Here is a 126943-nt window from a genome sequence, read left to right on the forward strand (position 1 = left end):
TCCTGAATGTTAGCTCCTCTCTGGGCCTTCAGATTAGGGGTCACCCATAGTTTGTTGTTAGAGAAGAACGGTACCTTCTTGGTAGGCACGATGTTCCCTATGCAGAAGTTGAGGTAGTCCATGACACAACTGGTGAGTCCATCTTTGTCCTCGCCATGAGGCTGACTGGGGACATCCCAGGCTGTGGTTTGAAAACAGTCTCAGAGCCTCCTCGACTTCTTCAGTCCATCTCCTTACATACCTGGTGGTGGGGGGGTTGTTTTCTCACCATTGGTATGTAAATGGACCGAAGGTGAACCAAGTTGTGGTCAGAGTTACCGAGTCGGGGGATGGGTGATGAGGGGTTATGAGGGGTGATGATCCCCCCCCATTGCGGTCCACTCTCGTGAGTAATTATCTAATTATTGAGTATTTATCTCAGAGAAGTTAAACATTTCTTCTTGTAGTTCTCAAATATTTTTTGAGGTGAGTACAAAAAAGCAGGGACTAATTCCAAATGTTATAATAAACAACTATATCTTGCTGAAAAACAGAGCAACTTAAAGAATGTTATCTTCTATACCAGTGGAGTGTCAAAATCATTTTAGTTCATGGGCCACAAACAGCCCAAATTCATCTTGGCAGTGGCACAGATATAAACTTTTAGTTGTTGCTGCACCAAGTATAAATTGAAAAACTTTTGTAAAACTTTACAATGCTACAGTTTCAACATATATCCAATTTTAAGGATATTATTGACTGCAAAATATAGTGAAATGCTTTCATGTCAACATCTCTTATAGCTCAGTTTAGAGTGAAAAAACTGTTAAAAAAGTCAATGGCTTACAATTTCCTGGGTGCTTTTAGGCCCCTGTTTTAACATTATATCAGTTGGAAGCTTTGGCAACATAAGGTTAAGGAAGGACAATGTCTCCAGTCGATCACAGGGAAAATAGAAATGGTTATTTACTAACATATAACTCGTGTTTACGCTGTGGGAGGAGAATCCGTGAACAGGGAAAACATGCAAACAAAGCACAGAACGTCCCGGCCCTTTGAGATGAATGCCCTCCTTGTGTCGATCAAGAAGTTGTACCTGTCCACGCAGAAAACCTCTGCGCGCGCGTGCTGTACGTTACGGTAAAAAAAAAAACGGAGACAAACAAAAAGCCCCGCCCGGCCCAGTCCTAGCTCGCAACAGTGACGTCAGCGCGCCGCGGCGGAGCGGCGACGCTCTGCGATTGGGCGAGCGCGAGGCTAAAGTGGATTGTACAGTGAAAAGAGGAGAAGAACAACAACAGCAGCCGCGGCCCGCATGAGGCTAACAACGCACACTCTCGCACTTTTCGGCCGCACACTGTAAAGACCTCGGGTAAGTTAACTTGTCTTGCCCCGTTTCGATTTGGACGCGGGTCGCTTTTCGCTGAAATTGTCCGCCAGCGGCTTCCGCCCTGTGGGAAGTTTCTTTTGTCCTCTTCAGTCAACAACAAACAAAACAGGCGAGTCGGCGAGGTTGACCGGGTACAGCCGCGGGTTTCTTCCGCCTCGCCGGCACCGTGACAACACGCGGTTAATACCCCAGCAAAAGTGTGTGTGTTCGCGTGCGTGCTGCCAAAAACAAGGCGCTTATCTGTGAAATACCTTTGGACCGGCCAGCATCAGGGGGCCGAGAGGCTGCTGGGTGTGTTACACGGGTGGCCGGATCACACTCACAATGGACGATGCCATTTTACGACTCTTGATAAACTTCCTGATGTGTTGCATGTTAATTAAAATGGCAGTAACGCTGCGGCATCCTCACTTTCTGCACCTTAAAGTTGCTCAACTGATATATTACTGATTTAGAATATCATGTCTGTGATCAGGCTTGTTGTTTGCTGTGCATGCAATCACCGAGGCATGCACTATCGTTTTCAGGTTTAAAGTTGCATATTTCTCTTATCTTTGCAGATGTCAAGATGACTACAAAGTTCACAATTTCAGACAGCGAGTCCGAGCCAGAAGAGGAGGAAAGAAACCAAACATTAGAAGAAGAGGAGCATGTCCGTCAGCGTCACAACCTCACCTTACCTGACCTCAGACCAGGAGGTGAGACAACACAGTAACCGTGCACATCTGTTTGATATGCTCTGCTGTATCTACTCACTTTCATTCAAACTGCTGCCACATTTTACACTGATGTCACTGTCTCCATTCTTAATGGTGTGATTCCTACAGTTCTTTTTTATTATTATTATTATTCAAGGTGTGGCGATTTTGTGTCAGCTTATTGTGACATCGTGGACTTTTCTTCTTTTTTTTTTTTTTTTACATAATTGGGAAAATCAAAACAGAGCTTAGCTGAGTCCACTTCCTCCTTTTTGAGGCTGAACTTTGCCGACATGTGTTCCTTTCTCATTTAGGCCCTGTATTCAAGGGGAAATGGCAAACGTTTGTTTTGCGTGCTTGTTTCCACGAAAATGGAACTATTACTACTATACTAAAACTCCTCTGCTGCACATGTGCGCTTCGGTCGTAGTAAATAGTTCTGAGCATGACCAAGAGAGATTCATTCTTAACAATGAATGCGGTGTGTGCTGTCCACCCTTGAATTTAACTGCTTCTCCAATAAAGTCTACATACAGTCTACTACTCCCATCATCTGGATCACATGTGGAGTGACGTTATTCTTCTTAAAACCAAGCCATGCTGAGTGAGCCAAAACACTGAAGAAAGACCGTTCAAAGGAGTTTCGGTGTTTACAGCGTACCGTTCTCATTGTGCATTTGTTGTTGCTTTTATATCGTAAAAGCGGCACCTACTGGTGTCTCAACATGAAAACCACATTGTTTACGTCAATTTCAAAACACGAAACCTTTCTGAAAGATGTCCTGTGCACAGGGCCTCTGTCTGTCATGCTAAAATGAAATTGCCATTTAAGTAATTCGGGTTATTTTTTGCATTTAAAATGGATTTATTCAGTGATGTAACAGGGGTGCATTTGTATACGTCCTGTAGTTTTCATTTAGATCATTTACGACCAACAAAAATAACGTCTCTACATTGTTTATTTAACGCAACATTTCATGATGCTCCCTGTTGATCTATACCTGCGCCTGCTTAACACATTGCCAAGCCCTACTTACCTTTTCCTTTCCTGGTGTAGCAATTGGTCGAATCAGGCTGAACTCGGAGTCCATCGCTTCCACCGTCTCCAGAGACGAGGAGCTGCAGGCCAGGGGGGAAGAGGAGGCCGGCACACCCACAGAGGGGGCTCCGTTCAGGGGGCGGTCCAAATCGGCTCCCCCGGCCCTATGGGCCGCCAAGAAGTACGGCCAGAAGCTTCGAAGGATGAGTGATGAATTCGACAGTTTGCTGGACAAAGGGGTGAGAATGAATTCATGATGAAAGAGACTATGATGGTATTTCTTTGTACGAGCGTCTCGTTTTAAACTCCTTGCTGTTTTTCTTTGCGGCGCAGGAGATGAAGAAGTTGAGGAACCCAGCCCCAGCCAGACAGATTCACCACTCCAGAAGCTGGTGGAGCTACCTCTTCAGTCACCAGGAGACCGAGGGAGAGAACAACCACCATGAAAACCACAGCCATGACCGCACCGAGTAGCGAGGGACGCTATGTGTGAGCGACGGAGGAATGAAATGAGACGAGAGCAACGAGGACGCCGAGGGAACAATTAAGATCGGAACAATGTAACCTGTGATGGAAGGAGAACAGTCCAAACACGAAGACATGCTGAAGACCGAAACATGTCATTTTTATACGTCATTGGTAACTACATTTGAGTAAATTTTAATTGTATTTGTATTGATTGTGATGTAACCACTATTGTTTGGGCAGCACATTGTGCTATGGTAAAAGTTGGTCAGGCATGAGGATGGACTGTTGAAATACTGAGTGGCGAGGTGAGACGTAATTTCTATAAAAAAAAACTGATTTGTGTAGTCCTGTACTGTAGAGGAGAGCAGTCCGTTTAGGTTCTCGACATTTCGTTGTCTCTCACATCGACACTATGCAACATGCTGTAGATGGGGAGATGAATGAACTGAAATCAACACACCTGACAATCCAAGGCCGCCTTGAGCGCTGTTAGAATCTCCTTCCTTGGCATCAGCAACGTCTTTGCGTTAACTGGGGCTCGTTCGGCTCCAAGTGTTTGTGCCTCACGAGCTCGTGAAGATCAGTGTGTGCCAAAAACAATCAACGCTGGCAGTGCCCGCGCAGTTTTAAAGAACACAAATAGGGAGGGCTTTTCAAAGCAGTCGACTTCAATCCGTCATCCGGCTTCCCGTTCTGCTACGACTGGTACCACTTCGAACTACTGAACTCGACTACCAGTAACTGCTTTATTTCTCAAATATAAAGAACAATCTTGTAAAAGGACAATCTCTGATGCTCCACAAATAATATCTTTTTGTAAAACTTCAGGGTTAGATTATAGCTGATGACATCAAACATACCTATAAAAGCACAAACCAATATAAATCTATCTTTATAAAGCCTTGGATGAGCGGAAAAAAAAAAAATCTTTGAATTTTATGTGTAAATATGTGGATATTATATCAGATGGCACAGCCTGGGCGTGTTAAACAGGCGGTTCAGCCGGATTTCTATATAGCAGGTTTCCATGCTGTTTCATTGGCCTGGCAAGCGGAGCAATAGGCAGTGTACAATCCATGGCTGTTGATACTAATGTTTGTGTACATCAAAGACGTGGGATAAATAATCTGTTCAAGGAGCCAGCACATTAGCCTTTGGTCTCAATTACTACATTTAGATCTGGGGAATCCAGTCACATTTAAACACACCAGTGAGACTTTTTAAAGACAAATCAGTTTCTTGTGTCGGATTTGTTTTGTGTTTTTTGCTTTGCATTGGGATGTGACTAACATGAGATCTTAAGTGTGCCCAGCTTTTGACTGTAGAAGCTCTGATCTGATGCTACATTTGCTATTCTTGGAGATTACGTGGCACATACCATACACTATATGACCGTTATGGAAGTTTGCATTAGTACAATCGGCACTTCTATTCAGCTTGGCGAACACGATGAGGCGAACTGTGACTTGTCTTATCAGTATGTGGTTTTTGAAAATGGTAAAAGGTTTGTTCTACTTGTGTCTTATTCTCTTCCGCTCGACCGGTAGGGTCGAACTGTGAAGTGCTCAGATGTGCAGGCTAAGGCAGCTGCATTTGTATTGTCTTTTTACAAAAATTTTGGCTTTTTTTTTTTTTTTTTATCTTTTAAACTTTTTCACAACTTGATTTTAAAGCAAGAGTCCCAGAAATGTTCATTGGTGCTTCAAAACCCTGATTGTGCTTCAACAGACTGACTTAACTAGTTTCTGTCAAACAAAGAGTGACTTTGTTTTATTATATCATATTTCTTACAAAAACAGTTGCAACATGAGGCAAAAAAAAAAAAAAAAAGCAGTAGTTCTTTTTTGGTGCATTTTAACAAGTCGCTCCTAAAAGTGTACTGCAACACAAGCAGTACAGTTGAACCAGCTGGCAGAGGATGTATGCATGGTGCCGAGTCCAACGCCAGATATTAATGCTTTACTCCTAAAAAAAAAAAAAAAAGACTTCATCTAATTTTGAGCACAGTATCGCGATGAACTGCCTTGATCGTGCTGTACCCTGTGACGTGGAGCCACCTGTCCGTATATCCAGTTACCGCCTTAAAACTTAACTGCTCGCCGTGTCTCACGTTTTTTGCTCCGTGGGGAAAAAAAGCACAATAGACTACGTGGAGTAGCGCTTCCTCTCACGACTGTGAGGAAAAGGTTCAAGTGACTTGTGTAGATTTTAAAAGGGTCATGTGATGGTTGGGACTTTTGACATTTTGTGGCGGCGAACAACCACCCCGGAGGAACAACCTCTCCGGGCGCCTGGAATTCTGCTGCCAATTCTTTTAGCATTACTTGAATCCGGAGTGGAGGGAGAGAAAAAAAATCGCATTTTAATACTTCCACTTTGAGTTTTTAATGACTTTTGTAAATGTATTTTCTCTACAGCTGTGAAACCTCTGGTATAGGCTGTCCTGAATAAAACAAATTAAGAGTGGTTTTAAAGAGATTGTCTTGATTTTGACTCTGCAAAATACAATCAGGAGGCTATGAAAGATTTAAAAATGTTGTTTGAAAAAAAAAAAAATCAGTGAACAGTAGAAAGCAAAGATAATACAGGATATGGTAGTAATCCTAATACAGCAGCAGATGAACTGACTTATAAAGAGAAAATAGTCAGCAGGCTCTTAAGTGAAAGGCTTTGGTGTACAATGGCATGAGAAATATGTAGCAAAACTTGGTTTAAGTCCTTACGCCTCCATTATGTAAATATTATGAACAGTTTGTACAATGCCCCAATGTAATTGACACGTCAGAAGGGACAGTGCACATTAATGAATAAGCAAGACTTTTAGTCAAAGATAATTTCCATCTTCAGTCCCTTGGGAGGCCAATGCCAGCAATAGGACTTGAGACAGGACTTTTAAAAGCAAAGTTCTTTTTGTGTCCTGTGGTTTTCCATAACTGTCAGTGCTGAACAGGTTTCATGCCACCTCTGAAGGATCCCAGCAATATCTCTGCCCGCAGTCTGAAGCCGACAGCCTGTCCATGTCAGTCTCGCTCAGAGTGAAGTCGAAAACTTGGGCGTTCTCCTGTATCCTGTCGGCGCTTGAAGACTTGGGGAGGGTCGGGACACCCTGTTGCACCGTCCAGCGCAGCAGGACCTGGAGGGGGGAAGGGAAACACCCTCACGCTTGGGAATTGTTTTACACTTTATCAAACAAAAGATCAGCATTCTGTGTGGTTTTTCACCTGTGCAGGTGTGCGTTTGCAGGTCTTTGCAACCTCCATGACCGCGGGATCCGTGAGCAGTTCTCCTCTGCCAAGCGAAGAGTAAGACTGGAAGCACACTCCATACTCGCCACAGACCCGTCTCAGCTCTGCCTGGCACAGCCGTGGGTGAAACTCCACCTGGAGACGAAAAGCACCCACAAATGCATGTGCAACACCGCTGATTAGAAACGGTCTTTATCTGAAGGGATCTTTTTTTTGTTGTCGTTGTTGTTTTGCCTCGTACCTGAAGGACTGCAGGGGGGATTTTGCAGCTCTGCATTAGCTCTTTCATGTGTGCTGGTGTATAGTTGGACACGCCGATGGCCTTGAGCTTGTCCTGACTGTGGAGCTCCTCCAGTGTGGCCCAACTCAGAGCTCGATTGCCTGGAATCAAACATTAATTAGGTATTGAATTTTCAAGGTTACTTAAGAACTGCAACGGTGGAGAGTAGAAATGTGAAACGACGGCTCAAATCTTTTATCTCCTGATCAGCAGAGGATTAATTCATCAATAATTCAAAAGTCTTGGCAAAATGAAAAGTGTTTCTGTGATTATGCTACATTCTTTTTCTAAAACAATCAAACCTTTAGGTCTTGCAGACAGTTCTGTTTCTGATTGAACACGCAGACGTAATGTGAGGTCTACCTGGGTTGCGCTGGTCCGAAACTGCAAGACTCTGTGTGCCAGGCCAGTGGATCAGGTACAGGTCGATGTAACCCAAGTCCAGCTGAGACAGGCTGTGAAGAGCTCCCTCCATAGCCCTCTCACCCTGATCCTTAGGGCCGAGCTTACTGCATCAAGAAGGAAAGACTTAACAGACTACTAAAAGAACTATATGACCTTGAAATCACTAAAAGGCAGCGTCAGCATCCGTGAGTGGAGTCAAAAGCCCAAAACAAACACATTTCCTCAGTCAGTAGAGATCTGAATTGTGGACTTTTACTGATGCACTAGAAAACATTACAAAATAACACTTTTAACTACATAATCAATGTTGCAGCTGGAGTCATGAGGTCATGCATATTTGCAATAGTCTAACTACATAACAAGTGGAAGCTTGTCCCTCACCTGGTTATAAAAACATCCTCTCTGGTCAAGCCATACTTGGGCAGCAGCTCCCGCAAAGCTCGACCCAAGTCAGCTTCGTTTCGGTAGACAGCTGCGCTATCGAAGGCCCGGTAACCAGCAGCCAGGGCAGCGTCCACTGCACAATGCACTACTTCAGAGCCTTGCAGCTTGTACATCCCCAAACCCAGGAGGGGCATCTGAACCCCTGTGTTGAGGGCAACAGACGGGCTGGAGGAGGACATCTGGACAATTCTGTCCACTGTGTTAGTTGATTGGATTGTCTCGTCTGCCCTAACATGTCAAGGAAGGAAAAAAGGTTTAGTGAGCATCATGTTTTTCTATCGGGACGATGCACAATGGGGAATGCAGGTGGTGCTCAATTCTGCACATATTCCTTTACATCCATCTTCTATGGCACTTATCTGATTTATGGTTGGATAAGTGACTGTGCTGTCCACCAAATTAAGAAGTTTAACAGTTGCATTCGGTACATAATAGACTTACTGTCAACAGTCATCACGGAGAATATGTTCTAATCTATTCCGTGAAAAAGACATTGAGATCATGTATTCAACCATAACTGAGCACACCTTGAGAACCCCTGAATCACAATCATCCACAAAAAAAAGTTTCATTTTCAGACATCAGGAGTGAAATACCTCATGCAAATTAGTGATGTGATATAAACTGGTCTTTGGCGTGATACTATTGAAATACACAGTTCTATATTAGTGCAGCAATGCAGTATTATTAAATAAATGTTCCCATATTATGTCATTGAAATCGAGTAATCTCTCTCTCTCTCTCTCTCTCTCTCTCTCTCTCTCTCTCTCTCTCTCTCTCTCTCTCTCTCTCTCTCTCTCTCTCTCTCTCTCTCTCTCTCTCTCTCTCTCTCTCTCTCTCTCTCTCTCTCTCTCTCTCTCTCTCTCTCTCTCTCTCTCTCTCTCTCACACACACACACACAGTCTTGCAATGCAATGCTACACAGCAATGTCAGTCAAACACTGATAAGCAAAAGCATTCAAATGTGGGAACACCATGTAAAGAACACGCGTTGTGACGTAATTTACAACTCTGGTTCGGGTACAAACACTGAGGACGTGACGCTGACGTAAATCAACGTCAAAATTACAAGTTCTGAGTGGCGCACTAAATGTAAACGTTTTTTCGTGGTAAATATTTCCCCCCACCTTTAAGGTCGTTTAACGTGAGTTCTTTCGATGGAGATGTGTGTAGGAAAACTCCCAACGTGAGGGAATAAATGACACAAACAAGCTCAGCTAACTTTTAGCAGCCTCCGCCGGTTCCTGCGGCGCGTGGTCAGCTGACAGTCATGTGAGCGTCTGGGCGGGTTTTCTTTCCTGCCGTCACCATAGTGACACCTGCTTCCACAGAGCTGATTGGACGAGGATCCGACGAATCACAGAGAGCAAAAAGCTAGAACGGCAGGACTTTTGCGGGTCCAGCGAATCGGGAGGCAGCACTTGATTTGAGTGACAGACTCATTTTTAACTGTTGAAGATCTGTTGTGGGGCAAGATTTGGAATGAAGCGGGACAAGACATAGACGAGGCTGCTTACTTGTTGTAGGCTTTACGGTAATTTAAAGCGCTTAAGCAGGAAGGTATTTTAAATTGATCTGAATAGCAATGGATTAACTACTTTATCTATATATTTAAATTGGAATAGCCAGCGAGCCAACTAGTTAGCTGACACAATAATGGGAAAGACTAACAACATAAACAAATAAGTCTTGTTTTCATTTTGGTTTTCCAATTTGTGCTCAAGGCCATGACTTCATCAATAATTCAATAAAATTGAAATTTTTGTGTTTCTCAAACCATTGCAGGTCAACCATGCCACTGCAGCCCTTTGTCTTCCCTTTCCCAGAAACCCGACTTCTTAATGCGGATGGGATCATCTTCAAGTTCAAGATCAGACCAGGCAACACCTTCAGGCAAGGCAGACATTGTTATCCACTGTTACATTATGTATACTGCCTCCCATGGTTTGGTCAAAGCATAAAAAGATGGTTTCCAGTCCTCAAGGCATATAGCCAAGTAGTGAGGGCAAATGTTATTGGTACCAGACAAATCCCAAGCTTTACTGAGCTAGAAATTATACTTTGTGGGGTACATCATCTTCCATATTAGTAATGTGCAAAACAAGCGATTATCCTGAGATATATCAAAAGTAGCTGAAGGAAATCACCTTGAGAACAAAGTCTACACAGAGTCTGTGGTAGGGGCATGAAAAAAATAGTTTTTTGACATTGTTTACCTGTATTTCTTCAATTTAAAACAGCCTGCACTACAGCTTTAGCTGGCATAGACGCCAGAGAAACACTACCGATTGCACCATTAGCGTTCTATGCATGACATCCCCTTCTCTCCCGATTCTCTATTTTAAAGCTCTTTAAAATATTCTCCAACCTTAAAATCAGCTGGGGAGACGGCTGAGCCTCGGGCAAGTGAGGAGCCATTGATACTGTTTTAGTCTTTTAAATCCTATTTAAAATCACCTCCCACGACGGCCACTGTTACGTGCCCCGATGTGAGTTCCCTAAGTTTGTCAACGTTTCTTTTCATCTCTGGAGGAAGAGGATCTAAGGCTCCACAGGATTTGTCGTCGTGGAGAGAGGGGTAACATTTTAGAATAAAACTGAGCAGTAAGAAAAACGTCCTTGTGAGTAAAGATACTCTTTTTATCTAAATAGTTTATGTTTGGCACTTGGAACTCGGCAGGATTGTGAGGTTAGCATCCTTTATCAGAAATCAGAATCAACCACAATTGACATACATGCCGGTACTTAAATTGCAGTGTATTTTAATCAGATCTAATTACTCTCATATTGGTAATGTGTGTCGTGTATTATAGGATATTTTATATATTTTATCAGGTGTGTCGATTTCAAGCGTGACGAAGGCTTCCATGAGGAATTTGAGGTAAATGTGCACCTGCCCACCTACTCACTTACGTGTCAACATTTGTTGTTTTAATCACGGTTGTTCGGTTTGTTCGTCTTCATAGTGATGTTAATCTGCAAACTCTTTTCGTTCCAGGAAATTGTCCGAACCGTTCTTGGCAACTTGAACAATCTCATACCCTTCTTCTCCACCCACTACACTGTATATCCATGTATCCTTTACATTACGTTGTTCATCTGTCACTCTGACTCTAAACGCAGAGACAATGTTGTTTACTATCATCATCACCTTTGCAACAAGTAAATAACATCATTGCAAATATTTTTGAATCCAGTTTCTCCTACACCTTGTCTTGGTGTTGCTAAGGTGTTTTCCCATCACAATGATGACAAATATCTGAATACTGAGCCAACTAGGAGGTAGAGATGGTCAGAAATATTCTATAGCTGCTTGTCAGAACAAACTGAGGTCTGTTTTCTTGAAGCGGCCCCACCTTTTTTAACAGTCGGTTAAGTCCAAACTTTATTCATCTATTTGTCGATACTATACAAATTTTTTATTTGTAAAAGAAATTGAAAAAATGTGTATCATTGTCCATCCACTTCACATTTATGCAGCAGGTTGTGTTGATCCATCGCATAAAATCCCAAATAAATACATGAACATTTTTGGTGGCAATGTGGAAAAAATATGGAAAATTTCAATAATGTTCCGTCCACCATTAGTAATTTTAATGCTGCTGGAAAACTGAACATCTTTACTAGAGGCCACATTGATCTGTCTGCTCGTGATCTGGATTCATCTGTATTTTCTGAGCTGGAGTCATCAGATAAGAAGCCATGGAAGAGTTTCACTGAACCTGCTCTCACGTGGCAGCGAGTCTATCCTCACGTTCTTGTCCTCTACCTGGAGAAAAACTTGGACAATGGTAAAAAATGGAGCCAGAAGTAGCTGAACACCTGAAAGGACTGCGTGCCCTCAAGCCATTCAAACACAAAGCCCCAGTGGACTGTGATGTAATGTTAAACTTAATGAGCTTTAACCCAAGAAAACCTAAGCTGTGTTTTTTTACCCAAGGCCGTCTCTTTTTCTACGTATCAAGAAAATACGACTAGATCAGTGGTGGAACAAGAGAAAGGATCCGATTATAAAAAGCCAGATTCAACTTAATAGAATTCTCTCCTTCTAATTGGCTGAGTTAAATGCTTATTTTCAAGCTGTGATACGAGTTCCGCTTTGGTGTTAAACAGATGCTGTGAATTTTGCTTCAAAAAAAGTCATAACCATAAGACACTGCACCAGCATGCTGTCATCTCACACAGATCTATTTGTTTTATTTCAGGGATTCAAATGGAGAAGGTAATATTTTATTAAAATCAAATATTGCATGATTATTGTCTCGTGTTCAAGCTTCACAGTCGTCTTGTCTGATTAGTTATGTCTACTAACATCACCTCCCACACACTGCACATTTAGAGTAATACATGTGCACAGTGTAATGCACATAATTTGAATTAATATTTTAGTACATTCAGCCAGATTACAAATGCTCAGTTTGAAGTTGTGTTGTTTGACGTACACGCCTCATACGATTTTATATAGCTTTACCTTACAGTACAGTGCAATAATCAAAAACGACTAAACAAAGCTCCTGAAATGACTGTAGTGTGTTTTAAGGTCCCTGTACCTCGGCTTGTACCTTGTTCACTTGCGCTGAAGCCAAAGCGTCGTAGGACAGAGTCGCCACTAGAGGACGCCATAATAAAGGAGTTGGCTGAAGACATGGAGGTCAGAAGAATGCCGTCTCTGACCGGGTGAGTTTCTTTCCCATCTTTATTAACCATCTATGGTTGCATTTGCTCTCATACAAGATTGAATGACAGTATTTTCCTTGAGGCTCAGAGCTGGACAATGTAGAAATGGTTTCATGCTCACTGTAAATATCGACACTAAGCGAAGAGGTCTCGGAGAATTAAAACGACTAGATCACTAAAACCTTCAGACCACCAGCAAGTTTAAACAGGGACCTTTCTCGCTGTGAGGCACCAGTGCCAGTTCTGATATCACTGAATTGTCAATTATCTGTTAAATAGGTATTTTCCAAAAATGTAGTCGCCTGTCACCATTCAATAACAGTCTTCATTAAAGTAGTTAATGATTATTGATAATTGTTTCCAATGAGTGTGTGATTCATATTGTGAGGACCACTTTACTTCACACACACACGCTCTAATGGGTCATACAGTCATAAAACAGAAAACAGGCGAAGGGACGCCACTTCAATCCCTCCGTCAGTCAAATCATTGAGGCAAAAATGATGTTGAATGAACTTATATACACACACACACACACACACACACCATTACAACTGTGTTTAACTCTAACCTTATCCTTAATCTAATCATCCCTAAAACTTCATATTGCAAGTCACTGTGTCACTAACTTCAACAACTCTCTTTTGTTAATAGTAATTAAACACACGTTTCTAAACAACATCTTGTGTTTCAACTCACACGTGTTATCGGATCTCGGCTCTTGAGATACACACACTCCGATACACGGCCTGTGTAAACATCCTGCCAACAGCAGACCCTCCAGCATCAGGAAGTCAAATCTCATTGAGCTTTTCTAATCGAATTATATCCACCACAGTCACCATCACAGGATGTTCTTACTGAGGTGCTCCACAATAAGAGATTAAAAAAAAAAAAAGAAGATATTCAAGTTCAGACAACAAGTAGCACAACTAAAGCACAATTGTTGTGTGAAGTACTTAAATACCGCAACACATATAGTCAGTCCTTGAAGAGTTCCTCGACACACGGGTCCATCAGTGATGGTGTTTGTGTCTACACGAGAGCCTCGGGCGACAGGTGCTGTGCTTTTCTGTTAAACCAGCTGGAAAAATGGGAGCAGACAACTCAGAGAACAAGTGTGAACGTAGAACAACAACAAAAAAAAATAAAAAATGACAGCTGTTATTTCTTCTCGGCCATCATTCTGCTCTGGTGTCCTTAACTATTTTCATGTCAGAAGAGAGCATCAGACACTGATTTGATGACTGAAGGTCTTCAGAGTTCATGCACTGTGAGGAACGAGCCCGATGCATCGGAAACAATTGTGGAAATTCATTCGGAAATGTGCTCGTTGTCAGTTAACAAAGGCAACGGTTGTGTCTGATCTCCAGCGAGGTGGTTGCTGGAAATAAACACGCAGAGGAAGAGGTCAAGGACGATCCGGCACACATGGCCAAGGTACCTCTCCTCAGCTGTCATTTCTGTTTGAGCTATTGCTGCGAACATTTAACTCATTTGTCACAGCAGCGCTCCATGTCAAATTAAAGACTCGAGTCATTTCAGCCCGCAGTTGTTTGAAATTATCTGATTCCAACAATTCATCTTCCAATTTCCATCTCGTAACGCCTCTTCATTTCCTCCCCAACAGATCTTCAAACACACACACACACACACACACACACACACACACACACACACACACACACACTTGCAGCATCTCTGTCTTTATTGTAGCCCCGGGCTAACATTAGCGCAGACAGGTAGGATAACAAGTGTGATTAAGGTTAATAATAGCATTACATCAGATCGAGGGCGCGCGAGTTACCGTGGAACTGCGAGTGTGTTTCTGCTGATGTGCTTCAGTTTGATTAGCAACGTAGTCCCAGAATTACCCTCCCCTCCCCTCCCCTCCCCTCCCCTCCTCACCCTTTCATCTCATCTCACCCTGTATTTCTACACTTGTCCACTTGGACTTTTTTTTTTTTTTTTTTTTTTCCACTTCTTCTCTCTTTATCTTTTTTCCCCCCTCAGCATTAGTTTCAAGTGGAAAAAATGATTTAAACCCGTTATGTCAGCTCACTGAGTTATTTATTTTCTTAACACCGAGAAGGAAATGCCAATCCAAGTTTGCGGGCTTTCAAAAGGATTAGGTTTGAACACTGAGGTGATCTCTTGGTGATCCTTTGAAACGACTCACTGGTGCAGGAGCAAATTCGAGAGATGGATAAACATTTTTATAAGATAATCGTACTTCATTAGTGGAATAGAAACACGTTCATAACTCTGGATATGTGGTCATTCTTTAAAAGCAACAGCTTTGTGAAAGAGATATTATGCACACAACTTTATTTTTAGACGACCGACTTGGCTGAATGTAAATTGAACAAATAGTACTTTTACATGTCTGTGTTATCTACCTGTAACTCAGAATAAGGTACTTTTACCTAAGCTCAAAGAGACAGATCTAAACAATAAAACTTGACTCGACTCAACGGCTTCATCATGCAAAGGAAAACAAACATCATGTCTATATAAACATGATGTACCATTATCCATTCATCTTCATCCATATTATTGCCGTAATGTGAGAGTGTGAACCACTATACCATCGTGCAGCCTTTCCGATATAGTTACTCACATTGGGAAAGTAGTTTATTACTCTACTGAAGGTGAACCAGTACAGGCTCTAAAATAGATTCTCAGCATAAAAGTGAAGGGAGTATTTCTCGGAGCTGTTTCCATCCATACATGTTGAAATTTTGCGAACAGTGAAGGAAATAAATTCACTCAAACTGAAAATAAAGTATAAAACCTGTTTTGAAAATGTAAGTTGTTAAAAAAAAAAAATACTTGCGAGTGTAGTGAAAAGTAGAGATTAGTCATCATACAGAGTATTGACACCTGAAAACTACTCAAGTCCAGTATAAAGTATTTGCTCAACAGTATTTTCCATGCTTTAGAATTTAAGTCTGTTTTCCAATATGAAATGCAACTTATGTGTTTGCTTTTAGTCTGATACATAAGAACAGCTACTGATTAAGATAGTTTTGTGTATTTTCTCTTAAATTATTTCACTTTATCGTAGCATTGGGCTGTGAAGATTGGCGCTCATTGAATAAACTACATTGCTGACGTTAACTTGCCGTGACTAACCCATGCCACACTTGGACTCATTAAGCTCACTCTGAACACGACTTTCTCCAACTGAACCGGCATCGTACACTCGTCAACTAGTGAGCACGTTGTGCTTAAAGACGTGGCCGTGCGAGCGCAGCGCCTCATTTTAATTCTTTTCACGTTCTCTTGCAGAAAACGACCAAAGGAGTTGATGGGACTGAGGATGCAGGATACATGGGAGCTGAGGAGGAAGACGAGGATGATGATGATGAAGATACTCCTGCGAAGGGGGGATTTCTGACCCGACTGGCCAGGTTGGTCTGATGGCCCGAGCGTGCAGGAATAAGGTTCAGAACAGCGAGTGATACTCTGTATGGAAAGTAAATGTGAAAGCAGCTCAGCACGGCGCGGAGTCCTCGCTGCCTGTTGTCCCTTTTTGTGAGTGTGATTGACTCTTACACTCACGGGAAAGACAGCAGCTGATTTGCGCCGCAGCTCTGTGAGGAAACATCGGCAAAGATTAGGGTGGATTGGGGAAATCCAGCTGTTACATGTGCAGAAATGACAATATTCCCGTGAAATATCCGTTGAGACAGACGCCAGATGTCCTTGGGCAGATCAAGGGCCGACACGTTGAGCGAGCATGCCAAACAATCTTACCAGTTTAGTCATTTCATGCTGATAATTATATACAGTAGCAGCCATATGGAGGGAGCCCAAGAGGCTTGTGTTGCAGAGATACAATTCACTAAAACAGACTGAGAAACTTCTGTATGTTTTGTTTTTTTCTTCTTTGCAGCTACATCTTCCCCTTCTCCTTGTTCTCCAGAGAGCACCGCGGAGAAACACACGAGGTTCCATGAAGAAACACGCTGGTTCACGAAAGACTTCTGTTTTCTGAGTATGTGGAGAGTACTGTTCTGTATTTGTCAAAGTTTCCTTTTGGTTCTCTTACTTTTATATTTAAATGTAAAGAGATAATCAATGTTTTATCTCTTTTTTCAAACAATAAATACATGCGAATGCTTGTTCCACTCATTGTTTCCTTTCTGGTCTTTCGTCGTTTGACATCCTTCTATATTTGAGTGCTGTCGATTTACTTCTCATTTCCTTGAGTATTGTATCCAGTAATAGGACGCTGACAGGTCGCTGTGGGCCTGTGGGGTAAAACTTACTTACCCAATCATACATACAGATCACAATAACCACTGGGCCAAAATAGCAGCCAAATCACATTCTCACTCAGTTCCTGATTCCTTGGCGCTCACTTCAACTGCTTTTCCTTTTTTTAAATGATCATGACCATCAAAGCAATATAAACTATGAAAAAAATATTTTTTTTGAAGCTGCAAACTTGATGAATGAATGTCAAATGAATCCTAATGGCTCTATCTTAAATTATGTTTTATGCCGCCCATTTTGATGGCGATGGATACAAGCAGAGGTATAAATGTATATTTGTATATATATATATATATACTATAAAAATAGTTAATATTTCTACTCACACTTTCATGTGTGTGTGTGTCTTGAACATTTCAACATTTACAGCTTGTCACCTATTTGTTGCAATGTGAAAATATACAAAAACAAGTAAAGGATGTACATATTGTTAAAGGACACGTGTCCCAGCTCCCAGACATGTGTTCTTCATGGGGGTAAATAGGTCAACTTGACTCAAACATCATCTTAGAAACAGGAAAACTTTGTCTAATCCTCTCCTCACATTGTCATTGCGCCCACAATAACACACGTAATTTATCTTACACTCACATCTACTTACACATTTTGACCACATGCACAATATCCTGTCAGACATAATAAGACACACACACACACTTACAATAACAGTGACACGCAACTGCACCGTGTGTGACTGCAGTGCACGCACACACACATCATACGTTTATATACAGGCAACTCCATACATGATCCACCGTCGTCTACACACACACACACACACACACACACACACACACACACACACACACACACACACACACACACACACACTTCGACACCCACACAGATTAAAATAACAGGGCAGAAGTGGAAGCGGACACATTAATGATATTATTGTCATTCAAGACACCACGGTTTCCATGGCAGCCGAAAACGATGGGGCCACGAGGCGATACAAACATCAGTCATCCACTGACTCACACCGGAGTAGTGTGTGTGTGTGTGTGTGTGTGTGTGTGTGTGTGTGTGTGTGTGTGTGTGTGTGTGTGTGTGTGTCTCAACTAGGTTCATTCACATCTCCCTCCCACTGCAGCCCATTCAGATTTACACTTTCTCTCTCTCTCTCTGGTTGGCATGGAGAAACACACACTATGGGTGTGTGTGTGTGTGTCTGCGTGTGTGCGTGTGTGTGGGTGAGAGTGATGATGTCACGCATTCCGTTTTCCATTGACATAACTGGAGTGGGAATGTTTGGGGTAGAGGGGCCATAAGATGATAATTGTGTTTTCTTTAGAAGGTGTGTGTGTGTGTGTGTGTGTGTGTGTGTGTGTGTGTGTGTGTGTGTGTGTGTGTGTGTGTGTGTGTGTGTGTGTGTGTGTGTGTGTGTGTGTGTGTGTGTGTGTGTGTGTGTGTGTCCATCTTAAATCAGTGATATAGACACTACAGTTCACACTTGACAGTTCCTTTCCTCCTTGAAGATTAAATCCCCAGTTACATTAATAATGATAATAATAATATACATCATTAACACAATAATATGTTAATTCATCATTTTATATGAGTTAGTATGATAATGATTGGATAATTAGCCCAATATCACTACATAAGATTATTACCATCCTCAAATCGTAAGCACAATACAATGTACTTATATTACTAAAAAAAATCTGTTAAAGCAGTAGTTCACGCTATTGTTTTGTTCTCAGTTTCCCTGAAATGAGGCTACAGACTCAGTTTTTAGTCTGAGATCACAATATTACAGTGAAGCCAAACACCGCTGGACATACAAGCCAACACCAGAAGGACTAGTTGTGTGAACACTTTGAGGATATTCATTGAAATATTTTCCTTTAAGGACAGGAATTCCCATTATATATATGTTTGTTTAAGCGTAATCTGTGACTTCATGACTTTTGAGACTTAACCTTTAAACTAAGATCCGTTTACACGACAACGAATACGAGTGTATCCGCAAAACTTTCTTCACTTTTGGTTGGGGCCCTTTTACATGACACCAGTGTGCGGATCCACTGTATCTGAGAAGTTGTTATACCGCCTCCCAAGGTAGAAAGATTCTTTCACGGTTGCCATTCTCTCCTGCAGACTGCCGGAGGCAATGGAGCGCTCTTACTGCGCAAGCGCATACATCTCGCCCTCCCTCCCCTTCCTTCTGCTCATCAACTTGTAAACAAACATGGCGGCCCGTAGTGGTATGACTCGCGGTCGTATTCTAGTTTTATCGTCCATATCAGTAGTTGTATAGTTGAGACTCACCCCTGATAGCATCCGATGCGTCATCACCCCATACGGATATCGAGTTCTCTCCATGTTCTTCACGTTTATAGCGTCTTGCTCGCTACACACGTCTGTGTGATTTCATTACAAACTCAAGCAACAGCGCCCTCCCGTGGCCCGGCATGCTAACTGTGTAAACACACTCCTTTTTTTTTTTTTACATATACGGCGTTGTCGCAAACATTGTCGTCTAAAATATATTGTAAACATTTGTAATTTGTAAATTTAAAAAAAATTAAAAATATTAGAATTTTATTTTCCTGACTTCTTGGTGATGCTAGATTCCTTCCATCAAAAGCTTCACCATTAAAAGATTAGGTAAAGCTGGAAATGTTAAGGATATTCATTTTATCACTCATGTACGTTTGATATGTTAAGTATAAAATCTCTTTCAATAGAATACAATTTACTACCCTTGTTCAAATTGAATGTAAATATGTGTATTTATATTAGCATATTTTACAATATTTTAAGCCAAAACAACATACTAATCTAAACACTAATGGTAAATATTAAGCCTTCACAATAGTGTGTGCTCAACAGCACTGCCATTAGTCACAGACCGCACATTTCAATATATATTATTATAATATGTATATATTATAATAATATATATTGAAATATATACTATTATAATGAAACTTAAGTGAAATCAGTGTTTTAAAAAAGAAAAAAATATGCAACATTCAGTCAAATCCATGTGAAAACTATTAGCGACAACATGCAATAGTCATAAAAATGTATGTGGATTAAGTATCGGACAAAAGCGATAGCCCTGTTTGGGGAGACCTTTCTGTGGGGAGCTCTGGCGTCCTCCCAGTCCAAAACCATGCATTAGAAGTGAACTAGTGACTCTAAATTATCCATATGTGTGATTGTGAGTCTGTATGTGTGTACTCTCTTGTATTGTTTGTCCTGTGGTGGACTGGCGATCTGTCCAGGGTGTATGAAGCCTTAAGCTGGGATTGGCTGCTGTGCTCTGTGACCCTGATTTTGATAAAGCAGCAAGAAAGGGGGATGAATGGATCAGTGAGATTCAGCATTTCAGTGGGTTTTGCATGCCTGATGCTACGAAGAACCCAATATCCTCTCTGAGGACTTTCGAAATGACAGAAAAACCAAAAATATTGATGTAACCTTAGCAGGGGAACTTTAAATAGTGATCCCCTCTCCTCTCCCGATAATGATGATGATGATGGGGGTTCCTGGTCCAGCAAGACAGACATTTGTTCCCTCATCCTTAAATTTAATCTCCAGCAGAAACCCACCAAAAAGAGAACCAAGAGCAACCATTTCTGGTCTGACGGTCTGGCTGCCTGTGACCTTTTTGACATGTCACAGACGTGTCCAGACACTGATGCTCCGAATCCAACTAATAATCTTCCAGTCTGTTAAAAAATGTCTTTAGCCGCTGCAGTTTGGTGAGTGTGGTTGCTAAGCTCACTTTTTTTTTTTTGTTCAAGACAAGGAAAGAAGAGAAGCAGAGACAGTCATCCTCCTCCGCAATATACCTACCATGTACCAGACACACACACACACACACACACACTCACACACACACACACACACACGTAGCTGACCCAAACCCACAATATCTTCTGACCCGACCCTGTCCTTCCTCCTGCAGCCACAGATGGAAAACCCAGCCCTACTTCCAGTGGACGTGTGTGTGTGTGTGTGTGTGTGTGTGTGTGTGTGTGTGTGTGTGTGTGTGTGTGTGTGTGTGTGTGTGTGTGTGTGTGTGTGTGTGTGTGTGTGTGTGTGTGTGTGTGTGTGTGTGTGAGCGTGAGGTCTCTACTTCAGCTCAGTTTATGAGTTCATTTGCAGTGTGAATCAACTGGCAACTGAGGCCTGCAGTATTTTTTTCATGTGTGCATGTGTGTGTGTGTGTACGTGCGTGTGCGTGTGTGTGTCTCCATGCATACATGTGAACTCAAGATGTGTGTGCGTTCTTACTGTGGTGGCGGGTGTGTTGATGGAAAACCTCTCTAGTTTTCCTGTGTGTCACAGCAGCAGACCCCTGAAGGCTTCTTAAACCGGGGGAGTGTGAGGATGTGGAAGGACACAGCGATGGTGACAACCCCACCTCCCCACGTCCCCACCCCCCCACCCCCCCAGGACAAAGATACTTAGACAAGAAACTTCACATGAATTTTCAGTATTTTGTTGTGCAGGTAGAAAGAAGAGGAGAGAGAGGATCCTGGAAGAAGAAAGGAGGATATTAACAAATACTCACACACACACACACACACACACACACACACACACACACACACACAAACGCACACACACACACAGGCACACAGCCGCCTAATTGTGGGTGTGTCCAGTGCTATAAGTGCCTTTGCTCTTACCTGTGTTGCTTATATCCCTGCATGAGGCTCATCACTGACACTCACACACTCACACCTGTCAGAGGACACCTGCCCTGCACCCAAGAACCGTCAGCTTCAAAGTCTCCAGGTAAGTCGTCTCTCTTTTTTATAATTAACCACAAACCTCAGTGCCTCATGCAGTATACAGGAGAAATATGGGATGATTTTTCTGCTCAGTTATTCCTGCCACATGGATTAGTTTTGCTTCTTCTTTGCACATGTTCATACCAAACCTGCAAAGCTCCTCAGTGATTTTCCTGGAAATAGACGTTTTGACAATCAGATTCCAGTTAAATGTGAGTGTTCTTATAATTACTGTTCTGACACATGACGAGTTACATTGATAAATGTTGTGTTTTGTTGAAATTTTACATTTTATGCTTTTATAAAATTAGGATTTCTTTATTGTTTCAATAAGGGATGATACAGGCTGACTTTAATCACCTCTATTTGTAATGCTTACCAGTACTTTTTCATGACAGTCGTGTATTTTCATTAATTGTGAGGCTTATTATAAAACAATCATTGCTATAGCACATTACGCAATTATCAGAATTATCTTTAAGTACTACTAACTAAATGTTTTATCTCTACATCATTTACTGTGAAACATGATAAAGGCGTTATACTTTCATACAGAAATTAACAGACTATATGTTTTAAAAGATGAGGCCATAGGACGGGTCAGAATTCTTTAGAAATTGTTTGTGAGACTCTAATTAAAATGATAATTAAAAAAAAAGAAACTCAACATTTGGGAATTTTTTCAGGGAAGATTTTTAATATTATTTCCCATTCATACATTTTTGTGACAACAGTGATTCAATTCTTTTTATACCTAATTTCTGATGACCTTTTTCTATTTTTTAAAAGTCTTAAAGTACTGTTACTGTGTTTTCATATAGTTGCTTTGCCTGTATTGGTGGTCCTCCCTCTATCCTCCAGCAGAGCAGGGTGTAACATATTACCACTTTCCCTCAAAGACGCACCAAACCTTCAGGCGTGGAAACCCCTCATAAGAGAAAAAAAAAAAAAAAAGCCAGGCATTTCCCCACTGCCCCAACACCTGACACAGGGGTTATTGGCCTCACAAACATACATGCACGCACAATCCCGACCCGCTAATTTGGTCGTACCGGCAGCTTTAATGGCGTCCCTGGGGCCTTTCCATCACGGCCAGAGTGCCGATGATTCCCAACGAGGAAGCGGAGCTGGAAAGAGCCACCAATTTAGGGGGCATGGGTCAGGAGCACCAAATGTACAGGAAAACATGACTGTATTGTTTACACACGTGTGGGAGTGGGTGGGTGGGCACGAGGGTGGGGGGGGGGGGGTAGTCGGTGGGGCCTGATAGTTGATATGCAAAGTGCAGTAACATATGTGGATAAAGTGGAAAGTACATAGACGTTCAGTGTCCCCACTATAGTGATCAACAGGTTACAGGTAAGGCAGTCATACGTGTGTGTGTGTGTGTGTGCGTGCGTGCGTGCGTGCGTGCGTGCGTGCGTGTGTGTGTGTGTTTCCTACACGCTGGTCTGAGCTGAAGTTGTGCACGTACGTGTGTCAGCAGGTAGCTGTTAAATGAGGCAGTTGGAAAGGATAGAGAGAGTTATTGTTTTTATCCATCATTCACTGGCTGTTACTCAACCGAGTGACACACAGGCAGGCAGACGTGCAGGATGGGAAATCACCTCGGCGTAAAACTGAGGAGGGTGGGGGGGATGGGGGGCAGGGGGGGGTCGCTGTGGTGGGGTTTCTTTTCAAGGGGAAAGTTCAACAGGAGATGATCCAGAAAGTGTTCAACTCAGAAATGGAATGAAAATCTATTTTAGGTGGCTTAAACCGCTGGTTCCAACTATAATGGCTTTTACATTAAAGCCAAATGATGCCTGCTCAGCTTTTAGGAGGTCAAACCCTCCAGTACTTTTACAAGAGACAAAGTAATGATGTAAGAAAAGTCTGAAAAGCAATCATTTTTTTCTTGTGTGTGTGTGTGTGTAGAAGTGTTTGCTCCTCAGTTTATCAATCATCTTGGGACCATTGTTATATATCAGGTCGGGGTTGAAACGGCTCCCCAGATGTTTTCTATGATTTTATTAAAAGCAGGACTTGCCTTTGGATTAAAACAAAAAAACACATAAAGACATTACATCTTCGACTTTTCCACATTATTACAACATCTTCCTTGCCCTTCTCGTCAAACCATCCAGATGTCGCCGTGCATGACCACCAACCTCTGCCTCCTGGCGCTGCCTGTGATGTCACTGCTGCTGCTCTTCTCGCCCATTGGTTGGAGTCACGACGGCCTCACGCCCGGGTGTCACCTTTACCGTGAGTTTCTAGACGTTTAACACGCGGAAAGTCGAGTAAAAGGAAAGTTCTGGTTCTTTCTCTCAAGATAGAACCAACAGCTACCCGAATAACAAACATCTCATCTTGAGGCAATGACATCAACCCAGATCATCCCTATAGATAAGGAACTGGGAGTGAACCTCTGTTCTCATGCTTAAAATAAAGTTCAGTTACTTCACTAAAGCACCCCAACCTGGTAGATCCTTTAACTTTCACTTAATACACAAGTTTAGTCGGTCTTCATTTTCCCTTGAACCCTTGAAGTTGCTCTAAGTTTGAATGAGGCTGATGAACCCTTCTTTGCTTCTTTTGATGGCGTTGCTGAAAAGGCAAGAGATTTTGTACGATTTCCATGGTCATCGCTGATGGACAGGGTGTTTCTGTGCATTTAAATGAGAACAAATCTTTTGGGCGTCTCAGTTTGTCTTCTGGATTTAGTTTTTTGCTTAGTGGGAGCACGAAACTCGTCATAATTATCCAACAGTTTCACGTGATCAGTCTCGTGTCGGTGGGATTTCCTCCAAGCTTTTATCCTGCAAAGAAAAGAAACCCTGAAATCGTGCTCTCAGAATCACCATATCAACTCAGTCGAGGACAAAAGAACTCCACACGCACTCACCTGAGCGTTCTCTCCTCCTCCAGCCTTCAACGTGACGATCCGCAGCGACCGCCGTGGCACGTGTAAGGGCACCCATCTGGTGTACGCCTGCGTGGGCTACTGCGAGTCCAGCGCCTTCCCGTCCAGGTACTCCGTCCTGGTGGCCTCCAACTTCACCCACAACATCACCTCCGCTTCACGATGCTGCACCATCAGCAAGGACGCCAAGGTGAGGGGTGGGGATTCTGTTCGTCGCCACGTCTCTTTGGACCGTTTGTGACGAGCGTTCATGTCGTTCCTCAGGTGAAGGTCCGGCTGGACTGCCCTCGGGGACGCCACCACGACGACATAGAGATCCTGACAGCGAAGGCGTGCCGCTGCGACATGTGTCGCAAGTCCCGCTACTGACGCACCGGCACAGTTCAGTGAGCAGAAGAGGATTAGAACTAAGTTACAGGGAAAAAGTAGAATGTCTGACAAAAGATTGAGTCCTAACTTTTCTTTTTCTGTCCACATTGACTTGTTTTAGGATGTGGAGGAACTTCTTCAATCTGGCCTCCGATTAAAAGCATGATTTCTGTCAAATAAACACCGAAAACCTCGAGTCTAGCTCGACTATCACACAAGATGAATGGGAAATTTTAGCCTTTGGTTACATGTCTTGCAATCTGCTGCGTGAGTGTTTGTGTGTCTCTGTGGTTGTGTATGTCTCGTGTGAAATGTGCGGCGAGGGAGCTTCTTCAAGAAAGACTTGACTGATACACTGAGTATGATGATGTAGAACCCATTCAGTTCCTCGTAAACACAACAAATAAAACAAAACCTCCGGCTTGGTGAGATTCATAAAACTCAAACTCTTCACAGCAGCAACAGCCGGTTTCATGATTTTAAATGATGAATTACAAGCGTGGCACTAAGTCTCCACACATATTTATTTTTCTCACTCGGTTTGGTTCGAACAAAAAGCTTTAAAATACAGAGTTTCATTCTTTGCAATAACCACTAGTCACACACAAGAGACCAAAGAATGTACAAAATCTATTTATATTTATGAATTTGAACTGAAAGTAATTTTGTAAATAATATCTATTGACGGAACCTGAGGATGTCGGAGATTTCGATTAAATGAAAACAATGCACTGTATAGTTTGTGGGAAAATTGTGTGTCAATAAATTTTTATTCTGCAAGTTTAACTCCTGTGGACTTTCGATTTATTTTTGTTCTCTAACCGTGCACACGAAAACAGAGTGTCTTCATCCCATCCTCCAATTATACACTAAACCTTTCTCTGTGCAGTTTTCATGTTTGCCACGTGCATGGGTGGGTTTTCTCCAGGTACTCGGCTTTACTCAAGTAGTTCTTAAAGAAATATGTTTGAGATTAGATGTGGACTCTGTGGGATGAAGTGTATTAAATATTGATGGATGAAAGAATATCAATGTGACACATGAATAGCAGGGGTGTCAAATATAAGGTCTGTGGGCCTAAACCGGCCCGCTGGAGGCTCCAATCTGGCCAAACCACCAAGCAAATGGTATCAATTTCAAATGAAACTAGCATTAGCCGCAAAGCCATGCCGTCAGGGTGATTTTGTAAAAACATGCATAACGCATATGTTTTTTTTTACATTTCACTATTTTGCACCAAAAGATTTTATTATAATTGGCTTTATGATGAAACTGTATAAATTTTCTGTAGTTATGTTTTTCCACGATCACCGGAAATTCTCCAACATAGTGAGAAAAAGAGGAGGGATTAGTTAATCCCAAATTTCTAATTCCTGCCGGAGGAGGTGATTTTTCTTCTTCACGCTTGGATTTTCTTGAGTGACTTTGAATAAATGAACTGAACGCATCTTCTTAGTATCACACGTAAAAGTATTTTATTGGTGAATATACAACAACACCAATTCAATATTTTCCAGTCCTCAAATCTCTACATTTCATTTCAGGGGCCCTTTTTGATTGTGCTACTATGTCTTGTTACCGCACAAAATAAAATCTAACGCTAAATATCTCACTTTCATTCGTTTATTTAACATTGTACTTTTGGGTAAATACATTCAGTGGCATTTCTTGCTGTCGGTCAGAAGGTTTCACACTCCGTGTCCTGCGTGGAGCAGGTGGCGCAGTGGCAGTGCAGGGCCATCGGGTAGTGGTAGAGAGGGGAAATGTTGGGCTGGCAGCCCGGCAGGCGGACGGTCATGTGGCGGGTTCGACTGTACGTGCACACGCGGTGGTGACGGTGGACGTAGGGGGGATCTGGCACAGGCCTCTGCAGGGTACACACACAGCACAAACACAGAAGTGAATCTTTAATACAAAAACAAAGACAATCACCTCAGGACTTGGCGCAAGAAAAGAAAAAAACATTTGTAAAAGTCAGTTGCAAGTTGACCCCATGTGGCACTCTGTCCTCTCTAGAGGCATTCTGGACCTCTAAAGTCGGTTTTCCAAGCCCTTAAAAATGCAAACTGAAACTGGGAAAAAAATAAAAGGAAAAAGTTCAGTTAAAGATCAGTACCCCTCCCTGCTTGGAGGGATGTGAGCATGTCTTACGACAATGCCTCGCGAGCCAGAGAAAGGAGTGGGTCATCGGCTTTCTTATGGTTTGGATTGAGTCCTGGCTCATTAATCATTTATCCGGTATTTCACTGTTCCAGCTTCATGGAACCATTCAAAAATAGCTACAGAACAGGGTGGGACTCCTGCGAAGGATAATGCTCTGATGCTTTATTGTCTGTGTGTGCAGTGTACGTCGATTTTTCTAACTTTGTGGGGACCGTTTTCGTGGACGTACCCTTCTTATGGGGCCCTTTATCAAGTCTTGACATGTTTTGATGTTGAGATAAATAAGTTAGGGTTGGATAAGTACCAGTAATGGTTATGATACAAGTATCTTGTGTTATCACTAGGTTACCTCCCAGGTGTGGCAGCGCCCCCAACAGGCCTCTGTGGTGATGCGCAGCCCCTTGCAGCCGGGCTTCTGGGCCACAAAGGAAAACTCTCGCACAGCGCAGCCTCGGAAATCATGGAGCGTTGTTGTCTGGGCTGCACACACCATGGCTGCCCCTGCAACCAGGACAAGAACAGAGAGAGAAAGAGGGTGGAGGTGCATGCTGGGTAGGATGGATTCAGAGATGGACACAGAGAGAGGGTGAGTTTGTCAGGATTAAAACTCTTGCTTGGCATAAATGAAATACAGCATAACTCTTACTCATTCAATCAGCATTATTGAGTCACAATAACAGATAAATAAATAGAAAGGACTGTTTTTGCACTGCAGTTGCCTCACCACATTAAAACACCAGCTTTAACAGAAATGAACGATTTTAGCATTGGTGATAAAATGTTGATATGAAACAACAGAAGATGTGATTGTAACCAGTATAACATAGAACATGACTCACTACTCCCTCTAGTGGTTCATTCAACCACAGCAGGATGCAATGATAGTCTCAGAGCAATAAAATTAATATATAGTGACTTTAAGAGCAGTTTTTTTTTTTTGTTTTTTAAAGGAAATCTCATACTAAAGTGAATTGGTTTCACTTACAGCAAAGAGTGCTTTCCAAGAGAATAGTGCATGACTATTCTGCATAGATAAAACAAAATTAGTGGAACTACTTTTGACTTCATTGATAATTTTAAGTGAATGGGTGTGCGAGACTTTCCTCCACACTACACAGAACTGTTCACTGTTCTCTGTAAAGGTTGTAATTGCCCTATAAAATAAACTCTATTCACTCTTTGTCTAGGCAGCATTTCTTTTCTTTCTTTCTTTTTTGGAATCTGGCACACATGCTCCTCCACATGCTCCTCAAATGACATTAAAAAAAAAAAAAAACCCTCTGTAAAAAGAAAAAAACTCACCTTTTCATGTGAAGATCTTGTGAAGATGTGAGCGGCTGGATTCTGGTGTCTCCCTGCCGGGACAATCCAGTGAATGGGAGTAATCCGTTCTTGTTGTTGTTTTTAGAAGGCCATTAAGGGCGGACGGACACTATGACATCATAGCAATTACAATGAAATACCATTAGAGACCCCAAGCCAGAAATAATGGAGACTCCCTGGAAAATACTGATGCTTGTCTGTTTTCTTAACCTCAGCTTATATCTTCCTCTGTTTAACTCTGTGTGTGTGTGTGTGTGTGTGTGTGTGTGTGTGTGTGTGTGTGTGTGTGTGTGTGTGTGTGTGTGTGTGTGTGTGTGTGTGTGTGTGTGTGTGTGTGTGTGTGTGTGTGTGTGTGTGTGTGTGTGTGTGCGTGCAGTTTTCAGCCAACTTCAGTCTCCTGTGATGTAAAGAGAGGCAATCTGATCCTGGGTTAATATTACGGACACAAACACACATCACACTTACAACCCTTTAAACCACAAGACAGCACATGTGTTTTAAAAACCACATTAAAGTCCAAGTTTGAAAAAAGAAAAAAAAAAAAAAGATTACGTCTGACCTAATTGCAATTATCCCATCTGCTATCACACAGAGAGTTTTAGTGCTTGAGGCTCTGTACCATTGGCAACGCATATTTTGAGCCAAACTAAATAACTCTCTTCTACTTCCTAAACCCAGTTTGTAGTGTGATTACTTGCTTTGATACTGTACAGAAGGCAAACTTGTGTTGAAGCTCAGTAAGATTAGTAAAGCTCATAAATGTAGATAGATTAGAGGCATCGCAACAAACTTAAAAAAAAACAAAAAAACATATATATATATATAATCCCTTATTTAAAAAAACAATTCACCTATGTACAGATCCGGGGTTGTTGTTTTCACTTTGTATCTTAGTTTTTCTTTCCAACAATCTCTTTAGCTTTCATGAGGTGTTTGTTGAGCTGGAAACTCGTCGGGAAAGTCCAATTTCCCACTTGGGAGACAAACAAATTGCTAAAAAAAAATCCTGACAATGGTTTCATTACCCATGTAAGCAATATGAAATAATGCTTGTGAAGTGCTGCTACATTTATTGAAATACTGCTGGGTTCGGGAGCTAACGCTCGAGGCTACGCCAACAATCTCTATATTAAGGTTTTAATGAGGTTTGTTTATCCCAGGTGCACAAACTCTGTGGAGTTGAGTAACATCTTTTATTATATTAGCGTCTTGTAACTGTCAGAAACGCCTACTTTTCTGCTGGTAAGTTCCACATCATTCACATTTTTCCCACTTGAAAGTGGGACTTTTTCCACTTCCCGTTTAGTCGCGACCGCGCCATTGCGCTCTCCAGAACGCTTCACTATACTGACTCTGCTGTTGGGAGTTGTAATATGAATGTAAACAGTTAAAACACGATATTTAGAGAACAAACCAGGGACACAAAAAAAAACCACGTGGACACACCGAGGGTTTTCTCCAAGTGAAGTTTCATTTTTAGCACATAGTTGTTTTTTTTTCCTCCATTCTACACCCCCCTGTAATGTTACGTACAGTAGTAAGCCTCTCTACATTCAAACCCCCCCCACCGCTGTGTTGGTCCCCAAAATATACATCTTCTTTGTCTTCTGCATCGACTTCATCATCTTCTCTAAGATTTTTTTTTTTTGTTTTGTTTTCTTCAACACAACAAACACAGACCATTGGGCAGACAGTGCAAATCTAGAAATTCAGTGAAATTGCTACGTAATGCAGTTGTAGGTTTCGGTAACATTATTTTTCGCACTTTGATGCTCTGACTTATTGCCATTCTATCATATCTATGTCTTTTCTTTCCCTCCGTCTACCTCCGTCTACCTCCTCTTCCTCTTTTTTTTTTTTTTTTTTTTAAATTTTCACTTTTGCAAGCTGTTTTCATGTGATTCCTTCACACCGCGCCTCCGAATTAGAGGAGATGTGACGGTCAGTGAAAACAGCGACGTGACGTGAGGTGATAGCCAGAGCTCTCTACAAACACTCTCTCCTCTCTCGCGTTCCGTTCTGGAGCAGTTGTACAATAACAAGAATTTGGGAATGTTGTCATTAGCCAAATGGAGCTGATATTTCTGGAACAGTGGGAGCCGGGGGTTCAGGTTTCTCCCCCGTCGGGTCAGCTGACCAACTGACAATAACAATCAACAGGGTTTTCGTGGCTAAACTAACCAAAACCAAAAATAAAAAATCGTAAGGTAAACAGTTTTATGACAGTGAGGTCAAGTTTAGGCTCTTTTCAGTTGTGGTTTTGAGAGCGACGTGCTTGAATCAACAAAGTTACATAAGCTCAGATAAAAGTAAATAAATAAGAACGTAATTTTTTATTTTTTTTTTATTTCGTATTGTTGGTGACACAACACCAAATTACACCACACATTTGTTACTTTTCTTGCCAAGTGTGGAAATTTTTTATCTTTAGAACCATAATTAGAAACCATGTGAACCAAAAACAGGCGTTTTTGCCTTTGATTGAGAAGCCAACTCAAGGCGACTCTGTGTTTGAAATACTTGAAAGAAAGTACAGCGGCGTTACTTTGATCAGTAGTTTCTTTTTAACCTATTAAATGCTACTGAGGGATTGAAGGATTCACACGTTGAGTTTTAGCTGAACGCTATGCTCGATTGCCGCCGATTCGTTCATTTAAATCTTCGCTATCTGGATCATTGAAGTCCAGAAAAGAAACTCAGGAGTGTTTCGGAAATACTCCCGGCTGACCCGAGAGCGGCGAGCGAGGCAAATTTTCCGAAGCGTTGTTGATTCAGGCACGTCCTCAGGTGTGCGGCATGGATAACTGCAGGTCTGAAGGGTCGTTGAACGTTTGGTTACAAAGCGGCTGACAAGGTAGCTCTGCGTCTCAAGCATCAAAAAAACAATCAAGTTTGTTTCACGATACATTCGGATTCAGACCAAGTCCCTCAAGGAAGGAGAGAAGGAGAGAGAGAGAGAGAGAGAGAGAGAGAAGCAAAGAGATCAGCTCTCGTTCTCTGTCGCTCTGTCTACACACATCTCCTGCTCACTGGATACACACCAACACACTCATTCACACGCTCTCTCTCTCTCTCACACACACACACACGCACGCACACTCATACACACACGTACACAACCTGACCATCGTCTTCAAATAAGGTTACATTTCCTGATCAAATAGAAAATAAATAGCATCAGTATCAGTTTTTCCACAAAATGAACAAGATCATACAAAAACCAAGAAAATAAACAACATAATTACAAAGCGGAAAAAAAATTATTTCTCATCAAATTAATTTACACAAAAGGTACCTTTAAGACAATGTGAATATCAAGGACGCGACAGGAGTAAAAACAAGAGTGGGAGGTAAACGTTTGTGTGTGACGCCCACCTCCTGTTTCACCCCCTAAAAACACACAGATTATCCTGAAAGAATGAAAATATTGCTAAAATAATTGTTTGTTTTTTTTCTGGTTTTTTTTTTTCACCCCCCTCCTCTCTATCCTCATCACTCTATTGTAATGATCAGACAAGAATAAACAGATTTTTGTTGGTTCACACCGAAGGGAAAAAAAGAAAGGGAAAGAAAAAAAAAAAAAAAAAAAAGGTTATCGTCGTCATGGTTACCATCTAGCAGCATGGGGTCTGCTGAGCCTACAGACGCTTCAGGGTGCAGGAGTCCAGCGGGATGGTGGTGGGTTTCTTTTGGTTTGGGACACTTGTGGGGAGCTTATTCAATTCAAGCTCATTGGCTCGCTTGGATTAATCGCTCTTTACACGTTTCAGGGGCTTAAAAACACAACAGATACAAATTTATAGGATAATAAAACGTACCCTGTGGAGCTTTGACCGTTCAACAATTGGTGGCAGTAGAGTGCGGAAAAGAAAGAAAAAAGGCCTTCAAGGCAACGGATGTTACGGAGCATACATTAATTTGTCAGACGCTAAATGAATTTTGGTTTTAAATTGAAAGCGAAACAAAACAAAGTAAACAGGTTAACTTTGAAAATATTTTACCGCTTTTGAATGTGTTTTTTTTTTTTTTTTTTTTCCCCCAAAATAGAAGAAAGACAGCCACCACCAATCCAGTGCATTCCTCACCGCTAAAAAGTCTGTTAAAGGGGAATTCTGCTGAATTTCAGCACTCACATTATGGCCTCGTACATTTAATGTGTGATGTGAATTCAGAATTTGAGTGGAGCTTCCCCTTCATGGTTTCTGCTACACTAGTGTTTCTCCCATAATACACTACAGAAATATCCAGAGACATATGTATATATATAAAAACATTATCATCATCATCAGTAGTACTTAGAGTAGAGTAGTAGTAGAGTAACAAGTAAGAAGAAGGAACATTATTGTACTTTATATCAGTATCGTCATCTTCATCAGAGGTTATTCAACCTTAAGGGACTTGAGGCTCGTCCTTTGGTGGAACCCGGCAGACTGGGAGAGGTCTGTGTGTGCGTGTGTGTGTGTGTGTGTGTGTGTGTGTGTGTGTGTGTGTGTGTGTGTGTGTGTGTGTGTGTGTGTGTGTGTGTGTGTGTGTGTGTGTGTGTGTGTGTGTGTTTCTGTGCATGAATCAGGTGTGTGACCTTTTCTTGACCTGGATACACTGTAACTCTTTCTTTTGATTTCTGATATTCACAGTAAATGTGTATCTGTAGGGGTGTGTGTGTGTGTGTGTGTGTGTGTGTGTGTGGGGGGGGGGGGGGGGGGGGGGGGGGGGTGTTGCTGTGCGGGAATAGTTTTGGGAAACTTTGTGTGAAATTGCTTCCTCTGTTTATAAGTGTTTATTGTGCTATCCACACATGAAATAAGCATCTCGGACCAAAAGATAAATATGAGGCCACAGTACAGACTCAATGACTCGACTGGTTAAATGTTTCAGACACAAGTTTTTTTTGTTGCACCGAGAAAGATATTTCATCTGTTGTTTTGAGACTGATTTGACGCAGGCCGGCTACAGTTAGGCCCTGACCTGCAGTTTCATAAACCAGCCTCCGATTGAAACGACAGTCTGCACTTTTGAATGATATTCATCTTCTGATCTGCAGCATAATGAGTGTACAGCAAAAAAAAGTGAACCAGTTTCACACAACCCTGTCAGAAAGAAGGTACGATCTCAACCTTGGATCACAGAGTTGGTGCCTTTCTATACGAAACGCCACCCGCTCCATGATCCAAGATCGTACCCTCTTCTGTCTCCCAACACTTTCGCCATCAGCTTCATGTCTTCTCCCTTTTGCCCCAACAACCAATCTCTTCCCCCCTCTTCACGTGTCATCCAATCTCTGTGCCTAGGTGGCGCTCTCGCCGGCCCCGGAGGAGCCCCCGCTGGGTTTGGGCTCGGGTTGGTCGGAGTGAGCCGTCTGCGGGGACGACGGAGACGAGGCGTCCCCTCGCTCGCCTCGCTCCTGGAGGTTGCGCTGGTTCCTGGCCGCCTCTGTGAGCATCTGCATCCGGCGCTCCTGGTGCTCCTCCAGGCCTCGCCACAGCTCTGTACGCTCCCGTTCCCGCTTCATCTCCCTGAGGCGGCGCGTGCAAGGGAAGAGAGACGAGGACAAAAGTGAAGCGTTGGGGGCAGAAAGTGATGCACCCGCTGATTTGAGTTGTTTGGGGTTAAAATTAAGAAGGAGTTATAGTTCCACGTTTTTCTAAAAGGGAACACTTTTTATGGACTGAAACAAAAGTTTGTTTAGTTTTTTATTTTTATTTTTATTTTGAAGCAGCTAATATTGTGTTGATATGCGACTCCAGCCTGGTTTAACACATTTTGAGAGTTTGAAGGAAGAAGTATCTGCACCATGCTCTATAACGTTCATGTTATTCACAGTCGTGAAGGCTCCGCTTTAGGTTTTCTATTCATGCCTTGCAAGCTCTAAGGACCGAGATGACGAGAAGCAGAGATTTCATTCGAACCCACAAACGCAGAAACAGTAACCCCAGGAAGGGTCTGAGGCGAGTCCCGATGCCAAGAGGCTCGTTTACTGCCTTTCAGGTTGGATTACTGCAAAACCCTCCTCACTGGGATCCCCGGCAAGAGCCTACAAAAACATCAGTGCATCCAGACCAGCGCTGCTCGATATCCTGACGGAGAAACACGACCGCATTTTGCATTTCTTTGAAGTCCATTTGTCAATTTGTATGCAAACAATCTTACTTTGCAGATGTTTGAGTCAATGAGTGTAGAAATGACCAAACCTCTTCGGTGGAGCAACGAGAAGCAAAACCAAAGCCCACTGACATCGTCTGCACACGCAGGAGTGCAGGAGATGAGAATAGACAGCAAGTACTGACAAAGTGGACAGACCGTTGTTCAGCTACAAAACATAAACCCTCCCAGAAACTAATAAAATATCTATGATTTCACTCTTGGGAAAGTAAAAAAGGGCACATAAAAATCTGGTGAAAATACTGAGCTACTCCTTTAGATTTTATTTCCCTATAGTACCGCCTATCTTGATCCTGAAGCGAAGTGATGAATAACTGGAATCGGATTCAAAAAGATGACCTCAGTGATACATACTTACAATATGAAATACAAGGTGATGGACCATGGAACAAAATCTGACCCAAGATATGACTTAAGACGATTTGTATTTCGCCCTCTCACTGTCACCGTGTAAGTGTAGTCACACTCACTTCTGTTTCTCCACTTTGTAGGAGGCAGTGAGGTCATCAAACAGTTTGCTGTTCATCTCCATGAAGGTCTTCAGCACGTTGTAGATCAGAGACACGATGGTCCTGCGGAGACACGGTCAGATTAGGATGAAACCTGTAACCCAGAACTACACCCGAGTCCTTTGTGTAGACATGAAAATGCACATTCTCGTGGCCAAAAGCACAAAAATAAAGTGACAATTAATTTCTATGGCTATGATTTGTGTGTTTGTGTGTGTAGCATCTATAGTACAGGAAATACAGGAGCCATTCGTAACTGAGGAAGATTTCCATTGACATGGGTCACTTACTGGTTCCAGTGCTCCTTGGAGACTCTGTAGAGGGTGGCAAAGACCAGTGGCAGGATGACTTGACAGTTCTCCTCTATCAGACTGAGGATGTACTCATTGTTCCAGAAGTAAAGAGCCCGCTCCGCTACCTGGAAAACGCACCAACGAAGAAGACACGACGTTCATTCATTTTTCATTTTCCCTTTTGATCAAAGCAAACGGGCCTATGCTGTCTTCTTCAACACCATTCAATAAAGCTGCAGGCGGTCGGATTACTGCAGCCACGGTCAAAGCAATCCTACGCGCTCCCAATAGAGAGCTGTGATCTGAACGCAACAGTCTCGTCTTTGTCACCTGGAAGTGAGGGCTGGAGATGCAGGCCGCTATCTGTTTGAACAGTGGCTCCTGAACCCGGATGAATTGAGATGGCTCTATCACGTCGAGGATCTCCTCGATCTCCCCCAGGAACATCACCTAAACACACAGACCGCAGCTTATATAGGAATAATAGGGAGGGCAGCTACAGTATGTGATTCCTCCCTGATATTATTCACTGAGGAGCAGGAAACATCAAGTCATCTCACCTCTTTCTGCGTGCAGGTTTTCGGCCAGTACTTGAGCAGCCCTCTGATGATCTGCAAATAAGCGCACGCATTAATAAAAGTAAACACTGGACTTATTTTCTCAGCAGGGATGCTGGCTGTCTTCCATCCCTTCCAGCTCCATTAAGACGAGGTCCTGCTGCACCTTTTGCGTCGAGAAAAATCCCATTAAGTTTCCGCCGAGAGTTTCACTGAATGGAGAAGCAGGTGAATGCAAAAAAATAAATAAATGCTCGTGCAGTCACTTAGCACCAGTGTGGAATTCCCACAGATGGATGAATCCGCACACCAGCCAATGTATTTTTCAGCGTCCGGTCTGGTTTTCTTCATTCTGCATGTTGGTTTCAGTGCAGTCGTTATGGAATCGACCTTGTGCCCTTTAAAGAGCTGTATGACCTACAGTTTGAAGAGTCCTTGAACACATCTCGAGTTCTCACACAATGCTTTTTAGAACTGGGTTGCTTACAATGCGGCGCGGTGCAGATTTTTAACAGATTGTGTTCATTTCATAAGGTTTGATGAAACTAATTGATCGATTCAAGCACAAGTTGTCATATTTATTTGTACATTTGACACATGACATACGTATGTCACACCTTTACATTGAGTGTGTATATCAGTGTCAACAAGACTAGAAAGTCATGATTGTAATGTAGTACATTTAGAATTAATCTATTGAAATGTTTTAATTTGGAAATATTTCATTGAGTACCTCAGCCAGTGCGACATAAATATCTTTACATATCTGTTATATTTGAATGTCTGTTAACCATTATGATGATGGTGTCCTTATGATTATAACAAAAAGCTCCACCACAAATACCAATATGTAGTTTTAATTCTAATCTCATTTTAATGGGGTTTTTTTTGTTTGTTTTAAGTTTTGACCTCCAGGTGTGGCGGCTGTGTTGTAGACAGTGAGGTAGATAAAAGCAGTCTTACATATTCAGTGACTGTAGCATCTTTCTCCATGAACTGCACCACACAGTAGGCCAGCTGCAAAGACAGAACAGGAGGTTACTCACACACACACACATGTGCACGCACGCACACACACGCACACACACGCACACACACGCACACACACACACACACACACACACACACACACACACACACACACACACACACACACACACGTGCACGCACGCACACACACACTGAAGCTGTCAAGGACACAAAAGGGATCTTAGCACTTATCCCTCAGAATTACACCGGCTCAAGATCGGAAAAAAGTGTGTGTATATCTGTGGATGAACTGTATGTGTGCGTATGTCTCTTCTTAATATCAGCTACAATCGTTTCCCATCATACCGAGAGTGTCAGCGTGTGTGCACGCGCGTGCACACTGTGTGTGTTTTGCGGTTGCCCCATCCACCCCGGCCGGTTGCCGTGGCGAGTGGGCACCGTGGCGACGGAGACTGTGTGTGCGTGTGTTTACTTCGGAAGGAGTGATGTCACACACACAACGAAGTCCCTTCAGGGCATGTGAGATAGAGTTTAGACCTCTTGTCTCTCTGTCTTTCCTCTGGCGTCCTATTTATACCTTTTGAACTGTTCACATCGCTGCTGCACTGCTTCAACTCCGCAAGTCGCATCAGGAGTCGTCACGTTTAACGAGTCGAGCCGAGCTTATGCACTGTCAGGCTCCTCGTGTTTTCACAATCGTCCCATTTCTGTTTGACCCGGAGCGCCGTTCTCTGTCGGCCTTCACGTTTTCTGATTTTTCTGTCTCAACTGTTTCCCGTCGCCGTTAAAAACATGGCTAGAGAAGTAGTGGAAAGGATGGGGACAGAAGTTTTAAGAAAAAGGGACAGTGAAAGACGTTAAACTGGAAAAAAAAAAAAAAAAAAAAAGGAGGGGATTAAAGAGAAGGTGCTGAGCGCCCAAACTATTTAAAGTATTAGCGAGGCATTAGAGAAATCAATTTGGGTAAATATGATGTGGGATTCTGTTGTCAGGTCGAGCTTAGTGGGAACAGGAAGCCATTGTTGGGGGAAGGATTACGGATACTCTCGTCCTTTTTAAACTTTTAAGGCAAGGATTTTACCAGATTGATATGTCACAGTGACAGGTCAAATTAAGGTCTATTTCCAGAAAAACAATGATACATATAAGGTTTTAGGCTTGAAGTGTTAGGCAGAAAGCTACTGTGAGTATTTTTCCAGTGTAGGGTGCAAGTTTTAATCTGCTGGGAAATTAGATTAATTGGATTTGTTAAAAAAAAAAAAAAAGACAGTATTGCAGGCTTTTGCCTAATGGTGATGTTTTGGCAAATTGGAGACCGAAGGGGGGAAACCGAGGGAGCCCAGGTAGAAAAATAGCAGCAATTACTGGGTTACACATCCCATCTTTTATAAAATACAGAAAAGCTTCTTGTTGCATGTTTTGAATGTGATCATCCGTCCTAATTACTAGTGTCTCCGTCAAGGTGAATTTCAATTCAAGTGTGATCCTGACTTCTTACAGCTTGTATTGCAATGACGCTATAAAGGGAGTTATTACTGCGAGAGCCACTTACTTGACCTAACTCATACATTACTTTTAAATGTCGCTTGTAGTTATGGAGTCTTGGTGACGTGCACACATTTGCTGGAATCGGTTCAGGATCAATACAGGTGAGCCTTCAGTTATAACTGTGTTATCAATTATATGATAGTATCAATTAATAGTACTTTACTGTCAAATGTAGGGGCATTACGGTGATGGATTAGATAATACTGCGATAAGGTGACATAAATGAAATCCTTTTACATGCAGGAGGATTCAGATATATTTCACAGTGCTGAGAAATCTCTGAGATGAAATCATATTTTGATGTATCTAAAACTGGGTCAGTGCCGCACCGCCGCACCTACAGAGAGCCGTCCACAAGCAGCGCCTCTCCTGTGACCCTGTCAAAAAGACTGTGTGTTCGAGTGTGTAAATAATGTATGTGTGTGAACCGCAGGGAGAGAGATGGGGGAGAAATGTAGGGCACACACACACACACACACACACACACACACACACACACACACACACACACACACACACACACACACACACACACACACACACACACACACACACACACACACCTTCGACCAGGTTGTGATGAACAAACTGTACCTTCAGCATAGGCAAAGTAAAATACACACAATCTACCATCTGTGACATCCAATACTATTTTCACCCAAACACACCCACACACACACACACACACACACACACACACACACACACACACACACACACACACACACACACACACACACACACTGTAAACCTGAGGAGAGTCAATCTCTCTGCAGCATTATTTATGACTCAACTAGGCCTCCTAGTGGTAGATTGGAAACCTAGCAATAAAAAAATCAGGCATGGATAAAAAACATTATTCTATGAGGGCTGTATTCTCATGTCTGCAAATACTGAGGCGAAATGTTTGGAGAAAATAAAAACTAAATACGTCTTTGATATTGCAGACAGCTCATCCACAGCTTCAATAAACGACCCTAATGAGCAATAGATGCATTGATGTACTCTAAAAGCAGGTTCAGTACTTTCCTCAACCATCCTCTGTGTGTGTCCACGTAAATACAACTTCAAATAAAATGAAACATGCCACCACTGCCTGATCGTATCTGGGGTGTTACATAAAACAACAAAGACCTTTCAGCGCCTCAGGACATCCAGAGAAAGTGAATATGGGATTATCACTGACCTGTGCGTGGAAGATGGAAAGGGACTTTGCTGTGTGAAGCGGGATGAGGACCCGAACCAGGAACTGCTTGTGTTCGGCCTTCAGCGGCAAGGCGAAGCCATTTATTATGCTGGTGGAAGAGATGAGAAGGCAGTTAGAGAGAGATAGCGAGAGAGAGAGATAAAAAACTGCTTTTTCTCGATGATCTTTAAATGTTTTATAGTGTTTGCTTTCTTCCACACGTTTTGTACTTGTGTGAAATCTCAGACAAAGACGTTGTGAGTTGGCAGTTTGTGTCTATTCACGATGAACTTGCTCAATCAATGCTAAAAAACCAAGAAGTTAAATTTCAAGGTAACCATGAATCACCTTCACCAAACTGAAAGCACTGCCGCAACAGTAGCTCATCAGAATCAGGCAATAACTTTCCACAGCCCTCCTTGTTGGAAAAATGAACTGCCCACGCCTGCACAGCAGCAGCAACAAAGGGAAATAACCTTGAAAGCACTAAGAGTAAAGAAAATTACACTAAATCTATCAATCGGGAGTTCGTTTACATCAGCAATGAAATGAGTGAACTGGAAGGAAAGATGTAAAATAATCATTTAAAAAGGTAAAACATGCAAATAAATGCAAAATGAACTGTAAACTTGAAGAACATATGTGTCATTTGAAGATAATTAAAATTTCCTACTCGAGGCTGTACCATTTTTCAGTTCAGTATCAAATAATATGGTGGCCACTCAAGTGCAGCAGCTTCAGTCAGGTCCATTTATTCATGAATGAACTGAAGTTGCAGTTATTAATAACGCTAACCTGCCTCCATTAGGTCAGTTTAGGAGCAGTTTGGAGGAACCTGTGGTCAACATGAACAGCATTTTAATGTTTTATAAAAAAAAATTAAAAATTTACAGCTCTACAGTGTTTGCATGTATGTAAGAAGTTATTATTATATTCAAATCGAGAAAGGAGTCAGTGTCCTTTGCATCAACAAGTGGAACCAGTTAGACGCACAAATGCAAGGAAAGAGCTTCAAGACTGGAAGCATCAAACATGTAGCCTATGGCCCCAAAAACCAGCCTGCCAGAGGATGTGTTAGGTGTAAAATTCATTGACCTTAATTTTTCAAGAAAAGCGTTGTTTGCTCTGGACTGTGGATTCTAGAAGAGTAACTCAGTTAGACCTGAGCAGAGAATTCAGCAATGCAGCATTGAAATGTAGTTGCCTTATTGCTAAAATTGTTAACGTCATATGTTACTGTGAAGGGGATTTCGTGAAAACATGCAAGCTGAAAGCAAAATGCTGTAATTGGATGATACAGTTTTTCACAGTATTTTGCATCATTGAGCTGAAAGTGGCCTTGTTGAGATTTCACTTGTTTTTCTCGGGGTTTTTTTAAAAAAAGAAATAGATGCAAATTAAACTAAGCTGTGTTTGACTCCCAAAACAAACTTGACATAAGTGTGACACTCAAATAAAACATTAAAGGTGGTCCTCATGGTCCATCATACTGGAGGACTGAAACCCACTGAGCAACAAGGAGAGTGATTTAGCACAATGGAGGAGCCCTCGCTGTTTGACTGGCTCTGCTGTGGCTCTGCGTGGTCGCTGGACTCGGCGGTGGTTTCGTCCTGTGAGGTTCTGGGACTCTGAGCCCCCTCTGGCCCCGCCTCCTCGCTCTGAACAGCAGACTAATCTGCACTGCGCCTTTTGGACTTCTTGTTTGCACAGTGAGGGTGTCTGCCAGAGGAACCGCTACGCCGTCTCTGAAGACGGCCTGTGTTTATTAGATTGATATGAACATTTTCCCCAATAGTGTTTTTTTTTTTTTTTTATAAAAAAAAAAAAAAAAATACCACATTGCAGAAGACAATCTTTCACTTCAATGGAACAGGAAGATATTGTGTCAGAGCAGGGGAGGATGCACTTCCTCTGAGGGGCGCCAGATATGTTCCTGTACCTTCCTCCACATCCTCATCACCTCCTCTCTCTTCATCAACATGCCCATTGAAGTCTCCTCCAATCAACTCTCTCTTCATACGTCTCACTTAAGAACTACTCTCCTCTGTTATCTCTATTTTCTAAGATAGAATCAACTTAAATATTATCAAAATAATCCAGCAAAACTGAAAACTTACTATATAAAACATGAAAATCACACTTTTCAAAATGCATTATCCTTTTTTTTTTTTTTTAATTGATGTAGCGCAACTGTTTTAATGTTCTGGCTTGCAGCATTAATGAGACATAAAGATGTTCTGAACCTTGTTAGGATGAGATTAAGTGCCTGTTACAAACGCTGCTGTGTGGAGTTTCTCTTTAACGGGCAAAAACATCACCAGGTAACAATCATATTAGCAGTAAACGTGTCCTTTATATAAATTGTCCACAGCTACATTCCTGCTCTCTCTCTCTCTCTATACATATATATATCCCAATCTCTGAAACTCTTCATCCTCCAGGACGATTCTGACCCGGTTTTTCTTACAGTCTATTCCACAGCAGAACAGCTTGTACCCAGACCTGATGTTCTCAGCCTCACTTCTCCTACAGTTGCTCTCCTTTACTTTCCTTCTCCTTTCATGTCAGCCAACGTTCCTCCACCGTTCATATCTCAAACTCTCACATCAGCTTTCCTACTCTTCCTCTCGTGCGTTGGCCCACAGGAGCTTAGTTTCCTCTGGAGCCCTGTGTTAACCTGGACCTCATTGACCTGGTATGCATATTGTGCATAACTTATATATTTAAATCAGCAGAAGTTCTAAAGCTGATGCCATTTCGCAACTTTCTACGTGGGTTTGGAATGGCCAAAACAAATTCAATGAGTTTTAATGAAACTATGCATAATTTTAACGTCTAATTATTTATCTATTTATTATGGATTCATGCTGGAAAAATCCCTTCGCCTGACCCCCTAGTGTGATTAAACTTTGTAAACACCATCACTAAAGTGTAGAGATTAATGAAAACGTGCAGGTCTGGACTGAAAAAGAGGATTCCTCCTGAATGAAGTGGGTTTTTTTTACCTGAAACTGTGTCCACTGGACAAACGAGTGCAATCCGAGCAGCTCCAGAGTGAGAACTAAACTTAAGTGTGACTCTTATTTAGCAGCATCTTGAGCTGATTGTCAGCGATTTATTTGTTCGCCTCAGTACCAGTCCACCTGTCTTCCCGCCCTCTTTTCTAACGGCATCTTTGTTGTTTTTTTTGTTTTTCAATAATACCTCTCTCCCGCGGCTCCTCTAATCTGTCTTGCTGCCTCCTTTTCTCAGTCCCGCTCTGTCTCTCGATCTTTTTCTGTACCGTACATCCTCTCTCGGCGTGTGGGAGGAGCTATAAATACCTCTGTTACCACCAACATGAATACAAACCTCTCTCTCCTCTCCTGCTCACCCTCCTTCCTCCACTTCTGACTCACTGTTCACTCCCCCTCCCCCTCCCCCCTCCACCTCTATGCATCCCTCCATTCCTGCCTCCGTTTTTCACCTTGGATTCATCCCCTTCCTCATCTCGTCTCATCCCTCAAAAGTCACAGGTCCGTTTCAAATCGCGTTCGGATCAATGAGGGTTTATCTATTCCCAATCCCTTCATAGAGGAAAATCCACATCACATCTGCTAAAAATGACCCTGAACGCAAATTAATATTCATTGCCTTTAATGTTCATTTGTTTGCTTTCCGAGTTCTCATTTTGTCTTCCTCATTTGTTTTATTTTTCTGTCCTTCAGTGTCTCCATGTCTCCATCTGTCTGCACCATTAGCACGTCTAATAAGTTCCTAAATTCTCAAGTAGAGAGACAGAGAAAGCTTTGGAAAGGGGCTTGATCTTTGATGGAGTTAACCAAATCCCCCCCGACCTGCAGGGGCAAGAAAACTGTGGGAAAACGGTTTAAACATTTTCTAAATTATTACAGTTATATGAGAGACTGTGCATCTTGGGGAAGGAAAACAACTTTTAAATATTTTAATTCTTTTTTTTTTTTTTTAAAGAAGTCAAAATTGCTCGAACGCGTCTCAAAAATGGCTTCGTTTGCAAACTCCTGACTTTCAATTTGAATCTATTTAAAATCAATATGTTAAAGGTTTGCTTAAGTTTTCTTAATGCGGCACAGTGGATGAAATACATTCAATCAACAGACAGACATTGTCTGTGTCTGTACTTACAGTTTGCAGGCAGATCAATTTACATTAGAATTGCAGCTTGAACTGGAAAATGTCAAAGGATTAGTAAACTTTTTCTTCCCACAATTGACAGGATGCTAACTGAGTCTATGTTCGTAATACATTTCATATTGACCGTGTTGCAAATCAAACATAAACCCACATTTTTAAGCGAACAGGGATGAATTAACAGCAGCGGGCTCCTGGTTTGGTAAACCTTGACCAACCAACATAACTCCAGTTTTAAAGTCTGAGGATTGATATTATATTGATCTTTATATATGACAATGACAGCCGGGGTGTTCCCTCACATTGCCACCTATTGCTTTTACATCATGACGCATAAAGACCCAGAGAGGAAATGAAACTTGATAATATCATGTTTGTAATCATCCTCTCTCTCTCTCTCTCTCTCTCTCTCTCTCTCTCTCTCTCTCTCTCTCTCTCTCTCTCTCTCTCTCTCTCTCTCTCTCTATCACAATCATCTTATAATTTTTATTCCAACTGATTTGTTTTGCAGATGCAGTAAAATACTGTTTAACAGGCTAGTTGTATGTATTTCCGAACAGACAAAGCGAAGAAGGACATACTTTGGTAATATTTTTAAACCCCTTCATCACTTGTCTCGTCTCTGTATACCCATCAAACAGCTCTCCTTATTCGTCCCCCTGCCTTCCTTATTACCGTTTCTCTCACTGCCAGGCTGTGACCGCATGATGAATGAAAATCCGTATTTCTTTTGTGTTTCGCAGTCTCAGTGGTGGTCATTCTTTGCAGAAATTGTTTCGTAGTGACCTAAATAAATTAAATTAAATTAAATAAAGTAGCTTTTCTCATAAGTAGGAACTGTGTGTGTGTGTGTGTGTGTGTGTGTGTGTGTGTGTGTGTGTGTGTGTGTGTGTGTGTGTGTGTGTGTGTGTGTGTGTGTGTGTGTGTGTGAGCGTACGAACCTGCCAAGGATTTCCAGCAACTCTGCGACTCCGTTGAAGTGCTCAGTTTCATATATGAACCTGAAGCGAGAGAAAACAAAGGGAAAGTGTGAAAACAGCTTCTCAGTTTAAAAAAAAAAAAAAAAGTAAAGTATGTTGCATAATGTTTGAAAAGCAGCTCTACAAGATGCTTGTATTTTTCAATATTTTAGCTGTCGTAGATACTGAACCAAATCAGTTTGTTTTAGCTCCCCTGCCTCTCCCCCATTGAATTATACTGCAAACATAACAAAAGGCACTGAGTCAGCGACACTTGTTGATGAAAAGGACGAAAAACGGTTGTATGTCACAGCTGCCTTGTTCATCAGAGCCGTTTAACTAAACATTTGAGAGGATTCTGCCCACTTTTGGTACGGGAACCAAGCCTGTCTGAAAGTGGTGTGAACATATAATATGTGACAGCAGTGTGAATTTAAATAACGATTTGGGATGGAGTAAAACTGTGCTGTGAATTTCAGTTCCGTTTTAAGAGCAGCATATAGCGGCGTTTGATCTCAGCAGGGCCAGAATAGCAAATCAACAACATGATAACTTATTAATGATAACAAATCTAAAACGTTCTTTTCATTTTAGATTGGATTGAACTTTATTATGACTGTGCATATTCCAGATATAAAGTGACAGAGTGTACAAGGCACTGACCAATCAGGGTGCATGTTTATACTCCCACACTACAGCCAACTTAAGCCGAAATACACCGTTAACATTCCTGATAACTCTGTTTTTCCCCTCTTTATCTCTTTAGTCACAGAGTCTCAGGTGTTTTGGATAGACGCTAATATAAAGTGGATACTAATTGAAAACAAAACAAACTTTTGTCTTTTTTGAAATTGCTCTAAATAAAAACTCTCTGTAAAGATAGTAAATAATACAATAATACACTGAAGAGAGCAGCTGTTGGTAAACTTCAGGAACATCCCAAAACAATCTGCAACCTTTATGTATAATAACGCAGAAATGTAAAAATGCATGAATCCCGTCTTTGTTTGTAGGCTAATGTTTGATTTATTGACGTTGACCGGCTATAAATAGCTCGTCTAAATCCTGTGCATGGGGTTGGCGGAGCGCAGCCTCTACCTGAGGAAGATGTTGTTGATCTGTTTGCGGATGTAGGCTCGGAGGCCCAGTAGTTTTCCATAGACACGGTGCAGGATGGTCTTTAGGTACTCCCTCTCCCTGGGGTCCTCACTGTCGAACAGCTCTAGGAGCTACACACACACACACACACACACACACACACACACACACACACACAGAAGATAATTACCTCGTGGATGTGTTTATGTATTCCTTCTCTGACCTTTTCCCTGTTACAGCCAATTCCTCAAGCTGAACTCTTTTTAGTGTTTATCATTTAATAACAGGTCTTTTTGGAAAAAAAAAAAATTCTCGGTCTTGAGGTACCAGAATATACCTGTATCTCACACACACACACACACACACACACACACACACACACACACACACACACACACACACACACACACACACACACACACACACACACACACACACACACACACACACACACACACACACACACAGTGAAATAAATTTGACATTAACTTTTAACACTGTTTTAAGTAAAAACACACCCAAAAGGATTGACACATAGAATGTTCAGGTTTCTTTTCTACACATGTACATGTTTCATATACACAGTTAGACAGTCCCACCTTTCAAAAAGCTTTATAACTTTTCATTTCTCAGGGATTGAGATGTATCTCAGAGCTTTCGCTGCACAAAAGGGGGATTACCTGCAACACAAACTTCTGGTCGACGTAGCGTTTGGCCATGGAAGGTTGGAAGTCCGGGCTCTCCAGGAATCGGAGAAAGAACTCGTACACCAGCTAATGAGAAGAAGAGATCACGTGGCATTTACTGTGTCGACATTTGTCTTATCAACTGCAGACAAAGAGGTGACACAGACACAAACATTTTAAAAATGGACCAATTAAGCAGTTTAACCCGTCTCCACTATGACTGCTAACCTCTGTTATAAACGCTTTGAGCTTCATAGAATAGTTGTAACGATCTCATACTGTAATGTGTCTGACGCAGATTCACTGCTCACTGTATTGTTATATTTACAGAAAAGCTATTTTCTTTCCGCAACATAACAACCGAGCAAGACAGTGATAAAGATGCCTTGTGAGGCAGCTTGGACTTCACTCTCCACTCATATTTTGACTCATCTCCTCCCGAAGAGGCAGAAATGACTGTACACCACACCCGAATGTCATCCGTGTAAATCTGGAGTGATTATTCCGTTTGAGCGCCATATTTTTTTATTTTTTTTTTTTATTAAGTCGGATATCAGTGCGGAAATTCTACCTCGAATCAAAGAGTGATTTTTCTCCCCATTAGAGGCTGCCACAGTGTGTCATCTTTTTCCAATCGTCTTTGTCTCCTGCATCCTCATTTGTCACACCAGTCACCTGGATGTCCTCCTTCCCTGCATCATTTAACCCGCTCACCGGCGTGGCGGCTCCACTCCCGTTTCCTATCATCTGTCCTACATGGATTCTCTCTCTGACTTCCCCATCCAACTGTCCACCTGCTCGATCCCAGTGAAAACCTCCACGTCCTCAGCGCCGATACCTCGAGACCCCAATCGAGAGCCCGTCTCTATATATATCTCATGACACTGTTCATTCACTAATACCACATCCTGTACCTGCAGATGTGGCCAGGAAGCCTCCAGTGTTGGCTCATCTTCCTCTGGGTCGAACTCGGGATTTTCACTGGGTGGAAGAGTCCGGAAGATATTTACCGAGATCTGGAAAAATTGAGACGAGAGTGAGAAGTGGAGCGGCAGAAAAGACAAGAGAGTAAAAATAAACCGCATTCAATGCATTTCTAATTGTAAACATCCAGAGGTTTTAAGGAGAACTATGACTATAACTATATCTTTAATGAATCTCTATATTTAGTGTATAGAGCTGCATGCTTTAGATGTGACACTGATAAATCTCAGAATAGATGCAAGTTGACGAAAACTATGTCACTTGTCTCTGTAAGCGATATTTCACAACACCCAACCAAATGGAAGCAGCTGTGTTAGGTGGGTGGCAGCATTGCGCTGCGGTTGAGAGAAAAAATCTGCTGCATGAAGGAAAAAAAAGCTTTCTTCTGTCACTGTTTTTAGTTTTCCGAGCTGCTGTTGGTCATGCTCGCTGCTGCTCGCACACCGCGTTATAAGAACATCTGATTAGTCATGCAGTGACGGCTTGCAACGTCATGATTTATTCAGTAACTGCGTTTCCACTGGCTGCGCTATTCGCTCGTTTTAGGGGACCTAGATTTTCTTTTTTTTCTTTTTTTAAAAAGGGTCCATTATTCACTGACTCTCCTTTTTATTGAAGTGGTGTGAGGTTAACACTTACTAAATCATCTCTTTTCTCCTTCACTTCATCTGAAGCGTCATGTTTCTGTCCAAACTATTTCTCTTTCGTCCATCGCCTCCCTCATCTATATAATCTCTTGCATTTAACATCATGTGTGACAGTATTTCTGCTCGACATCCATTTACCAGCACTATCATTAATTCATCCAACCACGCAGCACCAATACAACTGCATGAGGAGACTTTGAGGAATCAGTTGTTATTTTTTCATGCAGTACCTACAGTGTTTAGGAGATATACTTCCACCACATTTAGAGGCAATAATGGTGCATCGCCACCTTAAGGCAGCGGGTCTTGACTCATTGACAGTAGTTTTCTTGGGGGTATTTTATTAAGAAATCAAGTGGGCTTACTTTGATAGCTGAGTTACAATGTGTGTAAATTTTGCTTTTTACACACAGCAGTTTTGAAAAAAATGCTCTTCAGAGTAGAAGCCGTGCTTGTACGAGTGTTTTGTCGGCCCTCTTTCACACATCTGCAGCACCAGACTACCAGATTTTCCTAGACTGACCAAACCGATCTGACTTTATGAGTGAGGGTGAGTTATTAGGGAGTGTTCACACAGCCACAGTTCATCAGTCACACGCCGTCCATCTGTCGCTTTCACTCTGAATTAATAAAGGTTAATTGATAGTTAATAAAGTGTCGTATGTGCTTAAAACAACTCGATTCCCTTTGACCAATGCATCGTACTCCACATTCACATTATCCACCTATAAAATACACTTACATCATGGACATTAGACACTGTGCTGCGGATGATTAAAGTATATATCAAAATGAGGCTTGAGTTTTGAGTTTAGCATGTGTCCTGTGGAACATAATGTGAGCACTGACACTCATTGGACACTCCCATTATAGAACTTAAGCTTTTCTAAAAGTTTAGAACCGCACATTAAACTACTGTGCACTTTCCCTCAACCCCATCCTCTGTCCTATCAGCATTTTCATGTCCTCTGGGAGCGTTGACTGTATAACATAAGCTCAGTCCTCTGGCTTTACTCTTCCTCCCCTCCATCCCTTCATCTTCTTCTCTTCGTTGTATCCTCTGGGAACTGAGGCGTCCACACTTTCACACACTCCACACTATCGTCCTTTCTCAATCCCTCTCTTTCGCACCATCTGCGCAGCCTTTGTAGCTCCTCCACACTCCTCTGTTGTCCAGATCCACAGTACGTGTCCCTCGTTCACCACAGAGCTCCTCTGCTGGGTGTCACACTGCCGCTTCCTTCGTCATCACTCTTCTGGGGCTCGGCTGGACTTCCAGGAGGTGCATTTGATAAGCATCGATTCACACGTGGAATTCTACCTTTGGGTGATCAATATTAGCTATCACTCCATCGTTGGGGCTATTGATCCCATTGCACATCCCCAATGGACAAAGTTTGAAACCGTCTTTATTTGTTTTCTCCTTGATTTTACTTTCCGTCTTGAAAGAGGAAGCGGCGTTTGTTTGTGCACCTCAGCATTTTTCACCTCTAACCTCAGTGCCCGTCCCCTCCACTCACCATCTTTATAGCCTCTGGATAGAGAGGCTCGATGAGAACTCCTCTGCTTGTGGCCACGCTCTCCACCAGCTCATTGAGCGCAGCGCGTTTGATCTCCTTCCCCTTCAGGTCGGCTACGCAGTCCAGGAAATCAAACAGCACGCAGCACTGCTGCAGCTTCTTACAGAACAGGTCGTGTAACTCTGCCACCGGGGCGTCTGGACGATTCACAGGGAGGAAGAAAGAGAGAGAGAGAGAAAGAGAGAGAGAGAGAGAGAGAGAGAGAGAGAGAGAGAGAGAGAGAAAGAACACAAAGGTTAAAGGGCACGTAAAGGTACTGACGCACAGAGAGATCCCTTTATGAATGGGGCCGTGTGTGTTTGCTAGTAAATTGCTTGGCAAGGAGTGAGCATGCTGGGATATACATACTGTACACGACTTCTCTCCAAGGAGAAGAGGGTAAAAGAGACTTTCACGCTACAAACACACCCACACATTCGGAGGTTATATCATCCATACACGCACTCGTCCAGTCACACATCCTCCTCCCCGAGTGCAGGGCTGTACCTCAGTGTTATTCCCTGTCAGGGTCACTCCTCACGCCTGTTTGTCACAATGAACCGCGGCCAAACGACCCGCTGCTGCTCACATCCAAACCGCCGAAAAAGTCCAGGAGACTCGCTGATATACGCCCACGCATGAGCACATGGGACTATTTAACTGATTCAGAGGCTGTAAAACTTATCGGCTCATCGTGAAGTGAGATGGATAAGACGGAAAAAAAGAGGAAAACAAAGCACACAGCAAAATATAGAAGAATAAGATTTGACAGCAATCAAATGGGAATGCTTCTTTCTTTTTCTCAGTAAACCAGATGATTGATGACTCAGTAGGAGTGGTGTATACACATTTCAGATTCCTATAAAAGTGAGATGTATGTGAGGTTTGGATTGTACAATAAGAGAACCGACCTGTACTGATGCAGCTAAATGATATGGAATGACACAGAGGAATACAACAGAGGGATTTATGAGGAAGTGTTAGCAGGAGAATTTCAGTTTATAAAATAAATGTCAGACTGTGGACCTGATTTACTGCTTTTTACATGCGTAAAAACACGTGGATATTGGATCTCCGGAAGGTGATCTGCAAACTGGAAGCACCGAGAATTTGTATATTTACCAGAGCATGCAAAATACTGGGAAAGCTATACGCTAATAGATCATTTACAGTGCGCAATGCAATTCACCAACACAGTCAAATCAAGGGTAGTTTCACTCTCGTGAGCAGCGACACACACAAAACCCTTGGTGGTGGCGATCACACTGGTATGGTTAACCGATCACCTACAAAATACGAGCAAGCTAAAAAAAAAGTGTAGCGCAAATAATTTCAGATTGCAGGAAAGTAAATCATGTATGATATATGAGATTTCTGTCATCAGCATTAGGGAGAATAAACAAACTGCAAATTCAAATAGTGTGTGATGCACCTCACACATTTTTTGGAAGTGTAATTTCAATCGTATTTTAATATCGCTTTGACAAAGTATCACTAATGGCAAAGTTTATCTGTGGCACGGTAAAGATTCAAAGTGACTGCAGCTCAGTGTGAGGGGGTGAACGTCTGCAGCAAATGACATGCTAATCCATCCAGTAGTTGTCGTCAAGCCACGCTGCAAATGTGTCTAACAAGCTCAGTGTGTTTTTTTTAGCCGTTACTGTCGCCTGAGTGAATGAATAAAAGAGCGGGTGACCCAAAACGGCGATGACTCAACTCAGGGCACCGAGCCACGCAGGATAAATACTCAGAGTGCAGGCCTCCCTGCCTGGACACCGCCGCGAAAATGGAGTCCAATTCCCCTCCTTGTTCACATTTTATGTTGAGGTGGGATACAACAAGTACAACAAAGTGAAAACAGAGTCACTTTTCCTTGTTCCTCCCAAAAACAAATCATAGTAAGCAGAGGTCTGCTTATTCTCCATACTTTAAATTTTTTTTTTTTTTGTCATATTAGGAGGAAATCTGACACAACAAAATCTTTAAATGTTTGGAATCCTTTCAGTAATTATATACTTAAAAAAATTAAAATAAAAAAAAATCTGTTAAATCTGGAAATCTGGAAATCTGTTATTGACGTGCATGGTGTCTTCATGCGACATAACGAGACACAGTGGAGTGTCTTGGCTGGTCCTCGTGTTTGGTCTTACTTAAACATTTTGTGATCTCAAACACGTTTCAGATATTTATATTGAGCTCACAAAGTACGAGTCTTTGATATGAGCTGTGTCTTTATTGTTTGTGGTTTGTCTCATATCCTGGTTAGTCTCCAGACTTCCAGTCCTGAGCAAATTCTCCCCTCCTTCACAGGAAGACAATGGTCGCTCAGCGGTGCATGGAAAGCTGTCTAGACTAACTGTGCACTTGGAAAGAAGATGATCCAAGTCTCACACACACACACACACACACACACACACACACACACACACACACACGCGCGTACATAATCACACGAAAACAGCAGGGGCAGATTAGTTTTAACCCTTCTTAACCCCTATGTGGGAAACGCAAGAGGGGCAAGGATGGGCCGACTAGAGCTTTTCCAGCTCCCGGACCCCCTCACCTCTTGTGGGCACACCCTCACCATCTGGCCCCTTTGGCACCGAGCGGCCAAAAGAAATGAGAGAGGATTTCCTCTGGTACAAGATGCTGAACAACCAGCTCAAACACAGAGAATTTATTGCATCAGTGATGACCTACTGTATTTTTCGGCTGTCAGAAAAACTTTAAACGCAAGGTTTTGCTCCAGATTGTGCGATTTAGGGTTTAAATCAAGTCTGCTGTTCATGTCTTGTTTTGTAGCTCATTGCTGGAATGACCTTCAAGATGCATGAACCCTCACTTTTATTTCCTACAACCTTCAAACCCGAAAACAAAGTCGTTCATTTCTTTCTGTGCTTGTCCACTTTCACATGCAGTGTTGACATATATGAGTGGTCAATTTGTTCTTGAACTGCAGCCACTTCTCTGTGACTGGACAAACGTGTGACAGTCGAGTTCTCGCTGTTTGTGATGAAATAACAAGTGCAGAAAAAAAAAAAAAAGTCTAAAAGGGTGAACTGCTTCTTCTGAACAAATAGTTGAAGACTTGTTTTTTTTTTAAAAAGTGTTCTTTTTTTGTTTTTTTTCTCCTTAATCCTAATCTAACCACTTCCCCATCCGTCTCTCTACATTCCTCAAACTCCGCTACTTTCCCATCCTGCGCTCCCTCCGAGGTCTGACTGTGAAGGTGAAATCTAATCCATTTTAATGGAGAGTAATTGTATGAAGATGTGCCATGCTGGGACTAAGAGAGAGAGAGAGAGAGAGAGAGAGAGAGTGGGGAGCTGAAGGGAACAAATTCAACCCTCGTTTGATCTTATAACCCTTACGTACAAATTCAGGGACAAGCTCAGCACAAAGCTTCTCTTTTTTCATGCTCGCCTGATATAAAGTACTGTTAGATGTTTAAAACCACAGAGATAATTTGAGGCATTTTTCAGCTTTCAGCATGCATGTGTTCACCGATTCACGCTGGTGCTACTTCTCCAGCAGTGAGATCTCTTTCACTGCTGCACCACCCAACTTTCAGCTCAGATCTCAGTGTTATGATCACTGCGCTCACAAAAACTGTGGGATTCAAGTGTATAAATCTGAAGAAAAAAAAAAAACAACAGGCCTTTTGTTAGAACCTCTGGTGGGCCTGGTTCAACTCGCGGGCCGTATGTTTGACACGTCGTCTTAATATTGGGAGAAAAACACTCCACAGTGATGTAATAATGAAACAAGTGCTTTTTCCTCTCTGCTTTTATTAGAACGTTCGCTACCTTACTCATTTGTTCAGCTCGTCGTTGAATATCATGTAATTTGAATATTGATGAAGATTTTAATCACTGCGAGTGACTCACTTATGACTGAGCTATTTTCACGTCTTTTGACAACATGAACAGCAGCTTTAGTCATTATCTCCGGGACTATAAAATCTGCGATTAAATGTTAAAAGTCTCTTGTGAATTCTTTTATTTCTTCCTCTTTTTTTTTTTTTTTTTTCTTCCTTGAATCCCTTCAAGTCAAAACACTCATCATCATCATCATCATCATCATCATCGTCATCATCATCCGCATGGCACGCCAAAGTTAAATCGCCGGCTATTAAAGTGTGTTACAATGAAGAGACGGGGACGACAGGCATGCAACACACAACCATGCCTAAGAAAACCAATTACACTGTTCATTTAATTTATTAGATACAGTAAGCTATCAGCCGTAATGCAAAGTGGCGAGGGCATTTAAAATACTCTCCACGCTGCGGGACTTCATGTAACTATTCAGATAAAGAATTCTCCAAACCTACAAGGACTAATTAGTTTTCATTTTAAAACCTTTACAGCTGCTCTTTAAAAACTCCACCAGCTCAGGTGTTTTTAAGCGCTTAAAATAGTTTGCTGGTTCACGTTGAATCTTGGGGAAGTTTTATTTTCATTAATGGAAACACTTGAAGACAGGATGCATCATCTGTACGCAGCATTGATTTGTTGTGGATGAGTGGAAACACATCATGAGGCAGCGCTTCGCATAGTTTCCTTTTCAGGGTAATAAATGGAATTCACCCTTATGTATCTATAAGGATGGGTAAAACACCTACCCTTTTTCTCTTGCACTGAATTACCGATGTTTTTATGGACAGATAAGATTCTCTATTTAAAAAAAACATGATGTTCCATTTGGATTAGTTATACGATTCTTGAACATTTACATCAATAGTTTAGTTGACGAACTGGGGTACTATCAGACTTATTAAAAGTAAATATTTGGAGACTCCCATCTCTGATTAATAATTACCATCATCGTGGTGTCACTGTGAAAATAAAATCAATACATCACTTTTTTATCATGCAATTTTTAAAGCAAACGAGGTGAATCTCCAACTCTAAAACAACACACACGTTCTTCTCTCTATTATATTATAATACAAGGTCATTTTACTGTATTATTTAGGAGAGGGGTGACACTACACTATTACACACTATCTTCTCATACAAGTAAAGATGCTTTTCAATAAAAATATCTAGTAAGTCTTCACATACCTCTGGTTTGACACTATTGGTTATTTTAGTTTAACTTGGCTACAAATCATGTACATTTAACTTACACTAGATGACACTTTTGGATTAATTCAGCTTCACTTCAGAGCATGTCACGTTCACACACTTATAGAATCCAACAAATAAAACCTGCCACCTTCGTTCTGTTAGTAGTGACCACAACAGAAAGAATAGTGACCTAGGTAATATAATATTGAAGAATCCAACAGTTTAAGTGCAATTCAAACAGAATAAGATGGAAAAGTCTTTTGAAAAAGTCAAGTTTATCATGAAAGAAAGTCTCAATTTTAACATTCATTAGGACACTTTACTAAAAAGCATCTTGTGGATACATAGAAGCCAATAAACACGGATAAATTAAAACCTCACATGTCGAATGCGACCTTCACTGGAATTAACATTGTCACACTACCACTCAAATAATTGATTATTATGCCAGCCCATGGAATCTAAAAGACATTTACTGAATGCTAAATGGAGCCGGCGCTCCTCTCGTGTACCGCTCAACACAAAAACACCATGCGTCCTGATCCCTGATTGGTTGGATTCACTTCAAACATGTTTCTCTCCTCTTAGATGCCGGAGCTGCGTCTTTATGCACCATTGGGAGACTAAAGAAAAATATATTTTTCACTTTTAACTGTGTGCATTGTTTACTCAAACAGTCCCGTGCTGCATCTGCCACAGACCTGGGAATATGACATGTTCAAATATTGCATTTATATGCAGGAAGTCCACAAATTAATGATTTATTCCGCAGCAACTTCATGTAAAAAAAAACACTATTTAAAGTCTTCTCTCGCCTTCTTACTCAAGCTACACATATTTTCAAATACGTTACAAATGAAATGAATCATTGATGAACTCCTACAACAGGCAATGATGCCAGTTTTTCAGAAATATCACTAATTCAGGAAGATTTAACCCAATGTACGTTGAAGAATTGACCAGTGTGATCTTGTTTATGAGAAACAGATACAGAAACACACCTGGGTACACTTAATGGGAATTCAAATGTTTTATCGTCAAAGTGTTCTGGGCTTTATCTGCTTTAGACACACTGATTGAAAAAAAAGACGACCAGCCACCAAGAGGGAGAACACAGCATGTGGCGGAGAGAAAATGGTGTGAGAACGAGGAGGGAGGGAGAGAGAGAGAGAGGGAGAGAGAGAGGAATTGGGATAAAAAAAGAAAAGAAAGAAAAGAAAAGGAGCAGCAACACATAAGACTGAGCGGTGCCAGGCATGCTGCATGAGCATCAAAACACAAACAGTCACATACACAGATGCAGAAATCTAAATTTAGTCCGACTGGAGAGAGACTTGAGGAGGAGAGGAGAGGAGAGGAGAGGAGAGGAGAGGAGAGGAGAGGAGAGGAGAGGAGAGGAGAGGAGAGGAGAGGAGAGGAGAAGAGAGGGGTGTGGTACAGGGTTAAAAGATGACATCATCCCCTTCTTCTTCCTCCTCCTCCACGCTGATCTTTCCATCACTTGGTGCCTCCCTTCCTTTCCTGTCTTGGTCCCTCTCCTCCATCCATCCATCCATCCATCCATCCTTCCATCCATCTCTCTGAAGCTTCTCCTCCGTTACTTAAATGAGCGAGTGCAACTCGGCTCTTTAAATAACAGTTATTCTGTTTGGGGCTGAGAGTGTGACAGAGAGAGAGAGAGAGAGAGAGAGAGAGAGAGAGGAGGACAGCTTCTGTTTTAGCAACCATCCAAGCCGCCTCTGCACCTCTGTCATCACACACACACACACACACACACACACACACACACACACACACTCAATGCACAGATACAGTGACGCAGGGAGGAGGATGGGATGGGGAGGGGAGGGGAGGGAAGGAACGAGGGGAAGAGAACGAGGCAGAGGGAGATAAAGAAGAGAGCAGCACAGATATAAATAGTAGACGGGAGCTACAGCAGCCATCAGAGGTGAGACACCATGCTGTGTAAAAGTCAGAGCAGTATAAATATCACCTTAAGGGGTTTAACTGACGCGCTTTCAACCCAAGTCTGAGTAATCTAATCTGCCTAATAACACTCGATCTGTCCACCACATGGTGAATTGATGAAGAAACCAGTGCGACGCATTAACCTGTCATTAACAGCATGATCACAGAGAGGAATAGGAAGAAGGTGGTGGTGGTGGGGGTGTTGATTTGCGTCTACACGTCTTCCCAGTTGTCATATTTTCAACATGACTGAAGCATAAACAAGCAATTTACCTGCAGATGAAGAACAGGACAAATCAACCCGCTGCTTTAAATTAGAGCCACAGATACTCGGAAGTGGTCGCGTGGTGACAGTACTGGGAATAGGTAATGAGACCAGCTGGGTATTGGCATATCACATGTGAATAGAGTTGTACGTTCAAGTCTGTTAGTGGTCATTAAAGCTATCCTACTGACAGAAGTAAAATAATAACAATGGTGCTCTGTGAAGAGGATGTGATGTTTCAGTCGCGTCAGCAGGAGATCGCACCAAATTATGAGCAGATTTCCATGACATTTGGAGGGCGGACTGGTTGGAGGCCGAGGAACAATTCATTATATTCTGATCCTGCAACTGTCACCTCACTCCGCATGAAGGATGATGCAATGATATGTTACAGAAAATAAAATAAAATACTGTATGTTTGATGCATCATTACTGTGGCCAAGGTTAGATGGATACTTAACAATTTAACAACAAATATTTGTAGTGAAAATTATGTAATCAATCAATCAGGGTCTTCAGTTCTCATACTGGACAATTTAGTAGTATTGTATTTTATTGTAATGTATTGTAATTCTTTATTTCATTCAAAATAAAATTAAATTAAATTAAATTAAATTAAATTAAATTAAATTAAATTAAATTAAATTAAATTAAATTAAATTAAATTAATTAAATAAAAAAATTAATAAATCAATAAAATTTAAAAAAATAACAACACTTCCAATTCAACACATTTTGAATGAAAAGGAGCAGGAGAGAAGACCACTCTTCGTCTTTGGATGACAGATTTTCCTCATATTTTGAACAACATCACAAATAATTGGAAACAGTTGTTGAGAGCCATTGTCAAAAAATGACATCTTAAATCTGGTATATCTGTATAAAAAATGTTTTTTGCACTTTAATGTCTTTAACTATTACACATCAAAGTTCAACCCTTCACCGTTGTCATTTAAGATATAAAAATCCTGCGAGGAAGAAAACATCCCCATTTATAGATGCAGAAATTAGCTGTGGTATGACTCACATCTCACTGCATCACCATGTTTGGTTCAGATGGCAAGAAAAATAAGTGAAAGCGAAGAAATTTCAGTTTAAATCCGCGTGTACTAACATGTTGTGGGCGATCTCCAGTTCCTGTACTGTGACCTGTTATAGACAGACTGAATGAGGAGCTCCTACTATTAAACAGTAGCTGGAAATAAGCTCCCAGATGAATGTAATTGTAAACGCATTGTTGCCTCAATTGATTTTTTTCTTTACTTTTCTGTTTTATGTTTTCAGCATATCTGGCTACTTATGTTGTATGTTATGTCTCTATAGAGTCCAAAATGAATCACAAGTAGCTGTAAATGTAATAAATAATAACGACAAGACAAATATGCATGTGTACATGAAATAACATACATAACATAACAAACAACTGAGTAAGATTAATGTTAGAACTTTGCAATGAATCCCTTTCAATGTATTTTTCACTTTCTCTCTCAGCACCGTTGCAACAAAAGACTAATTCTTCATTTCATACTTTGTTGGGGGGAAGAAACAGATAAATCATGTGCACGCTGCACTCCTCCACGTTTTCACTGATTTAAAACAAAACCTGTGTTGCATACTGCGTCTGGGACACTCGCACAAAGCTGTAAGTTTACCATCACACCAGCCGACGGTTCCGTCTCTACATATGTGTTTTCCATTTGGACTGAATACGTTTTACCCCAAGTGAAAAAGAGTGCTGAGGTAATGGTTATGACCGTCTTCACTGCTTTTCCCTCTCCTTGTAAAGAACTTTAAATTGAAAATAAGGTGTCTACTGCATGTAAAGTACAGCTAAAGTGAAACTGACTACTAAATTTCACAAAGAAAATGACTGTTGAAATACCTGGAGACATATTAAACACACCAACATCATTTCATGCCGGTGGATTTCACATTACTATAATACATCACAACACTTTAGATGATGTATTCAGGGGATGCACAGTGATGAAAGTCCCATTTGTCCCGCGACAAAGGCTGAAGCAGAAGGCTGTGTCATGGCAAAAGATTAAGTGACGTGCTAAACCCATCTTTAAATAATCCAATGTTACTAATAATACACAGTTCCAGCACACAGCATAATGAACCTGGAGCAACAGGGTGGCTCAGGCCAGGGTTCATTTGTGGTTTGTGTTTCTTTCCAATACTAATAATAATAATAATAATCCCTATCAATACATACAAGGGATATCTCAGGAAATAATCTAATTTTGAGCCACTGAGCGCCTCCAAACTGTCCTTGACCACAGGGTGACTCTCTGGAACTGAAGATATTAATATTCCCCTCCCAACGCTATATTTGGTGAGTGAGACGTGAAAACAAATTGGAGACAGTCAGTAAACAAATATGGAGGATGGTTTATCCCAGCTGGAGACATCTTCAACATTTGATTAGCAGCTTTCCGCACTGCTGCCGCTGTTCTTCACAGAAAGGGAAACGTGATAGAAGAAAAAAAATCTCACATTTTCTTCTTCCTGATTGAGCTTGATTTTGTTTTTTTGTTTTTAATAAGATTGTGATTCAAACTGGGAGTGAGTTCCTTCCAGTGGAAAAAAAAAATTAAAAATTGGCTCTTGCTCTGATTTTCTGCTTTCAATATCTCGGCCCACGTCAAACAGATTCTACTGGAAACTTGTTCCAGGCGCCCCACATCAGCATGTCCACTATTTGATTAGCGCTGTTTATTCGGGTCCGTGCTGCCTCTGAACCACAAGTGCGCATTTAATAGTGAACACCCACAGAGGTGAGGCTTGTGGTGATTCAGTCGGTGATGTTATTTGCGCAGCCTTCCTCGTATTCCTTTAAGAATCGGCTGCGTCTTCGGTGACACAGCAGAGATTGTGGTTATTGCATCCTCTGGCCTGCAATGTCTTCCACTGCTCTCTCTCTCTCTCTTTATCCCGCCGTCTCTCGCCCTCCCACCGATCCTCCCCCACCTGTCAACTTAATGTTCAGTCATTTCCTCTTTCCCTATCCACTCCATTTCTTTCATCACGCCCTCACATTCTCCTCCACTCTCCCTCTTAATTGATCTGAGACAGTCAGAGAGCAAAAAAAAAAAAAAAAAAACCTACTCCATGCCTTCTGTAACCCAATACCAGGCCCCATCCAGCTGGTCCTCTCGAAACACAACAGAGGAAGAAAGAGAGAAAGAGAGAGAGCCGCTCGATCGCCCACACGCAATCTGTGTGCGAAGGTGACTGTTTTACAGTAAACAGCGCATTTAAAACGGAGCCTTCTGCATTATTATAATGGACACAAACACACATGCTGGACAAATTGCAAGTGAAAACACACAGAAGCAGATCCAGAGGGTCCACAGACACGTGACACTCAGTAATTTCAATCATTGTGATGGTCCTTGAACGCACCACGCGGGGGCTTACAGCGATCCGGAGGTCTTTGGTGACTCTAAACATCCAGCAGGTGTAAAAGTGAGTTTGTGAAAGTCTCTGTCTCTCTGGGCTGGTTACCTGTAATGAGGTTCAGACCCCTGTGACCCCAATTTAGATAAAGTGGTGCAGAAAGTCGATGGATGGAGCTATTAGGGGAATTAGTCTTAGCCTTTCTTTAACAAATGAATAATCAAGATCATGAATTTTACTAAATTCAAGTTATTAAATTATCTTAACTGGACAGTAACTCAGGTTTATCTGCAAATAGGCCCGTTTTAAACCAGGTTTAATGTTACATATCAAGACTATGAGACAAAAAAATACTAATCAAATAAAACTAAAGGAAATTTTTTTAAAAAAAGAGCAGAAAAGAAGAGAAAAGTCATGTTTTCCTGTCGTGTCATAGTCAAACTTTTAGTTAAATATGTAGTAAGGTGAGAATCACAAACTAGCAATGCACCAGTTAACAATGGGGAAAGACAGTCAGCCCTCAAAAGGGCAAACACACACACACACACTCACACACACACACACACACACACACACACACACACACACACACACACACACACACACACACACACACACACACCGCACACACACACAAGTTCCTACCCAGAGAAAGCCTACTGGAAGAACATGCAAACTCCAAACAGAAAAGCCTGGCCCAGACATGAATCCATGACCTTCTGGTACTGCATATTGGTGGAGTGATAACCGCGACACCACCGTGCAGTCCGGTTTTCAATCAGCTTTGTAAATACTATGATTCCAATTTTTTTTTTCCAGTCCACCCAGACACTGTTTAACTGTTCAAATTCCTACCGACAGCCACAGTGGATCAAGTGACTCTATAAGACCGTGTGACTTTTTTATTTTTGCTTTTTCTCATTTTTTAGTATGGCTGCACAATATATATATACACAATCATCATTGTAATAACAGCATAACAAAAAAGATAGACATCGCATGCCTCCATGTTTGCCCAATCGGAGTGTACTGTATTTCTCTTCATTATATTAACATTAGCACGTACCTGATGGCCACAGATAAAGAAAAAACATCTACAATCAACAAAGTGTTCCATCACCATCAAAAACTTAAGTGTTTAAGTCATCTGGGAATCGCAACAGCTACTCAAAAAGCTGTTAATATTGTGCAGCTCTGGTTTCTAATATTTACTCTAATGTCATTTTGTACCACCGGGTCCGTGTTCAGTGATCGAACCTCATTCAGAGCAAATCCATTTCATTTCATGAGCAGAGCCGCGTCGCAGTGGAGATAAAAATGCAACAATATCTAACTTCAATCCCTTCGATGTCTTTACAGAGAGGTCAACAATGTCAAGTGTACTTTGCTGTATATCTATAAAACCCGCTTGCATGTCAGCTTTTCTCATCATATACAGGCCTGATGTGACAGTGAGAAAGTGAAGGTGACATTTTAATCGGATTCATTTCAATATTCAAAGAAATATACTGATTCAGATAAACTGTCTTTCAGCTGGAAATATGCAGTTGTCATTAGTTATCAGTTTAGTATTTAACAGCTTATTCCACAGTATTTTGAACCTACTATACACTTTCCTTACTCTGCACTGCCATGCAGATTATTAGTTTTCAGCTTAACATTGGAGTATGTCTACATAAATTGATAATTACATTTTCACTCAAATTTGTACTTTTAATTCTTAATCCTACTCGGCTTTACCTCAGCGTCAGTTACACTGTGCAACAGTCTGATTCGCTTCACGGTGTTGAGCGCTTGTCTCATATCTCATGCATTAATCCAAATACCTGCACAATAGGTTGTGTGCACGTACAGAAGCTTTACCTCTGTCTGAACTCACGCTGCATCCTTTCAGGCCTGATGGAGTTATTTGCAGCCACTCGGCAGCTCTTTGAAAAGCCTCTGCTGCTGGAAATGTCAAGGACAAAGAACGTCATGTATGTCTATTCACTGATACAGATTTATCTGTTGCGTTGGTTGAAATGTCAATTAGAAATGCACCTGTTATTTGAAATATTTCAAATATTAGTTTTGATTACTCAGTGAATGTTCCTGTATTTTTATTCTTGTGTTTGTGTGCGTTGTTGGGTTGTTTTTGAGGATTCAGCACTCAGATAAACGCTCTGGCACGGAGCGAGTTGATTCATTTTCAAAACAGCAATTAGACCTGCTGCAGTACTGCAGTTTCCCTGCCTTCACACTGGTGTTAGAGACAATAATAAACAACTAAATATCAATTTTTGATGTGAAGAAATCCAACACCACAGCTGACTGGAAGAATCAGCTGTGGAAAAGCTTGAACTATTCCCTTTTTTGTTTTATGTTTTTTTTGTTTTTAACCCCCCCCCCCCCGGCATCATCTGCTCATGTTCCCCTGATCAGATAGCGACAAGATGTTCTATTTTAACTAGGACAACAAATCCAAAGCCTCTGGTGCTGCTAACTTCACAGGAATTGTTTTAGTATGACCATCTTGTGACTTCCAAATACAGATAAATGTTTGCTGATGCTCTGAATGTAGAAAACAAGGACCATTGTGGGCTGCTTGTGCCATGCGACCAAAAACTACACTTTGGTAGTTCGTTGTCCTGCCGTGCCAGTCCAGGTCTATACCACTTATTTATGTACCATCATGTGAGCTCTATACAGGCTGGCTGGATGTGTCGCTGGCCCGCCCCTGAGCAGAAAGTCTGCTTTTGTGCTTTCCATGTTTGAGCTCCTGCTGAAAGAGCTGCTGGCAACAACACGATAGACGGCGAAGCATCCCATGATCACCATGCATGCACACATCCCAGAATCGCACACTGCAATATCAGACCGCGATTCCTTTTCTCTACGAGCATCTCATCGTCTCGCGGATCAGCATAGAGTCATTGACCTACTGAATAGTAAAAACCCACAAAGGTCACACTATGGCCAACCTGCTGACTCGTTCTCCGGATCACATGTCTATAAGTAGTTATGTTTCTTTGCATGGTGATGACATTTCTACCTGCAATGACGACGTGTTTGCTTTAATTCCCTTTGTTGATTTGTCTAATAGGAGCCTTGTAATTACATTTGCCCGTACTCCGATCCCACCTCTACTCAGGGTGATGTTTTCATCCACGCCGATGACGGGTTTCATCCTTCATTCTTTTTCACAGGTACAATCAGTTTTCAGACTGTATTTATTCAACCTGCCTATGTGGAGGAGATTCATTTTGCATTTTAATACTCGGTTACGCACAACAGGCAGAGCAACGGGGGGAAGAAAGGGATGAGTTTACAAATGAGCTCCAGAGGGAACTGAGGCCGAGTCTGTCTCAAGGTCAGGAGCAACAAATCCGGCGCTGCCTCTTTCACTCGCTGCCTTTATGACAGCCATATACATTCTGCCTATACTGAGAAAAAAAGAAAAACATCCCGAATGATTTTTGTGCAAACTGCCTTTGGTGTGTAAGCAGGCAACAAATCTTAATCACAAGTCTGTTTATCTGCAGACTCGATGTCGAGCAGGAATGTGACCTTAGCCGGGCTACCCTGCCAACACCCGTGACCATGAAGCCGGCCTGGTGCCTGTGGCCACAGGGGAGAGACTCGCAGCTGGGGGAGAAGTGCTGAGCTGTTCTGCATGTTCTCTGGATAGCTCGAAAGCTGCAGTGTAATTGAAGACATTTAGTTGGACAAGCAGGAGAAAGGCTCAAGGATGACTCGGTCTGATCTGTGTACAATGCACAGCAAACTTTCACGTGACAGGATTCGTGTCATCTAAAAGAAATCAAGCAGATCAAAAATTCTGCATTTTTCAATCAGATCGTTTCTTGAGTCATGTACAAATGGAAACAGCAAGGAAAGGACAGCTGACAAACTGACTGGGCTACTTTCCAGAGGCATTACCTCCCAGCACCATCTTTACTGGACACCAGTGGCAAGTATTTTATTATTTAATGTGATGATTAGAGTGTAGGGAGGCAGGACAGGAAGGGCAACACTTTTGCATTGTCTGAAAACATTGCTGATACCCGTCTGCTGGCTCGGTAACAGCGTGACGAATTATTTTAATTTGCCCAGGTCCCATCGAAACGCTAAGTTTATCGAGGCCTGGTTCCTCAGAGTGACTTAATCATCGTCTCATTTGGGGCGCTGTCTGGAAATAATTCAACAGTACTTACATGAAAGCTCTATTTTAAACAGCAGCATTTAGATCAGTGTTTCCTCGTCCTGGTTGTGGGGACCCACTGCCCTGCATGTCCCACTTGTCTCTGATTCAAATGAGTGCTGCTGGCTTCTGCAGGGCTTTATGAATATGACGTGTTGAAGCAGGGAGACATGTCAGCCTCGTCCATAGCAAGATGTTGTGTTGGCCCCGCCTCCATCTGCAGATATTACAGGGGTCAGAAGGATAATAGCAGCCCTCCTTCCAGGGAAATAGAGATAACTGCCATGCATCCGTCCAGTATATCTACTCTATCCAGTCGGATTGCAGGGGGTCGGAGTCTATCTTTGAGCTAAAAGGAAAGTCAGTCACATGACTGCAATAATACCCAGAGAGAAGCACAGAGATCTATCACAGACACAAGCACACCCTTCGACATGTGTACATGTCTCACCATTATCAGAGAAAGACACATTAATAGAGAACCACAAATGTTTGAGTAACAAAAAAACAGGTACTAACCCCAACAACACAGAGCCATCCGTATTATTCGATGAAGACAGTCAGGTTACTTTTTCAGAAATGGTTAGTCTTATTAGTTGAGTGTTGCTCTACTTGATATTACAGAGACACTCAAGCCCGAACCTCAATACAATATTTGAGGAATACATGGTAATTTATCAGTTATTTAGTATATGGGTGTTAAAATAGTCAGTGTCAGCTGAAAATAGTTGAACCCAAACAAAACGAGTCTAGTTCAAGGATTATAGAAGATGAACGGATGGATGCCTCCTCGCATCTGAAATAAAATTTCCACCATCGCTCTCAGATTCACATCACTAAAACTGTTTTCACTATTCCTTCCAAAGCAGGTCTTCGTATATATCTCTATGGCTCTGTGTGGAAACATAGGCTGCACGGCGGAGTGATGATTAGCTCTGTGCTCTCAAAACAAGACTGAGATCGGTTGAGGGACTTCCTGTGCAGAGGTGGTATGTTCCCTGGGTACTCGCAGTCTAAAAACATATGCTTTAGTTCAACTGGTGCCTCTGAAGAAGGTGTGGGTAGGACTGTCTCTCTCTCTCTCTCTCTCTCTCTCTCTCTCTCTCTCTCTCTCTCTCTCTCTCTCTCTCTCTCTCTGTGTTTGCCCTGCGACAGACTGCCTTCATCCGTTGATAGCTGGAATTGGCTCCAGCACCCTGCAACCCTGAATTAAATAAGCCTTTAATAGTTAAGATGGCCAACCTCATGTTTCATCGAGTAGCTTTAAACAACACAACTCTCTACAGTACCATGAGGGCGGCTCTACTTTTAGAGCACTGCTCCTGGGGCTAGATTTATGAGGTTGCTGTGTTTTTTTTTCAATAGGGCCTAAAAGGGGAAAAAAAAAAAGTCCTCATAAATTCCATATTGTAAACACACATATCCATTTATAAAGGCACAAACTGAGCACGTAGACCATAAACTGACCCGAATGGTGCAACTGCTTTAAAGTCCAGACCCGATCCAGGAACATAATGTACAGAAAAGGCTGAGATGCCTGAGAGTGCACAACGCAGGCCCGTGGCCCAACATGAATATGCTGCAAAAGAGATTAAAGGGATCCAATATCCTTCACCGTTCATCTGCGGATTAATTGGCTGCCTCGACCATCAGTGCTGCTCTTTTACTGGCCACTTCAAGGTCCCAAATTAGTTCTCGCTTTAGTGGAATCTGACGTAGCCACTATCTGACTTCAAGAGCATCGGTCACGTGTTCTGAGAAAAACAAAAACTGCATCTAACTACAATTTTGATTAATCTGCAACAAACGAGAAAAGGAAACCGCAACAGCCACCTATGGCCCTATTAGACAGTGCTGTATAAACATGAGACAATTCTGCAAAAGTTTCCAGTGTTCGTTATTAAAAATCTACACTCCTTCTTCATCCTGGTTCCAGTAGAGTCTGGTGCATCCCAGGCCACATTTATCTAAGAAAGTAACCCAAGAATTGATTCAGATTTGCTTTCAAACTCATATTGTCTCCTTCATCATGATCCTGTTACATTAAGTCGTTTTAAAGGCAGATATATTTCACACTCTGCTGATGATTGATGCCCGAAGCTGTGAGCTGTGAACGGATTTCATTCTGCTGGGTTGAGGAGACGGTCGATGGGGAAGTAGATAGTCTACCTGGTAGACTGGACAAAGAAATCTTTACATGATAACATGAACATATGATACTGTGCATTATTTACTATACTCTTACTGAGAAGCTGCTTAGGAGGAACTTCAATGTTTAAAAAAAACTACAACCGATGAAGTTCCAAACTCTGTGTTACACAGACCGTGAAAATAGAAAAGTTGGTGCAGTGTAATAGAATTTGAGACCTTGTAACCTTAGAATATTGAGTTATTACAGCTGATAAACTTTTACACCTTTCACATCTATATTGAGTTCCTCAAGCAGAATAAAAAAAATTGGGGTGACTAAAGTAAATCTGAAAAAAAAAAACACAGTCTGATGATCTTTATTCTTCAGGTATAATGAGCTACTCTCATATTGACGTCAGCAAATTTCAAGTTGCACAAATTTAATTTGAAATAAATATCTACTAACAACACCAAACTTCGATGATTCCTGAAACTGGTCCGAATGACAATTTAAGTTGCATAAAAATTGTGAAATCCTCTTGTTGAGACTAACTTCTTAGGAATAACTGACTTCATTATATGTTCACAATTAAACTAAATACTTCAAGTACACCTAACTTTTTAGCAGAATTTACTCAGAGGGCACAAGTTACAAGGGATATGAGGTTTTACCAAAAATTTACCATATCTAGATCCTATTTTTTTTTGGTGTGTGAAAACCTGCCAAATCCTTATCAAAACACTGTGATTGATCGTAAACAAGGCGAAGCTCATTACAAGCTGCAGCCTCATATCGGATTACGTCTTCAGACCTATTTATCAGTGCTTTCTCGCGTCTTCAATTCTGTGTATGATTTCATTCAGCAGAGGCTTTCATCCAAAGTAACATCCATCTGAGAATACAGACAACGCAACACCACCTACAAAAGTACCCAGTGTGATAAAGTGTTTGCTCCAGGAAACATCCAGAGAGTCTTCTGACTTTCTATATTATATATTCTGGATTTATGTCTCTATTCTAGCTGCGAGCAGGAACAAAGAAGTGAAAGAGTGCTGCTGAGGAGTAGTTCAAATTAACAAAGGGAACGTGATTCCCTGGAGGCCAAAACACCCACAAGTCTGTCTACACTTGGCCTATATACTGCCCGTTAGACACTTTCACATCGCACGAGACAGTTCTCCTGCGCCGGGCGCTGCAGGATCTTACTATCAGCTCCTCCTGAGGATCCAGAAACAGGGCCGTAGCCGCAGCAGTGCAGCAGCCATGTAATAACCAGGACTTTCTTCCAAAGGCGGCTGAAGCACGTACACACGGGCAGCTCCGAACCGAAAGGTGTTGTACACGTGCTGCGAAAACCAGCCACCGCTATCATGCACTCATCTTTCACTCGTGTGCCTGAGAGGAAGCTAGAGCCGGGAAAAAGAGGTGTAAAAACACATAAGAGCATACACAGGAGTGCAAGCACCTCATATCGTCTCTAAAAGCAGAAAGGTCGTCTCTGCCCCCGGGGGTTAATAGGAGGAGATTGCGACCCACATGTAACGGGGGTCTCACCTCATAAAGAGGGGTCAGAGGCAAATAAGAGGACGTACAATCTGCCTTTGTACTGCACACATAGATGAGTGAGGGAAAGAGCGACAGCGGGAGAGAGCAGCAGACATATAGCAGGTATGAAGGCGAGGTGGAAGACACGGAACTATCGATTTGGGCCTCGCTGACATGCAGCTCAAATGTTCAGTGTAGGCAACCGTGCAGTAAATAACTGTAACACACGTATGTAGAAGGGTCAATTAACTTATTTCATGCCGCTTGTTTTTGGAAACAAGTATATCCACAAATTTGAGAAGTGGAGGAAGAAAACATGACAAAATAAATGTTCAAAATAATGAAATCAGCTATCAGGCTGGAGAATTTAAAAGCTTGAAAGGATTATCATTGCTTGCAGAGTTTATGCATCAACAACAAACAAAAACAAGGATTTAAGGAGGGCCTTTGCTCAGCATTAAACTGAATGTTGAGAATGAGGTGTATCCACAAGGTTGTGAAAACATCTGACTTTTAAATACATCAAGTTAAAAACGAGACATTAAATAATGTCTGAGTTGTGATGAGTTTCTCAGAGTTACAGTTAATTAACTTCTTATAGAAGTGATCATATATGATATATCTTTTTCTTCTCGTTTTCTGTGGGGTCTCTGCTTTCATCCAAACTGTAGCAAGTGAGTTGAGGAAATTAAACTACATGGATTCTAAGGTGGTAATTATGTAAAAGTAATTGAATTTTTTTTTTTTTTAGTTCTTGTAGCTGAGGTTGTCTTCTTTAATTCTATGTCTCACGTTGCTATGTTTCTACATGATTCCTGCATTGTTTTATGTTTTATCTGCAACATAAAACTTTCCAAATGCTCCCAACTTGGGGTAAACTACTGTAAATCAACTACTGAACTCGCTAAGCTTTCACATTACAAACAGATCAATCATTTCATCTTTTTACCATTTGTGCATTTGTTTAGCTTTCCTTCCTCCTTTACTTCATCCTGACAGGACAGTGTCTTCCTATACATCTAAGTGTCACTCCACAGGACTGCAGGTTGAGCAGCTGTGCAGGACAACCAATGTCAGTGGTTTGCATGTCTCCCCACAACTTCAATCCAAACAGACACTTGTACACATCAAAGCGGGAATGAAGCTGTGGGAAACTACAGACCTGCAAATATTGCGCCTCGAACTTGCTTAATACCAAGAACGTATTATAATTGCATTTTCTGTATGTATGTTTCCTGTTCCATGTATTCCTTGTGTGATGACTGTCTAACAAGGCACTTAAGCACGTCTCATCCTGCACCAGCGCCCTGTCAGGGGGGGGGAGAAGGCCCAGTGATGGAGAGATGCCTCTCCCTTTTACCCTTCATCATCCAGACAAACAGATGTTTCAAGGCCTTGTGTTTTCACGAGGATCAAAGACTACAATGTGGTTATCTAAGTGCACATTTTCATCAGAATCACACAACCAAAATTTCATACATACTCATGTAAGATGAGTTTAATCCATTGCTGTTGATGTGGTTCATTTTTATCTGCTTGGAAATCATTGCATCTGAACTTGACTCACAAGCTAGAATGTTTTCACAAAATGCTTGATTAAAGATGAGCAACTACTTGAAATGTTAAACTTAAAAGTCACTGGAAACGCAACTAAAAGCTATAGTGATCTTCCTCCTAAAGTGAAAGGATATAAAACGATCTTGGGTTTGATTTCTCACATCTTACAGTTGGGAAGATATTTGACTAGATCCTGATATCCAAGATGAAAAATTAGGTCAATAATTGAAGTGATACAACAACAGAAGGCCCCTTATAATCAAAAAGTGTATCAGATCTGGGCAATAAATCAAAGCCACTAATCTCACCTCTGTCAAAGACAGGGAAGAGGATATGTAGCTCTCAATAGTAAATACAATATCACACAGTCAGTAGCGATCAATCGGTGCATCATGTCGAGTGATGTGGTTGTTTATGCAGTGAAGAATGTGAAATCTGTGAATTTGTGCGGCCTCCACAGTTCATATCGATAGTGGAGTCCTTAATGCTTTAAACATTGAACCCGGACTGCCACAGTAAACCAGTGTCTCACCTTTGAGCAGGGGCAGCGGGGTGAGCTCCACCTGGGAGCTCTGGTAGCGGAACTGGGACGAGCTGTGGGACCTCCTTTGCCGGGCTCTGCGCATGGACCGGCGCGGGAAGCCGTCCACCTTCTCCGCGGATGGCACCGAGAAGCTGGTGGTGGGTGAGGACGGGCTGGATGGGGGCAGCTTGGTCGTCTCCATGATGGCTGGAGTTGGTGCCGACGCAGCGTGCGTCCGCGCGCTGTCTTTCCGTGTGCGTAAAGACGCAGGTGGGGGGAGAGGTTGGAGGAGTTGGTGGGTTTTTGAATTCACAGATGGGTTATCAATCTATCAGAATGAATAGATGGTTGGTAGGAGGGGGTGGGGGGGAGGAGGAGGAAGAACCGGGGTGAGAGATAGAAGAAGAAGGAGGGAGGGATAGAAGGAGATATCTTCCGGATGTCCAGTCCTGTGCCGCGCGCCTCGCTGTCTCTATCAGAGCCGGGCTGGAAATGGCAGCAGCGGCAGCATCAGCAGCATCCCTGAATCTTCTGGCTTGTTCACGCACAGATGGAGAATCGCTTGTGTATCATCCCCGCACAGGAGTCGCCAGCAGCACAGCTCCCAGATGATGCTCAGACAGGCGCGCCTCCTCACACACAAACACACACACGCCTCTCTGCTGCTGCTTGCTGCTGCTGCTGCTGTATTGGCGTCACACACACACACACACGCACGCACACACGGACTAAGTCATCGGCCTAAATTTGGATATTTACGTCTATAGGTGCTCGCACAGCTCCGCTCCTTATGTAAAGATTAAATCACTGCGATCAAAATACGGCCTCCCAAAAACAAAAACAAAAAAACAATTGCAGCCTGCTCCGGGTCAGTTTATAGCTTATTCTGGATCCTTATCAATAAAATCAGTGGTCGGTCCTGGCGGTGAACGATGATATCATGAAATCATCAATCTGGGCCCACCTCGGCTGCCGCATCACTGTTGTCCTTTTGGCTCGTCTTTTATCGGATGCTCCTCCGGTCGCTTGAAATTGCTTATTGTGATTTTTTTTTTCTTTCCCTTCAGAGGCTGGTGATGTTGTTCTTGTAGCGGTTTACACCCCTCCTCGCAGCCTCCTCCTCCTGCCGTCCTCCAGTCGTATCAGGGCGGGGAAACAAACGGAGCCTCACCGCGCCGACATGTGCGGGTCCTCCGGCCCCGCAGCTCCGCGCAGCCTCCGCGGAGAAACGACGAGGAATCAGGGGGGACTCAAAGGAAGCGGCCTCTCCTCCTCACAGAAAAAGGCCCTCGTTATACAATAGCACCCCGACTATGTCTGTCAGACTGACGCGTTTTGCTCCCGTTCCCCTGCTCGGTTCGCGTTATCCGGTTGTCCTCCAGCGTCTCAGCGAGGTGCGTCAAGGAGCGCAGTGCGGGAGGAGGATGGAGGGCGTGAGGCTTTCAAAATAAACCAGGCAGGCGAGCGACACATCTAAATGGCTCAAAACTTTATCCACAAGTAACACTAATTCAACCCCTCAAGTTTGCGCTGTAATTCGGTGGATTCGAGCACAGCAAGTGTAAATATAGTTTAGGATATTATGGATCACAAATGGCCTAAAAGGAATAACCCAGTATGAATAACTGCTTAGAATCCATGTGCGCTGACCTGAACCAAAACAGTAATAGTAACAAATGGTCCAAAGTCAGTTAACATAGTTAATAGATAATGTAATAGCCAAATCCTAAATTGCTCCATAACTCACATCTCCAAAACCAAGCCAAATCTGTCAAATTTACCTAAACCCCAGTCTTGACACACCTGACAGGAAGATTAGTCTAATTCACCTGTGTACCATGGGAACATTGTTATCATCTCAGTTAAGACAATTTATTCAGACATCCAAGTTAAAGGGTAATCTCTCTGTGTTTTCACACTGTTGTCCAGAACTCATTTAAAAACAAATAAATGGCTACAACTGATGTCACGATTCAAAAACAAAATGTGTTCATATGAATAAAAGGCAACTGTGGATTAGTGCAAGAAGAAAGTGGATTTACCCACTTCTGACGCCTCCTTGGCTTTAACTATTAAAGTTCCCAGCTTGATAAGTTTCTGTTGGTCAGCAGTAAAACATTCAACCAGGATTCCTTCAATGTGCACATTTGTTCTGACATACAAGGAAACACACACACACACACACAAAACAGGCAGGAGATCCAAAAACAAAAATTGGCTTCATGTGATAAAATACAATAAAACACAGATCTTTGGTTTATTATTATTATTATTAAAACAGAGTGTTGGTTCTCTACCTGTGAGCTCATATTCGTTTCATCTGATGCCGTTTCACTATGATTATGTGCAATGGTCCACTTTATAAAAGGGGAGAATTCTAAGTGTTATTCACCGATGTGCAGATTAGGAATGACTTCCAAATAAATGAAGAGACTCATACAGAAAAGACAAAAACTTTTTTGTGTCCGATTTCACTCATCACCGATGTAAATTTGAGAAAATGACATAAAAGACATGACGAGATGGAACAGACAAGACAGAGAGACTTATTAGAGAAAAAAGACATCTATTGAATGTGATGTTTGTAGGGGAGCTGGTGGCCACATGACTGTAAGTGAACCCGATAACACTGATGATGGAGCTGATTGCAACACATTCCACATTCAAGGCCTTGCTTAACAGAAATTATGTGAACGTCAAAGAACTTGCTGGAAGGGAGAAAAAAAACATTGTGAGTTTTGAAAAGCATAAGAAGAAAAGGTGAGCCATTTATTGTATTTTGGTTTGCAACAAAATCTAAAGAGAAAATACACGCCACAAGCAGAGAGCATAGTTACAAACTGCACAGTGTTTTGGAGTTGTGGTTGTGATTTTACGTGTCCAGCCCCGAGATCCAGTGAGGCTGTAACTGCGACCCCATCTGTGAGTAAAATGCGTTTCCTTTGAGAGCAATAAAGTGAATGTGGTTTTATTTTGAAAGAAATGGCGGGATGCTGTTTCATCCGCCTGTAGCGGCCTTGACACTTGTTCCTCAGCCTAAAGGTGGTGCAAGGAGAGAGAGAGAGAGAGAGGAATGAGGCTCTTCACTGCGGATGACGCTATAGGATGGATTTATTTATTTATATGCCTTTATTTATGTGGACTGGCTCTGCTTTCTAAAGCCGCTCCGTTTTAAACGGATGCGTCATTGTGGTGCCTGGCGCGCGTCCTCTGCGCGCACAGCATCGCCCGTGCCAAACACCTGGCTGCTGTTTCAACCTCTTACAGAAACAAATAAGCGCTCCCATGTTCAGCAGCACGCCGTCTTGACTCTCGTCACTGTTTCTGTCTGACTCCCCGCCTCCCCCAGTCCCTCCCCTCCCCTCTCCCCCATTTTCCTGCCTTTCTTTTTGAGTTCAACGTGCGCGCGCGGCGCGTCTGGTGTATGTGATGTTGTGGTTATGGATCATCAAGTCCGGTCCATTGTTTCCCTCTGCACTGAGTCACTTGTTCTCTCACACACGTCCGCGCGCACAGACGCACGCACGTGCACACAGTGCGCAATCAAAAGCGCAATTATATCCGCGCGCGCTTTCATGAGCTCCCTCTCAAATTCACACCTCGGCTGGCAGTCAGTGTGTGTGTGTGTGTGTGTGTGTGTGTGTGTGTGTGTGTGTGTGTGTGTGTGTGTGTGTGTGTGTGTGTGTGTGTGTGTGTGTGTGTGTGTGTGTGTGTGTGTGTGTGTGTGTGTGTGTGTGTGTGTTGCCAGCCTTAATCTCGCCTCGCTGCTGCTCTCTACATAAACACACTCAAGGCACATAATCCTACAGAGGCAACAATAGAAGGATGAGCATCATGGAAAGGCTTGCGCCCCCTTTCTCCTCTTTATATACCTCTTCCTCCTCCTCTTCTTCATTCTCCTCCAGGTGGGCTCAGTGGGTTACATTCTAGGGAAAACTCGGGGCTGATGGGTAAGAGGAGGGTTTAAAGGCCAGGCTGTCAGGTAGTGCAGGTATCAGGGACAAGCAGCTCAAAGTGGAGCTCAGTGTCTGGCTCAACAGCAGAGTGAGATGAGGAATCGAACCACCGACATTGCCATTGGAAGACAACCCACTGCTCAGTCATACATCACTTTGATATACATGAAATACTGCTTGGACACAATATGAAGGGTATACATTTGTAAGATGGTTCTAAAATTCCCTTGACAGTTGTTTGGAAGTTCCCTCATGGGAGGTTTCATTTTTATATTCCCTTCTCTTTGAAAATATGTGGTAAATTTCTTATGGCAGCTTATGGTCTGATTTGAGGTTAAAACTCAATGCCAGGCTCAGGAGGACAGTGAGGCAGAATTTATTTTTCACAAACTTAATTTTCCCACTTCAAAGATGTATGTTATGTAGACACCACATGAGGAGAGTTTTATTTTGACCAGTCTTACTTTCGCATCACATGAGGCATCACATGCTTTGATATTTTTGCTCAACAACACGTGTCAACCAGTCAACTGTTACCCATAGTAAAGATGATTCTGTTTGCGCCCCTTTTAAAAAGTTATAGGGAATTTTGTGGTTTACTTCAATGCAGCACAGAAACAATGTTGAGGCATCTGAATCTGTTGGAGGCCTGAAACATTTAGATTATTTCACTGTGTTGCCTTTTAATTTTCTCGCTATCTTATCAAATTACCTCACCATTCGCTGCTTTTCTACCAAAAACATCTGCTGTCATTCATTTTAGTCATAAAATGTCAGGGTTATGCAGGGTGGACCCACACACAGACAGTTCTATAAAAAACATTTATTATTTTAGTTTTTAGTTTATTGAAAAAGAAAGTCCAGGGAACACAAGGAAAACGCAGGGACACAGGAGCAACATGAAGACAAGAGGCGAGACATGTTGACGAGTAGACAAGACAATCCGACAAGGACAACAAAGGGAGAGGGGTTTAAATACACAAGGAAGGGGTGGATACAAGTGGAACACAACAATGGGTGCACACAGAGGGATGAGGCCATTGGTTAATTGGAAACACGAGGTGAGACACACAGAGGCCGACACAGAGACCATAAAATGTCTATTTGGCCACATAGATTAAACTCATTAACCTATTTAAAAGCCTGTAGGATACTTCCAGGCACAACAAGTTTTACCCTATTCGGAAAGTATTTGGTAACTTCCTCATTTCTTTCCGTTTCTTCCAAAACAACACTGACGGGTTGATGTCAAGAAAACACGTTGTGCAACACATTTAAATCATTTCGTTTCCATTTGTAGGATTTGTGAAAATAATCCAGAAATTTGACGCTTATGCTTCAGACCTTTCATATGTTCACAGATACTAACGTGTCTTTCCCTCTTTCACTTCAAAAATCACATCTTACTCACAAATGTGATCAAATAGTAACAACCTCAACACCACATGTAATCATGAGGCAAATTGTGAGCATGTTTATCGACCTTCATTGTAAAGAACTCATCAAAGTAGGACTGAGTGAGAGTTGACAGAAATCAGAAAACTTTATTGTCATTGCCATAAAACAATGAAACTGTCGGTTGCAATCAGACGTCCTGGAGCAGCAGATAAATAGGAGAAATATCAAATTTTGTATAAAAATAGTATAAAGACAAAGTAATGAATATTTTACATTTTTAATCCCATAAATCATACAATATGAGCAATCTTTGGCACATTTGAGACTCTTTCCACATAATCAATTGCAACTAAATGGCCCACAATTATGACAATTATTCTTTTTGACATTGACCAATTAAATTTGACCAATAAAATGCTTTGTGAAAAGCATTTCAGTACAAACCCTATAAAGGGTTAAATGGTTTTGAGAAATCTGTGTGTATTTGTGGAACAATGTAGTGGTGCTGATCTACCAGGCTGGCTAAAACTCTCTACTCTCTAATAATAAATGATATGTTATAAAGTGAAACTTGTTGTTAAGTTGTTGTTTTTTTTATTAAAACTAGAGGATAAATAGACGATATGAAACATGATAAATATAAACAACTGTTGCTCTATTGCACACGCTTGAACACCCAAAGCAAAATCTCATCCCATAAAACTCTATATGAAAATAAACCAAGACAACTTATGGAAATCATCATTTGAAAAACAAAATATTTACATTTCTTACAACACATCTGGTTTTCCTAACTTTAAAAGCGATTATCAGCAGTTTAAAAGATATTAACCACATCTTGATCCTCCTACTGCCAGTTTCAACACGTTTAAGAGCAATGAAAAGTATAAATGAGCGCCATAAGAGATTCATTAATTGGACACACTTCTAATCAAACGTTTATGCTCGGAGCAGTGATGGGTCGCGCTCTCTTGAGCTTTATGGTCGATCTTAATGAGGCGGCGTGTTGACGACCCCGTCGCTTCAGCCCGCTTGTTCCTCACAGATTCAATCAGGCTTTCCCTCACCTGCCGTGAAATAACAGGTTGGCTTACAAAACAAAATAAATTATTTTGACAAAATCACGACTCACTGGTCCAAAATAGGTTGGCTGGCTCTGTTTTTTGGGTTTTTTTTTTTAATCTGACACCCTCAAACAAAAAGAGTCACATTTATTTCAAACACGTTTGGACCCAGGAGGTTTGTGGCTACTTTATCCAGATGAGCATAAATTAAAGCGTATCTACCACCATAACATTACGTTCCTTATGTGAAATATAAGTTGTAAGTATATTACAGACTTTCAATTAATTTCTTGCTATCTATTAATGAAGCATCTGTAACAGTAGATTATATCGTGTGGAGAAAATCTGTGTGATCATAATTTTTAAAAGAGGTTTTTAAAAAAGTTTTTTAAGGGAAATAATATTAAGCAGCCTTTGTTCACAGTAGCTGATAAAGTGACATGATCCAGGTTTACATGGAGCAAAAATATTAGATTTATTCAGTCAGTGGATCAATCCTATGACTTGTGCACATGATCCATGTCCAGCACAGATAGATGGATGGATTTTTTCTTCTTCTTTTTCAGAGTCCGATGAGGAAGACAGAGTAACATCTTCTTCAGTTGGGTCTTTGCGCGATTGCCATTTTCCTCAAAACATCACGTGTCAGTTTGACCTCTGAAGCGGTTTTCCTGGACTCTGATCAGATCATAAACAGGTTTACGCTTTGTTTCTTATGGTCCATAGAGCCACAGGTAATTATTATAATATGGAGTGTTCACACAGCGGCTCCAGACACAGATCGATTCTTCTGACGGCAATTCCATGAAGTTGCAGGGAAGTGAGTGCTCCACCCACTTCTAAAATTACTGGTTTCACATGGTGAGTCAGTTTTGCAGAGTCTTATGTCTCCACTAAGGAAGAGCACTTTAAAATAAATTCTGCAACTATGTGGATTGTTTGGGATCCAGTAACATCAGACATTTTACACTGGTCACACTTCTGTGAAATATTAAGGAGCTTCCAGTGTGCTCGGAAAATCTAGTTCCAGACCTGCAGGCAGAAAATACGGTAAAGCTTTAGTGAAAACATTTATATAAAGTCTACTCTGACTCTCACGGTGCTTCGTCAAATTCACTGCAATTTTTATTTTTTTTTAATGTGAAGGTATGAAACGTCAGCAGAGCTGCTGCCTCACTTTGACACTTTTCTCTCCTTTAATTCACGACACTAAAAGTTTTATTACATTATGCCAAATTATAACATATGAAATACTAAAACAGGCAAAAAAAGAAACAGAGTCTGTCAATTGCATTCATTTCGCAAAATTCAATACTTTACGTAAGGAGAAATAATGCAAAGTGGCCAACAAGGGCGGAGGGAAGTACCACGGATTCCTCACAGTCCTGGAATTTTGGGTTTTATTCTTCTCTATTGTCACGGTTCACTCATTGTTCCCCATGTCTTTGTGTTCTACGTTTACTTTGTAGTTCATGTCTCGTTTCATCTTAGTGTTAATATGCACTTTCTCTGCATTCTTCTGCCTTGTTGCACCATTTCCCTCTTCCTCACCCTAATTACCCTCAAGTCTTCCTCTTGTGTGTCCTCGGTGTTGTCAGTTCCCAGTTTTCTTGTAGAAACTCTGTCTCGTTAGTGTTTTTCTATTATTGTTTCCAGAGATCTCATGATGAAACTTGTTTGTTTAGTTCAACCTTGTTGGTTCCACGGTTTACCGAAAGCCCTAGAAAGTAGGACTTACTGATATTCAGTTGGTTACTCTTGAATTCTAGTCCTGCTCCCTCAAATCCGGCTGCAGCAATCTAATAATTAAATATCAGTTGCACAACAGAATACAAAAAAAAAAAATTATATTTTATAGTTCTACTGGTTATTCATTCCATTTAGGATCCAGTCATTGATTTCCAAGAACTCTGACAAAGAAAGGTCTTTAGGGTCTCCTGGTGGCGGATGTGACTGCAGAGGTGGAGCAGGCGATGCATCAAAGCTGATGGAGGTAGTTTGAGAGACGTCAAGGGGACTCGGGACAGTGAGCTGCGACAACAGGGGTGCAGCATTCGGTGTAACTTGGTGAATGTACGGCAACTTCCGGTCGAAAGCCGGAGCTGGATGTGGCTCCAGGCTGGACTGAGGTAAAGCTGGGAATGACTGACGAGTTTGAAGAGGTGAGTTGTAGGATGAACCCAGCAGATCTGAACCGCTCGGACTTGAAGTGGACTGAAAGGGGTGAAGCGGGGGCGCGTTTACACGACAAGACTGGTTTGCTACGCATGAGTTTTGAACCTCTAAAGGGGAGTAGGGAGGCATCAGGTTGGGCATGGCAGTCATGGACGAGTCTTGTTTTGGTAAAAATGACCCGACTGTAAAACAAGCTGAGGTCTGGAGGGTGTTGTGCCTTCCAGGTTGGAGCTGGACAACAGGCGAGGGAGCAGAGTTTGGAAGAAGACTTGGCAGCCTTGAGGTGACCGGAGCTACATGTGTGGAGAGCTGGACGGAATAAGGAACTGGGCCGGAGCAGCCGGCGAAGAGTTTAGGCGAGCCGCCAACAGATGGGGCTCCTGGTGTAGTTCTTGGAACAGGAACTGGAAGCAGAGACCGGGTCTTTTCGACGGAGTTCAAGGTTTTGGGACCCAGGCTGGAGGTTTTAGAGGTAGCAAGTGATCCGGGGGACTGTGGAGGGACTCCCGGAGAGGCGGAATTGGTCTGACTGCTGTTTGGCTTAGACACCGATGGGTGGGTGAATGAGTCAGAGCTGTTCGGGGATGCTTTGAGGTGACAGTGAGGCTCATGACGCTTTAGAGTCGTTTCATAGTAGTGGAGGTCTTTTTTCAAAGAAGCAATCTCTTTCTGTAAAGCCGAGTTCGACCGCTCGAGACTCTGGAGTTCCTGAGGGAAAAAGCAAAGAAAAAAATATGTCATGTCAGAAATGAGGGTGCAAAACAAAAAAGAAAGAGAGAGCGTGAGAGGAGACAGCGGGGCCACGAATGACAAATTGTTCACGTTAACTTGAGTCAGGATTGTCTTCACTGTCGAAGGGAGAGGCGCTTGTCACCCATAAAAACTGATTAAAGTCATACCTCAAAGGACAAACAATGAACGCTATTACACCCCGCCCACATAATACCACACCACGCCGGACTTGTGCTGCAAGGAAACGCAGCAGCACTAACGACGCTCTCTTTAGGACTCTTGCAGAGTGCTGCAATAGAAACCACCAGAGCCCGAGAGCCGGCGATGCGTGTCCAAAGCCAGAGACCCAAAGGAGGGCGGAAATATTGCTCTTAAGTGACGGCGCAGCAAGTTCAGCATGAAACGAGTGAGTAAGTGGTGGAGAGGAGCGTAAAAGGTGACTCCCTGCTGGCAGGTGCAGAATACATGAGTTTAATTAGAAAAATAATTAAATAAAACACGGCTGAAAACCTTCTCGTGCAAAGCGGCACAAGATAATCTCTTATTTCTATGATGGTTGATAGCAGCTAGTTATCGCCTCCAATCAATATCATAAACTGAAAGTATAGTACCGTCAGTAACTTCATGTTTCTTTTCCGTTCTTATCGAAGTTCAGGAGGTCAAAGAGTCACGGGCAGAGCGGTTTGTGTTTGTCTTAAGCCGTGAACTGCTGACATTGTTTTGTTGAAATGCTGCTTCAAATTCATTTTGAAGGAGAGACAAAAAAACTGCAGAACTGAGAGAGAGTGAGAGAGAGAGAGAGAGAGAGAGAGAGAGAGAGAGAGAGAGAGAGAGAGAGCGAGAGAGAGAAAGAGAGAGAGAGCGAGAGAGAGAGAGAGAGAGAGAGAAAGTGAAAGTGTGTGGACTCCTTACACACAAGACCCACCCCCACCCCATTCACAAATTTGATTGCACATTTATCAGACCAGTTCAGAACACGCAGGGCGTCGACAGTAAAATAATAATAGTAACTGTAACTAAAAGAGAAACGTCTTCACCTCTCCCAGAATGTCTTAATTAAAGACTTGGTTTTCATTTCGTTCCTCTTTCAATGCATTCATGAATCTTCTTTAAAGTCTCTCTCTCTTCTCTTCCTGTAGCTTCATGTCCAAAACCATTTGTCCAACATAACCATAATCAAATCCAATTTAACAAGTGTGTGCTCACAAGTCGATCACTTATGTTATGTGACTCTAATATGTGTGTGAAGAGTCACATTATGGGGGTCGACCCTGCTATGGGGACGTGACAGTATAATATTAACCACAGTGTGAGATTAAGTTAAAGACAGCATTGGGTTTTGGTTATTTATTGTAGAAGTAATAGTTGATGTTAGTGAATACACTGAGAAAGAAAGTAAAACAAGAGTGTGTGTGAGTGTGACACCACCAGTGGAAATGGCACTAAGGGGTGAAAGAAACGGCTCGATGGTGTGAAACAACTGCGTGTCTAATGGAACCGTTGGTTGAGGGTGAAGGTCAAACACTACAGTGTGTGTGTGTGTGTGTGTGTGTGTGTGTGTGTGTGTGTGTGTGTGTGTGTGTGTGTGTGTGTGTGTGTGTGTGTGTGTGTCACAAAGGAGAAGGAAGGCCGGAGGGGAGGGGAGGGCATACCCAGAGAGAGTGAAAGTCCTTCTCCTAAAGCAGAGTATTTACAAGAAACGGCTACACACCCACACGGTCACACCAGCTGAGACGGAAAGAGACAAGTCAGAGGGTAATTATGGAAGGAGGCAGGAAGCGAAGCAGATGAATAAATCAAGGAGCGATTCTTTTAACCTCGTGGAGATCATCGGCTCTCTCAGTCTGTTTCTTGCGGCTCTTCCTCGCAGCGTTTCGGTTCTTCTCCCGTCTCTTCAAGCCCCTGGGTCTCGCCGGCAGCCCCTCTCCTTCTCTCTCCTGGAAACAGCCGAGCAAAAACTCAACCAGAGTCCCAGCGTGACACTTTAGATGCGCACTTCTCTTGTCGGCAACCTGCGTTGCGTGATCGATAAGTTTTCGATATTGCATTACGCTTCCAGTAACCTTGCAGGTCACAGGGTCGTGGGACGGACTTCTCACTCGAAGCAGCATGCGGTCTCTCTAAATAAATCAAGTCAATTAAGACCTGAATCCAGATACAGAGGAACTATAATCATTCCAACAAATGCCATTAAAGTCATAAACAAGCAAGTCAAATTATATGTTCTGGTACTGAAGGAGTCTTAATATGGAGAAACACGATAAAGCCAAATGCTATCAGTCTTATATATAGTTTGAAAATTGTACCTTGATGTTTGGACCATATTGTCAATATATTTCTGTCTCTTGTATACGGTGGACCTTTGTAATGTCAATAACATGACAACAAATGCCATAAACAATAATTATGAAGTTGTATTTGGGGTTTTTTGTGTGTCAAAGGGCTTTAAAATGACTGCTGATGGTAATTTTATGTATTTCGGGGACTACAACTCAGCAGGGAACAGAAAAGACCGAATTGGAATTATTAATATTCCTGGCTGGAGCAACAAGGTGCCAAAAAGTAGCTCAGTGAATGTCAATTCATTCATATATTCAGCCTTATTTTCTATTGTCACTTCATCTGGACATGGCTCACTGAGAGATATAAAGCCTTCCCGTGGCCACAGCATGAGGAAAATTACAGATTATTGATAAAGTAAATGAAAAGGAAGGGGAAAAAAAGAGGAAGAAAAAAAGTCCAATTCAATTGAAGAAAAACCAGAAAGCTCATTCATATTTCTTATAAACGTTTTAAATCAGCAGGCTCGCTGTTAATCTACCCGTACATCTCGCGCGTTCATCTCAACTGACTAAACAAGCAACGAGTCACATGAAACATCACAGCCTCTATATTGACTGATGCAGAAAACATTACTTACCGATCCAGCGTTGTTACTGTGGCAGTCCTCAGCCGACAGTGATCCGGGGCTGTCGGACTCACACATGAATAGAGGGGACATCCCTCCTTCTCCTTCTCCTTCTCTTCACCCGGTGCTCTCCTCTGTGTTCACAGGCAGGGTGACATGTTCACCCGGTCCGGATCATCTGCTGCCATTCAAACTCCAAAACTGTGTCACCAAAAAAAATAAAAAAAAAAATAAAAAAAATCTGAATGACTTGAGATGGAAATAAAATCCAGGAGGGAAATAAGAAACATGGAGGTGCTTTCTGCTGCTGGTGGTTTGGTGACTTGCAGTGATGCAGTGCGATCAGACGGTTTGCGTGGAGGAGGTTTGACAGCAGACGTGATGCAACACGTTGCTCCTTTCGGTTTCCCTTTATTCTGACTGAGCTCTGGTAATAAAACGGGAGGAGCTGTCCTCCAGCGGTCCGTCCGTTTCACTTTCTGCGTCTGTCACTTGACTCCCATTGCTTAGAATCGGTGGGGAATCCGGCAGTGGAGCAGGAACTTCTGACCATATTTAGGAAAACTATTTGGTCTTCCTGCACGTGGAGGGAATTTTTTGCAATGCTTAATGCCGGGAAAACAGCCCCACGACCCCTGACAGGCTCTCTGCAGGAAATTATGCAAGGTTGGTTTTTTTTAAGGCGGAAAAGGGGGTTACTTACAGGGACTGGATGATTTCATTCCTTCTGGGAAAGATGAAACTCAACCTGACTCAACCAAATATATTAAAGCAGAGTGGCTAATGTGAAAAGAAAAGAAAATTAGGAATTGTATAAACGTAATTTAGTCAAACAAAATAAACATATATGTGTTATAAAAATAAATCAAAGTTACATCACTCTATGAAATGCTCAAAAAAGAGCAGAAGGGGAAAAAAAATTCAATTTCAAACTAATGCAAAACTATACGTTGCAAAATTAGAAATAAAACTTCAAATCAACATAAACTTGAACATTAATGAAGTTGCACACATGCATTTGAGGCAAATATGTGACTCTAAATTCCCCCAAGTGAATTTCAATTTGCGTGAGATTGTGTCTCATTGTGTTTTCCGTATAAAAGATAGTGGATTTGGAGAGTAAAGCACACACAGCAGACACCAAAATATATATTGTTTAGAAAAAACACAAAAGAAAGACCTGACTAGGCATACCATGTTTACACAATCCAAGTGTTCCCACTAGTTTAAGCTTTGCTCCTAATTTAAAGGGGATTCAAATTATGCAAAATTCCCTTCCTAATGGTTTCCCAACAGTAATATGTCCCTATACATGGAATGACGCCTCAGAATTGAACCAAATCTGTCATCTCTCTCCGACGCTTGTACAAATCCTGTAAGTGTGTGCTTCAATGAGCGAATCAGGTGCACAAACTGGAATATTTCTTCCAATTACTATTAGAGTCTTCCACTTTTACTGCATTTAAAAAAGAGCTGGAACGATGAATGAAGGCTAATCAATCATGTGATCACTTGTAAAACCTGATTAAATGTTTTAGATTGGGGAATTTTTTTATATTGCAGGGGGGGGGGGGTGTAATTTGTTTGTTTTGAAATAATTGTTGTTGTTATGTATACACACACACACATATACATATATATATATAAAATTTCTGTGTATTTTATTAATTCCCAGAACCGACACTTGAGGGCACTGTGTCAAACCCAGTTCACATCTTACCGTGCTCTTTGACCAATCAGTGAGCTCATTCTCCCAAACGAACCAATCACAGCTGTGTGAGGGCGGGACTTAGTCGGAATCTTCTTCCTGCTCGGCAATGCTGCTTAATGGAGGCGAACATCTCCAGAAAACTGACAACTCGTGAAACAACAACGTGTTAAAACGACAACTGCAGTTTCTTCTCTTTTGGGTGACAGAAAGCCGGCACCGCGATGGGATTACTGACCATCCTGAAGAAGATGAAGCAGAAGGAGCGGGAGATGAGGCTGCTGATGTTGTATCCTTCTCTGTGCTAGTTTCTCAAATCAGCTGAAAACAAAGTGCTGGTTTGTGTTTTTACGTCATTATCACGTCTCAGAATATACCTACATTTCGCATTTAACCTTACAGAGTTAGATAAATGTATAAAATAACGTGTTCGGTCGGTTTGATCTGTGTAACATGCTGTTAGTTAGCATTTTAGCATCTTTAGTCCACTCATCCTGGAGAGATTTCATGCAGAATAGATCCTTTTTTTTTTTTTTTTAACGTGGTTCAATCAGAGGTCTGGATAACGCCGGGAAGACCACTATCCTGAAGAGGTTTACTGGAGAAGACGTGGACACAATCTCTCCTACACTGGGCTTCAACATCAAGACACTGGAGCATCAGGGGTACCGCCCTACACACAACCCACGTTTCTACACACAACCCACATTTCTACACACAACCCTGTTTAATCATTCTGATCACTGATTCAACTCTTGAATGAACAAACACACACTTACAGCAACATGAGAGACACGTGTTACTGATGACATCACACTTGAAAACTCAACTACTACTACCTTGCAAATAGTGTAATCTGATGTTTGATCCATTATCCTAATAGCATTTCCCTTTTAATGTGATAATTTATGAACGATTGGACAAAAGTGATTAAGAAGGCCGGCTCAGTCCTTTCATGACCCCGTGGCAGAAAGGAGAAGGAAGGCCAAGCTCTTTTCTCTAAAGCACAATGATTCCCACCCCATAAAAGACACTGAAGTAACTGTCCATCACAGTTATGTGTGCTATATACGTCATCATGCAAGGACATAAAATAGTCATGGTTTTTATATTTGTTTTTATTCTTTTGCTCCTGTCCACCTGCTGCTGCAACAGTGCAAATGTCCCTGCTATGGGATGAATAAATGATTCTTATTGAAGTAGCATTAAACAAAGTGATGACTGCAGTAAATATTAAAATAATGCTTAAGAAAGGCTGCATATCTTGCAATAAAATTTTATTTTAAGTTTGCCTATCAAAAATAACTTATTCAATGTAAGTTAAGTCTGTCAGACTTGCCTGATAAACTTTTAATCACACAGAATCTGCTCACACTCCTGAGTTTTTCCTCACTATGCATCAGAATATACATTTTCCTCTCACACGTCATTCTCTCCCTGCTCCTCCAGGTTTAAACTGAATATTTGGGATGTGGGCGGTCAGAAGTCGCTGCGGTCCTATTGGAGGAACTACTTTGAGAGCACAGACGGACTGGTGTGGGTGGTGGATAGTGCAGACAGACTCCGGCTGGAGGACTGCCGACAGGAGCTGAGCACGCTGCTGCTCGAGGAGGTAAACCAAATCAGCATGTGGCATCATCAGAGCCATTACTGGAGAGGCAACATTTGGAACTTGTAGTCAAAAAACACTTGATTCTTGCTCTCATGTGCAGAGGTTGGCCGGTGCGACGCTGCTGGTGTACGCCAACAAACAGGATTTACCTGGAGCCTTGTCCAAAGAAGCAATACGAGAGGTAAGCTGCGTTTTAAACTTCAGTTTAAATAGAGATCAAGTTTCTCAGCGTTTCACCTTGCGTGTCCCTGCAGGCGCTGGCTCTGGACGAGATCAAGACTCATCACTGGTGCATCCTTGATTGCAGCGCATTAACAGGGCAGAACCTGCTCACGGGAATGGACTGGCTATTAGAAGACATCAGTGCAAGGATCTTCACTATGGACTGATCGGGATCACTTGTCCCGGACAACTGGCACGTCTCCAGTGTCAGACTGAAGTTTAAAAAGTACATTTAGTCTGTATTGACTCATGTTTCATACGATATTAAAAATGATTTGAGCATTGGACAGTATTGTGGTGCAGTGGTAGCTGTCAACACTACAAATATATCCAGGTTTGTTTTGGGGAGGCTCTTATGGAGTTTGCATGTTCTCACAATACCCACTACCACCTTCATGTAGGCAGATGCAGCATAGATGGTTTAGATGTGGAAAATATTTGCATTTAATGGTGCGTCAGGCCCTTGGCACCTCATTTTAATTACACTACATGTCAAGTGAAAATTAGATCAGATCAATAGGGCTCCTTACTTAGTGGTTGGGATACTATAAAATATGGGAAATTGACTAGAATAAGTGATGCCATTCAAACCATCAATCTCAAATAAAAGCACAAGGAAATTAAATGAAATTAGGAGAATTTATTTAATCCATCAACACATGAAAACAATTTGGCAACATTCCTCCAATGAAGTCCAGTTCTGTGTGACCTGAAAGGAAAAGCAAAAAATTATTATTAAAAGGCTTCACAAAATCAGTCTTGTTATGCTGTGGTTTTAAATCTAATCAGAGGGGTACCAATCAGTCATGAATCATCAGACTGGGGCGGTAAAAGAAACTCATCACTTGAAAATCGGTTACTTTAGGCTGAAGTGAATTTAATGTTTCTTTCATATAAACTCACCAACAAAATGAACTTTGCATGAAGACTTCATGAGCTGCCAGAACCTAAAAAAAAACAAAGCAGCTTTTACTACTTCACGCTATTTCATTTTGGCTATTTAAAAAAATACTGGGAGGAGTCAGCAGTTTGCCTTTTTTTCAGTAAGAACAATGGCAGTTCTCCCTCTCCATCAGAGCTCCAGCAGGTCACCTTACACCTCGGGTTCAGGGTTCTCAGTGCCATACTGGGTCAACAGGAGGGGAGGCCAAAGGGGAGACGGAACTGTTTGCACGAAATCATCATTCCCAGCAAACAAAAAAAATAGATATAAAAAATTCTTACCGTCAAGCAATGCTTAAACATCGGCACCTGGAACATTTAAAAAAAAAAAAGTTAGTGCTACAGGCTTATTTTGTGGTCCAATAAACTCAGAACATGTAATGCACAAAATTCAATTCTCAGTTAACCACATAGTCCTGATCAGAGGGGTACCAATCAGTCATGAATCTTCAGACTGGGGCGGTAATAGACACTCATCACATCCGACACAAATTTAAAAAAGAGTGTCCGTCAAATACTCACCAGAGACAAACCAGCACGACGACAAACGGCCCGACCTTGAAGGAGAAAAGAAAAGTCACAAATCATTAATTCGGTCAGTAGGAGAAAGTAAAAGTTGTTGCACATCTGGGATGTGATCAGATTGATCTTTGTCAGTCAGACCATCAGCTGACTCTCCACCCAGTTCAGCAGGTCACTTTACACCTGAAATTGGGGGGAGTTTCAGGGTCCTCAGTGCCAGACTGAGCCTACAGGAGGCGAGGCAACTGAACGGATGTTGATAAGACATCGACTGAAACACATCACATCATCATTTCCAACAATCCCACAAACCTTTCGCAGCATCAGCCAGCTTACCTGCAGTGTCGACTGCGACCGCCTTTCCCGGTGACCACCTTTACCGCCTGCAATAGGTGAAGAGAGACACATCAGCTAGTTGGAAGGGTTTGAGTAATGGTACTCAGGAGACACTCGTAGGATCAGAGGTGATACCAATCAGTCATAATTAATCAGACTGGGGCGGTAAAAAGAAAATCACGTCCTGGAACTACAAATACAGCAGTGCTAAGAAACTCACCTCATGTGGGACAACCTCTCCCATGCCGCCTCTCCAGTTTCCTCATGTGGACCTAATGAGACATTTGGAGATTAGGACAAAGTCACTGATAGTCAAGAAATCTAAACTTTAGTCAACTCCATTGCTTTGATTCCGTCTCAGACTGTTGGAAGCCCCAACAAATCGTCACCTTATTGCCAAGGCAACACCAGTGGGTTCACCTTTTCAGGTCTGGTGTCGACGCAAGGCGTAAGACGCGTGCAGGGAGTCATCATATAGGAAACAAGACCAACATGCATTTGTCTTGTTGCTCACTTACTTCGGTCAACGGTAGAGTTGAAAAGAGCCAAGCATCGCCTGCAAGCCGCAGCCTAAAAAACACACAAAGGGTCATCAGGTTTCTGTACACAAGTCACCAGACTGGATAAGTACTTATGACTGATATCAGATATAAAAAAATTCTCAACAGGTGTTCAGACGAACGAGATTCCATATGTATCTCATCATTATCAGCTGCTCTATGAATATTAAAACTAAAGGGGGTATATGTCTTACCGTCACTGGGTGTCTCCATTGTGTCACTCGGGTAGAACGAACTACCTGGAAAGAAATTAACGCATCGCATCAGCCACAACCCCGATATGATTAAAATTGGATTTAGTGAAAGAATTAAGAGTTGCTCAGAAGTTCGTGTCGTTTCACAGCGGTTCAAAGTGAGCTAAGTTCATAATCATTGCAACTGCATTACTGAACAGTGTGATGAAACGTTAAAAACTCACCGTGGGGATTCCACGTCAGCTGTCCCTCTGAGACATTCCGTCACCAGCCGCTGCAAAAAGCAAGGCACAAATTCAACTGGGAGGAAAAACAAATACATTTCATGATGGCGTTTGGACACGTTTGATCAGGGCTTTGGTGACAAACTGCCATGTGACATTAGTCGTCCAGGTGTTAAATGGGTGCTAACCCATGTCATCCTTTCAAACAATCATTCCTACAAAGATTTATATTACTTGACTACACCATTTTTGATCATCCCATTATCAGACGCAGTAAGATTACCTGCTGATCAGTTGGAGCGTCGTCTTGACGCTTCAAGTCAAGCCTCCATCTAAGACAAGAAAAACCCGACGAGTCAAAAATTGTGTACAAGAATACAATCCTCCCAAGTACTCTGTGGGTTATCAGATCAAAGTGTGACATCACTTTACTCAGGCATATGCTTGTCATTAAAATGCATTCATCACTTTAAAACCCAACTGATTGATCGGGTGTTTGCGTTGGTGTCTTACTCACAGGCATACTGCTGCTCGGACGACGATCAAGCGGACGGCGAAGGAAAACCTACAAGAAACGGTTCATGTTCAGAATCACTTTTGAAATGATTCAGCAGCAGCATTTTTTTTGGTGAAGGCTCATCAGATTAAAAGTAACATCACTAATATCAGGTATATGCTTGTCTAATAGAAATCACTTGCAGCCTTTATATACTTGAAATATTTGCACGTCAGTCTGCTCACCTTCAGGAATATGCTCATTTCCATTCAAGTCATTTCATCATCTAAAAACCAGGAAGATCAAATTCACAATTAAAATCTGGGATTTTAATAAAAAGAATGTTCATGTTTGCAGGCTTGCCGCTCAGAATCTGGTAAAGAGGTTTCTTCAAAGTGTGATTCGGTAAGAGAGAGTTCAGACTCATCACTGCAGCACAGTGAAGTGCACACCCTGGACATTATATTCACCTCATGGGGGACGTCTCGCCACATCTGGAAGGACAAGGGCGAAATTCAGTTTTTAGGTGATAATGTCAAATATGTGCAGTTAAAATGACCTCGTGCTACTCAGATTAGTGTTTAAGTGTCTTCAATTAATTCAGTGAGAGAGTTCAATGTGAACATCATAGTAGCAGGAAAAGTCACGTATTAATGAGGATAAACTGTACCTTTGCACGTGTCCAGTTTTAGGCCTTTCGTCATCTGCAAACAAATAAAAAAAAAAAAACACGTGGTGAGTGACTGACCACGTGACCGCGGGGTGCGTTGACGAGAATAAAAGCTTATAATGGTGCAAAAGCGTCTCGTATCAGATATAAAAAGTGTACAATCACAGTCATTCAGTACAGGTCTGTGAGTTTATCATCATCTAGAGACGCTAATGGAGGGCGCGCGCAAAAAAACGAGGTGCGGCCATTTACCAGAGAATAAAACACAACGTCGCCCGAAATACGACATAATAACCAACAAAATACACGTAAAGTGTACCGATGTTTACGTTTAGAAAGGTTAGCAGATTAAATAACTATGTTATTTAAGCGGATGGTTCAGGATTGAGACGCAAGCAGGTCGAAGCTAAACCGAACGCAACCTGCAAAAGCAAAAAAATAAAGACGAAGGCAAACTATAACAAAGTAAGAGGTTTCGATTCGGCTGCAAATGTAGAACAATCTGTTAGAAAATATTGCTAAAAGTGGAAAGAATAATGCACATGTGATGTCTCTTACCTTCAGAAAGGAGGAGGAAGTGGACAGAGGAAGTGGTGCGTCCCGTTTTTATTTCCCCCTTCAGGACTCCTCCCACCGGATGCACAAGCGGTACCCTCCCCTCTCCCGTGTTAAAAATTGTTATTTAAGAAATGTATGTATGATAAACCACTCCAATATGAGAATGCAGATGTAAAAGGATTTTACTTTCATGATAACACGTTGCAGATACTTTGAGTTTCTCAATGTAAAAAGCAACTAGAAATAACTTGGTTGTATTTGGTGCTATATAAATAAAGTTGAATTGAATTGAATTTAAATTGAATTCATCCTTTCCACGAGGTGGCAGCAGTGATATCGGACTGGAATGTGTAGACAACCGGCCAGACCGGCTTGAAAGAGATAGAAGAGTAAAAGTAGTCAGTTTGTCTTGATCCACATATTATAACTGCTGCTCTTATTATATCAAATTAATCTGTATTTGCCTAACATGAGGTGGCCATGTTTAATTTTTGATTTCATGAATTTTCACTCATGCGAGAAATTGTACTGAATATAATAACTACTTGTACCCTGAATAATAAACCCTATCCTCAAAAATTACTCAAAGTATTAACAACTTCTGAACATGTAACGTAGTGTCATTATCATTACCTGAAATACATTTAAAACACATTTATCACACTAACAATAAAGTTCCTACAACTTTACATCATGATAAATATATAATCAGAATTCTCTTTGCTACAAGAATAAACATAAAGGTAATGGGTCAAATACTAAAAATTCATTCACGTTGACAAATTATGTTCTAAAAGTGACCCAGCCGTACACAGATGTATGTCATGGCTTTTTGTGTGATTATCAGCTCTCTACAACATTTCAAAACAGTGCATGATGATATCTGTTTGCTCCAGTTTGCTCTTGGTTGTGTTGGTGACCCTATTTTGTAGGGCTTATAGAAAAAGTCATCTTAAACAATCCAAACCATCTTTAGAGCTGAGAAGGGACACAGTACAAATATATAGTTGCTACATTCAATTCGCAGTACTTTAATATTTTTGCTTATTTAACTTTATTTCATATGTTTTTAGTAGTTACCTCAAAATCTGCTGTTAGTGCCCGCGTGGGCTTTTTCATATGGAGTTTGTAAGAAACAAATATTTAATTCATTCATGAGAAATTATCTGTGAATGTTGGCCCTAAATGTCTTTTCTGAGATATTTGAGTTATAAGAATGTGTTCGAAGGACAATCTGAATCTATAATGACTCTGATTTATAGCTGGTGTTTATGCTTTTACCATAGCGTTTATTGGGAGGGGGATTTAATCTATTCAAAGTTCCACAATTCATTGCTCTTTAATGAATATTCGAACAAACAAAAAACATCAAAGGTTATTTCTTAAATAACTTAATAGAAATAATTATTAGTTCTTCTGATCCAGTTGCTCCTTCTAAAACACACACACACACACACACACACACACACACACACACACACACACACACACACACACACACACACACACACACACACACACACACACACACACACACACACACACACACAGTTCTCATGAGGAAGACATTACAATAACACACTGTTGTGTAACAAATCTAACATATGTAAGACATAGCTTTTAAAAACACACAAAAAAACAAAATCTTGCATTTCTCCATTGATGTCATCACATGTTGCAGGCTGCAGGGCCGCGTGTAAAAGTTCTGTCATTACCTTCAACCGATTACTGATTAACAGCTGTACAGCCATAAACTGCACTCATAATCATTAAGGAATGTAAATATAGCAACTAGAACAAAAGTCCACTGATCAGTCATCACTACTTTTTGAAAATCTTCCATTCCCTTTGGTTACACGTCAACAATACAGTTGTTTCATAATGCTAATCCACAGGAAATGGAGATTATTTATAATACAAGCTCTTAACTAGTGGACCGGTTACAAGAAAACACACATTGTTAGGATGTTGCACCACCTCTGCCTTAAAATTAAGACGAGAGAGGAAACCAGAATCTGCTGAACTCAGTCACATAAAGACTAGACTTTTCTATCCCAGCCTCTCCGATAGACTTCAATGTAAAATTAACAGTATAGCTTCCCCATATAATCCATGCACACCATGATGTGATCAGGGAGTAAACATGAGATTGAGTAATCATGACTCAGTAACAAACAATTAATGCTTCTTAAGTCCAATGAATTACACAAACACATCGCCTGACTGTAGAAGTCACAACGAAGGTATGGTAGATGTCACACAGGCAGGACTGTCCATCCTTGTTCAGTACTCAGGAAAACACTGAATTATAACAATAATCAATAATCCTGATTCAATCGGATTAAAAAGAGTTTGGTTTTCTTTTCCATGTTGTTTTCCACTTCTACCGGAACTCGGCTAACGCAGATCTGTGATCGAGCTTCTTCTTGGACGACGGTGATGACGACGATTGTGAGGACGACGTCATGGGTGTGAGCGTGACGCTGTAGAGGTTGCTGATGAAGGCCTCCCAGCCACGTCGAAAAACTCGGTCCAAAGCCTGATGGGAACAGAAGAAAAGAAGGATTTAACTAGGATAATCAGTAAGTGTAATATTGACATTATTAAATCACCAGCACACTGTATCACAGCAGGTTTATACTTAACCCACAGACAAAGGAGAGCAGTTGAATATGTTGAATGGTTCATTGTAATGCCCATGCCTGTAAAAGGCATTTGGCCTGTTAAATGCTATACATGTTAAAATCCGTTAGATGGCAGTAGAGTGAGTTGAGTAGTGCAAAAGGTTCATGGTGACTTTGTTTGGAAGTGCCCCATTCAAATTTAAATCTCGAAATATTTTCATTCAGTTCTCAATATGAGTTTCACTGTCGTGTTTACATATTCAGATGACCTTTTTGAGGCGTGTCAGCACTTTAGATTTGGTTTAACTAGTCAATGGAAATGACAGTTCTGTGCTCTTCATCAGTATGCGTTACAATTGTTTTTGTGCAATGTGTAGTCTGCTCTATTTTTCTTATCCAAATTTGACCTGGGAGGGAGAAAAAAAAAAACCTCAGTCACTTGAAAGTATTTGGAAACCAATGGTCCAAACCTGTTGCCATAGCAACTTGAGATTTATTTATTTTTTCACGTTTCAAGGACATTCAAGCTGTAGTTCACAGCTACAGAGAGCAGAAGGAGGATGCAGATTAAACATTGCTTTAATTACCGAAAATGACCCGCTGTGTCTTTGGTGAAGCTGTCTTTTATTCTGGCAGGAGGTCAGACTCGGAGGCCTGGAGGGGAGCGGCGGCCGATTGACAACAGAGGAATGTGTTTTATGGTGTGGGTTTAGCAGGCGGGTCAGAGCTGCCTTCCCTTCGGTCCACTGATCAAAGGACGTGATACAGGAGGCACAGGAATGTCACCTCTGTGTGTGTGTGTGTGTGTGTGTGTGTGTGTGTGTGTGTGTGTGTGTGTGTGTGTGTGTGTGTGTGTGTGTGTGTGTGTGTGTGTGTGTGTGTCAGCATGTGACTCAGGTGAGAGTACACGCTGTGCTTTCTCCTGCCACCACTGCTAAAAGCTTTTTTTTTCTTTTCTTGTCATTAAATATGACGCAGAGGGGAAAAAAAAAAAAAAGCTGCCTGCCTAATGTGCTGGTGACATGCACCAATGGCCACTGTACTTTGACCCGTGTGGCAGCTCATTAAGGTGATGTGATGGTTTCCATGGTGATTAATAACCCAGCGTGCATTAGGTGTAGAATGTGGAAGGAGAACTTTACCCCGCTGTTCTACAAACTCTGAACACTCCATTATGTAACCTCGCGATGGTTGACCAGGGCCAGCGACATGTGGGATTTATGCAAATGTGAGACGCAGAAATTACGACGGTGTCTTGATATAAATCAACACAAACACTGAGGTCACGTTGTTTCTCACCTTGCGATAATTCTTCCTTTTCACCACCTTCATGGCCTCCTCTTGCTCCATCCTTATCTTCCTCTCCTCTTCTTCCTCTTCTTCTCGTCCTCTCTTCTTGTCTCTGATAAGGACCTGATCATCCTCATTCTCTCGAACCGGGAAGTGAACCACGGCGGGCTCCCTCCCTCGGCCCATCTCCTCGTCTTCTTCCTCTGCCCTCTTCATCTTCTCGATCTCGACCTCCATGACGGCGGTGGCCTCGGCGGCCTGACTCGGCCTCTCCTCTCGGGCAACGTCCTCCTCGTCTCTCCCCTCCTTCTGCTTCCTCCTGGAGCTTCGTCTCCACCTGCTGCTGCGGCGGCTGGGTTCCCTGCGCAGCAGGGTCTCCCCGTCGTCCTCCACCATCCCTTCAGAGAAGTCAAAGGTCTCAGCCTCGTCCCGCTCATCAGCCGGAGCAGTGTGGACCGCGGTGTGAGAAGGGCTGCTGTCCAAGTCTCCCCCTTCTCTGTTGCAGCTTACGTCCTCGCCCTCTGCGGCGAGCTCCGGCTCATCAAGGCGTCCGTAGAATCCGCTGGCTTTGTCCAAAAACTTTGGCGCCCGGTTGGAGCTTCGCACGGATGCCTTCCTGGAACTCCTGCCGATCGTCATCGTCTCACTTTACTTGCACTTCTTGTGTCCTCTCTTGCTCTCCTACTTCTCACAAGCTTTTTTTTTTTCTCTCTGCTCCTCTTCTGTTACCTCTAAGAGAGAAGGAGCACAAAAGACGAGAGATTAATGCCGTTACATAATCCTGCTCTCGTCCTCACCGTTCGGCGACTTGCGATAAGAGTTCATCGCAGCTGGCGGGGGAAACATGTCAGGGTTCAGGAAAGTTGGTGGATGACAGAGAGCAGAGAAAATAACCTGACTGATCATGAGATACGTCGAAGTCACAAGCAAGAGTGAAATGCAGGCGTTATCAGTGTAGGTCAGCTTCAAGGATGGAATGTGCTTGACAATACATCTGTTACGCAACACCACCAAATGTTTAGAGACAAGAAGAAAAAGGCTTTTTTTTGTTCTCATCTTTTAGTTGCTTTGAATCTCAACCTTCAGCTCTACTTTTTTTTTTTTTAAATTGATCTAATTCATTTGTGTGCTCGAGGCTGGAAGTCAGAGTCAACCTTATCAGGGCGGCGATAACGACTCAATGTCAAACGACACGGTGTCCTGACAGTCAAAGACAAACTCGCCGTCAGACTTTGGTTCCTCGGCCGCCAGCTGGATGTTGAACAGCAGCCAGAATCGGTGACTTCAGATTGACTCACTACCTGTGTCACTGTCATTGAAACATTAAGATGATAATGCATTGATTTCTAAACTGAACCTGAACTTTATCTTGGTGATAAGTCACAGATTGGTAATATGGCTGCAGCCATTGAAACCAAAAGAAACTCCAGCGACATCACCTTGAATTATGCAAGAAGTTAGAATACTCTTATCAATTGCTTTATGTAAATCCTGCTTTTCCACCCTTGAGCCAATCTGCAAGTTTTCCAACTTTTATATAATATCTGTGAAGCGAGGGGTGATAAGAAATACAATAAAAGTTGTTAAATGTTTAAAAAGGTTTTGAAAAGAAGAACTTTTCAGGGTTTCTATAAAAACCACTGGTCTGGCTCCGCTGACTATTTCTCGAATGGAACTTCCCTAAATGATTGCATGACCAGTCTGGCTGATTTGCCGTTTTCGAGGTTTGTGGTGAGAGGTTTAGCACGCAGTCATGTGAATGGTTCTGTCACATTAGATGCAAATGATTTGAGTCACTGTGGGAAGTAAAATGGGGCATTTCCAAAGTCATCCCGTATAGAAGGCAGATTCTATAAATATTCTGTAGATAATGATTTAGTTGACAGATCTTTTAATCCCACTGGATCATTGTATTTCTGGAACATTTACTAATAGTTATGGCGTAAAAACAAAAATCTTTAAACTCTGTGAAATAACATTTTAAACGGTTTATCTCAGAGTACTTGAGTAAAAGTACATAATTACTTTTCACCACTGCAGAAAAGTCACAGGTCACATAATCTGCCAGTGATTCAGATTATGGAAGAAAGACTGAAACTTGTTACTGAACAAGAGGAAAAGTAGAGGAAAACACAAGTCATGAGACAGCAGCAACATTTCATTTGTAATCAAGACGATATATTATACATTATAAAAGAAAAGAAACGGATAACACTGGTATGCACGGTGTCACATTGAGTTAAATAAAAATATTTTATATAGAGGAAAAGTTTAAAAGTCTCACCAGAGTTCCCTGCGTTGTTTCTTCTCCTTGTTCCAGTGTCAGTCTGAATGAATGACTGCAGCTGGGAGCTCAGCATTACTCCCCTCACACACACACACACACACACACACACACACACACACACACACACACACACACACGCACACACACACACACACACACACACACATACACACAGCGTCACCGGCAGCCCTGCCCAGACCTGCAGATCTGTCGTCACTGGAGAGACACACACACACACACACACACACACACACACACACACACACACACACACACACACACGATCAAGGACTCTGCTTTCACATTTTCTCTTTACATCCTTGAAACACACAAAGTGAGATAACTCAACATGAACATGCCACAAACACCCACTCAACTCTTATCAGCAGCAATCAGTTATTAACCATGAGCCTCCTCAGCTGTTACAGAAACATCAACTTCAACCCACAAAGCTGATCCTATATCTTTAATTGAATCATTCAGAACATGTGACAATATATTAGTATTTACAAACTGACATTTTATTACAGCTAAACTACATTTACAGGTGGTACTGTCTCACCTGAGACACATAGCTCCATGTAGGTTTAATAGGATTAATGAAACACCAGCTATGCACACTGACTCACTACATTCCTGCAACGGACAAACAACAATAGTTTATAGATTTTCTTCAAACCAGAATCATTTTAATTTACCCCTTTAAGTTTTGGAGGACAAAAAATGTGTATTTCCAGAATACTGCTATACAAACATCACAGATTAATACAAAAACCTCTGAAACAACTGCATTCCAGCAAAAAACTATGAAATATTCGGGTATTTTCAGGAAATGATCTGCTTAAATGCGACTTTAAATTGAATCAACTTTTCAATAAATGTTTTCTTTGTGCTGATTAGTTTACAACGCTCTCATTTTAGTACATCATTTTAATATTATCAATAAAATAATCAAAAATGAATGTCTCCGCACCTCGGCCTTATTCATGAACAGATGAAAGAAAAATTCATATGAGACAAAGCTGCTCTTTAATACTGGCAATTTTACATGATAATCTGCTTTTTTAATGTTTCATTTTCTTAAAATAAAACGTGGGGTCAGAAGCTCCTGGATGTATTTAAAGCTGAAAGGATTTATTACTCTGTGAATTTATTTGTTTTTAATGAGAATATTACAAATACCGTAAGGTAATTATGTGATTTCACTCAAAACCTCATCCGTTTCAGTCCTTTTGGGAGCCTCTTGACTTTCCATGTTCTCCTTGTCTCCTCCAGCTGCCCCCCTCCCCCCCTGCTTCTGAAATGAGGATTAATGTATTAAATGTGTTTCTCTCAGACTCGGTGGGTGGGTCCACCCTGGTGGAAGGTATGTCTTCATGCAGATTAGTTAAACTCACCTGCACATGTTGGCCTTCTGTTTGGACAGTAAACAGAGTATGGGTGGATCTGGGAGTGGGAGCTCCTCAGCTATGTGCGTTGGGTAACTGGAACTTTTCTCAACAAAGGATGCACGAGACTCGGATGACCTTCTCGTACGTGCACGTACACGTATAGTGTGCAACTTTGATGAGATCGAGAAAATCCCATCGGAAAACACAAACCTTCACTGTAATGTGGCGATCATGGCTGAAAGTAGAGCCGAGAGCTGCTGGAAGGTTTTCAGACGGGAATGAAACTACCTTCTACAGTCACAAGTGGTTCTGTCTGCACCTGCGAGTCCAAATTCACTTTAACGTGCAAGTCGGAGTGAATCATAGCAGGTCAAACATCGAGCTGGATGACTTCAGCTCCTCTTACTCACCTTGCTTCAAATTACAGACCCTGTATGATGTGTGTGTGTGTGTGGTAGTTGATCACCATATATGGTTTAACTTTCAATTAATCCAGTGACTTCATTTTGAGAGGGTGTAACCGCGAGAAAACGTCGACTCCATTGAAGGTTGGAGAGCATGAACAAGTTGAGGATCGTTTAGCTGGAGGGCGATGATGATGATGATGATAAGACAAATAGACCTCATTCAGTTATAGCAGGGGTTTGGTATTGACTCGTTGGACAAAAGTGAGTAAAAAACAAAATGCAGACAAACTTTATGACGAGTATAAAACAGCAGCCGTGCCTGAGGCGACTGAAACTTTTCACCCGACAGTCAGACGGAGAACAGGTGGGCTGTTGGCTTCATTTCAAGAACCGCCACTCTTTTCAAGTCAGCGGTTTTGAAATGAGCAAAGGATCCACTGCAGAGACAGACAAAACACTGTTTTATATTATCTTCGTTTATTTCAAAGGCCTGGTACAGACATGATCACCTTGTACAATGTAAAGAACAATATTACAGTAATAAATACAATATACACCAGTAGAGAACTTACTTACAGGCACTAATTACACATAAGCAGGCACTGTTTTTACAGTTTCATACAACAGTAGCTGAGGAGCTTTAATATTACTTTGCTCTCCCCACTTCAGACAGCGTGTGGGAGAATAATCACACACAGCTAAACCGTTTGCTTCAGATTTGAAGCAACTGAGAAGCTGCTACTGTGAAGTACCAAAGATTTCCTGCCTCGGGAAGGACAATTCAAGTGTTTGATCACTGAAGTGTGGAAACGGAACATGAACAGCGTGTGTCACATTTGCTTATTGCATCGGGAATTTGCATTGAGCTTCAGTAGTGTTCAGGGGATTTGAATGGACTTAAAAGCGTCACTAAATCTATACATAGAAGTAGTAGCTGAACTAGTTATGTGCTATAACATCACTAAAAACTAAGCATCTCTTTTTTTTTTTTTTTTAAGCTTTAAAGACCTCATGAAATGAAAACCAATAATCCTCCTCCTCCTTTCTGAGGACTCATCCTGCACTCAAGGGCAAATAGATTTTCAGCAGCAGATAAAAATGTACATGCTGGTCAAATATTGACTTAAACGGATGGCGTGTATCACGTACAGCAGGATCAGCTTCTGGAAAAGTCCATCAAGTCTTGAACACGCCTCCTTCACTCTGAAGCTTTTTTTTTTTTTACAGGAAATATGTAAATGCATGGAAATATAGCATCACTTACACATTGTTCCGATGAGTCTTTACCACCGAGGCGACACAGAATGAGGAAGTATTGTATCTCCCGCTTTGCCATGCTTGTGTTGCGATGTGGCATTGCTGGGTTTCACCCGCTGCTGCAACACGACTGTATGGGACCATCGTAAAGGTGAGGTAACGACTACTTCCTAGGAATGCTCCATTTATATCATGGATGTGCTATTAAAATAAATGCAGCTCTGCACTTCCTCGATACTAACACCTTGATAATTCCTAGTACACAGTTTGATTAAAGATTATAAACATGCCCTTGATGTTGAGTATTATGCTATTTTACTCAAGAAGATAAAGCATCTATCAGCCAAGCCATGCATGAATAAAGTGCTCTGATAAAGAATTTGGAGGGGGAAAAAAACAAAACAAAAACTAAACACAAGATGTTGGTTGAAAGATGTGCGAGATGAAACCAAATCCTCCATTAAAACTATTGGATTCATGTCAGGAAGGAATTGCAATGCAGGAGTTCCACCAAGCACAAGGAAACATGTAAAACGAATGACGAAATGACGAAACTTTAAATCTGGCGCCCCCAACAGGTCATCATCAGCTGTACTGCTAAAGAAAATACAGTTCAATAAAAAAGAAAAAAAAACGAAACACATATAACAACCTACAGTCAGTTACAACGTTCACTCACATTTATCAACCGACACGGAAAACAGGCAGAACCAGGTATAATTTAAATATCTCCTCTTACATATTGGTTTGTTTTACAGTATTTACAGTGCAGATGCAGCATCGAACAGCAGTGTACGCTTTTAGACTGTGTGCATGTCTGTGTGTGTTGCTCAGACCTCCACAGCCGGGTCTGAACCCAGTCCCTGAGCCTGCAGCGCCTCCTCTCGCTTCATCTTCGGCTTTTCTGTCCGCGTGTGCCACACCAGCACCTGCAGAAATACTCAATCGTTAAAAAAAACAAAACATTTGAGATGTGTGAACAGCACATCGCCTATTTGTTTTTGGCCTTGTAAAGAGTTTAAATAAAAGGTCTATAATAACAAAGCTGTGTCTCCTAAGAAAACACACACATACCTTAGAGCAGTTGTCTGCTTTGGGCTCCAGTTCGTTCATCGTGACGAGTCCCTGAAGGAAGCTGCTTTCGAGGAAGCCAATTGGTGCCTCTCCGTCGAAGCAGGAATCCGGATTGTCCAGGACCAGTTTAAGAGACACGGCAAAGCCCGCCATGTCCATTGGGAAGGGACGGCTGGGACGCCAACCGGTATGGAAGCGAACCACCTGAACATGAATCATCAAAAAACTCAAAAAGAAATCTAGTGTATGAATTTCGAAACGAGATTGAAATAAGTTTATTTTTGCCTAAAATAAAACATTGTTCCTTTAGCATGATCAATCAAACTGTGAACAAAGAGTACTACCTTTCCTCCTTCAACCACAGGCCTCTCATATTTCATTCCTCCGACCAGCCCCACGGGCCACACTGAAACTCGCTGGGTGCTCCTCATCTGAGAGACACAACATGTGTGTGGGTGTGTGTGTTTAGGCGTCAGAAAACGTAAAGTACAAGTCAATAGTTAAACACAGTTGCATTCCTTTACTCACCTCCTCAAATATCTGCAGGCTGTATGTGTTGTCGTCGTCAGCAAAGTAAACCACTCCCTGCTGGGTCTCGCCTCCTGGTTGAGCCCTTCGATCCTCCCTGAGCCACCGCAGTCCCTCGTTTCTCTGCTCCACTCCGCGGGGCTTCAGCCAGTTGGGGTCGCCCTGAAAATGGACGAGACACAATGCAATTCAATTGATTCTCATGTCAACCAGCAAACCTCTGTCAAACAGTCACCCACCTCCTGTAGTTTGCGATCCTTGGCTGTGGGCATGTGTAGGTGTGTGTAGGCCAGGCCGCTCTTCATCAGCAGGTCGGTCACCAGTGGCGTTTTGTGTGGCGAGTCCTCCACCACGATCCAGTGCAGCTGAGGTACGTGGAGGAAGGTCTGGGAGAGACGTGTCAGCTCGGCTTTCTGCACCAGCCTGCACAGGAAATCACACAGTCACACATCTGTAAATAATATATAGTGTAATAGAGGAGGACTGAAGTGAAAAGACTTACCTTGCGTATGTTGGAGTTATGACAAAGATGGTGGGCACAGAGGGCTTGGGAAGCAGCTTCAGGGGTGGTTTTGTTGCCTCCGACTTCCTCATTTGCTCCTGGAGACGGTGGAGCTCCCCACGCAGCCGAGAGATGATCCGGTCTTTTGGCATGTCATGTTCAGTGCAGTCACAGCGCTGGCCTGGACAGCATAATGAACAAAACAAACATTCAGTTGTGGATATTTCATTCAATAAATATTGGTTGTCAATTTGTTTCATCCAGAGGTATCAAAATGGCCGGCATTCTTCATTTGAGCAGAAACAGTAACCTTAGAATCAGAACTGTAATGAAACTTTAAAAAAGCAATTGAATATCCTGGTGGTCTGAATCTTTTTCATTATCAGTGTCAACAGTTCCACTTCCATCAACTCTACCTCTCACAGACTAACTAATCTACCAGATAAGAAAGTTCATAAATGTCTCTTTCTGTGGCCAGGTCTGATTCTCTAATCAGCATAAAAATGATGCACAGTGATGCATTAATGTGCTTTTCTCCTAAATGCAGTATTGGAGGTATTTGTAATTTGTTACAGTCCAAATCCAGATGCATTCTCTTTCTAAATGCCTTTATTTAACACAGCATCCCCCCCACTCAAGCACATCTGTGAATGTGTGTGAATGCACAAGTGTGTGAATGCACATGTGTGTTGGAAGTGTAGGAGACTCACCGAGCTGCATCAGTGCATAAACCAGGCCCAGCAGGGACACCATGAAGTACAGCACAAACACAGTCTTCAGCTTCAGCTTCATCCTGCTTGCCATGGCACCCTGACCAGCTGAGAGGGTGAAAACAGGCTTTCCTCACAATTCACCTCCAACATATGTTACCATTCATTCTTTACACTTAGCTTGATAACTAAGACACGAATCACCCCTTTCGGGCTGCATTATTCGTTAAATATACAAAAGCAGATAACAGCTTCGTCTACGCTGTTCTTGGGAAGGTTGAATATCATGAATAAGATATTTTTTTAATGTCTTTTTATTTGCTATTGCAGCCGAGCGAAGCTGAGCTACGTTAGCCTCACAGACCGGAAGCAGCTGGACGAGGATTTTTGACGGACTGACCAGCGGCGGGAAATCACGGAACGGCGGAGCTCAAAGCTTCAGGACATGATGCACCGATGTGAGCAGAGGCACCTCAGGACGACACGATATCCATGCATCAATTTAGCCATGCAGCCAGGACATTTCTCTGCCGAATTCTACCAACAACTTCCGGTGTTGGTGCAGCGCATTTACGAGTCCCCTACCCCTCCAAACATAGTCACAAGGGTTCCGAGCAGCCGCACCATTCTAAGACAATTTTAAGAAAAATATATCACAACTCATGGGATTGTGTATTTTTAAGACTCTGAAATAAAATAAATTACGCAGGATTTATAATTAGTTATCTACAAAAGACACACTTTATTGGGTACACAGTTCATCCTGCGTTCAGTCATCGTTCACCCTCCGTTCTGACGTATGATCAACACAGACCCTGACCGCACACATATGATGTGGAAAACCTATTTTCTCTGCTTATTTTGGCATGATACTCTTTTTCAGGTCTTTTACTAAGTTATATTAATCTGCAACACTCAGCTACTTCGGGGACGTTCGTTGACATACAAATGCATTTGACTGATTGGCCAGTGTATGGGTATATTAACTTACCAGAGTAACGATGTACAAAATGCAATTGCCCTTACACAACCCAAACATTGATTCTTAGCTGAGCATCAACAACTTTGTGTGTCTAGAATGAAAAACGTAATTATCTCAATTCCATTCTATATTGCCTTGAGTTTGCCTCTTCTCCATGTGTGTGGGGAGTTTCTCTGAATACTTCCACTACCCTAGAATGGTGAAAGCAGTATAGTGATTATCTTTGTTTTACAGCTACATATGTAAAAATAAAACTGACTGCCGTAACTGGACATGAAAATTGTAATAAAAATTAACATTTGACTGACCTAACAGTACTTTGAGTCTCATATCCGTCTTCAACTTCTAAATTCTTTGTTAAAAAAGATGCAAGTCTGAGTGTTTGAGGTGATTATCATGTAATTGCTGAATAAACCACGTTCCGGTGGTGGACCATGAACGCAAATGCAGATATTTGAATTAAAAGTTCATTACAAAATGGGACAAAAAACAAAAGAGCATCTGTTGAAAAGTCAAACAACTTTCCTTTATTTGTAACATACAAATAAAACACTGACAAGGCAGAATGACTGAGTTTTCCCTTTCATTGTCATCTATGGACAGGACTGTAACACTCACTCTCAAACATGGAGGTTTGTTTTCTATATTCAACATCATGTTTAAAAAAGTGTTTCACCTGTAAAAGGCCAAGAAATGAAGATGAATCCACAACAGCTTATATATATTTATATATATACACAAAGAGAAAAGACCAAGAGAAGGATCTGTAGTCGCGTCAGGGTATGCGATCATTTTCTAAAAGTACTCATCGACTTTAAAATCAACTGGCTAAGTTTAGGCTCATTTTCAGACTTGGGATATTTTCACAGAAATTATTTTCACTTCGAGTGAAGCGAATGCCCCCCCCCCCCCAAATGTTTTGTTTCCCCTCCAAACACAGCTGGATTGAATGTGTCCACTGACCGCAGAAGTGGGATCAGCGCTTAATTAAACCTTTGTCATGCAACGTCACATTTTTGAGGAGTATGAGTTCAGGTGCTTCTTTACTGCAACATAAAAAACTAAAACCACCCACTGTAAAAAAGATGTCAGCACTTGCCTTGTTGTGTTTGAAATGAAAAGTTTGATTCTTCTGTGTTCCTTAGAATGAAATGGTACAACAAAGGAAATCCGACGCCAGATCAGAAACGTGGGTCGAAACAATCCAGTCGAAAGCTAACTGACAACACGGGCGTTAAGTAAAACATGAGGTTTGATTACATTTGATTAACCTGAGAGACAGAGAGACTGTCGATTGATCTACTACCGCTATGAACATCCTCTTCGTATTGTTGCCTATGGAGTACGTTATGACGAAATACTCGACTACTAAGCAGGTAGTCTAGTGAACTGAACTGTTTTTGTCGTTTGAAATCTTGAGAAACCCGACAATGTCTGGAAACAACCAGGAACCTGTATACCAAGACTGAACCATGCAAAGTTTACTTTGTCACACAAAAACCTTTGTTCTTGTGTGTAATGCAGATTTATCTCAGAACTTGTCTTTCACATTTGCTTATCGAAGGAGCTCTCAAGGCCAGCCTTGACTTATTGTGACGTACCAATTTTAGAGGAGTATGTAGGATTTAGTGTCACCTTGCAGGTCGTTTAGTTCGACTGCAACCGATTAAATGTCGTTCCACCGCACTTCGAGATCTGAAAGAGCTCAGATGGAGGCCACAAAACATTACAAGACGGACACTGGAACCACATAAATTCCAACACACTGGTCCTCTGCTCTGAATCCTCCCATTATTCACGTGACAGAAAACTCCACAGACGTATGTAGTTCCGCTCATGGAGCCCACACCAGATTGGAACAGACCGATCACAGTTCTGGAATGAAAAGGGTTTTATGACGGTTTCCAGACAGGGCTTCTATCTCAGCCAACAAGCACTGAAACGTGTAGAAAAAGACCCTGCAGGTTTTGTAAACTGATGTGGCGTCATTATGGTCAGAGAGCCAGGGAAGATGCAATCTCTAAAGTCCTACACAATCTTTAGGTGGCGATTAATCCCGACAAACCATGAATTATTAAGCACAACGTAGACAACAAATCATATTTGAAAGCAAGGTGCCTAGTGAAATCATCATGCCTGTTTCTCTTCCACGTGATCATCTACTGGAGATTTATATAAAATACTGAAGGAACAAATCCACACAGGGAAGCTGAAGCGCAGCAGCATCGTCAGTGTTAACCGGATTACAAACTTCTTGATAAACTTTTCAGTTTAGTTGTTTAATAATCTTTTCAAACCTACATCTGTTTGTAAAATAAATCGTATCCGGATATTTAATCCTCTGACGATACCACTTCCTGTGCTGCACGAGAACACTAGTGTTCATTGATGTTTCAACGTTCAGGAGGGCAGCAAGCGTCAAGTCCTCCATCTCAAGTGTTATAAGCTTCATATGCTATGGGATGCAGCTGAAATAGATGCTGTGATTGGAAGTGGGTAATCAGACTCGCAAACAGTTCTATTGGAACACACCAAAGAGTTTGTTTAATCTCAAATCGACCTTCATAGTCGAGCCATTTCCCTCACCAATGCTGGTTCCATCCATCAGACATCCAGCGCACCCAGAATATCAGAGGACTGAGAACCGTCCAGACATAGATCACATGATCGCTATGCTGCTCCTGTAATGATTCGAGTCACTTTCCCAACAGTTGGACAGTTTTCCAAAGGTTTCCGTCAAGGATCACAATAGATCACATGAACCAGAAGATTTGCTCGTCGTGTCTGGAATTGGACCGACACAAGCTTCCAAGGGAAGTGGGGTCGCGGTATAAAGAGGAAAACAATGACAGCACAGTTGTCGTGCAAGCTTAACAACAGCTGGCAAAGAAAACAAGCCTATGTTGAGGAGAGAAGGAAGAAAATTAAACTTCCGTGGGTCCTCCGTCACCTGCTCCGACCTCCAAGTAAACGGCATTCAAGCAGCCGTACAATGAAGTGGCGACTTCTCCCAAAACCTCATCCACGTTAAATCAATATGATTTGCTCATGGTAACAAAATACGTCAGACAAGGGGAGGGAGGATGGCTCTAGAAGGTTCTACGTACAGCGAAATGGAGTGTTAACGTGGTGATCATCGGTACCGGTTGGAAACTGAGGTGGAAGGAGTGAAGGCGATTCTGGGTCCATTTCACATTTTTTTCCTAAAAAGGTACAGCAAGTAACCGTGTGGAGAAACAAAGAGGGTCTTCTGTGTTGGATAGCAGATGCAATTTGTCTCACTGATTAAAGAGACATTGATTTTCCACGGTAACTAGTCTATTAAAACTTTTCCCCAAAACTAATCAGCTTTTAAATGTAGTTTCCACAGCTGCAGTTGGAAATCTTAAAGACACGAAGTAAACTAGTCACTGCCCCTCCAGTCTTGTAATACCACAAGATGGCGTCATAGGCCGTCTCATGTTTCCTCAGCTCAGTAGATATATGAACGGTGCGTTTTCACTGCTTCTGCAGCCTCTCGTGCACATGATTTGTATTAAAGCTGCCATTGAAGGTGCTCACCCTTCTTTGGAGGGGAAGCTGGAGTTCAAGGTCTTCGGCACATGAACAGGCAGAGACCAAGTGAGCCACGCCCCCTTCCCTCAGGAAAGAAAAAAAACTCCAAAAGGTGTCGATAGAATGACTTCCACATCACATCTCCAGTGAAGCTCCAGTTAACTACTGACAAAAAACAACATTGAGACAGAGAAAGACTGCAACTAATGCTCCAAAACATTACATGCCGTACCTTTACAGGACAAACGAAATGGAGAGAATAAATAACGATCAAGTATAACTACAGTCTGAAGAAGTATGGCTGAGGGTTTTTTTTTTAAATCTGAACGATCAAACAGGGTTTTTTTGTTTTACTTGGATGCAATTTTACAGCAACCGATAGGGAGAAACTGTATTTAAACTTCACAGGATTCAAGCACGCACACTAACAGAAAAGGCAACCTGGGACGTCTTATCTGACAAGACGTCCAACTTAAAAGCAGAGGTGACGTCCACAGATTTGAGCCTGTTGACTCAGATATGAGTAGTACTGAGTGTCATGTAGCAGTAGTATCACAAGCCATTTTACTTCAAAAAATACAAACCGTATGTGTATACAACTCGAGTTTTAAAAGTTAATGTTGCAGCCCGACGGGGGCGCTAAAGATGCCGCGTCAGTCCCGGGACTATTGATTCAGTGAAATCCCAGGATGTATTACAGAAAGAAAGAAAGAAAAAAAAAAAACTAGCTCTTGAACTTTATCCGCTTTGTGTCCACTGTGTATCGAGTTCAGTGTGTGTGTGTGTGTGTGTGTGTGTGTGTGAGAAATAAAGATCGCTCCTATCTTACACTGGAGATCGGAGGTAGCACGTTTCTACAATACAGCCAAGGCCAGCAACCGGCTAGAGGATCCCAAACCACAGGTGGAAAAGAAGAAAGACATGAGTTCAGTACAGCACTGCGGTAAGAGGAGGGCGAAGGTTGAATGCTGTGTGAAGAGAATGCCGTCGCTAATAGTGATAAACGAGAGATTGTTGTTTTTTTTTTGGGGGGGGGGGGGTTGAGTGCTGGCCAATTAAGACAAGAAAAAAAAAAAATGTAGCAAACAGGAGCTATGTGTGAAAGCACTGCGTACTGGTTTAGTAGCAGGAATACACGAAAAGAAACACACGAGTCTCGATCCATAACGTATCATTACTATCTGGAGCCAGGCTTTTCCACCACGCGTTCATTTGTCAAGTCGCTCTACAGCTCGAGGTTTCACACACAGCATTCAAAGTTGCTGGCTTTCTTTTTTCTTTTCATTTTTATCGTTTTCTTTTCTTTCTTTTTTTTAAAAACCAAATCAGGTGCTGGGAACTGGAGCGGATCAGTGGCAGCAGCCGCCGCAGTGCCCGCCGCCGTGGGTGTGCCCCGCCGAGGCCTCGCCGTGTTTGGTCCGCCTGCTGAGGATCTCGTAGGAGCAGTCGTCGCCACAGCAACCGGACATGCTCGGCGAAGTCTCGTCGATCTCAAACCTGGGGTGGGTGGGGGGAACAGAGGGGAGGGAGCTCAGTCAGGAGGAGATCTTGTTTCAGATAAATGAGGTCAGAGAGGTTTCTGAATGAACGAGAACTTCAAATGTCACCAGCATGACTCTCACATTAATATAAAGACTCATTAAAACGAGTGGGGGAAAAAGAGATTTATCACCGGATGAGAAGTCACAATCCTTATGTAAAGTTTGTTTGCAAAGTGCATGCAGTGTGTTTCCATCACAAGAAGCCACGACAACAAATTCACAAGCTTTTTGGCCCAGTATTTAATTAAATTATGATTCACGCCATATAAAACTTTGGCGCCTCATCAGATTTTGATTTATTCCAACAAAAACAACGTGGAGGTTCTGTGCAGTGGTTAGAATTCTTACTTTACACGGTACAAAACACAGTTTGCGACGAATCTTAGGAGACTTTCTGTGTGTGTGTGTGTGTGTGTGTGTGTGTGTGTGTGTGTGGGTGTGGGTGGGGGGGGGGGGGTGTTATGTTCTTCTCAGTCAGTTGAGATTAGCTGAGAAACACATTAAACTCTGTCCTGTCACAAATGTTTAACCGCAGTTCTTGGGTTTCTAATGAGTGCAGAGCTTCATCTCCCTGGATTTTGTGTTCAAGACAGAGTTCAAATAACTTGCAGGCGATTTGTCTTGAAGTGGTCTTCCTGCTCGCCGTGCTGTTTGACAGCAGCAACATCACATTCCAGCAGCAGCCAATCACATTTCCCACACAAACTTCAGCCACATACCTGCTAAACTGTGCTTAGTCTGACTCATTTCTACATGGACGCACTAGAATTAAGGAGCAAGAAATGATCAGATAAGACGTATTTGTGAGGCGCGCACAGACGTTATTCCTCCTTTTCTACTCGTGTGCTCAGAGACCAACCTCCTCAGCACACTAGGCACTTCATTAAGAGAATTCTTCTCATGCTGAGAACAGCTTGTGTTGGTCTAAATTCCAGAGATTTCTCTCTTAATTGTGCCTTGTCAGCATGATTGAGGAACACGGCCTATGTAGATTTGTCAGCTGCCCATTCAGGCCGTGACTTTCCGGTTCTCCCACATCCTGGAGGCGTTCAGCTGGACTCGGCTATTAGAGGCGGCGCAGCGTGGTCACGGAGAGGCGTCTGCAACGCCGTCAGCAAGTCACACAGTGGCAGGCTGGGAGACCATGATTGATAAAGTACTTACTGTAAAGCTTCTCTGAAGAACTGGTAAGCTCCGTGGTTGTGTTTGAAAACTGTCAACATCACTTTCTTCATCTGTGTGCTGAATAAAGGGCGAGAAGATAAATAAATAAATAAATAAATGCACATTTGTCTCAGTTTGGCTTCATTTGAGAAAGTGACAGATTATTCTAACTTTGAAACGGGCCCCTCAAGCAGAAATTTAGGTTCAAATTTCACTGCAGAGTGAAGAGGGGAATAAAGTTTACCCAACTGTGAATGAACTGAGGGTTTCTCATACGTCTAAATGACCACACACAAAAAAAAAAAAAAACAATTTCTTAAGAGCTTGTGTATATGAAAAAAATTCACACAGACCAAAAAAACGCACTTTTCGGTAGTTTCTTTTCTCTTCAAAGTCAGTTTTGCTTCCGATTTCACTGAATTCTATTAAAGAGCTGCAGATTTCTTAGGGTACTGCCACCTAGAGGCTGAAAAGGGAAGCAAAGTTCCTTTAATAAAAGGCTGCTGGTTTCTTTTGTTCACACAACTTGGGATATTTCACAGACACTGTGAAATAAAAAGGTTCTTTCTACTCATCCGACCATGAGTCAAGACAATAACTTTTATGGATGGATAGATGCTTGATATTCCAAAAAATTAAATTAATTTGTGAATTGATGAAATTGAGTTATTTACTGGCACATTTCACACATTTTCTAAAAATCTGTTAAGACTTTTTTTTTATTTATTTAAAGATTAAAGTATTACTGTTTATATTATTACACAGCCCTTCTTTTCTAGAGACCCATCTCTTTTCTAATGAAAGTACGGCGACAGTGAGCTTCTTCGTCAGTTTTGTGGTTTTCACCTGTTAGCGATGAGCTGTAGTATCTGGATGAGGAACTTTCCGAGCCCTTTCCTCCGCACTTTGCTCTCCAACTGCACCTCGTAGCTGCGGAGTCAAGAAACACAAGACACGATTAAAAAAAAAACAAAAAAAAACAGCCACTTAAAAAGTTTTTCCTTGAAATTCACAATCGTGAGAACTCACCAATATAAAACCTCCTCCCCGCACTCCACGTCGAACCGGAAGTGAGAGAAGGCGAGGGGGGAGGAGTCGGAGTCGCGGGCCAGCAGGTACCACGCCCTCTCGTCGTTCATCTCCTCCCTCTTCTCCCTCTCCTTCCACCCCCACTCGCTCTGCTCGTACCTGCAGGAAGAGAGGGGCTGCATCACGCCTCGTCCGAGCTGGACACGCGCTCTAAAAGTCTCGACCGACTGTGCGCCATTTGCTAAATTGAACTCCGCTCAAATTCTGGCAACAGAGAGCGAGGGCGGACTGGAGGCGGGTAGTCGGGCTACTTACAGCGTCTGCATGTTGGCTCTGGTGAGCTCGAAGGCCCACTCCACCGACAGCGGGTTGAGGGACGTCACCCTCTTGCACTCTATCTGCAGGTTGAGCCTTGATGGGAGGACAAGCGAAGACAATAGCGTGAAGATCATGACACTGGATCTGCACTCGGCCCTCCGAGCAGAGAATCAGACGAGCATCTGTTTCACCAGACGCTGAATGAAGCCTTTTGTAGGCCGACAAACAAAATAAAATAAAAGATGCGTACCCATTTCTGTCGTACTTTTTGAAGGCGGGGAAGGCAGCCAGTGGGTCATCAAGCTGCGGGAAGGAGAAGAATCAGACTTTTAAAAACACAACATGACCGACAGGCGTCAAACAGAGATCCGCTTCTAAATATCTCTCCGGCTCAAGGACATACAGAGACGAACGGGCACTGAGGCCGGCAGGAAAAGCCACGAGCGTTTGAAGTAAAGCCGCATTTTAGGGAACAATGAAAATAATTAGCAAGTATTAATAGACTGCAGTGACTTGGTTTGATTGTTTTGGAATATTTGTGAGACTTCGACTGACTGCTTGTCAACACACTGGAGAAATTCTCTCGTTACTGGCTTCAGTCAGAAATATCAGCTTACATGTGGCATGAAAAAGCATCATAAATGTTATAGCAGAGATTAGAGAAACCGCGAGAGCATAGTTATCTAACCAGGACTAAAAGCTGTCCCACACAGGCTGCCGGTATCATCCATTTAATTCAGTGAATCATGAGGACTGGGCCTGTCAGGAGGGAATATCCTCACGACGGCAAAATACATATACAAGCTGCAGTTTTCAAAGGTTTGTTTTCCTCAGTTGTATTCACACTGTTCTGAATGAACCCTTTCTGATAGAGAGATCAGAGCGTCCCATTTCCACCAATACAGCGATCAGATTAAAGTGTAGGCTTATATGCGACAGGAGAAGCAGTCATGGATGAAGTTGGCCATTTGTGGCACGCGAGGTAAAACTGCATTCCCTGCCACTTTAACCTGCATTTCTAGAGTTCAGTGTTGACAGACAATGATTTCTGAAGGCGTTTCTGAGCCTGTGGATACATGTAGTTATATCTCTTTCAAATCACTGCACTCTTATTTACATATCAACACGCTGTGCCAAACTTGTAGTGATTAGAGTCGATGTTTATTTTTTCGGGGGGGGGGCGACAAAGTGACACAGAAAAGGAAAAATCCTCAGCAGGCTTGTTCAGGAGCTCGTGTGAGGAGAAAGACTGCAGCTCAGCCTCGCGAGCTTTGTTCTCCTGCAGGATTCGAAGCGGCGGGCAATAACTAAACCTACGTGCTCCAGGAGCTGTGCATTCAATGAGATCTGCAGGATTTAATGACGCCGATTAATTATGCATAAAGACACATATGGCGCTGGGTTTAGGCTCTTCCAGTCATGTGCATATCAATTACGGCCATAATTACAGTCAGAAGGGCATCCCCAGCTTTAGGTGCCAGTGTGCGTCCATCAGGACAGAATATATCGCTCACAAGGACATTTTTAAAGTGCTAACGAGCCCTACCGCAAAGCCCGGAGCGGCATGTATCAGAGCCGAACGCCTCTGCTTCACAAAAACAAACACAAAGAGCGCATTTATTTTTAACATCTGAGCGGTGACATTATGAGCCGCCCGGACTTCACAACCACAATATTTCTCTTCCTGATGCAGCCGGAAAAGCCGCCGGCAACTCCCAGTGTAGACGACAGCTGCCTGGCCGGTTAATCTGACGCTGAATTACCTTGTTGGCTGCGTCCACCTTGGCACACACGGCGTCCATCGCGGCCCTCTCCTCCAGACGCCGGGCTTTCTTCTCCTTTGCTCTGTTGGACTTTCTCTAAAGATGGGAAACAGGGGGAAAAAAGGTGTGGGAAAAGTGAGGGAAGGAGCAAAAAAGGCAGATAACGGATGGAGCACAATCATATTAATCATAGAGTAAGAAAAAAAAGGAGTGTTGTGATTAATTTAATACATTCTCCATCATTGTAATCCCGTTTTCTGTTCAGTAAGATCAGTCTTTTTATCATAAATATCCACAGAAAGTATGAAAACCGTTGCCATAGAAGCACAGGACACATGTTTGAAGTATTTGTAATATGAGATTATCACACAATTGTAAGTGCAAATTTTGCTCTGCAGCAATGACGTGCAAATGTCTTCTGCAGGAGCATTTCCCAAAACATTTATCCATACAAGAATGCATCTGTCAATACACATTCATGAAACTAATAATCAATTTGATGCAAAGAGAGTAAGTGAAAGTCAGCCACATAGCAATGACGCTCATTCAAAACATCCCTGATTTACGTGATCAATTCATTTGTGAAACGCAGCACCGGGCAGATTTTATGACCACTATTAAAGTGTGCAGACTTTGTATTGCTGATGCTGCACCTGCTGCGGATTATAGTATTGATACTGATCGTCTCATTAAAGCCTGCCGCCGGTTTGATGTTCAATGCCAGCATCAGCAATGGTGCAGCCATAATTCACATAAATGCCGGGGACTGCATCAACGCTGTGCAACAATGAGAGAGGAAGGGAGAGTTTATTCAAAAGTTGAAACTCTATTTACAATATGATGAACAGGTGTATAGTGGAGAGGGGGGGGGGGGGGGGTAGAAACTAACTCCTTCATTCCTGTGGCTTTACTAAAGAGGTGACAATCATTGTAGAGGAATGCAGTGCAGCCCCAAGCTCAGGGCATTAACTGTGTACCAAGCACAGACTGTGAAAACACGTGGATTGGTTTATCTCCAGTGAAAGTGGAGGATAAACTGAGTCCACCGGCTGAGGTTCCCCTCCTCCTCCACTCTCTACAGCAAGGAGTCCAGGGCCTGGCTGATCCTCAAACAGATAACCCATCAAGCGTGGGGTTATGGGATCCAGATGGGGGGGTGGGTGGGGGTGGAAGACATCACAGCGTGGCCTGCTGCTCGGTTTGGAGAAATGTACACAGGGAGGAGTGATTAGCTCCGGTAGCTTAGCAGCACACTCTCCATTTGCTACAATGGCATTCCTAAGTGGCTAACGCGGCTAGCAGGCGAGCGGCATCACAACACACAGCAGAAGTTCCGTGTGCACGACGAACCGATGCAACAAAGGAAACAAAAAAATAAAAAATAAAATAAAGAATAAGAATCCGTGTTGTGGCCCCGGATAACGTTTTGACGCCATCTACGTGGGCAGCTAAACGGCTAACAAACACCTCAATCCACCATGGACTCTCCCTCCCTCCCTCTTTCTTTCTCTCATCACCAGCTCAAAACAGCAACATATCGCTGAAACATTAAACCCCCCTCTAAAAAAAAACCACACACGCCGAAAACTCACCCCCATTTCGCGGCCGTGTCCAGTCGATCCCCTCCGCGGAAACACGCCTCTATTGTCCCGGTGCCGTGCGGCTGCCTCTCCGTTATTAGTATCGTGACTCCGGGGCAGAAAGAAGCGGGCCAGATTAATATGACAATGATAGACGGGGGGCGCTAAACCAGGCGAGCGGGCTACGACGCCGACAGGCGGAGGACAGTCGCTGACCGCTGGGCCACGTTAGTGAAAAGGTGTTTATTCCCCCCTGAGCGTCGGATTGGCGCCAACACCTCCGGTGTGCATTTATTCTGTCTTCTTCTTCCTCCTCTGTCTGCTCGCGCTGTCTGCGCCGCTCCGCGCTCCAACAAGGGCCGTGCACGACGCCTTCACGGCCCTCCGCTCGGCTCGGAAATCACACACTCCGAGCGACTGGGAATTATTATTATTGATAAAATACCGAACAAAGAAAGAAAATATAAGATAATGATTAAAAAAAATACAGTTATTCGTGTCATAAAGTGAGACTCTGTCCTTGATAATGATTGCACGTGAAGAGGCATTGCATTTTTTTGTTATTGTTTATTATTATTGATAATATTATTTTGCAAATCTTTTATTGCTGTCCACTCGGTGCCGCAACAATGCAGATTTCCACAAATAAAGGATTATCTTATCTTGTCTCATTTTGTCTGGTCCTTGTCAACATTTTCAACATATCTGGATACAAACCAGTCGAGTAAATAGACTTATTGAGAATATTGTCAGAACAATATTTTCCCAAAGAAAGTTCAACAACAAAGATGATGTTTTATGGTTCAAAAAAACCTCAATACCTTTCAGGTAGGAATTGCTCCTGGTTGCTATTCTTTTATTTTGGAGCTTGTTTCCTAAAACATGCAGTGAAAACACTGTGGAATTTGTTGTCTATTAACATCGCAAAATTGTAAGAGCTGTGTGATGTCAGGTTCCTAAATAGATTTATTGTATTTAACATATGACCATTGACTGTATTTACGTTGTGTATGTTTATTTCCACTGAGAAACGTAGAAAATAGGAACTGGCAGCGGTGGGATTCGAACCCACGCCCCCGAAGAGACTGGAGCCTTAATCCAGCGCCTTAGACCGCTCGGCCACGCTACCTCCATGAACATTATCTGTGGCCATGAAACAAAATTCGGAAATTCCCGACGACACCTGAAGGCCCCGCAGGTTTAGCGCGAAATTGTCTTCCTTGTTTGGAGAAAGGCAGCACGAGGTCAGGAGGCACGCACTGGTTCAACTTTTGACCTTTAGAGTCATCGTTTCAGTGAGAGAAAAGTGGAAATTGAAAAACTGCTAAAATAAATTAACTCGGTGGAAAACAAAACGTGAGAAACATAACAATAACACAAACCGTAATCATTTATTTGAATAATTAAAAAAAGAATCCTTAGTGGATGATTTTCACACCTTGAACATGATCAAAATGTTTATATGATAACAGTCTAGTATCATAAACTCAGGGACTACGTGGATATTTCACGAGGAATAATGAACTTATTAAGTTACAGGAGACGGACAGGTCCGGGTAGAACCGAGGTCACTGACGTATGGATATAGTAAAGATGATTTTCGGTTGTTGGAAAAACAAAAAGAAACCCGTCAGCGAATTGCTCCTGGTCAGTATTCTCTCTTATTTCTGCTAGAAAGTGAGACAAAAGTTTGAGAATATCTTTCTGAATACAGAGAGAATATAGAGTGGAGAAGCAGCTCGTTTCCTAAAACATGCAGTGAAAGCAATAGAGACTCTAAATGTTGCTGAAACCATTTTAACCCCAAATGATAAAAACATTTACAATTTGAGGAAATCATGTCATTGTGTCATTTTGAACGACAATATTATAGCCAAGATTTTAAACACATCGGTCCTTTTAAAGCAGTAAACTGATCTTTTGGTGGAAAATGCTTCTGAGGGTGTATCTTGTGTATTGTCTTTACAAAAATCAGTTAAGATTGAAACGACAGATGCCTAATTACAGTTATTGTTTCCATACATATAATTGTTTTTGGGTACACTGTATGAGCTGAGAGCCATTGAAAATGTATAATACAATAGTTTCTGGCAGCGGTGGGATTCGAACCCACGCCCCCGAAGAGACTGGAGCCTTAATCCAGCGCCTTAGACCGCTCGGCCACGCTACCTTCAAAAGCGTTCAAAAAAATACTGGAAATTCGAGATATCACCTGAAGTCAGCGCGAGAGTGTCTTCAAGTCCGCATAGACAGGCAGCACGAGGTCAGGAAGTACGCACTAGTTCAACCTTTGACCTTAAAAACACAATAATAACACAAATCCTACCATTAAATTGTTTATTTGAATAATTTCATTAAAACGCCTTGAACACAATCACAACTTTCATATGATGACAGTTCCTTTTCAGAAACGTCCATAAATTCAGAGACTGCACAGATATTCCATGCATATTGAACATATTATGTGCCACATGATGAGCATAGAACATCTGGACACACAGATAAAGAACAAGTAGTCTGAATAATTATCTTTCTTTGAAATACTAAACTTTCTGAAGTTTTGAAAAGTTTCCAAAACTTATTTCCATAAATGTACTGTGTTCCACAATTAACTTGGCTGTCCCTGCACCAAAACAAAGCTCAACATTTGGAGTGATCATTGATTATCCATAAGGCATTGTGCCATTATTTTATGGCAGGTCCAAGTTTTGACCACGCTGCTGTAGCCATATTTACTTTCCTAAAGAATGACTTCCACCTCGGAAATCATGATACGGAACACGATTTATCTAGAAGACATTATTTGTAATAAGAAAAATATTCTGCGCTAAAGAAAAAATAAAGAAAACAGATGCCACGCTCCTCTGACTGCAAAATGCTGCAGGCCTAAAAACATTTGAAATGCAGTTTGTCTTAATGACCACTAGATGGGGGTGTCGGGTTATGACACGGCCCACATCATATTGCAGTTCCCTCATTCTTTTCTTTTTTTTCACTCTAAACCTACAATTAGGCTCCAGACAGTAGGAATAATAAGAAGCTATAATATAGACTTATATTTAAACTTACACTTCCTTGGTTTCAGAATCCTGCATATTTTCCTGCGTGGCATAGAAACATAAAATCAGTGGCATTGCACTTCAAGTGAGCTATATTTGTTCCCTTTGAGAGTTTTTGAGAACTTGTTAAAATATGCTGGTGTGCACCTTCCCCATTAAGATCCCCACTTACAAGTGTTAAAAACAAGAAAATGATCAGATCATTATAAAATAGTCAAACAAAAAAGAGTTTTTTGTTTTGCTTTTTAAAGGACACAAACAAGTGACGTCAAGTTATCATCTGAGATGCAATATTTAGTAATAATCTAATAATTTTACTGCCTCCTCTTTCCATTTGAAAAACCTGCATTGTTTAATCAAATTCACATTTCCCAGTGCGCTTGAGAAAATTGGACATTAGTGTTGTTTGCAGAGCCTCCAGCTGTTGTGGTTTCATACAACTGACACTCATCTGCTTTATGTCTGTGATTAGACTCTCTGTGGTGGTAACCCTGAGAAATAGTGCTCGGCAACATGGTGCTATGATCCTTTTTTTTTTTTTTCTTTTTTAATTTTAATTTATCTATTATTAACATCAGCAGATGTGCTGATTTGCCGGCAAAAGTAATTCACAGGTCATAAAACAGGGACGGGCAACTGCTATCTGGCTAAATTGTGGGTAAAAGGACAATCACCCAAACAACCTTAGTAGGATAAAATTCATCCGAATGAACTGGCTCACAAGCTGCAAAATGTAGTTGCTCACGTCAGCCATAAAGTATTGATAACTTTCAACTTTCTGTGCGTGTGTTTCTTACTCGGTCTTCATCGGACAGTCTAGCAATATGTATTTGAGTATTCAAATATTCCAGTATTCCAGTGGCTCCTTTTTAAAATGTCTTTCAGTGTGTGATTAATTCTCAATTTCCATTTTTGGTTTGGCTCCAAATGCTCCTCCTGGTTACACTAATCTGGTGACCTATCTGTCCGTAGTGAGATTTAAACCAGTGAACTTCTGGTTATACGAGCTTGCTTACCAAATGTATAGGTGACTAATGAATACTTAACGTATCATTCATTCAAACAGTTATCAAAGTAACGGATTCACCACGAATCTACATCCCTATTTCTATTCAGGTAAGTTAAAACACAAGGTTCAAGGACAGATCCTGGCCATGAACCGAGATGGCCACCTTCACAATCCCACCCACTTTTCTAGAATGCAAATAAAGGCCTTGCACACCCACCAGACTGCAGCCCTCCCCTCCACGCAGATGGTCTCCAAACCCCGCCCACACCCTTTTGTCTTCAGGGAGTCGGTCTCTGGCTGTCGGTGGAAGGAGACTTTAACTGCATGCGTCGGTGGGGGGCGCCACGGACCTCGGTGCGATGATGCGGAGGCCTGAAGCTTATTGTGTGAGCATGCATGGCCACGGCACAGCACACGCAGAGTTATGAGGAGGTCCCCACAGTTCTCTGCACACAGCAACTCTTTTTGTCTGGCTCCTTCGCTGTCGCCGCCTGCAAATATGTTGATGCGACCGCAGCAGAGGGGTGGTGGGGATAAAAACCATGCAGCCCCCTCACCCAACACCCAGCACCACCATTTCACACGTGCACTGGTGTAAAAATGTGTAGAGAAGCACACGCACAAGCACGCGAGTCTGCTGTGACGTGTCCGTGATGGACAACAGAATCAAAGCGCACGGAGTGGACTGTGCATGTTCACGTTAAAAAGTGGATTCTATATAAGTGACACAAGGATTTCACTGATTATCAGAATGTTAGGTGATATAAATTAAACTGAATTTAGTGTGTTGGTACCAGATTGAACGGCTTGTCGGAGTATTTCAGAAACTTTCATGCGGATCTCTTGGGTTGATAAAGAAAAGTCCCAGAACCGCCTCCACCGTGGCTTTAGTGCATCTGGATTCCTGGAAGTCATCAATATAATCCTGCCCATTGCTGGATTCCTCTGACTATACGCCGTTTCATATGTCTGGAAGCAATAACTGTCATGTAGGCCTCTGTGAAACAAAGAGACACTGGAACCTAAAATGACCCTCAGTTTTTGGCAATGGCCAGATGATCGGATCTTAACAAGGAACTCATCTGCAATTCCTGCAAATAGGACGACTCAGTGAAAGGGTGTGACAAAGCAAAGTTATTTCACATGAATCAATCAGTGCAGTTTGGTTAAAGAAGTTAATGACAACGTTCTGCAATGATCAAAAGATTAACACATGAAGACTATAACAATAGGTTGGTTATATATATGTAATATAATATAATATAATATAATATAATATAATATAATATAATATAATATAACATAACATAACATAATATAATATAATATAATATAATATAATATAATATAATATAATAATACCGTCCAATCCGGCCAAACTACCAAGCAAATATGTGAAAATTCCAAAGCAAACATTGAGTTTTTAACACATATCTTAAGAGGAGCAGACACAACACAACACTGAGACGCGAGCTGACTTATCCACGACGCTACTGTGAGTGATCACTACCTGGTTCTTAATAAACTCGCCTCAAAGCCAAGACTTTGTAGAAACATGTAGAATGCACAGCGATAGGAGACGTTTTGTGGACATTCCCCTGTATTTTGCACCAGAATGTATCAAAATCGTCTTTATGTTGAGATTGTCGTCATTTTTGGTTGTATTTATTAATTTATTTGGGTGAAAATATAGACACTTTAATCACATATACTCTGCGCGACAACAAATAAAAAGTTTGAATTTAAAGGTTATTATGGCACTACTTTACCGGTCCGACCCGCAACGTCATGGAATTGGGCCCCTGAACTAAAATGTGTTTGACACTCCTGAAGTAGACAAAGGTCACCATACAGTGTTACAGCACCATTAAAGAGGGAATTGTCCATAACGTGCATCTATTTCATAGGTGATTAACTTCATATTTATGATTGGGGCAACTCAGCTGGACGTGGTGTTTAGAGGTAATTACTGATGATGGTCGGCGGTGACAGGACTCACTGCTGAAAAGAGAAATCTATTCAACGCACTGTTTGTATGGAAGATTGATGTGCCACGTTTATCTGTCCGGTGGCCAGTTTACAGAATCACTGCGGCATCCAGGCTGTCCTCTCTCATGCAGTCTTGGCAGCGTGTTTTTAAATCATTATAAAGTGATTCAGCCGTCGTCATGTTTACTTTCCAATCTACTGGTGTTGGCTCCGGCACTCTGCGAGAGACTGTACTTTGATTTTTGAGCGTCTCCAAGTTAAAAAAAAAAAAAACAACCATCTTGTGACTTTTAAGGAAAGGAACCTTGAAATCTGCTGCAGGAGGCCTTTAGTTGTCATGCACGTGGCAACACCGCGAACACACAGGAGGCTGAGTTACTCAGACGGGAAAATATGAATTCAAAATCCAGGAATGCATCATCCATTTGCAGGTTTTACGTGATGAAAGCTCGTCTCGGATCGTGAGTCGGTGACGAGCGGAGCCATGAGGCCTTGGTAACAAGTGCACACACTCTCATTTCAGCGGGACTCAGAGCATCGCGGGACAGAAATTTAGAAATGCAGCGAGACTGAGCCAAATACAACGGGAACATTTGAGTCTATCACGTCTGATTTGAGATCCTGGCTTCTGAGATTAGAGGGACTGGGTGAGGGAGTCAGGGTGAGGCGGCGGCGGGAGACAGGCGTTTTTTCCTCGACAGAAGGGAGAGGAGCAGGCGGACGGAGAGACAGCTGAGAGGAGGGAAGGAGACAGGTGGAGAATTAAAGAGGGGGAGGAGGGAGGAGGGGGTGAGGAAAGAGGTGAAAACCAGAGTGAGCCAAAAAAAAAAAAAAAAGACAGAGACGGAGGGAGGTGCAGGAGCTCTGAGAGATCGAAGGCAAGCCGAGCGAGGAGAGGAGGTGCACGGGGAAAAGGGGGGGGGGGGGGGGGGTGTTGGAGAGAAAGGTGGAGGATGAAAAAGGAGCAGGAAGGTGGAGAGAGGAGGGGTGGGGGGTGTAGCAGTTGTTCATTAGTGAGGATGTGGTCGGGACTGGAGGACTGAGCAGGAGGAGACACAGTGGAATGGTGAGTTTCATGGACACTGACTAATGAGAGGAGAGGAGAGGAGAGGAGAGGAGAGGAGAGGAGAGGAGAGGAGAGGAGAGGAGAGGAGGTGGGAAGGGTGAAAATGAGACTGGAGAGGGAGGGAGGGAGGGAGGAAGAGGAGCAGAGGAGGAAGGGGGAGGCTGGAAGTGAGTGAAGCGAAACTGGTGGGGGAGGGGAAGAATTTGCACGTACGCACACACACACTGTTGAAATCACAAGCGACAAGAGGGAGAGAGGGAGAGAGAGAGAGAGAGAGAGAGAGAGAGAGAGAGAGAGAGAGAGAGAAAGATGAGAGGGAAGGAAGAAGAGAGGGAGAAAGAGAGGAAGAGGAGGAGGGATGAAGAGAGAGAGAAAAGTAGCCAGAGATGGAGAGGGAGGATGGAGGGAGAGCAGGATGACAAAGGAGAAGGAGGAAAGAAAGTGAGGGAGAGGAGCAAGGAGAGGAAGGAGACACACATTAAGGAGGATGCAAGAGAAAAGAAGGGAGGAAATAAAAGAGGAGGTGGAAGAAGACTAATTAGGACAGATATAGAGGAGGTGGGGGGCAGTATTGGAAAAGGTGAAGAAATGAAGCAAGAGAGTGGGGAGAGGAGGTATCACAGAGGAGACAAGGTGGGAAAATGAGAGAGGGGGGAGGAGGAGGAGGAGGAGGAGGAAGAGGAAGAGGATGAGGGGGGTGATGAAGAAGAGGTGATGCCAAAGAGAAAGAAGAGAGAGGAAAAGCTGGAGGAGTTTGTAACAGGCTGTTACATGTCAGCAGCAGGCACTTGTGAAGGTAGCAGCAGGGTCTGTGTGTGTGTGTGTGTGTGTGTGTGTGTGTGTGTGTGTGTGTGTGTGTGTGTGTGTGTGTGTGTGTGTGTGTGTGTGTGTGTGTGTGTGTGTGTGTGTAGGTTGTGGGGTTCATAGCCAGCATCAGGTGAGAGAAGAATCCTGCCACACGAAGACACACACACACACTGAAACACACCCAGGCTGCAACTCTGTGAACTGTTGTCAAATGAGAGAGAGAGAGAGAGAGAGAGAGAGAGAGAGAGAGAGAGAGAGAGAGAGAGAGAGAGAGAGAGAGAGAGAGAGAGAGAGAGAGAGAGAAGCACACTGAGGCTATTTATCTGAGTCATTGTCAGATCGTGCACGGACTCACGCACGCTCCTACACACACACTCACACACTTGGTTCAATCGGAGCCCCCTGTCCTGCCCTTTTCTCCAGCGAGCATACATCAGTGCAAGTCTGGGCAGCCTGCCTCAGCACGGGGATGCACAGCTGACGAATCCCTCCGCCGACACACTGGCAAGTAGTCCCTAATTTATGGGATTTTGATGGACAGTAGTAGATTACAACTATCATCATGGAATCGCAATCGCTTTGTCCTTCTATTTTAACGAGATTATCAGGGCGTCATAACCATACAGAGGTGATAAGGTGTGATGTATTTCTGTGTTCACGAGAAGAACCATAGAGTTTCAGCATCTCTCCAAAGGCACATGCGCACAAAACATCCCACTCTCCAGTATAAAGAACATAACTATTATTTGTTTTGGATACAAATGTCTTTTGTAATATTCCGTTCATACATTTAGAATTGGATCTATCTGTAAAAACCTTCTATTAGGTATTTATGTATTATCTGGAGGATTTTCTTATCTGAAGTATTTCCTTTCACTGGTGTGAGTGGACAAATGAAGTTAGTATCCTTAAACCGAAGTCAAAATGTTGATATTAAAGCACGTTTTGACAAAAGCTAAACTAGAAATTCCAATAAAATCTAATCAAAATAAATAAAGCGAAATTCTACAATTAAAGTGAAAAAGTCTTCGATAAGGCTGAAGTATAAATCTTACATGCTGATCAAAAATAGCTTTCGGTGAAAATCTGGAGGAAAAAGATTATTCCGATTTATTTATTTAAATCTGGAGGTTAATTGATCCCTCTACAAATAGACCTCAGTGGATTTATTTCCAGTGGTGTTTAATTAAGGCTTTTCCAGCTTCTATAATACAAATCAACCACGTGTTATAGCTCCAAGAACCTTAAAAAAAAACTGATAATAAAATTAGATCAATAGTTTCTTGCGGACTACTTTTTGTCAATCCAACGGTTGGAGTTGGGAGAGGCACCGGAGCGGATGCCCACCTCCGCTGAGTGCGGGTGTTGTCCGTCTTGCCGGCGCACGCACACACTCACACACGCAACACACATGCACGCACACACTCGCTCGCTCGCGCTCCTCTCCCGGCTGCTCGCATCGCTCCGTGTAGTTCACTTCATTGTATTGACCGTGCTCATCAATTAGCGGAGAATTGAGACGTTCTGCGGGCTGCAGCCGCGTCCCGCCGCCCAGAGGAGGATCACCCGCCGCGGACTGAGGCTCCGGAGAAGTTTGGAGTGCGGTGGGAGACCAGACGCAGGTACAGTTCGCCCGTTATCCTCCACTCACAACTACTAACCTTACTAAAGGTAATGTCGCGGGCACGCGCCGCGAGCTAACCGGCTAACGTTAGCATCCCAAAGTGCACTTTGAGAGAGAGAAAGAGAGAGAAATGACTAAATAACGAGCTTTGTTAATGTTGTACGTTAAATCACCTTGAATTATTCCAAACCGCCGCTGCGTGTAGTTTGTTGGTCCCGAAAGCGACCAAGTGGAGTTATTGTGAGTTTTTAGCCCACGAGTGGAGTAGTAGTAACAAACTGGGGGGGGGGGACAAAAGGACCACAAACACATCTAAAAAAAAAACAAAAAACAACCTGCTGGTTTAAGATAATAAAAAAAAAAAACGACTCGGGTTGTAAATCCACCACCATATCTCTGTGGGGGATTTGTGAGTTAATTGATAAAAGAAGGAAGAAAAAAAAGAGAAAATATGTATATATAATGCCACCCTGTGATGATGGGCTCCCTCCATTCACACAACTTGCATCCGCGAGTCCCATTTACTTATCAACTTTATTTGTGGGCAGCGAGTGAAGAGGGAAGCACATTCTGTCCTCTTGCAAATGTGAACACCAGGAAAGAATTGGTGTCGTTGCGTGATGTTGTGGGACAAGTTGTAGAGAAAGTTGTGAAGTGTGTGTTGTTGTGTTGTGAGTAACAGGAGACCGGCTGAGCTCTACAAATTACACACCGTTTCACCCCGTTTGACCTGTAAACAAGATTTAGTAAAATGTACAGGGCTATTAAATGTTGATTAAGCTGCTCGGCAATCGAGGCTACCGTGATCGAGGCTACCACGACCCCCCCCTCTCTCACCCCCAGCGACAGACAAAGACCCCCAGAGAGCCTCCGATACTCTTTATTATCTGTAGATGTGGATTTTTTTTTTTAATCCCTCGGACGACGATGATGATTATGACGAAGACCGAGTCACAAACAGAAACACACACAGAGTGAGTGTGTATGTGTGAGTGAGTGAGCGAGCGGGGTGAGATAAGTTAACGTGGGTCACGTGACCCAGCGTCTCTGCTTTGTTCTGGCTGCAGTTCAAGTTGGGTAACTGGAGAAAGAAAGAAGCTGGATATATGCAAGGCTGTGATATCGCTCCCTCCTTTCCCGTCTCTGTGTGTTTAGGGTGAAATCGCAGCTTGTTTGAGAGTTTGTGCTGTGTCCTGACTTGACCGTCTGGTCTTTCTGTGAGACTCACTGGTCCAGAAAGAAAGTGGCAGGGGGCAGAATAGTAAAACACTCACTGCGGATGACCCATATTATCACTTTTTAATAGTTTTCTAACATTAATATGCATCACCCATAGCCTGTGTATGAGGAAAGTGTCATTTATGTCACTTGTGTGCTCATACAGGCAAATCACTTTATTATTATTTTTTTAACCCTTAATGACATCATGTGGGGAAATAAGCTGAACCTTATTATTCGGTATAGTATTAAAAAAAAAAAAACGCAGCATGTAGCAGAAGCTAGTTTTAGCTGCGTGGTAATAACTGTAACTACACATATGTTAGCTGTTAATGTCCCAAAATCTGTCCTCGTCCTGGTCCTTAGATGGTGACAAATCATCCCTGAAAATTTCTTGCAATTCAGGCGAGTAGTTTCTGGGAAAAGTTGGTAAATTACATACAAACCAATAACTAATTAAATAAGCGAACGCATAACTTTCTCACCCAACTTTCATTGGCGAAGGTAAATATTCAGACACACAACTTTAACGCGCCACCTTCAGGAGTTTCTCCTTCTGCGTCAGATTCTGGTTCCAACTGATTGAAAGACGGTGTTTACATGAGTCACAGCGATAAAGCCACCGTAAACATTAAGCGCATTGTACCGGTGTTTTGGATTAACTGATTTCCTCTGTAAATAACGATTCACTTAAATTATTAGTGTGCATCGTTTCTGCTCGTAACAGCATATATTAGAATAAGACTCATAAAAGATATGACATTTGTAAACGTCATTGTAAATGCTGTCAAACGGCGTTCGTTGATTTCTGTGGTGATTTTAACATCTGTTATAAGCACCAACAAGGAATGCTAAAAAGGTCACCAGTTAACAGGGAAACCACTTAATCCGAAACACCAGAATGCTCTTGTCCCAGAGAATGAGCTAGAGTCGTCGTGGACAGACACAGATAGAGCCTGTTCTCAGTACAGCTCACTCGAGGGTTTTTTAGAGTGAGATTCACAACCAAGGCTGGATTTGGTCCAATACACTTTGAACACAATGCTGTTGGACCTGTGACACCTATGTCGACTTGTTAAATAATATGGGACCTTTGAATTAAAAGCCAAGGTACTCCGGAGTAATCCACTGTGTTCTTGTTTGGCATAGATGTTTTTTTTACATGTTAAAACTCATCATTGATCCACTCCAATGAGTCAAAACTTGATCTGATTCATTTTAGTCAACAGATTTTCACAATCTCAGGTTAGATTGAGGCAGTTCAGACCGAAAAAAATAATTTTTGTGTTTGGTCATTACTTCCATTGTGGTTGTTTTATATAAAAAAAGAAGTGCACAGTGTTCTCAGGTGTGAAATGATATTTTTTGTGCTGATCATAACATCCACTGTTACAAAGCAGGACTTTAATCCAGATACCATTGCTTTTCCATTACGATGCTGTTACGGTAATCAATTAGTTTAGGGAGTGTGAATCACACCGACTGCCCCTATTCATGAGTAA

At 42.2% G+C, this 126943-nt stretch overlaps 10 protein-coding genes and 1 long non-coding RNA gene across 13 annotated transcripts; 3 read left to right on the plus strand and 8 right to left on the minus strand.

The window, feature by feature from the left end:
* The first annotated feature begins 1171 nt into the window (after nt 1-1171).
* Nucleotides 1172-5448, plus strand: badb (BCL2 associated agonist of cell death b). Of its 2 annotated transcripts, none has more exons than XM_080486879.1 (4): nt 1172-1351; nt 1930-2067; nt 3125-3345; nt 3440-5448. In XM_080486879.1, exons 2-4 carry the CDS (start codon nt 1938-1940, stop codon nt 3578-3580), a joined length of 492 nt encoding a protein of 163 aa, XP_080343005.1. In that variant the 5' UTR covers nt 1172-1351; nt 1930-1937; the 3' UTR covers nt 3581-5448. The 2 variants fall into 2 exon arrangements, with proteins under 2 accessions (XP_080343005.1, XP_080343006.1); XM_080486880.1 differs by lacking the exon at nt 1172-1351 and adding an exon at nt 1458-1660.
* On the minus strand, nt 5322-9232 carry LOC308124074 (putative oxidoreductase YtbE). Its single transcript, XM_080486878.1, has 6 exons — nt 9076-9232; nt 7886-8176; nt 7463-7608; nt 7061-7200; nt 6796-6954; nt 5322-6707 (listed from the first exon to the last, which is right to left on the minus strand). Exons 2-6 carry the CDS (start codon nt 8125-8127, stop codon nt 6528-6530), a joined length of 867 nt encoding a protein of 288 aa, XP_080343004.1. The 5' UTR covers nt 8128-8176; nt 9076-9232; the 3' UTR covers nt 5322-6527.
* A 14554-nt stretch (nt 9233-23786) lies between these two features.
* gpha2 (glycoprotein hormone subunit alpha 2) lies at nt 23787-24934 on the plus strand (the record flags this gene model as incomplete). Its single annotated transcript, XM_080486822.1, has 3 exons — nt 23787-23907; nt 24571-24755; nt 24830-24934. The coding sequence occupies 3 exons, from the start codon at nt 23787-23789 to the stop codon at nt 24932-24934; spliced, it is 411 nt and encodes a 136-aa protein (XP_080342948.1).
* Nucleotides 24935-26389: 1455 nt separating this feature from the next.
* LOC308123772 (glycoprotein hormone beta-5-like) lies at nt 26390-28463 on the minus strand. The gene is made up of 3 exons (XM_080486432.1): nt 28400-28463; nt 27447-27645; nt 26390-26801 (listed from the first exon to the last, which is right to left on the minus strand). The coding sequence occupies exons 1-3, from the start codon at nt 28405-28407 to the stop codon at nt 26613-26615; spliced, it is 396 nt and encodes a 131-aa protein (XP_080342558.1). The 5' UTR covers nt 28408-28463; the 3' UTR covers nt 26390-26612.
* A 3993-nt stretch (nt 28464-32456) lies between these two features.
* On the minus strand, nt 32457-71805 carry ppp2r5b (protein phosphatase 2, regulatory subunit B', beta). Its single transcript, XM_080486091.1, has 13 exons — nt 70400-71805; nt 49706-49902; nt 47469-47570; nt 46549-46641; nt 45869-45999; nt 44753-44812; nt 39663-39771; nt 36902-36955; nt 35942-35992; nt 35712-35831; nt 35379-35506; nt 35050-35151; nt 32457-33933 (listed from the first exon to the last, which is right to left on the minus strand). Exons 1-13 carry the CDS (start codon nt 70590-70592, stop codon nt 33705-33707), a joined length of 1569 nt encoding a protein of 522 aa, XP_080342217.1. The 5' UTR covers nt 70593-71805; the 3' UTR covers nt 32457-33704.
* A 5462-nt stretch (nt 71806-77267) lies between these two features.
* Nucleotides 77268-83008, minus strand: batf2 (basic leucine zipper ATF-like transcription factor 2). Its single transcript, XM_080485976.1, has 3 exons — nt 82636-83008; nt 81533-81652; nt 77268-79691 (listed from the first exon to the last, which is right to left on the minus strand). Exons 1-3 carry the CDS (start codon nt 82714-82716, stop codon nt 78669-78671), a joined length of 1224 nt encoding a protein of 407 aa, XP_080342102.1. The 5' UTR covers nt 82717-83008; the 3' UTR covers nt 77268-78668.
* arl2 (ADP-ribosylation factor-like 2) lies at nt 79936-86456 on the plus strand. The gene is made up of 6 exons (XM_080485977.1): nt 79936-80121; nt 84541-84620; nt 84886-84996; nt 85781-85943; nt 86044-86124; nt 86198-86456. Exons 1-6 carry the CDS (start codon nt 80113-80115, stop codon nt 86330-86332), a joined length of 579 nt encoding a protein of 192 aa, XP_080342103.1. The 5' UTR covers nt 79936-80112; the 3' UTR covers nt 86333-86456.
* Nucleotides 86457-86790: 334 nt separating this feature from the next.
* Nucleotides 86791-90750, minus strand: LOC308123470. The gene is made up of 15 exons (XR_013936216.1): nt 90668-90750; nt 90110-90143; nt 89910-89933; nt 89685-89725; nt 89461-89508; nt 89227-89275; nt 88944-88993; nt 88720-88764; nt 88484-88535; nt 88186-88237; nt 87966-88012; nt 87630-87664; nt 87390-87416; nt 87069-87112; nt 86791-86874 (listed from the first exon to the last, which is right to left on the minus strand). It is a non-coding gene; the product is annotated as an uncharacterized lncRNA (long non-coding RNA).
* A 1181-nt stretch (nt 90751-91931) lies between these two features.
* Nucleotides 91932-97180, minus strand: LOC308123793 (uncharacterized protein). Its single transcript, XM_080486469.1, has 3 exons — nt 96866-97180; nt 94591-95312; nt 91932-93206 (listed from the first exon to the last, which is right to left on the minus strand). The coding sequence occupies exons 2-3, from the start codon at nt 95218-95220 to the stop codon at nt 93051-93053; spliced, it is 786 nt and encodes a 261-aa protein (XP_080342595.1). The 5' UTR covers nt 95221-95312; nt 96866-97180; the 3' UTR covers nt 91932-93050.
* Nucleotides 97181-99849: 2669 nt separating this feature from the next.
* On the minus strand, nt 99850-103317 carry b3gat3 (beta-1,3-glucuronyltransferase 3 (glucuronosyltransferase I)). 2 transcript variants are annotated; one of them, XM_080486100.1, is made up of 9 exons: nt 103138-103317; nt 102738-102845; nt 102028-102208; nt 101765-101948; nt 101526-101687; nt 101342-101428; nt 100998-101201; nt 100760-100852; nt 99850-100517 (listed from the first exon to the last, which is right to left on the minus strand). In XM_080486100.1, the coding sequence occupies exons 2-9, from the start codon at nt 102829-102831 to the stop codon at nt 100509-100511; spliced, it is 1014 nt and encodes a 337-aa protein (XP_080342226.1). In that variant the 5' UTR covers nt 102832-102845; nt 103138-103317; the 3' UTR covers nt 99850-100508. The 2 variants fall into 2 exon arrangements, with proteins under 2 accessions (XP_080342226.1, XP_080342225.1); XM_080486099.1 differs by having other exon boundaries at nt 99850-100520; nt 103138-103316.
* A 4246-nt stretch (nt 103318-107563) lies between these two features.
* On the minus strand, nt 107564-115036 carry naa40 (N-alpha-acetyltransferase 40, NatD catalytic subunit). The gene is made up of 8 exons (XM_080486101.1): nt 114682-115036; nt 113090-113185; nt 111577-111629; nt 111324-111419; nt 111009-111167; nt 110826-110909; nt 109980-110057; nt 107564-108771 (listed from the first exon to the last, which is right to left on the minus strand). Exons 1-8 carry the CDS (start codon nt 114685-114687, stop codon nt 108624-108626), a joined length of 720 nt encoding a protein of 239 aa, XP_080342227.1. The 5' UTR covers nt 114688-115036; the 3' UTR covers nt 107564-108623.
* Between the last annotated feature and the right edge of the window lie 11907 nt (nt 115037-126943).

This window comes from Lipophrys pholis (assembly GCF_963383615.2).
Source record: "Lipophrys pholis genome assembly, chromosome: 18".
Taxonomy (NCBI): Eukaryota; Metazoa; Chordata; class Actinopteri; order Blenniiformes; family Blenniidae; genus Lipophrys; species Lipophrys pholis.

What these genes read in the sequence shown, in the direction of transcription:
- badb (XM_080486879.1), top strand. Translation starts at nt 1,938, where the DNA reads ATGACTACAAAGTTCACAATTTCAGACAGCGAGTCCGAGCCAGAAGAG. An exon ending in ACCTGACCTCAGACCAGGAG is followed by an intron (nt 2,068 to 3,124) that starts GTGAGACAACAC and finishes TTCCTGGTGTAG; the next exon opens with CAATTGGTCGAATCAGGCTG. An exon ending in ACAGTTTGCTGGACAAAGGG is followed by an intron (nt 3,346 to 3,439) that starts GTGAGAATGAAT and finishes TTTGCGGCGCAG; the next exon opens with GAGATGAAGAAGTTGAGGAA.
- LOC308124074 (XM_080486878.1), bottom strand. Translation starts at nt 8,127, where the DNA reads ATGTCCTCCTCCAGCCCGTCTGTTGCCCTCAACACAGGGGTTCAGATG. An exon ending in TTCGGACCAGCGCAACCCAG is followed by an intron (nt 7,201 to 7,462) that starts GTAGACCTCACA and finishes GTTTGATTCCAG; the next exon opens with GCAATCGAGCTCTGAGTTGG. An exon ending in GCAAACGCACACCTGCACAG is followed by an intron (nt 6,708 to 6,795) that starts GTGAAAAACCAC and finishes TCCCCCCTCCAG; the next exon opens with GTCCTGCTGCGCTGGACGGT.
- LOC308123772 (XM_080486432.1), bottom strand. An exon ending in GGCGCTGCCACACCTGGGAG is followed by an intron (nt 26,802 to 27,446) that starts GTAACCTAGTGA and finishes TGTACCCTGCAG; the next exon opens with AGGCCTGTGCCAGATCCCCC.
- ppp2r5b (XM_080486091.1), bottom strand. Translation starts at nt 70,592, where the DNA reads ATGGAGACGACCAAGCTGCCCCCATCCAGCCCGTCCTCACCCACCACC. An exon ending in CCCGCTGCCCCTGCTCAAAG is followed by an intron (nt 49,903 to 70,399) that starts GTGAGACACTGG and finishes TGAATCGTCCAG; the next exon opens with ACGCCCCGGTGGCAGAGTTA. An exon ending in TCTCCAGCCCTCACTTCCAG is followed by an intron (nt 35,507 to 35,711) that starts GTGACAAAGACG and finishes TGCGTTTTCCAG; the next exon opens with GTAGCGGAGCGGGCTCTTTA.
- arl2 (XM_080485977.1), top strand. An exon ending in AAGACACTGGAGCATCAGGG is followed by an intron (nt 84,997 to 85,780) that starts GTACCGCCCTAC and finishes CTGCTCCTCCAG; the next exon opens with GTTTAAACTGAATATTTGGG. An exon ending in GCACGCTGCTGCTCGAGGAG is followed by an intron (nt 85,944 to 86,043) that starts GTAAACCAAATC and finishes TCTCATGTGCAG; the next exon opens with AGGTTGGCCGGTGCGACGCT.
- batf2 (XM_080485976.1), bottom strand. Translation starts at nt 82,716, where the DNA reads ATGTCCCCTCTATTCATGTGTGAGTCCGACAGCCCCGGATCACTGTCG. An exon ending in ACAGTAACAACGCTGGATCG is followed by an intron (nt 81,653 to 82,635) that starts GTAAGTAATGTT and finishes GGCTGTTTCCAG; the next exon opens with GAGAGAGAAGGAGAGGGGCT. An exon ending in GAGCCGATGATCTCCACGAG is followed by an intron (nt 79,692 to 81,532) that starts GTTAAAAGAATC and finishes TTTTTCCCTCAG; the next exon opens with GAACTCCAGAGTCTCGAGCG.
- LOC308123793 (XM_080486469.1), bottom strand. Translation starts at nt 95,220, where the DNA reads ATGACGATCGGCAGGAGTTCCAGGAAGGCATCCGTGCGAAGCTCCAAC. An exon ending in AAAGGAAGAATTATCGCAAG is followed by an intron (nt 93,207 to 94,590) that starts GTGAGAAACAAC and finishes TGTTCCCATCAG; the next exon opens with GCTTTGGACCGAGTTTTTCG.
- b3gat3 (XM_080486099.1), bottom strand. Translation starts at nt 102,831, where the DNA reads ATGGCAAGCAGGATGAAGCTGAAGCTGAAGACTGTGTTTGTGCTGTAC. An exon ending in TTATGCACTGATGCAGCTCG is followed by an intron (nt 102,209 to 102,737) that starts GTGAGTCTCCTA and finishes TATGCTGTCCAG; the next exon opens with GCCAGCGCTGTGACTGCACT. An exon ending in AAGCAGACAACTGCTCTAAG is followed by an intron (nt 100,853 to 100,997) that starts GTATGTGTGTGT and finishes GTATTTCTGCAG; the next exon opens with GTGCTGGTGTGGCACACGCG.
- naa40 (XM_080486101.1), bottom strand. An exon ending in AGGTGGACGCAGCCAACAAG is followed by an intron (nt 111,630 to 113,089) that starts GTAATTCAGCGT and finishes TCCTTCCCGCAG; the next exon opens with CTTGATGACCCACTGGCTGC. An exon ending in AGAGCCAACATGCAGACGCT is followed by an intron (nt 111,168 to 111,323) that starts GTAAGTAGCCCG and finishes CTCTTCCTGCAG; the next exon opens with GTACGAGCAGAGCGAGTGGG.